Source organism: Liolophura sinensis, chromosome 6, assembly GCF_032854445.1.
Source record: "Liolophura sinensis isolate JHLJ2023 chromosome 6, CUHK_Ljap_v2, whole genome shotgun sequence".
Classification (NCBI taxonomy): Eukaryota; Metazoa; Mollusca; class Polyplacophora; order Chitonida; family Chitonidae; genus Liolophura; species Liolophura sinensis.
Window position 1 is genome coordinate 46,334,162 of NC_088300.1, and position 102,575 is coordinate 46,436,736.

At 39.4% G+C, this 102,575-nt stretch overlaps 6 protein-coding genes across 10 annotated transcripts; 3 read left to right on the forward strand and 3 right to left on the reverse strand.

The window, feature by feature from the left end:
- The first annotated feature begins 36,726 nt into the window (after nucleotides 1-36,726).
- On the forward strand, nucleotides 36,727-39,741 carry LOC135467265 (carbohydrate sulfotransferase 12-like). Its single transcript, XM_064745031.1, has 3 exons — nucleotides 36,727-36,784; nucleotides 37,253-37,311; nucleotides 38,578-39,741. The coding sequence occupies exons 1-3, from the start codon at nucleotides 36,727-36,729 to the stop codon at nucleotides 39,739-39,741; spliced, it is 1,281 nt and encodes a 426-aa protein (XP_064601101.1).
- A 3,618-nt stretch (nucleotides 39,742-43,359) lies between these two features.
- Nucleotides 43,360-47,219, reverse strand: LOC135468552 (bifunctional peptidase and (3S)-lysyl hydroxylase Jmjd7-like). The gene is made up of 4 exons (XM_064746870.1): nucleotides 46,110-47,219; nucleotides 45,677-45,859; nucleotides 44,547-44,689; nucleotides 43,360-43,973 (listed from the first exon to the last, which is right to left on the reverse strand). Exons 1-4 carry the CDS (start codon nucleotides 47,082-47,084, stop codon nucleotides 43,892-43,894), a joined length of 1,383 nt encoding a protein of 460 aa, XP_064602940.1. The 5' UTR covers nucleotides 47,085-47,219; the 3' UTR covers nucleotides 43,360-43,891.
- Nucleotides 47,220-51,450: 4,231 nt separating this feature from the next.
- Nucleotides 51,451-63,769, forward strand: LOC135466550 (ATP-dependent DNA helicase Q1-like). 3 transcript variants are annotated; one of them, XM_064744097.1, is made up of 13 exons: nucleotides 51,451-51,498; nucleotides 53,447-53,526; nucleotides 54,080-54,256; nucleotides 54,744-54,923; nucleotides 55,697-56,002; nucleotides 56,862-57,034; nucleotides 57,701-57,782; nucleotides 58,199-58,347; nucleotides 58,919-59,036; nucleotides 60,436-60,574; nucleotides 60,894-60,988; nucleotides 61,997-62,269; nucleotides 62,965-63,769. In XM_064744097.1, the coding sequence occupies exons 2-13, from the start codon at nucleotides 53,520-53,522 to the stop codon at nucleotides 63,417-63,419; spliced, it is 2,154 nt and encodes a 717-aa protein (XP_064600167.1). In that variant the 5' UTR covers nucleotides 51,451-51,498; nucleotides 53,447-53,519; the 3' UTR covers nucleotides 63,420-63,769. The 3 variants fall into 3 exon arrangements, with proteins under 3 accessions (XP_064600167.1, XP_064600166.1, XP_064600168.1); XM_064744096.1 differs by lacking the exon at nucleotides 51,451-51,498 and having other exon boundaries at nucleotides 51,661-53,526; XM_064744098.1 differs by lacking the exons at nucleotides 51,451-51,498; nucleotides 53,447-53,526; nucleotides 54,080-54,256; nucleotides 54,744-54,923 and adding an exon at nucleotides 55,003-55,081.
- A 3,378-nt stretch (nucleotides 63,770-67,147) lies between these two features.
- LOC135467859 (uncharacterized) lies at nucleotides 67,148-75,446 on the reverse strand. Of its 3 annotated transcripts, none has more exons than XM_064745757.1 (2): nucleotides 75,331-75,446; nucleotides 67,148-71,760 (listed from the first exon to the last, which is right to left on the reverse strand). In XM_064745757.1, exon 2 carries the CDS (start codon nucleotides 71,725-71,727, stop codon nucleotides 68,239-68,241), a length of 3,489 nt encoding a protein of 1,162 aa, XP_064601827.1. In that variant the 5' UTR covers nucleotides 71,728-71,760; nucleotides 75,331-75,446; the 3' UTR covers nucleotides 67,148-68,238. The 3 variants fall into 3 exon arrangements, 2 of the variants coding, with proteins under 2 accessions (XP_064601827.1, XP_064601826.1); XM_064745756.1 differs by lacking the exon at nucleotides 75,331-75,446 and adding an exon at nucleotides 75,272-75,303; XR_010444195.1 differs by lacking the exon at nucleotides 67,148-71,760 and adding an exon at nucleotides 71,787-72,142 and having other exon boundaries at nucleotides 75,331-75,387.
- A 115-nt stretch (nucleotides 75,447-75,561) lies between these two features.
- On the forward strand, nucleotides 75,562-81,588 carry LOC135466549 (protein toll-like). Its single transcript, XM_064744095.1, has 2 exons — nucleotides 75,562-75,940; nucleotides 77,489-81,588. The coding sequence occupies exon 2, from the start codon at nucleotides 77,948-77,950 to the stop codon at nucleotides 81,338-81,340; it is 3,393 nt and encodes a 1,130-aa protein (XP_064600165.1). The 5' UTR covers nucleotides 75,562-75,940; nucleotides 77,489-77,947; the 3' UTR covers nucleotides 81,341-81,588.
- A 2,551-nt stretch (nucleotides 81,589-84,139) lies between these two features.
- On the reverse strand, nucleotides 84,140-96,410 carry LOC135466546 (protein SPT2 homolog). The gene is made up of 6 exons (XM_064744094.1): nucleotides 96,215-96,410; nucleotides 95,107-95,233; nucleotides 92,394-93,827; nucleotides 90,722-90,878; nucleotides 89,007-89,081; nucleotides 84,140-88,219 (listed from the first exon to the last, which is right to left on the reverse strand). The coding sequence occupies exons 1-6, from the start codon at nucleotides 96,272-96,274 to the stop codon at nucleotides 88,120-88,122; spliced, it is 1,953 nt and encodes a 650-aa protein (XP_064600164.1). The 5' UTR covers nucleotides 96,275-96,410; the 3' UTR covers nucleotides 84,140-88,119.
- Between the last annotated feature and the right edge of the window lie 6,165 nt (nucleotides 96,411-102,575).

Here is a 102,575-nt window from a genome sequence, read left to right on the forward strand (position 1 = left end):
CAATGAGTAAACCTGAGATCGTTGATAAACGTCAGCCGAGATGCCAATAACTCGTCCCCGTCCCTCAGTGTGTACCCGTGTCCGCTCGGCTCACAGTCCCAGCAGTATCGATGGTATTTCCAGTTGCCGTCTTCTTGACTGCTTAGCCGTCGCCGGGATATCAAACGTATAAAGCCAACTGTCTGGAATATGACTCTAGCGGGGATTTAGACATTCCCCTATTGAACGGTTCCTCAAGTGACTGCGCTGTGTGTTTGTGTAGGGGAAGTCCCAGCTCCAATCCCCGGCTTCAGCCTCCGAACGTAAGCGTGAATGAAGCGGAATAAACCATCCCGAGTATAGCCGCCAGCAAAGGACAGGTAGCTTATTCAAGTATGCCGGATAGAACATCAGTAAAAATTAGAACACCATCGGATAATGCTAGGTTGTGATGATTCAGCCCATAGATAAAGCGGGATAGGCTTGACGGCTTGTCCTCACTACAGCCTGAAACGAGAGACCTTCTTCACACAAGGTAACAAACAGTACCTTCTCCCAGGAGACCTCGAATCAGTGCTGACCAGTTCATCTGATAACGAAAAGCTCCAACACTATAAAACCTTTAAATGATACTCTAGAACTTAAGTTAACTGAAGACGGTTGGACTTGCAAATTAGCATGTTGTAGTGCCTCTCTTGCAAAGGTTTTTATTCCAATTGTGCCTCCATCCGGTTCGATTTTTAAATGTACTTGGCGGAGATCCGATTATAGATTGGCATTGCAAACAGTGTTTTCCCATCCCGAATATTTGCAAATCAGACGGACAGAAATGTTTCTCAAGACTAAGAATTAGCTTCCAAGTAGCATTAGCGGACAGACTTCTCCCAGCGAACAAACGGTCGTCAATCAATAGGCAACCAAACTGTAGGATCACAGAAAACTTTTTGTGGTCACTGTAACTTACGAAAGAAAAAAAGTGACATAGGGGAAACCGATAATCTACATCCCTTTGAGAAACCCGATATCGGCATACTATGTAGTGAACTTTAGCCGTCTTACAGTGTTCACAGTTGGAAGAGAATGTATCATATGTTTTGAAGAACTCCATCAAAGTTGACTCATATAGATCTGTTCAATATGTTCCTATATATTTCCCCCACCCCGATTCCGCCGAGTGGTTGACTGGAAACGTTGTAATTGTTTTACAAGGCATTGAACAATTGTTTAATTGAGGGAAACAACGAACCTTTGTTAGTTGGCGCTGTTGATATTCCATACAATTTTCTTTGGCATAAAACTGTATCCAGTTTTCATTGGGTCGATCACATAACAGCGGTATTGGTCCATGACGTCCAGAGTCCGGCTATGGAGAGCTAGGGTTATGTCCATGCCGGGGAATTACTATGGAGATTGACCTACCTGAGGGTTTGATGAATTGATTACCTTGTACGGTTAGTGACACAGATTTTATTGTCAGGGAAACAGATCTCGGTGTGACAGCCGAGCCGTTGGTCGGAGATATTGTGGTTTGTTTGATGACTATTTATGTACTTTGCTATAGGATGACACAGGAAGTGTGTATGATGGTACCAGTGGCAAAAACGGTAATGACTAGTACATGGTGCTATATCAATATAGCATATGTTGACTTCAGTCGTTCTCTCACTGGCGTGTACATTTACTGTATGAGCGAACAGATATCGGATAAAAAGGCCACTGAGTTTTAAAGAGTAATGCCTCAGAAAGTGATGTGAAGTTTATAATGTGGATAGGATTTGCGCACATATATTTTACGATGCATATATATAGACGGAATGCTCTCTGACCATCTAAATGTGCTAAATTCTACAGTGCGCACTGTACATTTTTCGAAATAATGTAAGGTATACTTAGTTTGTTTATGATGACCAGAAGGAAATGTGATTTAATGTATGCAGCCAAGAGGAAACACATTCAAGGAAAGCATTAGTATCCCTATGAAAGCGACGATTTACATAGGAAATAAAATCCTCTGTAACAGCAAAATAGTGACAAGAGTCAATTTCCGTTGTTTACATCGTTCCATCCTAATTTTGTACTTAGCGTACTTCTCTGGTGGTTTGTGTTAATCATCGTTTTGGGAATTGACCTTACGATTATTGACCTGTAACGTCCATTTTGGTTGACGAATTTTAGTTACCACAATGCTGGCTGGCCAGTGTGACCGTAGTGATCCACATCGGTCTAACTGACAACCTTCCGTTCATACAATCCAGCTAATTATCTCACAGTCATTATCAAATCAAACCAGGGCTTAATTAATTTGTAGTTTTAGCAATTACAACTGACAACCAGGCGCAGTCAGTTTTCACTTGTAGTGCTTTGTATACGTGGTCAGTTGATTTGCATAATTGTTATAATTGCAAGTCGTGATAAGTCTCAATCAGCTTTAACTTTTGAGACTTTTATCACGATTAATAAATTTCCACAATTTACCAATTGCAAGTCATATTCTGTCACGATCAGTTTTCACTTTTTAGCCTTTGGATTATCAGTGGCTGATAATTACCCTCTCAGCAAAGAGACGCTAACAAATCACATGAATCCGGACAGCGAACCAGAGAGAATCAACCAACGTTTCATCTCTCCTCCAGCATGCCCACTTATATCGTCGTCCGCAACGTCTGTTATATCTTTGGATAAGGCGGTTGATTGTTTGCCTGGCACTGACATCAGTCCTGGCACCCAAAGTAGTTTTATGTGTGTTTTCTACATTCCATGCTTAGGTTTTATCGCTGAGAGAGCGTTATGTTAGAGCGAAGTATAGCTGCAGATCGTTGGCAATCAAAGACTTAGCACCGGTATCCTGACCAGATGCAGATCTCTGGACATAGGCTGTGTACCAAGTCCCAGAGAGATACAATAGTCTATATCTGTTTACTACAAAGCCCGTTGGCCCAGGGCTAGAACAATACCCGTCATCGTGACGTCATGTGTGATAGACATCAGGTAAATGTTTATCTATTACGGGTAGCACCTGTCAGATATATCCATATAAATTCTACCTAGACCATAGCGTTATGTACAGGACCGAGAACCCAGTATCGCCATTAACTTGGTTAGATTATAGATTCCAGTCGCATGCAACAAAATGAATTCCTCAAACAAAACGCGTACTTCAAATAATGCAATCGAATGGGTTGATAATCGATTCAAGCCAGAGGCTATGCGTGTTCTAAATATAACCTGTATCCTTGGATTTTTAAATGGATTCTGTGTCCGTTAGAAAAATGCATAGGTTAATCAATGACGTTTCTAATCATGGGCCTCATTAAAATTAAGATTGTCGTCAACAGCATGTACTGCAAACACTGCGAGCTCGTATGCAATTCATTGTTGTCCCAAGAACATGATTCTCTTCCACTGTTTACTACTAGTAACATTTTTAGTAAAGAGGGCTTCTAACCTTTTATAAAACAGGTTAAAAATGTACAAGAGAGGCTGGACATTTGGATTGAAGATTTGGTTGCGTATTTGAAACATTTCAAACATTTAATCCCTTCTAGAAGCTCTGATTATCAAAGAGAATAAAGGTCTATAGTGGCAACACATATAATGTTTCTTTGTCGACAATTTATTGACTCATGTTTGAAATTTTAATACACTGACTTACCTCTCATAGAGAATTTAAATCTGCTTTATAGAAAGAAATGTTAAGAAATTCAAAATTAGACTTACAGTTATATGTAAATCTGCCAAAGAACGGGGTAAAGGTGGTTTCACCTCGCGGTACGCATGTTTCTGCGCAGACGCAAATATTGTGCAGTCTTACCGGAATATCGCGACAAGAACGTACGATTTCTCAACTCTACGCTCTTCAGAAAGGCCTACGTTTTTTAAATTCCCTTGGTGCCCAGCACCAAACAAAGCATTAACAAGACTGCACGTTGTTTTTCAGACAAAGGAATTAAACTGGATGACTAGCGCGTAAATCTCTCAATCGCAGTTATGTGATAATCAGTTTCATTTGTAGGAACAGGGTTATATTGAGCGTTTAATCACACATTCCATGTAAACCTCCATTAAGTTCTATGGTCTGTAGTTGAGTGTAATGTTGTGTCCCTGTAAGGAATAATTAATATCAATTTGCTGCACTCTGTTTAACGGAATCGCCGTTCAGACCATTCCATTCAAGTCACCCTGTGCACTCTTTAGTGAAGCCACAGGGAAGTTGTTGTGTACCGGTGGGTATCCTCAATGTGTGGATCGTAATGGGAGACGCTACAGTAACACACTGGAGTTCAGAAATAAATGTTCCTAGAAAGACTCTTGAGCTGAGGTAGAGTTTGTATCAATAAAGGTAGTGTGTAACTAGACAAATGTCTAGATAGGTGCGCGTCGATCTGTAAGAGTGTTTACCTTAGTCAGATATTACTCGCCTTAAGGAAGGAAAGTCAAGGGTGGTAGAGTGGGCACGGATCGGGTGGATAACATTTATGTACTTACTCGTTAAGATTCCATTTGTATTATTAGTTTTTATTAGTTTATTTGATTGGTGTTTTACGCCGTACTCGACGGTGGTCAGCAGTATTGTGGGAGGTCACCGGGCACACCCCACGGCCATCCGAATGTTGCTGACAGACCTTCCCACATACAAATGGAGAGGAAGGTAGCATGAGCTGGACTTGAACTCACAGCGATCCAGGATTTTTAGATTTGTGAGGTAAACACAAAAGATATAGGGCGTGGAAGCTCCTGAAGTAGGAATTGGCGTACACGTACTAGTCCGCTTGATATGTATAATTCATATTCTCGTTAACGAAATATTCGGAAGTATTTCAGTGATTACTCAACTTATTTATTTGATTGGTGTTTTACGCCGTACTCAAGGATATTTCACTTATACGAGGACGTGCGGAATTATGGTTGGAGGAAATCATGCATGGCGCGGTATGATTACTCAACTAAATTACACCGGATAAGTCTTGGGTTTTCCATGCTCGTATGTGTTTAGTAACAGACATTGGCAGTGGAATGTGCGGGAGTTTGTAAGTTTACGCAGTGTGAATGATTTCATGTCCTGGAATCGAATGTCAGGCAAGGTATATTGGTTCCATTCCATCTGTGGGTAGGACATTTTCGAGATGCCCTTAACACAATTTTACACACGGCCTTGTATGAAATTTGTTGGTGATCACATGTCTTATATCTATATGGCATGGGCATTTTGAAGTTACTTTCAAATTGTTTTTTGTTATTTTGAAGTTCGTTGATTATATGCCAAAGATCGGTCAATTACTCCAGGCAACACGTCATCCTTCCGCCTATGGCCGCGACAGGCCGTTATCGCGTTAATTAACTTAATCATTTAATTAAATAGCCTATCGAAACAGAACGATCTAGTTGTTTTAACCTCATAGCTTTAACAGAAGGGAGTTATTGAACTTAGTTCGAGAATATGTGAGATTCATTTGACTGGACATTAAACTGAGGGTGAAAAGAGGCTGATATTTATCACATTACCTGGCCAAAGATGTCACGTGTCCCGTAAACAGAAAACCCGACTAGCGCCAAAATCAAAGCTGGTTTCGGGTGCATCAAACACAGTATTCTGAGAACAGTAAAACTGTGCCACGCTGTTTTTTATAGGAAAAACTTAATTTATTTATACTAGCCGTGAATGGTTTTCGAATGTTCTCCGTCAAATTATGCCACACCCTTTGATGTTTTAGAGTATGCTTGCTGGTACAGTCTAAAATCTATACGTGACAACTTCCAGATATATAATTGCAATCCTAACGCACATTGCACCATTGGCTCCAATATACGCGAAGGCACAAGACCACGGCCAAATTACCGTAACAAAATGATAACATTCCCTGTCATGTACATTCACGTGTCGCTGTATACACATTGCATATATAAATGTCATCGGAAGAACTGTGTAATGTTTATTTACTTTGACATTTTGTTACACTTAAGCTGTTTTGAACAAGTTCATCATAAGTGAGTTCAACACTTGTTGGCGATTGTCCCACGATCACTAGGTCACCTTAGACAACAGATAAGCCAGGCATGTTCAGTGGAAGATATTTAGTTAGAGACAGAAGCCTGTACAAGTTATGTTCATCCAAGTCCACAGTCTAGGCAGTCTAGGCAAGACGAGAACTAGTCGTGCATAAATGTTTGATATTGTGGACTTCCCTGTCATCATATCGTATCTCCGAGGTCGATATACTGAAAGTCCGTATGGTTATTTGGAGACATGTCTCTGAGTTTGAACAAAACTCCGATAGATAACTAATTCGACTGACGGTCGATTCCACACAATTCTGTCCTGATTTGCTCAGATCTGACCTGTGTGTGTTCTGAGTGCCGACTATTATATGTCAATTCATCAATCCCGTCAGGCAGAGGAACTAAGCCCGGGGCCACTGGGACACCGATTATTGGCAGATTGGCAATCACCCTATTATACCTAGGTGGAATTCTCTGGGAATAGCTTTTCCCTTAATTAAGCTCAGGGAAACCACGTCCTTTCGAGTTTCCGGATTTATGTACAATGCGCTGGATGAAAAGATGAAATGTGATCTCTGGAAAAATCGAGTTACAGTTTCGGACATTTACCGACAGAAAATAATAATTTCGTGATACTATGAATGAATAACGAACAAGGTGGAGAAATCGGTAACAAAGTTAATATTCAGCGGAAATGCCGACGATTCAAGCGATTAAATTCAAAACTTCCATGGTATAATTTGTGCATATCCCGATGAAAGCAATTGTGGCGTCATTGCGTCACAGAAAGATTGAACACTGGAAACCAATGTGTAGGATATCGGGTTGATCCATTTGCAACAATACTGCTTATAATTGTTCAATGGCGTGTTCTTGCTTGACAGTTCAGAAAGGTCTGTTGGGCATGCATTATCACAAGGAACACTTGACAAAGAACGGACTTAACATGGGTTGAAAGGTAAGGTAGTTCGAGAAAATTCATACTTGAAGTTAGAGGCAAAGTAAGTGGACAGAGGGCAACAGGAGAGGGTCGTTGGCTTACTCCGGGCACTTAGTTTTCCTCCCCACGGAAACCTGAAAAATACGGCGCTAAAAACCAATCAAATAAATAAAATAAATAAATAAAAACAATTTAATTGTCACCCAAAGTAGAGAAGATGCTCTCCCTGTTCCGAGTTTGTTCCCAAAGCCACGAATAATGACTTCTCACTTGCGACTCTGGCATCGTCTGGCACAGTTATGAACTCCATTAGGTGTGGTTTTTGTCTATTTAATTACACGCAGAGACGCCTGTTGTCTGTGAGGAACGCCGCCGTGTGAGGTTTGGCCGCGAAATCCGCCCGCTAGCACCAATACATCAGCGTTCTAACCTGCCAGGTTGGGGCGAGGGCCGGTGTGGGGAGCATACTGATACAAGCGCCCGTGATTAATATGTGTTTAGTCCAATACTAACCCAACAAAGTACAACCCCGACTTCTACAAGGAAATCACGGTACCTGATGACTCAGCGAGAAGGCCTCTTGGTATAAACACTTATGATAAATGTTGTGCCTTCATAAATGTATACTGCCTGCATCACATATCTAGAACGCAAACAACACATTAATAAGAACAGCAAATAGTTTTGTTTCTATCTAAGTGAACTATAAAAGCAAGAAAATGAACTAGCCAGTAGCGTGTGGAAGAGAAGCCTTGAGCGGCTTTCACTTATGTTGGCGGGACATAGGTGTGTTCTCGACAATAAATCTATTTCCAGTTTCAAACTCTTGGGCAATGATTGATTTGCTTGCCTAAGGCAAACATATGGAGATGCACCTAGACTGTGCGCGAACAGTAATACTTTTTGAAAGAGACAAACTCCACCCTCTGTCTGAAAAATGCAGTCTGTATGATCAAAATGTATTGTTTACTAGTATACTATTGTTTGGTTCAAAGATATGGAAGAAAATAGTCTGATTAAAGAAATGCCAAAATAAAAAAAAAACACAAGAAAGACACAAACAAAATGAATCTAAATAATGGCAACATAGTATTTACTTATGGTACAACATTTACTTTGAAGTATACTCATTGTAAGATCCAGAAACTTGGAGTGAATACATGTATCATTAAACTATCCGTGTCATGAAACCTGTGTCATCTTTATACAGATACAAGTGGAAGTTCGATGAGTCATGTGGATATTCCATGGTTTTATTTAATCATTCACTGAAAGTAGATATATTTCCATCATAGCCTTTGTCATATACGGGTTATTTAAAGCTAGCAAATCATCAAAATAGTGCCCGGGAGAATTATCGGGCCGGCTAAAGGTTACACGTTAATAACATTTCCATACGTATTCATGTCACAATTTGCCACAAATGTATCACAGTATACCTATCGGAAAATGTGTATGTATACACTCTTGATACATAGTTTTCCCGAATTTCACATGACATATGAACCCTCATAAGCCAACCGATTTTATCGGATACATGCTAACCAATCAGTGGGCTAGTAAGCAAACTATAGATGGCCTCGATAAAGATGTTTGACTGTGGAAGGCTTGTATTGTACACGTACACAGTCTGGTACTGCAAATGCTGCGTGGATCACAAGGGTTCGATGGCCTCAAAGGAAAACGTATGGAAATTATGGTGCTTGAAACAAACTGACTAATAAACGAACCAGCTGACTGCAAATCAAATAATGCCGTGCTCCAATCAGCTGTGATTCTTAACCTGAGTGAGGCCTTCAGGAGGTGGATCTTTACAGGAATCAGCAATTCAAATTGGTATTTTCCACTGTCCATACTCACCTGCACCAATTCGTTAAATTTGCATATAATGGTACAAACAATCATAGCAGAAATATAACATTTGCTGAACAGTGCTTGCCAAAAGCCATACTGAACCAGAAGGCATCAAATAAATCTGAGTAACTAAAGCAACCACTCGGATGCACTGTTCTGAATGTGTCTCTCTCATGCAGGCGTCATTTCATCCATCACTCAACTCATATTTCTGTTTATTACTTTTAATTAACCTTATCGCGTTGATGATTTATGCCAGTTCCTGTTCAGGGTGAAATGATTGCTGGTGTCCAGATATTACACTGCCTATGGGCCATGGGAAGGCAGAATGGTAATAGGAGCGGTTTTTCGACCTCTCTAACCTTATCACTCAATTACAAGTATTTCAAGAGCATTCAGTTCGTGGGGATAAAAACAAGAAGATCAAACAAGGATAAAGAAAGTGGACTAAAAAAGTCCAGTCATGTTTTAAATCCACGTAAATGTGATGGAAATAAAATGTGATTTTTACACTGAATGACGACGTGATATCCTTCGAAAAATGGCTAATTGCTTTTCATTTATTCACGCTCAATCCTTCTGAAGACACAGTGCACCCATGTCTCCTGAAAGAGGCCTTGGGTATAGACACGCATAAAAGTCTCAGTCTAACGCTAATACACATACAGTACTGTGATAGGGGAATGGGATTAAATATTCCTAAAATGCATAGAGAGGTGAACTAGCGGACGGTACTTCTGAATGGATAGTTGGGATTCTAATGATTAATAAGCCATACATTGAGGTCGACATTGATTTTAGCCCATTCTTGGGAGTGCCATGGTTATGGGTCAAGTTTGGTTACTGCCATAGGTTAAATTCATTTACGACATTCTACACTGATTTGCTTCTCTAACGGTGGTTACTATCTCTTTACGATTAGTCTCTGACACTGATTACTGACTGTTTTAGAACAGAATCTCTAACACAAGTCTACAGCGAAATATATCATTGTAATATCATCAGATTAAAACGTTTTAATGGGGATGGGATAGTTGTAAATAGAAGAGCTCAACCCTTTTGTCATTAACGGTAAAAACACTCCTGCTGCTTCATGTGAAAACTGTTAGACAACCTTTGTTGACATTTATTCACCAATTCCCAGTTTCGAGGTGTCCAAGACGTAAAAATGACACCGCTTTCCTTCAGTAACCTCTCAAGGTCCCAAACGTTCAGTTTCTCAGCTTTCTCCATTATTCGTCTACTCTAGATTATTTTTTGTGAGGCTTTTCCCAGACGCTCATTTTTGTTAAATGTTATCAAAAATACAGTAGAACATTTACGTGTGATATAAGAGTTCGAGTATTGGCTGAGGGTGGAGAGAGCCATGGCTCTGGGTGGACGATGCTTGTCGCTATGACATATGAGACTCCATCCCAGGCAGAAAATCCTTGAGATTTGATCGCTACTGTTGTAATCGTTGACCTTTCTTGAAGGTCGTCGGAAAGCACCTGCTTTCTAGTCTCCTACAGATTCCTGTCTGCTTCGTGTTATCTGACTTCCAGCTAACAGTGTTGTAGTGGAACTGTTGAAAAAAGTTTCCGAAATAGCAACAGAATTCGCCAGGTACCTGATACATCGTGACGAGAGCTGCATTCGAACCTCAGATTTCTCTGGTCAGTTGCCGATCAGCTAATACGAGAACAACGTTACCCATCGGAGCCATTTAGCGGCCTTCAGAACAAGTACGACAAGTACTGGGAAAAATGAGCGTTTCAAATCTGTGTAATTGTCAACTTATACTGAATTTAACTGTAACCAAAGTTTCCCCTATCATAATAATCCCATTCCCCTATACCCAGGTGTTTCTCTCTCTCCGTCTCTGGGTTTTACTTGATCACGGCATCCCTCAAGAATTGACATTGGCCGTCACCTGAAAACTCACCAAGGTAACGATCAATACACAGAATAGCGTCAAATGTTTGCGCTGCGAATTGTTAGACACCAGTGCTTCTGAAGTGTTGACTTTCCCTTAGCACGGAACTGCACTGGTATAAAACGGCAAATGTCTTCTACAAGAGATTAGGTGTCCGCAGGTCTGATTCAACTCTCCCCACCCCAGCGCAATCCACCCTTCTCTTTGCCTTCTCTCTACTCATACCCATCACCTCCCACGCTCTCCAAACCGGGTCAGGGGAAAGGCACAGGATACATATGGTAAACAGTCCGGAGCACCTTGCTATAATCGGAGTTTTAAGCTGAAGGCCTTATGTTTGTACGATTGTCAAATTAGTAATCTGGTTGATCTGATGGCCAGACAATGGTGACCTCAACTCGCTGAGTTCATCCTGGATACGCGATAACGAGACTGCGCGAGGAGCGCTGAGCCCCATGACAGGCATTGTCTCAGATTCACCCTCACAAGACTAGCGCCTTTATCATGGAAATTGTGTGAGATGGGCTGTGAAAAAACCTGCAGGATGAGCATTTAGGTGAATCGAGTCAACGAAAAACCGTCAGAAATCATTCTTATATACTGGCACAGAAAACCGTTAGAAGAGAACACGTTATTACTTACAATGATAGGTGCCGGTTTACTTCACTTTGTCGTTGACTTATCTGAAACAGTGCTTTAATAAAATTTTGTTTCAGTTTTATTAGTGTTTTACGACATTGTCAGAGTATTTCGTTATTATATATATATCTATATTTTTATATATTTCATTATTTACCAGCATCGTGCGTGACTTAGATACTGATTGCATTTTATACGCTTGTAGAACTTTCATTGCGCATTTACGGTTCGATTGAAGACTGTCGATTGCTCCAGCTTCGATGAATCCGTCCTAGTTTCTTACGTTATGTACCTTCTTAGTTAACTGATGGTTTGTGTTGATCGTTGTTTTACCAGTTGGCTTTGTCATTGTTGACCCGGGAGGTCGTTTATGGTTGACAGTTAATGTACAAATGTCTGTTTCGACGTCCTGAGTTAACATGTACGATTTGAGGAAGTAACCAGATATTACCAGAACAAAACCATTGACCTCGCCAGCTGTATGTACCTCATCCTATACAAGAGCTATAATAGCCTCAACTTACATCACTTTACGCTTTACCCCACTCCTTAATCAACCGAAAACCATAACGAAATCTTGAAGAGGCTACTTAACATGGAAAATAACGGTATCAAGGCGACTGAATCTAATGTTATATTACTGGCTGGGTTTACTCAATTCTGCTCCAAATTCTCAAAGGTTCCATACAATTGTAGAGTTATTCAGATCGGTATTAACGTATTTCGTCCGATATCCCAAAGGCGGCTGGCATTTCCACGCTCGTGAATGTTGGAGAGCATTTGTGTGAGTGGAGAGGTATCTTTATTTTCAAGGAAAGACTTTGTGACAGGTCATTCGTGTCAGAAGTTTGGTTCCCCTAGTGACACGTCAGACCTCCCTTCATACCCCCAAGATGACTGTTCGCTATTCTGCCGGATGACCGCTCGGCTTTAAGAGAGGCTAGTGCTACATACACCCAGTGGCAGGGCACTCATTCTCAGGAATTGATTTTCAAGTCCATAACGGATCTGATCCTCCTTCCACCCCCACCCCCATCCTCCCTAACACACAAACACACAGCCACATGTCAAGGGGTGTGGGAGATGAATAGCGATAAGACTTTTCACACTGGAAACAGATTCGGGATGTTGGTGAGTAATGAAAAATGTTTATCACTGATCAGTTTGACAGACCGTCAGAATCTCACAGACACTTTCGTAACTTTAATTATAAAAGCAATACCCATAACACGGCTGATAAACGTGGCGGAATTCAACAGTTTAATAACCTTTGAAAATCTGATATGCAGGAACATTCTTCACTCAGTCCTTCTTGTGGAAAGAAATATAAGGTTATAGAAAATGAGCAGAGAGAAAAAAGAATAAAAGACAAGAACAAGTCCGAACTGGCAGTGTATATCCGAACTGGTAGCAAGCCGCCCACGGTCTGTCTTAAGTGGCCCATTGACCGGTCCTGTACGTTACTGACACTCTCATGGGGACACAAATAGCATCGCTCCTTGTGATGTGAAAAGCACATTAACTTAATTAAACGTATTCTGCTTGGCCTTAACTCTTCTGTGGATAAGGTTAAGTAATAGTGTAGGTAAATTAGGCCTGGAATGAGGTTAAGCCGGTAACGTGGGTCGAAGTGACCCGAGGAACTAATCTGTGACGCCATCGGCCCTGATTCGGTCATCGATACCGGGCTGATCGGTCAAATAGCTGAACGGAGTGACGTAAGACAAGTAAAACATTGCTTACAGATAAACAGGTAAAGAACGAAAAAACATTAAATGTAGCCAAAAAAAAGAAAAGAAAAGAAAACACCACTGATAACTGCACAGGTAAATAATGGTACCATAAAAATTAATACAGCATTGACCACAGACATAAGCGCTACAGACAAATATGTAAAGGAATGTCGTTGAGAATAAGAAAAGCACTGATTGTAGTCAAACAGAGTGACATAAACAGAAGGAAAAACATCGCAGATAACCGTATAGGTAAACAGAGCTGTGTATTAAGAGATCAGTAAACCATTGGTTACAGAGAAATCGGTGAACGAAGAAACGTTAAGAAAAACAGAAAAAGAACATAAAAATGGAACGTGTCAAAACAGGTGAAGAAAATAAAGAATAAGTAAAACATCCTTGATGGATAAATATTTTGCTTATACTTAACATTGCTAAATAGGTAAGCGGAATGACGTAAAAAATAAGAAAACATTGATTCTAGCCAAGTAGGTAAATAAAATAAACCGTATATGTGAAACATTGGTTATAGCCAGATTGACGTAAGGATAAGTAAAACATCTTTTGACAAAGAATATATCCTAATCAGAATCATAATTTACATATTGTCTTTATCAGAATACCTAATGGGTCGTCTACTTTTGTTATTTTCACATGAGCTATATGTTGATGGCTACTGAAGTAATCGAGCATGTTTACAAGCTTTTTGCTGTATTCATCGGTTGTCGATTGTTACACTTCAAAACTTATTTTTCACACTGTACACTAATTTGGTTCTGGGATTTTGCTTGTCAGTGACAATGCAAAGGCGTCTCAAAAAGATACTTTGTTTCTCAACGTAATCCGAAAATATCACGTAATGTTGTACTAATGCACAGATCACAGCCATGAGAGAACGGGTCGCTTACGAAACATTATAGTGGCGTCATCGCCATATCCCACCAGGTTCACCGGCCCTGGGATCAGGAAGGATTCTTAGATTTCAGTCAGACCTATAGTTTGAAGTTGTGGTATCATTCCTGTACTTAAATTTGAACGTCAATGCTAATTGTTTTTATTTTGTCACGCAGTTTAAGACAACTGATATTATTAAAATACAAGACCTAAGGAAAGTCACAGTTTTAATGCAATAAAACCAAGTCTAATTTAAGTCTAAGAAAACTTCATCATTCTGTGTGCTTGTGCGTCATCAGCTTGTTATACGTCCTATAAAGATTTCTATGTATACCACATCCGATTTACTGCGCTCCGCAAAGGTATGCCCTTAACGTCGTTAGATTTATAATGCGTCAAAAGCCTCTTCCATTTAACCTGTAGCCTTTATCACGGAATTTTCGACGGCCACACGGTTAAAGGCTGGTTTTTTCCGGGGAATCTCATGAAATGTATGGTAAGACTTGTCTTTACCCAATAGACTGCAGTCATGCCTGTACATGCTTGTCTATGCCCAACAGAAAACAGATATGTCTGTAAGTAATTGTCTATCATAACAGAAAGCAGACATGTTTGTAATATTTGTGTATGTCCCACAGAAAACAAATATGTCTGTACATACTTGTTTACGTCCCACAGAAAACAGACATGCCTGTACACACTTGTCTCCATCCCAGAGAAAGCAGACATGTCTGTACATGCTTGTGTATGCCGCACAGAAAACAGATATTTCTGTGCATATTTCTACATGTCCCATAGAAGACAGACATGTATATACATCCTTGTCTATGTCCCACAGAAAAAAAATATGTCTGTACACGCTGAATACTGTGAGTGTTTAGCTGACAGACACACGGCTAATCAAGCTGGTCTGAGAACAGATCCAGTTTGCTCAGCTCCTCTGGGAGATTTCTAAACCTTGATCTTGCATCTGACCTTGAGCCCGATGCCGGATTGAGTAGTATCAGAGGCATTCCCCCCTCCACCATCCCCGTCATCCACACCCAAGCAGTGTTGTCGGATGTTCCGGCTCCTGCCAGACATGTCTTATACACACTTGAAATTGGGTTTCCCGGATTGATTAATTCACCATTCCACTTTATTCCCGTGTGATTAACTTTTGGCTGTAGTAAACAGTTTGGGTAAGGTTTCCAATTACCTGTGACCTTCAGTGGTATCTTTAGCCTTATATAACACACAACATACACAATGCATGCTCACTTTCCACTCAAACGAAGGAGTAGTGAGGACGGTTGTTTTAAATCGGTAATACCCTCTATTTGCGGGTTCAATCGCCGTCTAGGACAAGTAATTTGTGGATTCCTTCTCTCTCACTGTTTGTGGCATCATGGTGATCAAAAGCTGTCGACAATGCTTATGTAATCGTTTGTACTGTCTGACGTTCGTTGAAGGCCACGTCCACCCAGAGTTAACCACCACCTTGCTAAGACCATTGGCTTACCCGGAGCAAGCCCATTTCCTTCAGCCACAGATTGGCCACCTTCATATAAAGGGGAAAAATCTTTCAGTGCCGGTATGAAAGAACAAATAAATGAATAAATAACGTTACTCTTTTACTTGCTGTTAAAGTTCTGCTAACTCTATCCTTCCATATATACACTTTCATCACATCCTTCGCATTCGTCTCATGTATTGCAACAAAATGCACATATTTCATACAGGTACTCTATATTTTATAAACTTTACTTTTGTTTCATTGCCATGGCATTGCGTTCGTAATAGCTACGCCTATAATATGCACCAAATCTAAACTTTATGAATTGTTGCTGAGTTGAACAATAAAGAATCGGTACCTGAATATGTGCCCAATAATCTGGGCTTCAATGCATACAGCAGGCAATACCCCTGTTACAGGTTTGTAGCTTCTCATTGTTGTCTTGGGGGATAACATCTTGCGGATAATTTCCCGGGGGAACTCACTGGTTTTCGTGTCAGGATTCGTAATGAGAGGCGAGGAAATCGATGTACATCTTTATTGTCATAGAAAAGATTGGAAGAATCCCGAAAAACTTAAACCTATGCAGGACTATTTCCTAATAGACGGAAACGCATGTATGTACTCAAACTTGGCCATACATTTCTCTACTGAGGCCTCTACGCCGACACCCTAGTCTTGTAAATCAAGATCTATGGAACTTGCTCGCAATTTCTGTGTTCTTTTTTTCAGACGAACACCTGCAATACATCGTTGCAGCAGGGTTTGTAAACGTTTTTTTTTTCTTTGTACACTATTGTTTAATCTGAAATAAGCTCCTAATGGATTATTCAATAAGATATAAATGTACATCAATGACAGAAAAAAATGAAACGGTTTAGGTCAACACAACATCTCATGCGATGCGACACTTATGGCCCCGTGATTGATACAATAAATCCCCAGATCGCTTCAAGGTAATATTATTTAAACTATTTAAATCCCACTGAGGTTCGTTTTAAGTTTATGTTATGCTCATAGGTACAAACTGCCAATGGACTTATGTTCAAACTTTGCTGACCATCTCCCAAGGAGGTAAAAAAAACATACGACACAATGAATAGACCATTTCCACGGTCTGAAAATTTCTAATCTTATTAAGACGATCTCCGTTTATATTGAATAATTTTATTTGAAAAGATTTTGCATTTTGTTGCAATCATGATTAGGTCGGGTATGTATGCATGAGGACAGCCGATTTTATTAGAATAAGAAACCTGACAAAGTCCTGGTAAAACAGCATCACCTCGGGCTGTATTTTTGACAGACTTCTGACCTGAAGTCGCCGCATCAGCGACACGTGGATTTGAACACGTGAACATCAATCCTGTTTCTCACAATCTTTCTGTTTTATTAGAGTACACAGTAGAAAGTGACCATTAATAGACAGGCGGAAAGTAATGAAGAATGGCATTTGAGGATTCACCGATTTAAAAAAAAGTCGTAGACATGATATATTAAAACTTAAGATGATGTCTCAGATTTTGTTTTCAACCTTGAATACTTCACAGGAGCGCCTTTAGAAGATTATTACCCCCGGACCTGTCAGGTTGAGGACAAAAATCGTATCCACAATGTCATTCACACCATCGCGTCCATCACGGTGACTTAACTCATCTCAGACGGCAGAATTCATGGTTGCTGAGTGCGGCCTATCTCAAACTGTGCCAATAATTTTGTTTAAGGCTTCCTTTACCAAGGTCAAGGTTGAGCACCGTTTCGATCGTGTCACGTGAACTCAGTAACCAGAAAGTGCTTTGAAGGTAGGGATAATACAACTGACCAATCCAATTCGCTTAAAGCCTGACTTTATCACAGTCGTTCGGATTTCCTGGTACTCAACGTAAGGGGTTCTCAGTGGGAGAGAGGTACCTAAATATCGACAATGTTGGGTTTCAGCGGAGCGTTTCGAAACTTTACAGGAGTTTTCATCAGTAAATTCTGCATTCCCCCCTTCCCCATTATTCATGGGGCCTTGGTTGAAAACATAGAGCTGTAAAGAGATTTATAGCTCCATAGTCACAAACAGCGATCGAAAGTACCGGCGGGAAAGCTTGCGCTGTCTTGCATTTGTTGAAAGCCTCCTGCCCTCCGCCAGTAATTGACACAAGTATGTAGTTTCGTAACTGAGAAAGATCGTCAGTAACTTACAAAAGGTTTGTGGTTTACCCCGGGCACAGTAGTTTCCGGCATCTGTAGAACTGCCATCGTACATAAATGGCACATTCTTTAATATAGCGTTAAACAGACAAATAAATATAATCAAATAAACATAAATAAATAAGTTATAATGGTCATCTCGGAATATAACATTACGTTCTCTGACAGTGTCTTCTTTTCGTTTCTTGTCACAGAACATGCAACTGCATCGGAAAGTTCAGAATTAGCTTTTCCAAAGATTTCTGTATTGGTTCATTCATTCCTTAAAGGAGGTGTCCAGATTCATTATTTATTCATAATTAGTTACCCCTATATATATTGTGAAATTGAGAATGTTGAAAAGGGGGGTACATTAATCTTAGTAAAATGGCACTTAAAATCACTAGATATTGACGCTGGTTATACGCATATTTTTCGCCAACACTGGGTAGTCTACGTGAAATCACAAGTCCAATCGACATTTACGAGCTGTCAAAGCTTCGCCATTTAGTTCAGTGTTAACCATTTCTACACGAAATGGTTTGCAGTCCTGCATACGTTTATAAAAACAGATCGTGGAAGAACCCTGGGGTTAGTGTTTTCAAGATTCCAGATTATTTGGCCTTCAAGAAGGCGTCGATTTACAGAACAAGGAGGAAGGATTTTATAACTACCGAAAACAGCAGTATCTGCTCTCGCCATTTTACAACTGAAAGCTGCGACAGGAATTCAGCTGAATTTCTACAACGCTACCTGCACACATTACTTATAAAATACTATTAACTGAACTGGAAACTGATAGACAGTAAGTCTCTGTACACTCTAACAACGACGTCCGCATTATAGAGGTATTTATATTGTACTATGTACACGACTCTGTGGCGAATTCTGACAATAACATGTACTGGTAGTTGTCATCGCATACAGGTATGAATATAGAATCACTCAGGCAATATAATATTTATTGTGAATCGGACAGAGAGTAAGAATAGTAAATAAATATTAAATCTTAAAATACACCCACAAAACGTACAGTGTAACCCGAGGTAAAGCTATAGCTTACAAGCCTGTGTTTCCAGTGGATTGGAAATACCTGGGTAAAGATCAAATTCAGCGTCTGAAACTCGGAATCTGAAGTCTGCGGCAGAGATGTCAGTGTCATAAATCGGAACTTCAACGTCGTTCATTATGGGTTCAAAATGATACTGCAGTATATTTGCTTCTGTGTAGTCAGTAACAAAAACAGGGTTATCCTCTATCAGACGGTTTTACGTCGTATTAAACAATTTTTCAGTCATATCACGACGAGGAGTTATTAGTCATGTGTACATATACTGTCTTTTTGTGGCAGACCAGAGTTATGCTGCCACAGAAGTGTCATCCCGAAGACACCAGACACCACACCCTACCCAGTCACGTTTTACTGACACAGGGCCAATCCACTTTCAGCAGGTTTGATTCCAGGTGTGTCGAATTGAAAGTAAGATATGTATGTACTCTCTCGAAGCAATACTTTCGCCGGCCTCAATGTAGGAAAATATATTATATCTAAAAATTTTTTTTTCATTTTACCTATTTAGATTAATTCATGATAGTGGTCTGCGGTTTATGCATGCCCATTGTGTGTGTTCAGCTCTCTGGTATACTCAGATAAAGAAAACCCCGAGGTGAAGTATTAAGGTTAAGTAGCATATATGTATGCAAAACCCAAGGTGAAGTGTTAACGTTAAGGAGCATATATGTATGGAAAACCCCATGGTGAAGTATTAACGTCAAGGAACATATATGTATGCAAAATCCCAAGGTGAAGTATTAATGTCAAGGAGCAGTATATGTATGCAAAACCTCAAGATGAAGTATTAACGTCAAGGAACATATATGTATGCAAAATCCCAAGGTGAAGTATTCACGGCAAGGAACATATATGTATGCAAAACCCCATGGTGAAGTGTTAACGTCAAGGAGAATATATGTATGCAAAACTCCAAAATGAAGTATTAACGTCAAGGAACATATATGTATGCAAAACCCCAAGGTGAAGTATTCATGGCAAGGAACATATATGTATGCAAAACCCCATGATGAAGTGTTAACGTCAAGGAGAATATATGTATGCAAATCCTCACAGTGAAGTATTAACGTCAGGGAGCATATATGTATGCAAAACCCAAGGTGAAGTGTTAACGTTAAGGAGCATATATGTATGCAGAACCCCATGGTGAAGTATTAACGTCAAAGAACATATATGTATGCCAAATCCCAAGGTGAAGTATTAACGTCAAGGAGTGTATATGTATGCAAAACTCCAAACTGAAGTATTAATGTCAAGGAACATATATGTATGCAAAATCCCAAGGTGAAGTATTAACGTCAAGAAACATATATGTATGCAAAACCCCAAGGTGAAGTATTCACGGCAAGGAACATATATGTATGCAAAACCCCATGGTGAAATATTAACGTCAAGGAGAATATATGTATGGAAAACCCCAAGGTGAAGTATTCACGGCAAGGAACATATATGTATGCAAAACCCCATGGTGAAATATTAACGTCAAGGAGAATATATGTATGCAAAACCCCAAGAGGAAGTATTAACGTCAAGGAGAATATATGCATGCAAAGCCCCACAGTGAAGTGTTAACGTCAAGGAGCATAAATATATGAAAACCTCAGGATGAAGTATCATGGCAAGGAACATGTATATATGAAAACACCAAGGTGAAGTATTCGCGTTAAGGAGCATATAAGTATGAAAACCCCAAGGTGAAGCATTCGCCGCAAGGAACATAAATATATGCAAAACTCCACAGTGAAATATCAATGTCAAGGAGAATATATGTATAAAAAAACCCGCAGAGAAGTTTATGTTTGCAAAACCCCAAGGTTAAGTATTAACGTCAAAGCAGGTCATGAAGCCATAATGCATGAAATACATAAACTTGGGCCAGATTCTTGATAAGGATAAGGATGTGGCGTCAATCGCAAACAACACATATGAATGTCCCCATCGATTATGATAGTTCTTACTGTCTCTTTTAATGTTTTTCACCACCTTTTCCCTCATGTCAGTGTTAAAGGTACTCTCATAATTAAATCTGACATCTGTTTCATTCTTCCCAGCTTAGCTTTCAGAAATACAGATCTGTACTCTTCCATTCATTAACCTGGAACTCGGTTTTTTCGAGTATGCTGTCCTCAACATGTTAAAGCTGTACGCTAAAACAACATGTTTCCTGCAATCCCTCTGTAATCTTTACTTCATATCACCAATTAATTCGTGAGTGATAAAGATCATAAAGTCACAATAAACACAAATGTATCTGTTTCATCGGAAACAAGCCATACTTAGCTAATCTCCATTTTCGAGTCGGTCGCACTCGGCATCGTCCGGAAAAAGATAAACTCGTGGAATGATTTGATTGAAACCAATGAGATGTACATCCAAAGGGTGATTGGCAAACTGCTTGGGAGGTTTAACTTTAATTTGTGTGTTAGTAATGAATAGAAATGAACCATAATCAGTTATATTGTGAAAAAGATGATCTTAATTTTGGGAAGAGTCCACTCTAGCAACCGAGTCACGTGGTTTGGAAACTGTGGCTTGGGAAGTTACATTTGCGTTATTTGCGATGTTATGGTCTTTATTATTCCGTCATAATGAGGTCATATGAATTTAACATTACTCTGAAATCACGGGACACCTCTTTTTGTCGCGTACAGTGTTGGCACTTTGGAGGCAGCACAGGTGACAGGACCGAGTTCCTGGTTAGTGAATGTAAAGGTTCAGAGCGGTTAATGTGGAAGCTAATATGTGAACATGGCCAGCCGATCTCAGGGCTACCTCATAATAAACACTTCAGTGCTTCAGTGACAGTGCTTCCGAAGTAACGGTTCATCAACCCATCGCTGATTCCGTTTATATGCTCGTCTATTGGAAATCTCTTGACCCCAGGGGCTTTACCCTAGAGGGTAAATACTTTAACTTAATGAAAGGAGGCCATTTATCTGTTCATTTTGACATTTTGTTTCAGGACCGTGTAAAACGTGACTATTTAAAACGTGACCCCGACGTCACGAACATGTAACATGAGTGTCAGAAACACTCCTCAGCAAGATGCTCACTGAACCTTATCTCAAGAACTATAGATTCATCAAATGAAATAATCGACAGTAAATGGGATGGTCAAGTTCTTCTCCACTAAAGTTATACCCGAAATCTTTAAAAATGCTAAATGTGACACCCTTCCTGTTTAAACTGAAACAACACGTGATCAGAATTTCCCAAGTTCATCATCGTCGTCACATTAAATGTTACGATTCTAACTATAAAATGTGAGCAACAAAGTCTGACCACCCAAGTCTGACCACCCAGTTCTGACCACCAAATTTGATAACTCAAGCCTTACCACCCAGTGATGACCATCCAATAATGACCGCAAAGTCTAATCACCCAAATATGACCATCAAGTGGTGTTATGACCTATGCTAGGGTATAAGGCCTCGCTGTGCTCATTAAATACTACAGATGTTTAATTTCCCACGCCTGGATCTTTGTTTTGTATAGCTTCACTGTGGTAAGTAGCTTCACTGACATTGTATAGCACGGTTCCATGGGCTTCATTTCTTTTCGCCAACACACGGCGGTAATAATCAAATGATCAGCCATAATCATTTATTTATTCTTCTATGAAACGCATTTGCATTGAAAGTCGAGATTTGCGAAAATCAGAAGAAATATAGATCAAATTTTTACTAGTATTTCGAATAAATTCCCGATTTTTTCAAATAATAGTATAAGCATGTGATTGGTTAACACTGAAAGATAGGGGTGCTCCGTGGTTTACTTCGAGAACTCTGGTATCCCCAATTCACACAGAAACTCATCATCATCGTGTAAGTTGAAACAAAATATAAATCCAGTCGTCTAGTCGCAGAATTCTCTATATGTCTGTATATGATGTGTATAGACCAGCTGCATATACACGTCATGTTAAACCGTTCTGAAAAAACAGTCGAAATGTTACGGATATGGGGTTAAGGCTTGGTCAGTCTGGCAAGTTTCTTTGTCCTAAGGAAGTGTTATAAATTCTTGCTGTGTGGTACAAAACCTGTGATACCAGGTCGGGTGGTATGGTGGATCAATACCAATCTAGTGTTCCAGGGCAGGGCTGCAGGATGTGACCAGAGGAGCTACAACCTCACGTCCTCTCTGTTATTATTGCCACTTGGGCCACGGAAGGTCTTCTCAAATATTTACTATTGGTTATCGGAATTATCATTTAGCCCACCCAGCCCCGGGAAATGACAGTTATTTGAAGGTGGGTGCAAGATTAGACGGTTGTATTATTGTCTGCACACTTTCTTCGGGGCTGACGGACCAGCTGATTTTTCTTGGGCTGGGTTTCCCTGGAATGAACTTAAAGTCTGATTTCCGGTAAGAGAAGTTCAGATCGCCAACTGTAGGTGGCTCGAACACCAACCATCTGTACAGAGGATCGATACCTGACCGGGTACTGACCACTTCTCACGGCTTCGCCACACCGTTCACCCACAAATTGCCCCTAAACACACACACTAGTACAAATTCTAGAATTTGCCACGGGAAACATATTTACACGGGAAATTTTTTTAGTTTAAAGGCATTATTTTTGTGTGGTCGTGTTGATACTCACGGAAAAGCTCATTCTTTGATTGCCTAGTTTTACCATCAAGAGAGTCTTATCCTTTCATAAGATTACATAAATCTTCCTGCTGTTGACATCAAAGTTGGCGTAACAAGGGGTTCACATAGCTTCTCATATATTCATCAAAAGCTTGCCACTGACATTTAGTCAACTGTATAGAAGAACACCGATACAATAACTGACACACAACGCATCCAAATAATGTTTCTTTGGGACGCAGATTGTACATTTCCCATTTTGTCCGATACATCGCCTTTGTAATGCAATTTAATTGTATATAGATTGTTCATTCGCTTTTTGTTCAAGTAAAGTGTTTTTTTTTTAACAATGGAATGGCGCATTTTGTATTAAAGAAAAGAACAACACTGTATGTGTATTCATCGATAAAGTATCCCACTGAAATTTATTTATGAGATGCAGTTCAAAATCTGTAAATGCGCCAAAGTACACTACATAGTGGCGGAACTACACTGTTTTCTAGAATGCCATATAACTTGTCATGTGTTCATTAAATGAACAGACCCCGTAAAACTGATGTGAGCATCAGGAGAAAGGTCATTGAAAACAGTATTTCAAAACATATGAATTACGTTTAAATAGTAACTTGACCTTTAAATACTACATGCCAGTCTCAAGACCCCCCTACGTCATATATTCTTTAATATTATCTATATATTCACCCAAAAGGCGAATTTTTGAGAGCGTTATTTAGGTAATCTGTTAGTAGTGGGTTACAAGAGTTATTCCTATGTTTGTGAGATGGTCATTACTCCCTTACGTTTTCGGGGTTTTTTTTTCCGCTTTAACAAGTCATACAATGTACAGCGTTTGACGCATCGGACAATCTTATATTAATACCATGTTTTGGTGTCCAAACGCCAAATCCTTCCTCAAACTTGGATTTCAGGAAGAGTATCTGACGTAACATGAAAATGGTCATATGCGCAACAATGCAGATACTCACATGAGAGTATGGAAGGGTAGTTGAGTTACAGTACACAAAGTCATCACATGTTACATGGGCCTTCATTTTTGTGAAAGTTACTCCTGTTAATCACGTGATGACTCCACGTGCAAACTTATAACGCAGGGGCCGGTTTACTACTAGGCACATGTAGCTTTTATTTTTCGTTCAAAGGATTTTATAACCTCTGTAACACTCTTATCGGTTGATACGACACATTCAGGCTCTTTTCCTTTCAATACTGTGCTGGTGTTTGCCTATTCCTCTTAAATTTTGTCATCACCGGTTTAGAGTAAACATAGCGGTGTATATGAGCCATAACAGAGTGACTGAAATACATCTATTCTGTACTTGACTTTGATGGTAATTCTGGACTTCATCTTTGGAATTCGATCTTCCTTTTTATCGTTCCCACAGCCATACGCATGCTGGAACCAACGAATGGATTTCTAAATATTAATAAAATCCCTATACTCTGGTTTCTTCCTCCAAGGGAATAAAAGGAGAAAGTCTTAGATTTATGGATGTTGTAGATTAGTGGATATAGCTGTTTCCATTATGTAAGCGCATTTACATAATCAAATTATTTCGGAAAAGTTTCATATTCCCCCACAATGGTTCCTGACAAAAGTTCTCGGAGTTCTCCAAAAAATCTGTGTAATTTCCCCACTCAGCACAGAACATGTTTACTCTACTGTTAAAAAAGTCCCTGATCGATACTGTCTATCAGGTCACGGATTTTCTTTAACTCTGAAATCAATAGTTATAACCAGAACATAAAATCGCGCTGAGTTGACGAATTCATAGGCAGGGCTACTCCGAACCAATTTAATTTAATGCCTCAAGATAACTTATTAAACTCTGATAGTGTTGATTTTCTGTTAGCTTTGCTTTCGACATAAAGCTCAAGGGCTTCTTCCAACACACCGATGATTTTTTCTTTTCAGGAATAAACAGTTCGATATTTTCGAAATTTGGCACTGCATTAATGTGCATGAAATGACAGTGGCAAAGTTCGATATGCTTGCATCAGCAAGCGAGGCAGACATTCCAGTCGTTGGCTCTCATTTCGTGTACTATCTACTTCCAACCAGGCAGGTAACCAAAGGTAATAAAACCATACTTAAATAACCATGTGGCCTTAAACCATAGTCGTTCAACCCTGTTACATTGGCTTGCATTACTCTCTGGGTAGAGGGGTGCATGCGCTATTTAACTGCTATTTCCTTCCTATCACGTTTTTACAGTCTGGATCTGTAAAATCCGTGCAGTACAGATTTACTGGCGCTCTGTCCATTAGAATTGTCCGCGGCACACACAGAACAGTGAACAGATGGTCCGTGATGACACAGACAGTCATGAGCACCAATACAGTTAACTGTACTAGGATGTTAGTGAACTTAAACTAACTCGATGGTTTGGGGATCCATCGCCACTATATGATTGGGTGTTGTGTGGGTGGTGACATTCCTAAATTCCCCACGCGACTGACGAATTTATGACGTGATTAACTCGGAAACTGTCAGGTTCTATGAGAAAAAAATCGTTTCCGTATTGCGTATAAACAATGTATTACCGGTAGTGTAAGAAATTCTTAAAAAGGCCAGATATATAAAAACGCAGTGCCCTTGATGCAGGGCAGTTTATCGACTCACACAGTATTACTCAGAGCTAGGTTCTGCAAAACAACAGCCCGTAAGTGGGTTTTGGCGTCTATTCAGACCACTTTGCTCCTAGCATAAAAAAGGTTCGAATGCGATCCGGTACGTTTTCTCACAGCTACATCTATACATTGAGGCGTGTGGGAAGGAACTGTGATTACCATAAGTGATCGGAATTTGAATAATGTTAACGTGCTTGAATAAAACAAGCTGGAGGGGGAAATGGATTATGTATGTATGAAAAGATGCCTGTTTTCTTGCGTGAATGATGGAAGGATGATGTAATTTGTTTTATTAAAACGCAAACAACAAGAATTCAGACGTTGATAGGTTTGGAGCAAAAAGTCCGCAAATGTGATAATTTATTAGCTTCTAATTTGGGTTATTAGCACTCTTTATCAATTCTCTAGCTTTTTTTCTTTTGACTGAAACCATTCTTTCTATTTATTTTCAGATAATAATTCGTTTCAAAATTAAAGTGACTAAAGTCTTACTTGGCTTTTGTAATCTTTGTTGCCCGGTTAATGCCGACCCCAATAATGAATATTGATGGATACCTTTTTGAAGTATTCTTTCCCGGATGCAGCCTTTTTCAGTTTTGGTTCCACATGCATGTAGGTTTGAAATCCGCAATGCGATGGCCTAGTGGTTAACGTGTCCAAAGATTCCATGCAGTTCAAATGCAAAGCGAAAGAAATAAATGAGTCACTCTTCGTATTAGCAACTTTATGTTCAGTATAAGCTGAACATAGCTATACCTCGATATTCTGTCGTGAAAATCAGAAACCCTGCAGCTTTATATAGCAAAGACAAAAACGGGTGACGATTGTCACAACGGTTTTATCTCAGGGCAATGGAATTTTGATACCATTATATTAAAGGCTATACAATCCAATACAATCCGAAAATTTGGATTTTGTTCAAAACATTAAATAAGGCAAAAACATCTCCACTGATTTGCAAGATATTCGCCAACTCGTGTTGAAATTGTCTGTTATCATCGATAGGCAGTCAGCTGTAGTATATAAGAGATGAAAATAAACGTTACAATAATCTGATTCAGGGATTGTGCAACACATACCTACATTGGACTTTGATGCTGGTTTATTCAGTTACGTTAAATTTTCGGACTTATACCTGCATGCATTTTTCCATCGTTTTTAATCAAATATAGAAAGCTTTACCATGTTCACTTGATAAAACAGACATAAATCTTAAATCAGGTTATCATACGGCATTTGCAACTTCTATATATTAGAATAAATGTAACGGCAATCAATTATATGTCAATTGTTTGCGAAACGAATGTCCGATACTTATTTTGTACTGATCTCAAATGAAGACATCATTCAATTTAACGAATTTATTTTTCATTTTTCTACCCATATTGCTAAACTACTGCATATGAAATTTAGACAAATTTAACATGGCTAACCACTGAAATTCCTAAAAGGAAATGTTTAAACCCTGCACACCAAAAATTAAAACTATACAGCAATAATTAACAAGATGTAACTGTACACCAAGAAGTTGTATATCCAATTTGTTAGGGGATTTCCTCGGCCCCTACATTTTGCAGGGGCGGCTTTCACATGATTTGTTCTTAGCGTTAATTTTGGGGCGGTAGTAAATATTTGATCCTGGTGATTTACAATCGACTTTGGCGTACCATCTCTATCATGTGTTGTACACATGTAAATTATCGAAGAACACCGGTCTGTAACTGCAAACAACTTTTACTAGTCACTCATAACTATACAGTCTATATCATGCATCACTATAGTCCGTTTCACATATAGATGTAACCACATTATATGACATCTCCCCTCTTAAGTCCATCAAACGTTTGTCAACTACTAAAATCTATCAACTGAAGTTAACTAAAGTCTTTAAGTATATAATTTCAAACTTAAACTAGCAAACTGCATGGAAGAAATCTAAATTCAATGTTGCCTATTAACTTTTAAATGTATTGTCCTTTGACTACACTACAGCAACATTGCTAACTACTGCTAAACTTATTCAGAACTTCTAGAAACGAATGTCAATCAAATCCGTAACGTTTTGGAGGTCGGACCACTCGTCCAGAGCGCGTGACTTTACGTCCACTATGCTGATTTGCTTGAGGCTGATTTCCTACAATAGGGGTTTCCTGCATGTAGTCATCAAGTGGGTCAACTTCCGGTGGGGTCATCTCGTAAGTAATACCTGCAGCTGGCTTTAAATGCTTACGGTTACGACGGTATTTGCCTCTGCTCGTTTCGATATTATAAGATCGCGGTGTTGGGAGCTTATCTGTGACAATTCCCGTTGTCACCCAACCCTTCTCATTGTCTAGTTTTACACGAACCGTGTCGCCTGGTTTCAGTTCAGGAAGTTCTCGTACACCATGACGATCGTTGAAGTAGCGTTCATTCAACGATTTGGCTCTATCATCATTCTCTCTCACCCTCTCAAAGTTTGGCCACCTTGGAGTTAAGTTTTCGGTGAGAATGGGGAGGGTTGTTTTTAATGGTCTTCCCATTAAAAGTTCCGCCGGACTACATCCTGTCGGCTGCGTCGGCGTAGAACGGTAAGTCATTAGGCCAAGAAAGTGATCTTTCTGTCCTAATATTTTCTTCGCGGTCGCGACGGCTCTCTCAACTTCACCATTTGCCTGATGATGATGAGGGCTCACTGTCGTATGCTGAAAGCAATACGCGGTTTGGAATTCTCTAAATTCTCGCGAGACAAAGTTGGTACCATTGTCAGTAATAAGTTGTTCGGGCGTTCCGAATCGCGCGAAAATCTCTTTCATCTTGAGAATAGTAACATTACTGGTTAATCGCGGGACGTGTTTTAACTCAAAGTATCGCGAAAAGTAGTCGATTACAAGTAAGTAATGTTTACTTTTGAATTCCAGTATATCTGCCGGCTAACTGTTGCCAAGGACGCGAAGGTAACGGCGTTGATTTTAGCGGTTCCTTGCGTAAACTAGGTCTGTTTATCTGGCAGTAGGAACATTGGGCAACTTTAGTCTGGATCTGCTTTGTTAATCCTGGCCACCATACTGATTGGTTGGCCCGTTGTATGCACTTAGTCATGCCTAAATGTCCGTCATGTATTCGGTCCAAGATCTCGTCTCGAGAACTCGCTGAACCACAATACGTATACCACAAGTCAAAAGTCCATTGACTGTGCTCAGTCTCTCACGTACAGAAAAGTAATCTCGGATACTTTCAGGTACATCTCTCGCGTGTTCAGGCCATCCATTTTGAACAAAGCGAATAACTGTCAAAAGTTGTTCATCTGCGTTGGTTGCTTGTCGCAAACTGTCTAATTTCGCGTCTGATGCTGGCCAATGCGCACGTACCGCGTTTACATGCGCGATGACGTCTTCTTCTAGCGATGTGTCTTCTGTCGTTAACAATGGGCTTCGCGAAAGCGTATCGGCTAACACCATTGTTTTATCTGGTGCATGTTCCGCAATAGGATTGAATCTCATTAGTCGCATTAACAGTCTCTGACATCGAATCGGCACTTGATCTACGTCTTTACTGTTCATGAGAGGAACAAGCGGCTTATGATCCGTCACGAGTCGAAATGATTCTAATCCAACTAAATATCGCGAAAATTTCTCGCAGCACCAAACTGAAGCTAGGCACTCTTTTTCAATTTGTCCGTAGCGCTTTTCAGTTTCGGTAAGAGTTCTAGATGCGTAAGCTACCGGTTTCCACAGCTGACCATGTTGCTGCAGAATAACACCACCAAGTCCGTATCGCGACGCGTCTGCGCTTACCATCGTTGGCAAGGTAACGTCGTAGATTGCTAATACAGGTGACAATGACAGAGCATGCTTAACAGCACGAAAAGCTTTGTCCTGTGGTTGTCCCCATATCCAAACCTTATCTGATTTGAGCAATTCATTCAGTGGTTGTAGCATGTCCGATAAGTTTGGTACATATTGTCCAAGGTAATTTACCATACCGAGAAAGCGTCTTAATTCTACAATGTCATTAGGCGGCGATCGCCTTGACCTTGTCGGGATGAGGACTGATTCCTTCAGCACCCAGTCTATGGCCTAATATGTCCATTTCTGTCTGACAGTGCACAAATTTCTCCTTATTTAACGTCATCTGTGCTTCGCGCACTCCATCGAAAACACGATTTAAATTTCTGTCATGGGATACGCGATACGCGAGTATCTCCGCCCACGAATATGTCGTCCATGAAGACTGCGGTACCCTCGAGGTCACCTAATAATTCTGTAACGATGCGCGTGAAAATTTCTGGCGCACTCGAAATTCCAAACGGGAGTCTACGGAAAGCATATCGTCCGAGATGCGTCATGAAGCATGTTAGTTTTGAGCTTCAATCGTCAAGAGGAATTTGATAGAAACCGGAACTCGCGTCAAGTCGCGAAAAGTACTTCGCGTTTGCCATCTTGTGTAGAACGTCGTCAATTGTCGGTAACGTATATCGCTCGCGTTTAATCGCTTTATTGAGCTGTCGCAGATCGACACAAATGTGAACTTTGCCATTCGGCTTTACCACTGGAACCATAGGCGCACACCAGTCTGTAGGTTCGGCAACCTTTGTGATGACACCTGACTGTTCCATACGTTTCAACTCCGCTTCGACTTTTGGTAGTAACGGAATCGGTATTCGTCGCGCAGTATGAATTGCGTACGGTGTGACGTTTTCTTTCAGCTTTATTTTCACCGGATCGCACCTCATAAGTCCAATATCACCGAATACACTGTCGTTGATCTCATCCAATCGTTGGATTAATCCCATGGCAACTGCTACTCCACGGCTCAACAAGTTATGTGTAGGTCCAGAAACAACAAAAATGTTCACTGTAAATTTCTCGTCGTTCAGCCTAATGTCGGTTTCGAACTCTCCCCGAACTGTCAGATTTCCGCCGGGACTGCGTAACATAGCACTGGCTGGTTTGAGAGCTGGTCTAGGCTGCAGTGAATTGTATGTGGTTTCACACATAATTGTCACATCTGCTCCAGAATCAATCTTGAATTTAATCGATTTATTGAGAATTCTAAGATTGACAGTCCATGCTGGTTCCTGTGAGTCGACACAATTAACAGCTCCAAGGAAATTATAACCATTGTCAAGATGTAGCTGGCTTGTCTGATGAGTAACGATGTCAACGTTTTTAGTTAGACAGCATCGTTCATAATGTCCAATATGGTGGCATCTGTTACACTCCGCATTCTTAGCAGGACATTTATTACGTGCATGTAATAAATTACAACAGGTACAACGATTACCGACTGGATTTTTCTGCTGCGATTGTCTCTGTCTAGGCCTGGCACCGCCACGCGTATTTTGTCTGTTTGACTGGCTACCTCTACCTCTGGCATTGACTATAGGCGTTGCCCGGGACTGCGTGACCCGTATAGCATCGGCTGATGCTGATTTCATTTCGCTGACTTTTAACCAGTTCTGAGTGCCGAGTTGTTTCAATTGCACCATCTAATGTTAAGTCAGTTTTCATTTGTAATCGTTCCGATACTTGCCCGTCTAATAATCCTATAACAAGTCGGTCTCGTATGTGTTGATTTCTGGCATCACCAAAGTCGCAGTGTTCGCTTAGCGTGTACAAATTCCGCACAAAAGTTTCAACACTTTCACCGTCTTGCTGCACACATTTGTTGAACCTGCAGCGCTCGAAAATCACATTTCGCTTGGGAACAAAGTGTTCATCAAATTTCTGCAGAACTTTGTTATAGTCTGTCTTGTCACTGTCATTGAGAGCAAACGATTTGAAGATTGCCTCGGACTGTGATCCCATTGCATAGATCAGCGAACTAACTTGAACGTCGCCATCTTCCTTGTGGAGTTTTGTCGCGTGTCTGAAGCGACTGAACCTTTCTCGCCACTCTATCCATTCCGTTGGTCTGTCGAACGAAAATGGTTCTGGAGGTTCGAACTTGGCCATTCGTCTATCTAGTCTGACCACTCTGACACCATATCATGTGTTGTACACATGTAAATTATCGAAGAACACCGGTCTGTAACTGCAAACAACTTTTACTAGTCACTCATAACTATACAGTCTATATCATGCATCACTATATTCCGTTTCACATATAGATGTAACCACATTATATGACAATCTCTTTGAGCGAGCGTCCCCTGGCCCTTAAGTTTTCCTCAAAATTTTTCTCAGAACTTTCGCTCTGTACGGCGCGACCTTAACCAGACAGACGATTCCACTGAAAGTCTGGAAATATGACAACCGATTAATAAACTCATATCATTGAGAGCAGCCAGCTGTGATGTTGTGGCAACCGAATGCACTGTATACCAGAAATTAAGAAAAAGAAATGTCGAATAAAATGAAATGTGTCGACTCAGCGATAAAGCTGAACAGTTTGCTTCGCGCGCTGCCTATAGTGCGAACCAAAAATACCACGGTGTTTTGATGTAACTCTCCTACGACACGAAGCGGTTGCTGTCAAAACGATTCATTTCCTGTCCGCTTAACCATGTGCGGTGTTCAAAGTGACGGATATCAATGCTGGCTTAAACTTCTCAATATTGGCTCCACCATGCCGCTTTGTTCGCAGATGCTGTTTAGTGGACAGGTTTGGCCCTGATCCTATAAGAGCTTTAAAATTTCTGATCTTTCTGATGTAACAAGCAAACAGGCATTCTGCTCAAGCTGCATAGCGCAGGGGTTTTCTAGTTGTCGTTCCATGGATTATACACGTCATTGTAACTGCTTCGTGCGTTTTTTCCTCCTGGTTTTCAGGTAATACGCAAGGACTCAACAAGTCGAGATCTATCAGCCTTTTGGCGCCCGTTACATTATTCTTCTCTGAGGCAATAGGGGGCGATAGCGTACAAGGGATCAAAGAAAGAACAAACTCACAGCCTGCATTGCAGTGATTTCCTAAAACGCCAGTTTATTTGGTGAATTTTATCAGAAAAAATTTTTTTATTTTTTTATTTTTTGTGGCAGTTTCTGTTGGTTTTTCTGGAGGAATTTATCTCTCACAAATGATGAAGTTCGGTCAGCCGTGTGTGACCTGACCACCCAAACTCAATCATCTGATCTGTCAGCTGAAGGCAACTTCATGCCACAGACACTGATTAATTGTGCATAGGTTTGCCACTGTATGCGGAAAAGCGTGTAGCGGGGGTCGGGGAAATGTTTACTTCGGGAGGACGCTGAGTATGAAAACATTAAGAAAAAAAGCGACAGTGCTACATATACACAGACAAAGTTCAAATCTCACGCAAGAAATGTCTGTTTTAGTCGTTTTTTTAACATGACATCAACTAAACATAGATTAATCAAAACAATAAATTAGTGAGTTGAAAAACTGAGAAGAACTTGGCATATGCTCTTATGTTAAGTGTCATTTGCGGAAGTATTTGAACGTTTAAGCGTAAGACTTGATGGAAATGAGAGTGGTCGAAGACCTCCTACTTACAAGGCGAACATTCTATCCACTTGTCCACTTCAGTGTGTGCGTGTAACGTTTTATTGATACAGGTTCCTTGCTCGTTCAGGCGGTTAGAGAAGAGGTTTTGGTTGGCACAAAGCAGACCAGTGCAAGGTCAGAGCAGAAACTGCTTTCATTGCTGCACATGAATGCTATGGTGACTTCAGGTTTATCAAACCAACGAACAGTGAAGTGCTATCTCACCTAAGCTTTCACAGTGTACTTCATTCCCTTCATCGGTCCAGAAAGCACAGTTGGTGGAGTATCCGTTTCGGGGGTTGACCCGTATCAGTGTAATGGCTATGGCGGGGCGGCTTACTTGCCTTCGGTAAGTCGTCTAGGTGAAGCAGCACTTGATAAAAGAGCGGTGGGAATCCGTCCTGCAACAAGGAGGCACATTACACACACTCTGAGGATTCCTTCGTCGTCATATGAGTGAAAAATTGTTAAGTACGACGTTAAACCTCAAGCACTCACTCACTCAACTCTTTCAAGCTACAGTGCAAAGGAATGGTTCAGTGCTCAGTATGTCAAGTTAATGCAGAACATTGACGGGAAGAGGAGCTGCGTTTTCACCGGTAATTGTGTGTGACCAATACAATAAATGTCCACGTTATGCATTTAATACTATACTCAGTACATTAACACTCTGATATTATCATTTTTTTTAAAAATTTCGACAAAGGGAATCAATATTTACACAAAAAGCAATGTTTTACATGCAAGTTATGCTAGACGGTAAAGTTAATTGTTTTGTAAGCTTGAGAGCTAAAGCAATTAATTATATTATAAAATGTATGATTCATTATCACAACTAATTGCAACCAACCTGCGAATCCAGTATAATTTGTTTATATATAAACATAGAATTATCTACTCAACTAGCTATTTATCAAAGGAGGTTTGACACGAGATTCCAGATACTGCTTTTGTCCACATGTGTGAGACACGAAGGCTTTATGTAAGATTCACGCCCTTAGGGCACATGCCTATATCCAAAGTATAAACTAACGGTAAACAAATTTTGCGCCTAGTTTCACTCGGGTTTTGAGTTCAAAAAAACAAGTGGTACGTATGTACACCTGTACGCCTGTCAGCATCTTCATCAATAAATCAAACTCTGCCATGCACGGAATCCGGAAAAGGAGCGGTTTTCATGGTTAGGTTAGAGATGTGTGTGATGAATGGGTTACTTTGGTAACTTCGAAATGACACTCACAGAGTTTATATCGGCAGTAGCAATTAACTTACCACACCTTTACAGAACATGATGTAGCAGCAGTGTTATACCTTCATCAGGTTACTTGGCCTTGGAACTGGTCCTCTGAATAAAAGAATGTCAGACAGGACATAGGCAAGCTGACTGGCGTCACACACAGAAGCTCCTTTTATTGCGTCATACTGATTTACTTAACAAGAATTTTTTATTAGTTCGAAGGTGGTCAGTTTATAGCGTGGGTTCGGAAGTTTAGTTGTGGTGGGTGGTTGGGCCAGGGTTTATGACATATACCGACGAACCTTCCCTCGTGATACGTACACCCCATATTCATGGGGTGTACGTATTCATGGCGTTTGTTATCAGCGAAGTCCAAGTCCGGATTGAACCCGCATTTCATGCGCCTTGTGGTTAAGAATAGGGCACTTTACTCACTGACATATACATCCCGTACTATCTGACAAAAACAGATTAATAACATATCGGTACAACTTATTTACAACCTTTGATTTATTACAATAACAAAGCATTCTTAAAGGAGTTAATAATTACATTCCGTTGTAAAGCAAAATCATGCATATAAATTAAAAAATCAAAAATTAATCCATTCTATGAGATCTCAATATTTTGGCGTATTTTATGCTACCTTCTGACAAAAGGCATCAAATATTAAAGTATGCAGATAGGCAAACTATGTCGACATTTTAAATGTTTAGGCTGACTATATATTGGGGGGCGGGGTCAAAAAGTCGATTTTCCTTTCTCTTTGATATAGAAATTGGGTATTGATCCTCTATATACATGAACGTGTCAAATACTTGGACGGAACAGCAAGCTTGTCTCTGAAGTCTACATACTACATTTTCCTGGGTCCACGTGGTTGGCAACACTTAGTCAGTTATTCTAAACACGCTGGCATGGATGAATGGTTTTGAACGATAGATTCGCTATATGTATTTCAAATCTATTAATGAATAATGCAATCCAGCACTTAGTTTTATGACAGATCAAACCAAATATGTGAATGTGAACGTGAATAAACGGATTGTATATTTAAAAAGACAATGTAAATGGTTTTAAAGCAGAGTGACGTTAAACGATACAACACACCAAGGGAAGACGTTTAGAGCAATACATTGATTAAAATGTGTATGGGTATTGCTGAGGTCACGCTAATAGGATGAACGAATGCCTCAGTAAACTATACTTTTAGGAGATTTGTGAACACCCCATTTCCTTGTAAGGACAATTTCACCAATAATCGTTCGGGCAAGTAAATCTTTCACCTCATGTGGTCATGTGATGGAAGAAGATGTGTATATGATTCGCTGCATGATAAAAATATTCGTCGGATTCAAGTAAAATTCACTTCTCCAAACATCTATTAAATTAAGTAAATGTTTTTTTTTTAACCTATCAGTTCATATAACGAAATGAAAAGCAATGAAGGTCGGTAGTTTACAATTGTTGGCTTATCCAGGTTACACAGAGACATGTATCGAATTGTAAAGTTTTCGTTTGGCCGAAAAGAGCAAAACAACACCGAAAAGGTAACGCTAAAATCTTGCAAATATTGCTAGAATATGGTGTGATTCCCACTGATCCTGAATAGTTTAACACATCACCCTGAAGTCACTACTTCGAGAAACGACAAGCAAATTAGCCCTATGTACATATAGGCAAATATGCTTTGATTGTCATTTCTCGCTGCTATGGCTTCTTTGATCGACTTTTCCAGGATATACATGTTTTATCTTGTTGTGTATTATCTTTGTTCGGATAGAAGACACTCGTAGGTCGTGAGAACAAGACAGCCAGTCATCGTCCACGGCCACTACTCTCCATTGTACCACGTTGTCATTTATATGTTAATCTGTTAATATACGACAGCGTGTTAACTAGTGCCACGCCAGCATTCTCTTCACGATGAAAATTCACGAAATGAAGAAGAGGGACAGCATAGCGTGAACTCTGGACGATGTCTAGGATGTCTCCACACATTAGCCTAAGTTCGAGCGCCAAACATGGGACGGCGCGGGTTGCAGTATAGTGTATATGGTCACGTGATGGGCGCACCGAGAGGTAGGCGCTTCCAGCCCCGATGGTTTATACCTGGACTTACCATGCTAGCCCTGTCCACCTTCTTCAGCGTAAGGATGGGCATCAGGCAGTTCTATTCAGGTAAAACACCTCGACCGTCGTGTATGTTAGACATGCCACATTATTACACTTATCTGAGGAATAGTGTATTTCATTTATTTGGTTAGTGTATAACATTGTACGCAAGAATTTATCACTTACATGACGTCGGTCAGCTTTGTGGATGGATGAAACCTGATTGCCCGGAGAAAACCACCGGCCTTTCCTAGGTACACAGCAAACCTCCTGACATCAAAGCCCCAGCGTAGTGAGCTGGACTAGATTCAGTCGTAATTAGCCAACCCCTTAACCATCACCGAAATAATAGCCATACTACGTTTCACTGACAGTAATATAAATACTGTCGTGCAGTTCACCGCCCTAATAACATTCCGTTCCATATTTCTTACATATGCATGGCATGTATATTGTGTATCTTACCGTGTTACCTACTGTATCCACATTGAGCTTTCATTACTTTTAGAATGTTTTTAGTTTTTAAATTTGCAGACTCCTCAAAAGTGGACCTATCCCGAGTTCAGAAACACGTTCAGCCCAAAATTAATCAGGTGGGTTGTTAGAGGTTGTTTTGGAAATGGGTCTCGCGAATACTTACTTGGTCTACGAGTAGAATGCGAATTTCCGACTTCTCGCTTAGATTCACTGAATTTTTTAACATTTTTTACAGATATATGTTCAAAAGAAGCTTCAGTGACGTAAGTTACATTTTTCGGTTCATGGTTAGGCCCATTGTTTGATATAAGTAACTCGAAATCTTTGGTACAGTGATAAATTTATTTATTTATAAATCATACGAGTATTTCTCTTATACCACGGGGACCGAGTTTATGAGTGGAAAAGAGAAAAGAAGATTTTATTCTTCGAACTCAAACTCTCCAAGGTCTTAATGGTTTAATCCAACTTTCAGCATAACTCAGCTATTTTGTGGTGTGTGCAGGAGTATTCGTCTACATTATTACGTGCACATAGAACGCCGGCTGATAACTCATGATAAGTTTTTATGTAGGCTTATATACTCACGTATCCAGTAAGCTTTGTCAGCCCTGCACAGGCTACCACTCTGTCCAAATAACTTTGTCTTCCCATTTGTAAATCATTTGATTTCATCAACTTTATAAGTTATTGACTTAAAAAACCCCCACTGAATCAAGGATAATCCATCAATCCCATTCATTTTAAGTTTCATAAATTCTACAGTGAGTATAACACGATCGCTCGCAAATATAGACGTCTTGCTCGCATCACTCAAAAATATGACTGCCTCTATCTCACATGCTACCTCTTCTATATGATATTTATATATCCTTTCTTACATATCGCTAGCCGCCAATGTATAAGTAAAATAATCATGAGTGTGGCGTAAAACACCAAACAAATAAATAATTTACATATTCCTTGACAAACTGGTGTTTTGCTTGAGTCTTTGCGATTATCAACGTGGAACGCTCCTTCGGGGTCTACAAGTGGAGTACGGATGTTGGACTTGACGGTTAGATTTCTAAGAAACGAAAAATATAAAGTGAATTTAACATTCTATTGGCTTGTAAAAAAAGTGAACAAGATTTTATGTCGGATTATTAGTGAACAAAAGTTTCAAAGCCTTTTAAGCATGACGTATATTTTTTAGAATCACATTTGTATCGACCTATAATATTTATGACCACCAGATTATGGAAGTGTAGTTGCTTTTGTCACAAAAACTTTGAGTTATCAGAAACACTGTCCCTGGCGCAGCTACAATATCAACAAAAAACATAATAACTTTTGTTCACACACTTGACAACAGTTTATGTTTTCTTTTTTATTTTTTTCAGCTATCACTATCGCACAGTTTTCCAAAGAAACCAACTTCGCAAAGGCGAATTCTTCGACGGAGGGATCGAAAGCTGTCTAGCTCTGGCGAGGTTCTGAACGTGGGTGACGGGATGCAAGACAGACGGTTCCTGACCTTACGAATGGCCTGTTCTCGATTACACAGGGACCATCCCCAACAGTTTGACGAAGCAGAGATGCTGGGTAACCTGGTGTACAACGACAGTCAAAATGCTACCTTGGTCTTCTGTGACTATATGCCGGGGATCACCGGAATGAGCCAGCAGCTGTACGGCTTAGTGAACTCGGTTATACAAAGTCAAGAAACCCTGAAAACCTTGGATGTCAATTCCGACCAGATTCATTTCAGTAACCTCAGAAACGTCTCATTTCTTCGTGGACACAAACTTTTACGCGACTCTCTAAAGGTTGTGTTTGTAAGGGAGCCTTACTCTAGACTTCTGCAGGTCTACCTACAGATGTTCTTCATCACTTACCGCGGCCGGACAAATGCTTACGAAAATGCGTCGTGGGCCAATAAAACTGCATCAGTCACAACTTGCCCTCAAAGTCTTTCCTTTGCTCACTTCCTGAAAATGTTTCTAGAAATGTATAAAAAGTCACCTGGTCGCATTTTGATAAAGAACGGTGCGCTCGACCAAAGATGGAACTCTGTGCACGAAAGCTGTGGACCTTGTCAAGTAAGTTATGACTACATCGGCAAACTCGACAATCTGGGCCTCGAGCTGAAGTCCATGTTTTCTGCATCACATTTTGAAAAGTTTTACAATGTGAAACAAATAGTAAGTAACTGGAAAAGGAAGCTGGTTGAGCAGATGGTGTCGTCGGCAATGGACCAGTCTATGAGGAGTTGCGTCCCCTTACAGTTGGCTTTAGGCAGGATTTGGACAGGTTTGCAGCTCTTAGGAATTGTGCCCTTGAAAGAGTCTCTGGTTACGAAAAACACCAACTCTGTGGTGGATACAAAAAAGGATTTCATGGTCCAAATAGACGAAATATTAAAACAGAAAGTGAGCTTTAGAGCAAAGAATGAAATGGTAAAATATGCTTACCAGCGGGTACCGCAGCAAACGTTACAAGAGCTGAGGAAAGTTTTATTGCCAGAATGTCTATTATTCGGTTACAACCCCGATTTGGTGATGTAACAGGATGTCGATGTAGTAAGATGTCAGTGGCACCCGATCTCAGACAGAAAATGGTTACCACATAAATGTACTGTAAAGTCACCAGGATTCGTATTCATACTCATGTCATTTACATGTCTCCCTTATTTCCCGTTGTTTCGTATATCAGGTGTTCACTGCAAAATATAGACCGAATTTCAGCATAAGGGATACAGAACTTATCACAACAACGTTAACAGTGGATCCTGCATGTTAAGTTAAAAAAAAAGAACAATGAAAACAATCACAATCTGTCTAAACACTTGAGATTATAAATGTGACATTGCATGACATTTTGTGGATCTCAATCCATCCACGTCATCCTATAAAACAATGTCACCAGGATAAATCGTTTGGATTTGAATCACTTTAACTTGAACCCATAGTAATACAAGGTAAATATGTTCTTGGCATATGTTCTGAATCGGTATGACTTTACCATGAGTGACGTCCATGACTGATGGAAGACAAATGGTGGTCAACAAAGTTAAGAGTGAGCAGGTGTCGACCGTTTATTACCATTAATTACCCACAAACAATGAAAATGGAGAAATCTACAAATTCCGTATTCAAGGCCTTTCGCAACATTTACAAACAAAACTAATTTTATATAACTGTGTCTGTATTTCCAGTTCATGTTTCATTGCGTCGGTACCAAGGAATAAAACAACTGTTCAGTTCGGATTACTGGGGTGCAGTAATTGTGTATAAGCAGAACCCGAACTACTGCACATTTCACCTTAAATTCAGCTTTCTCTATTTGCTTGATTTTGGTTAATTGATCCACCTTACAGGGCCACCTAAAGGAATTTTTGTGAAGGCCAAGATTCAGGCGAAACACAGGTAGCAAAGGTAAGGACAACCCAATTGCTGACATACATGTGGTTAATAAGCATACCTCCTTTATGCTATGATCAATGGCAGGGGTCAGTTTCATGAAGCATACTTAATATCTGTACAGCATACGTAGTCATGATAATTAAGTGATAATTAGCTAATTACTTAGCTAAGTCAGCTTTATACAACAGTCATCTGGGTCCGATTCACAAAGTCATTTCTGTTTTAAATCAAAATTTGAAATACTCATACATGTAATCGGAAGACAAATGTGTCAAAATATCATTTTCCAGTACCAAACACTAAGCGTCGTGTGGAGGTTTTAAATTTTGACTTAAGTCAGAAAGGGCTTAGTCAGAAATCGGTCCCTGGGATGTAGCAAGATAGCCGATTTCACGTCTTAGGCATGAACGGACCCGATACTCACATGGCAAAAGATGGCAAAAAAAAAATACTCATACGTGATACGTGTCTGTTTATTTTGTTTCATGCCCATAATCATAATCAACATAACATAATAGGAAAATCATAAATCGTAGCGAAAAACTCATGGAATGTAAAAATATATATATGTATATTTGCGACCGTCATATAGCTCTTATTGTTCTCTTGAAAACAATATATATTAAAAAAAAAAAACAAAAGCAATTGAACTCTTAACCAGGGAATGTGAAACGTTTACATTTGTGTAGTATGTCATGAGCAGAGGAAAATAGAAAAACTTGGAGAGAACCCCTGCAATATGCCATGTGTGTGCCTGACTAAAGGCTACTACCAGTCAGCAGTAGGCCTCCAGACGGATCACCATCGGCCGTCTCCTCGCTAATTTTAACTATGACTCGGCAACTCGGTTGTAAACTTAAGTAACGAATATTAACAATGTCGTAAGGCATGATAGCAGTGAAAAGCACCAGTGAATCAGTGAAAGCTAAATTTTGAATAAAATGTCAAAACGATAGGAGTAACACATTTGCTCAACCTGGACGTTCGTCTCAAGGATAAAAGTAGGTATAGCTGTACCTTCCGTGGTTTCAAAAAGTACCACAGACTGAATGAGACCCATACAGAAAAAGTGTCAAGCCAGCCTTACCAGCAGCATATTATAAAACAAATGCACTTAAGGTTGTGAAACACATTTCAGTGTGAATACGAAGCTCATTCGTTTGTGAGCACGTTAGTCACACATTGATGAGGATGAGCAGTTTATTTCTATGAAGTAAATGTTAAACGGGATTGGAAGTAAATATCCAAGAGAGTGTGAGCCAAATGTCCATGGGAGTGTAGAATGCCTCAATGAGAAAATGAAGCAAATCACAATGTGGTAGCACAGCGTGTCAGTGAGAGTGTAATCTATTTGCCACTCACAGTGCAATGTGTATTTTCATGAGAATCCATGCCATATTTTCATGACAATCTGGAGCATGTTTCCATGACAGCCAGGGTTTTATTTCAGTGGGGATGTGAGGCATGCAGTGATACACAATGGACTATGAAAAAGTGATACACAATAGACTGACACAGTGATACACACTGGACTATGACACAATGGTACACAAGGGACTATGACACAGTGATAAACAACGGACTATGACACAGTGATACACAATGAACTATGACACCGATACACAATGAACTATGACACAGTGATACACAATGAACTATGACACAGTGATACACAATGGACTATGACACTGATACACAATGGAGTGTGACGCAGTGAAAACACAATGGACAGTGAAACACAGTGATACACAATGGACTATGACACTATGACACTGACATGCAGTGACAATCAGCACACTGTGACATGCAGTGACACTTAACAGATTCTGACATGCAGTGACGCTTAAGACTCTGACATGCAGTGACACTTGACACACTCTGACATGCAGTGACACTTAACACACTCTGACATGCAGTGACAATCAACACACTCTGACATGCAGTGTCACTTAACACACTCTGACATGCAGTGTCACTTAACACACTCTGACACACAGTGACACTTAACACACTCTGGCATGCAGTGACACTTAACAGACTCTAACATGCAGTGTCACTTAACACACTCTGACACACAGTGACACTTAACACACTCTGGCATGCAGTGACACTTAACGGACTCTAACATGCAGTGACAGTTAACATACTCTGACATGCAGTGACACTTAACGGACTCTGACATGCAGTAACAATCAACAGACTCTGACATGCAGTGACACTTAACAGACTCTGACATGCAGTGACACTTAACAGACTCTGACAGGCAGTGACACTTAATGGAACAGACTATGAGGCAAAGCACAAAATATTGGGAACTTTTCAGACATACATGTAGGAACCCTGTCTGAGCAAAATATATCCTATGAACTTGTGCATCAAAATAAAAAGTCTGTACATTTACATTAATATTGCATCTTCAATCAAACATACATGATATTGACTGACGTCACTCTAATTTATGTCAAATGAATTTTATTTATTTATTTAATTGGTGCTTTATGCTTTTCTTTAATAATATTGTTGTCAAATGAACAAAATATGGTGTGATAACAGGATGAGGTGTATTGCATAAAACACTAAATACTCACACATATGAAGAGGAATTGATTTTAAAATCTGCTCAGCATACAAAAAAGTAAAGAACAAAATATGTAAATTTAAAATAGGATATACATGTCCAGGACATTTTGCCAAGTTACCTATACAATCTTATCATAAACTAATCTTGACAAAGTATTTAATATATTTTTATTTGTGATTTAAAGGTGATTTAAAAACTGTATATTTCTGAGCAGGCAACATTACATTTTCTATGCCCTCACAGGTCAGTTCTATACCGCAGGAAATGTTGTAAAATCAAACTGTATGATATAATACAGCCAATCTGTATATCCATAAATACAGTCAATCTGTACAATCTTATACAACCAAATTCAGAATCTAATACATGCAGTCAATCTGTATAATTGTGTACAACCAAGCTGTATGATACAATACCAAGCTGTAGAGCAGTCAGGCTATCTATGTTAATACAGGCAGGCTGTATAATCTAACACTTCAATTATGCTTTATAATTCAGTATAATTAAGCTGTACAGTTGGCAGATAGATGTTATCATGTTATACTGCTCTCCAAAGATTTATTTTTTACTTTGCCAAATAAAAAGATAAATTTTTCAACAATATTAATTAACATTGTGAGATAAACAAAATATCCCAAGAAAAACTTTAGGGTAGGGCACTTTTTATGGTTGGTCAGGTCACACCCAATAAACAGATTGTTACTGATGGCCTCACAGGAGATGCCTGTACACTGGGTTGACATCCAACTTACACACTGCACATGGGAACTCCTTGGTTAGGAAAGGCTCATACCTGGACATAAAAAAAAAATAATGTAGTCAGTATAATGTGTTATGTACATGTGCTTCACCACTCCTGAAAAGTCAGAAAAAAAGTCAGCAATTTATCTTATTTTGTAACATTGTATTTCGTTTGATATGAACAAAATATTTTACCTAAAATGTCATACATTACCAAAAATGTCATACATCACCAAACTCTTCATTTTAGAGGTTTCTGAGAGTTCTATTGATCTTAAAAAGGCATTTTGAGGTTGGTTTGGAAGTTAAGATGATAGCCTAATGCAAAAAGTTCTACCACCAAAAGTAAATAACTATCAGATATTTGATGACCTTTTTTGTGAAAAATTTTAAATCAAATATAGTAATTTTTGATGAAACTAATTGTTTTAATGGTATACGAAATGCTCTTTCAAACTTGTGATATAGAATTCAGCTAGGTGATATATAACCTATCACTCCATCATAATGAATTCCTCGTCATATGACTGAAAAATTGTTGAGTATGACATTAAACCCCCAGCACTCATCATCATAAAATCTTGTAAATAACTTAAAAGAACAGACATTTAAGGTATGATCTGACCAGAAGTTAAGAGCCAGGTTCCTCCTCTCCGTAGGACTGGGTCTGGACTGGACCTCATGCCACCAGAAGGCAGGTAGATACAGCACATCCCCCTCCCCCAGGGTACAGTTCATGGGGAACACATAAGCAAACTCAGGAAACCTCTGAAAAATCCACCACACACACTGAATCATCCAGCATTTATGTATGGTGACATATATGTAGTATGATAGATGTCCTTCACCAATAAAACTACCCGTAAAAAAACTAAATAAATTCTTACATAAAAATTAATAATAAAAAAGCAAATAAATATTCATGAAGTGAAGGTAGAGTGGGTTTTGCTGAGATTGTGACCAGAGCAATGGAGTAGACTAATTATCTAAGTGATCATGATAGGTGGGATGATGGCATGCCGGGGGGGTCTTGATGTATGGAAGTCAATGTAAGGGGGTGAGTGGGGGTGGTTTGGTGAGTGTGTGTGTGTGTGTGTGTGTGGTTGGGGGGGAAGGTGGGCAGTCTTGGCTTGTGGGATGTGTATCACCTGGGTGAGGTTGGGTGGGATCATTTTTTTATCTTTTAGACACTCACGACATCAGCGTCATAGTAGGTGGGGCCTCCGTGGCTTAGTTGGTTAGCGCGCTAGCGCAGCGTAATGACCCAGGAGTCTCTCACCAATGTGGTCACTGTGAGTTCAAGTCCAGCTCATGCTGCCTTCCTCCTCGGCCGTATGTGGGAAGGTCTGTCAGCAACCTGCGGATGGTCGTGGGTTTCCCCCGGGCTCTGCCCGGTTTCCGCCCACCATAATGCTGGCCGCCATCGTATAAGTGAAATATTCTTGAGTACGGCGTAAAACACCAATCAAAAAAAAAAAAGAAGAAAATCATAGTAGGTAATTGTTGAGAAACAATGCCTACATGTATATCACCCTCTGATGAAATCTGGAAATGGTTTACACATATTTCACATATTGTACCTGTGGATGACTTCACACATGTGGTTACAGGTACATGTAGTGATTACCTTGTTTCTTGTATCAATATGCAATGTTAACACTTCCACACTCATGTCACTCATTTATCACAATAAAGTATCCAGGCCATAAGAAAATAAAGTGTCTACTAAAGTGTCAATAGAAAACTATTGTCTACCTCAAAGTCAGGGTTCAATATGTCTACAGGGGACATAACCATGGATGTACTGTCCAGCAATGACTTTCTACGGAATGTTGATGTGTTTCGGTTAAATCCTAGCAAAGCTTCCGGAATATGAGCTTCATAGAGTTTTGTGTTTTCATGAGGAGAAAACAAAATAACCTCTTTCTGTCCACTTATCTGAAAATTAAAGACGAAGAATAACAGATTAAAACTAAGCTGCAATTCAGCAAGTGTTTACCGAGGCCACAGGCACCCGGACAATTTATCAAAGTCAAATAAAACATACCATTATGTAGAACAAAAGTGATATAATTCCATTTGAGTACAATGTAAATGTACCTCACATCACTTAAAGGGTAAGCTCTATTGTGTATCGCACCATATACATCTTTGCATCAATAAAAGTCATACTCTGAACCCCACACACCTGACATAGAAAATTATCAAAGGGATCAAAATGTAATTTTCCCAAGGTATTTCCATCACTGAGCCAAATGTTTTTATGTTTTAAGTTCAACATGCCAGAAATAAAAGGCATTTCTTGCACATCTTCCACAAGTTCTTCAAAATATTCAGACAGTGATGTGTACTCCAAATAGGCAGATATATTCCTTATGGTTCCACTGGACACATTTTCCACTAAATCCAAAAATTCAGAAAATCTGATATCCAGCGTGGCTGGTCTGACTACAACTAGGTCAGGATATGGGAGCTGCGATCGGACAATGTCAGGAATGTGAAATGTTTCAAAGTCCTCCCAGATCTCAGCTGACTCCACCCCTTCATAATCCCCTGATGGGCTCAGTTTTATGTGAACTCTGCTCTCTCCATACAAATCCCTCAGTAGTTTATTGCTCCATTTCGTGAAGGCTGGCCAACTTCTTATAGCATTTTTAATAATTACTGGTTTTGACTTCTGCAGATGGTTCTGAAAGAAATCACTAAAAGATGGTAACTCTATTTTCGTGCATTCTGCTATGTCTGCTTCATGCATTACATTAGATGAATATGATTTGCTCAGTTCTTCGCTTTTGTCACACTGCTTGGACTTATCCACTGTGTGGTCCTTTGAGTGGTAGAAACCAGCTGCTCTCAGTTTACAGGTAGAGTTGTCGTTCTTGGTTACCGGTACGTTTCGTCTACACTCGCCGTGTTTTCCATGCCTGTATATACACCCCATATTAACTTGGGTGACATTTTCAACGAAGAACAGATTTTGCAGGATATAATGGCGGTGAATTCCCGCCGGGGATAAGTCACCATCCGCGGTCCGATACACATGACAAGCTTCGTTGATGAAATCCACCCAGGCCTCTGTGCGCTTACCGTGGGAGCGGACCTTCTGCGCTGTTGGGTGGGACCAAATGGTTGGTGGGGTCAACAGACAAGTTCTGTCCACCATCCGACGGGGAAAATATAACACATCCGCTTTTGCGGAATCATTCTCATCTTTCCAGGATAAGACAGAGCCGTCTTTCCATCGAAAATGATCGAGGTCAACATAGCCGATAACAACAGCATCTTCCTGGTCAAATGACACGTCAGCCAAATACTGAACTACATTGTAAACTTCTGCTGTAGCATGCTCCGTGACAGCAATAACACATGACGTCTGAAGGGCATTGAAAACATCAGAACCTATCAACACGTGTAATATACCAACACATATATGAGCACAAAATGAAAGTAAAACAGACAAAAACAATGCGCTCCCGATTAGGGAAGCCATATTCACGGGCACATAAGTCTTGATCGGATCAAGGGGAGATAATTACCAATACTGTCGTAACTCAAATATTTGCTCCACTGTACATGTCAGATAAGTATCACGGTTATATTGCATTAAGTATGACTGATTAAACCCTGATCATAAGTTTATTCTGTATATGAGTGTACATTCTGATCGTGGGATTATAACATACTGTAGAACTGCAATAAGGTGACTTTTGCTAATATATATTTATAAAGGGCCTATTTCCCCCTCAAGTTCTAGATCTGCGTTAATCATGACGGAGGATAGGCCTAAATCATGCAGTATCCAACCCCCCATATTCCATGAACTTCCCAATTTTACAAAACTTGGGTGAAAGGGTGGGAGATAGGCCTACATTCTAACCTTACCTGTTATTAAAAGATGTGTGTACATATATCCTGTCTTCTCGTCGCCGGGCGAATCCACGCCGCCAATGTGCTGGCATCACTGGCGTTAGGCCTAATATGCCGAAGACACCAGACTTGACACCGCCTCACAACACCCCTCCACCCCCACCCCACCCCTTCACAACGGTATACTGACACCGGGCCAACCAGTCCTGTTTCCTTGCTCTAATCTCCCAGTGCTGGGCGCTAAACGAGGTAACAACAAGTACCATTTTTAAAGCCTTTAGTATGACCTGGGAAACATTTCATCCCAGCTATTCTCCCGACTTCGAGGTTTACATTCATATATCTATAAATACGACACATACTCAGCTAGGTTTGTAAACATGATCCACGGTGTTAGTAACGAGGTATCGACTACAACAAGCATGCGCAGCCAACATGTATTTATTAGAAGGACGTACCCTAATTCTTCGACCTTTTCGACCACCTCTGCAACCAATATCTGGAAACATTCTGAGAGAACAATCGGATGTAGATAGCTAACATGCACAGTTTTATGATTTTTTTTCTTTAGTGGCACAAACAAAGCATTTTAGCGTCATTTTTATAATAAATGTATGCATAAATTCCAATGAAAAAAGTGCTGTAGAGGTTGAAAACCATGAAGATTTACAGTATGTTTGTTGTCTAGAAACATACCCACACGGGGTTGACGCCGTGAACATCATGCACATTCGAGTGGACGTAACGCTCTCGTAGCGGCAGACCTTTCCGAACTATCAATCAAGAACACACATTTAACCAATCATTGCAAAGAGGTCGACCGGATGTCCCACATATTGGTTACAAATGATCAATCTTTCTGTGACGTCATGACGTTGCAATTGCTTTCACCGAAAATGGAATGAAAATGTTGAATTCGTACTTTGTCATCATAGTCAGCGCTAATTTTCTTCACCATCAACCCGTTCATTTTCCGCTTTTCCACTTTTTTTCCGCCTTCACATTAACGAAGGCCTTTCACGTCCACAAAGAAACATTGTGCCATTGAAGATTTGCCGACATTGCCATCATTTCGCGACAAGGGATGGTGTGATAATGAGCGTATGGGGTCCATACTCAACGCCACAACAGAGCAGCAATATTGGACGTCACAGTATCACTGGCATCTGCAGTGTTCCAAAGCCGTTATTTTGATTGTTACCGGTAGTTTATAAATAAGTCAAATGACCTTGGTGCACGTTTGCCCTGTTTTATGGACTTTGTTGTTTCTCCCTTGCGCCTGCAGGTGCACGGTGGATCTCAACATCCACGAGATACAGTACATAGCGGATCACTTGCAGGAGGGTAAATGTCGACAGCTGGCCGAAATTCTCCACTCGGAATCGTACATGTTGGCTAAGCTGGGGGACGGGGTTGACGAACCAAAACTGACCTGCATAGAACTTCTAGTACTGTGGGACCAGACTGAGGGGAAAAACAAAACCTTCCACCATCTCACCCACAGATTAAGGCAAATAGGCGAGGCTGGATTGGCCAACAAAATATCCAAGACGGTATACCACGAGGAGTCAGCAGCCATCAAACGGGCATACCTGGATGATCCTTTTAAGAAAATCATTCACAAGAATTCGCCGCTGTTGGATAACCGTGTGAAGCAGCGCAAACACGTGGTATCCAGTGTCGAGGACGAAGACGATCCCTGGAACTCTTTTAAGTTAGCGTCTATCACATCGGGGGGGATTTGTGCTGGAGTTATTCTGTTACTTGTGCTCAGGACGGTCTGTACCGGAGTTATCACCCTTGTTGCACCTATTTTTTGTCCACCCTCTGTTATTAAGGCGTGTGTTTCACGCTGGGAGAGAATGAAAGACTGCTGCAAACGCTGTAAATACAACACCAACAAGCATCTTCTCGGTGCTGGCCGGGGGAAAGGGAAATCCTCTACCCTCCCTGTGTGACCGTTAATCAAATAACCACAATAAAACTGAAAACATTTCTGTACGACATGTATAAAATGTCTTGTAGTCATTTTCTTGTGTAGTTATTTTGTTTTTGCAGTCATAGATGTGAGAATATTGACAATGTTATAATGAGAAGGTGTAATACACAATGCATATAAAGACTGATACTGTAAACAGGCGGATTGCAGATATAAAGACTTGATAGGCCCGTACTATAGGCAATCGTTAACGGCATTCCCCAGCCATTTCTTAATTGTTAATTCATAATTAATAATAACATTAAGTAAATTCTAACTAATACGAAACTTATTAATAATAAAGAATAAATTAAAGAGTAAAAAAATAAAGAACATGCACTTTTCAATGTGCAATAACATGAAATAACATAAGGTAAATTAAAAGCAAGCATTGCCTTGCATTTTACACATCCACTCATGAAACGGGCTGTATTACATATATATGAACACGACCGTCTGTCCATCTGTCCATATAACCACGCGTCCGCAGAATCCCTTCTTTGTTTAAATCACAATACCTAAGATCTGAAGTTTTAAAATACGTTTTTTTTTCCTGGGTATATAGATACATATTGATAAGGAGATACGTTTGATCCATAGTTGTCGAATTCGAAATTTGTCATAGTAATCAACCGGTTATATGCCTTTCAGTAACTTTCAATGGGCCTACAGACGTCTTCTTGTTAAATACATATCCCTTCAAATCCCATAGTTTTGAACTTTTTTTTAATTTTAATTTTTGATGGATATATTCATATCCTATAGTGTGAATGTTAAAGTCAGAATTTGTCTTTGTAATCTGCATATAGCCGTTTACATGTCAGTAAATCTGTACGAAGGTGCATGAATGTTATGAAGGTGCATGGTTGACTGATTTCCAGTCAGACGCGGTCACTTGGCCTTTAGCTTGTGTGTAAACTCGTGTGCCTCTATGGGTTTCTACAGTGTTAAGTGGACAGACGCTTTGTACGGATTATGACCCATGGCGGGACTTTTATGCACATACAGGTTCTGTAATGAAGACCACTTTTATAACTGCAGCCAAATAGTCTTTTTTATTTTGATAGTTTTCATATAATTATTGAATGGTTTTTCCGCTTTTACGTTTTTCTTTGAGTCCTGTCAGTTTTTTGTCCAGATAACGTTTTTACTATGGGTTCCAGTCATGCCTCCACTTAAAGTTCGAATGTATACCGTACGTATATGTACGTTTATCGGGCAAGTCTTCCAGAACATTTTTTTTTTTAATATCTCAGGGAATATAGCTGCATTGTCACAATAAACCGGTGAAGCCAATCTGAGGAATTATAGATGTTCTCTATAGATGTAAATGGTCACAAATACCCTTAGTTGTCTAGGGTGAATTAGTTTAAGGCCTTCGGCCTTTTGCACAGTTAACCCTATGGGGTGAGTCATTTAATCTGAACATATAACAGCATAGTGATAAGCATGAAAGCATGACGGTATGCTGTAGTTAGTTACACTAACAGCTTCATTATGGCTTTTTTTTTTTTTTTTTTGTTTTAACTTTTATCTCATGGTAGTTTAATTCGTGCGTATGATATTCTTCTAAGAACTTGCTGCAATCGTGGTTGACGCCAAAGAGGAGGAAGGGAGATAATTCTTCAAGGTAATATTTGTCGCTCTTCAGCGCAGAGGAAGAAAACGAAAGTCTCCAAAACAGGCGGCAACAACAAAAGCCGGGAAACAGACGTGGTAAATTGAAGCAGGTATTCGATTAATGTATCATGGGTGATGATGTAAATACTAATGTATGTCGCTAGGTTCATGGACTTGTAGAAAATATTTCTTGTCTGTATAGTAAGCTGGATTGAACTGGGAATCTCTAAACAAATAGGCACACCCATCAGCTTGTGCTCTGGATTACTTTTTTTTTTTTTTTTTTGTATTTCTTCCAAGAATCGCTGTAGTAGCGCACGAGTGACGTGTCAGGATTACATACATGTAGTACGTCATCCGGTGGCTGTCAAAAGGTATCATACTTACTGAGACCTAAGATTGAGGGCAAGGATCAGTTTTCCTGGATAGGCCTTGGGATGTGATGTGATTTCAAGATCTGTAGGGCTGTTATCAGAGTATTTTTACATATTTCAGATATTTGCTAGGCCTTTACATTGTTATAAAAATTATAGGGCTGTTGTAAAAACTAAGGTTATATTTACGTGTAACTGTCTACGTCACTATTTACTTCAATTCATTTATGCTTCGGTGAATGAGGCTGGCCAGATATGGAGGAGACCCTTTTCAGATGTAGTTCACGTGACAAAGGCATGTCACACACGCACATACATATTCAACCCTTACCATGTTCATCTGTCTTAAAAGCGTCTAAAACCCATGGTCTGTCACATCAATTCGAGTGGTGTAGTGGTGTAAGGAACCAGCTGAAGACCCTACATGCTGTCTGATGGAAGTTCGAATCCAGGGCATCCCACAACAAGTTAGGTAAATCCTTTCCAAAAAGTATAAATTGCGAATTTTGTCAATGACATTGACACTTGACAGAATCTAGAATGACAAATGTCGTATCTACGCTGTTTTTCTTTGTATGCAAATTAAACATCTTCCCATTCAATTTTAACCAATGAAAAATCAGTAAAAGCATGTGACTGTGGGGGAAAAAATGATTTCAGAATGCAAGTGGAGATCAACACGTAAATATAACCATAGTCCTTACAACTCCCAACTGTAGCCTGGAAAACTAATATGTTAATATTTGCAGTGCAATTAGTTGAGTGTGGCTAATATCTTTATTACAGATTTAAAAAATACCCCAAAAAGAAGAAAAACAACCCCCCAAAACTCAGAAGGCAATGTCTTAGCTAATTTATATAGGTATTATGCATTAAAAATGTTCAATAATTATAGAAAATTTCTTCATGCAGTCATCTTGACAGTTTCATTTTTTATAATTTGATATTAATGTGAACCTAAATTTTATGACTGGGATGATGCTGTGATTTAGATGCACGACTTTCAGTATCTATCAGGCGCATAAAGCACTAGTGCAATCCTACAGTTGATAATGAATCTCTGAGGTTCTACACTTGATCACTTCCTTTGGCTTAGGGGTCGTAGTGGCAATAAATAGTTGACAGTGCCCTTAGGCCCATTTTGGTTGCCTTACATGGAGTTTACAAGAAATCAAACCCTTCCACCAATATGACACAAGTCTGTATGTACAATTATGGCAAAGTGCAATAACTTGCCCAGCATGTAGATCAGGAGCTGCGGAACCATTACCAAAATGGGTTCTGAGCTGAGTCTCAAATTAGGAATCTGATGGGCTGAGTAACAAAAATGACTTCTGTAAAAAGATAGTGCGGGGACTGAAGCATGCCCACCAGTCTCCCAGCCCCCACCCAGAAAACTCCCCAGTCTTAATATACCCTAAAAGACCATAAATTTCATCCATGACTAACTTAAGCATTTTTCCCGATTTTTTCTGTTGATTTTATAAAGGTATGTTGAGGTTTGCTTGGAACATGGAATGATATTCTGCTGGGAAATTGTAAGTTTCAATGCCAGAAATAATATTTTATGATATTTATTTGCCTCAAAAAATGCACTTTTGTGGACAAAATTTTAGGTCAGTTAGTGTAAGAGAAAACTTCTTGAGTATAGTCTCATGCTTTTGTCCTCTTGACTTTGTTGACAGGTTGTTATACACATTAATTTAATAACACAGGAATAAGGACAAGAATCACGACACGAATCACATAAAAGTTCACAATGGAAGGTATGTAAATTCCTTTACTATCATCAAAAAAAACCCAAACTAGTCTCCGCTACTTCTTTTTCTTGGTAAAGTATACGGCCAGCAAAGGTGTTCACTTCAGTATTACCATGACTGTCCTTTAACTGTGTCAGATTGATGGTGGTTTAAATCTTATTCTTAAATTTCAATAAAGGGAGAAAGTTTAAACAACAAAAAGTAATGAAAAAAAATTATTGTCCCCAATATTTGTTTGTTAACTTAAATGACAAAGAACCAAGATGTAATAATTTAACCCATGGTTTTCATTAAGAATTAGAGAAGAAGGTCAGAGTTCAAAAGTAGGTGGCTGAATTCAAAGTAAATATGTCACAATTACTATTGATTTCAATAGTAAGTATGTTAAAAGTATACGGCTACAGGGACGGCAGTAGATATCTTTCTGCAACCTGCTACTTGCCCTTTTTGAAAACCCAGCTAACCTATATATAACCCACTGTTGAGTGCATTTCTTCTCTGCCACACCCCTGAATTCAGTTCTAAAGCTCTAGAGCAAGCACATGTTTTGTTTTGACAGTGTACCGAGATGAGTTGAAGCTAGTGAATGAGGAACTTGTGTATGTGCGGTCCCAGATAAGTGATCTACTGGACAGACAGGCCACCCTACAAGGCAAGAAGGCGGAGTTGGAAGAGATCTTAAAACGGAAGTCTTCTAAAGATCAACATGAGGATGAGAAAAACTGGGAAAAGACAGGTGAAGTTTACAACTTATTCTAATTCACTGAACAATGGGATGGAGAACAAGTTGTGTCAAATGACTAGCTTCTCTGAAATTAAGTGAAACACTAAAAATCTTTTAAAAGTTTGTTAATTGATGGCATTCATCGTTAGAAGAAGTAATATCAAATAGAACAAGAGGCTCACTGAAATGTCTACATGTTTTGTTTCCAATGAGTATTTAAATTCCTTCACATAGGCAGAATTTGTCCATCCCCTCCCATTCTATAAACACCTGTCCCGTGATGATCTAAAGGTCATGGGTTTTCCGTGGGGTCTGCCCGGTTTCCTCACACGGTAATGCTATCTGTTGTTGAACATAAGGTGAAATATTGTTAAACACTGTGTAAACCTCCATTGAATCAAATAAAAAAAATAAATACTGCACTCATTAGTTCATAGAAAATCATGTACGGAGTCTTGAGTCTGGAGTGTTAATTTAAATCATATGTGTCTTGTTCTAGATTTTGCCTGGTCTAAGGACCTAACAGAAAAAATGAAATCAGTGTTTAAAATGAGCAAACTACGCCCACTTCAGCTGAAAACGATGAATGTGACTTTAGCAGGCAAAGACTGTATGTTGATCATGCCAACAGGGGGAGGTAAATCTCTCTGCTTCCAGTTACCTGCCCTTCTCTCCAAAGGTAAGAAAGTCATCATGAGGACTGTCAAGGATATTTGCTTGAGGATATTATGTGCGATGGTGTATATACATGTAGCTGTAAGAAATATAGCTGGGTTGGACTCCTGGAATGATATACTGTGGATAAAAACCATTACTGCTGTACTTCTGGGGGAAATGGTAAAAATGGTAAGAACTGTTATAATACATTTTGTCCTAAATATTGTTTTTAATAAAAGATAACATGACTCAAAACTGGTATTATATTCCTGACCCGTGTAATTGCTAGCTGGAAACTAATACACCTTTCCCACATGACATTGCTGTTGATGAGGGACAAATCTGGTTTCCGTGTTGTAAGTGAAGCACATTGTATGGAGTTTGTTAGCTACTGATACATTGTGACATATTTAATATAGGAACAGACATACATGTAGTTTTAGGCTGGATTTTAATGCAAACCAAGTCAGCTTTTCATCTAGTAGTTGCACGATCATCGACCTACTGAGTGAAAAGAATTTACGTGATCTGTGCACATAATAGTGTGCAACAACACCGAGTGAAAAATTCCGAGGACACAATTTGACCATGCCATACTGAATCTCGTGTTGTAATATAACATGTTATAACGAGTAAGAGCCAGAAGTGTATTATGGTTTATGTAAATGTCCGTGTTCAGAGGTTATTTGAATAACCACTGGACATTTGTTTTGCATTGTCCACATGGCTGGGTAAGCTTTCATAGCGAAATGTAATGAGAAGTAAACTCTCTTTTTTTTTTTTCTATTTTACAAGGAATTACTTTAGTTGTCTCCCCTTTGGTATCCCTGATGGAGGACCAATTAATGGCTCTGAAAAAGCTTGGGGTGAACGCAACTATGTTGTCAGCCTCTGCTACTCCAGCGGAGTTGAAGCAGACACAGGAGGCCATGCTCGACAAAAACTCTCCGCTCAAGATCTTATATGTCACCCCAGAGAAGCTGGCCAAGAGTAAACGTTTCATGGCCAAACTGGAGAAGATGTACGAACTTGGAAGGTTTGCCAGACTTGTTATAGATGAGGTGCACTGCTGCTCTCAGTGGGGTCATGACTTCCGGCCAGGTGAGCTCAGGTGGAGTGTGTCAGTGTCATTGCTTGTAGTTGTCCCCACGTATGTCGAGCTTCATCATTCAGCTGTAAGTTCAGGTTCTGTCACAATATATTATAAATACTGCAAATCCGCAGAATTTTGAGAAGTCTCTTTCAGAGAAGAATTTTCAGAGAAGCACAATTTATTTGGCTGTCAGTGAATATCAGGGCAAGAAATCTGTTGAAGCAAACATTTTATTATACATTTCTTTTCTTCTATTGTTTTAAACAAAGTCACACAAGATTACAAGTCTGATGCTGTTCAAATAAGACGTAGAGGTTAAACTACAAAAGTATTTTTGTCTTGTGGAAAAAAATGAAAAAAAATATTGAAAAGAAAAAGCATAGAAATTAAAGAAAAAAGAAAACACAAAATAAAATTTTGTCCTTTTTAAAAGGAGTTGTTATCAAGTGAAAGTGTCTTTATAAAATTTATTTTGCCTTTGGGCCCTCCATGGCTGCATTGTTCACGTGTCTCTCACCAATGCTGTCGCAGATGCTGTGAGTTCAAGTCCAGTCTGCGAGCAACCTTCAGATGGGCGTGGGATTTCCTCAGGGCTTGTCCCACTTTCTCTCACTATGCTGCTGGCTGCTGTCATATAAGTGAAATATACAGCGTAATACACGATTCAAATAAAAAAATGAATACTGCAGTACTTCAAATACTTTTTAATACTTCAAAACTACAAATTTTAAAACTGTACTGATGCAAAAGCATAACATGTAATGTCACTGTCTTATCATCTTCTTTTAATGGTCTCTATCTTGCAATGCTCATGAATGTGTGTAGTGTGTATTATTGTCTAATCAAGCGTTTTCTGTACATAAACAGATTACAAGTTTCTGGGCATCATGAAGCGACAGTTCCCAGAGGTTCCCATACTGGGCCTGACAGCCACTGCTACCCTCAGTGTCCTGAAGGATGTACAGACCATCCTGAACATTTCCCTGGACAGCTGCTACCTGTTCAGAGCCTCATTTAACAGACCTAACCTGTACTACCAGGTGAGAATTCTAGAGGTTCATTATATATGTATATAGCCAGGTGGAAGACCCAAACAGCCATATATCTATATATATATATATATATACCCATCAGTACAGTACACTGATTTTTGGGAGTTACCTGAAAAATGACCAGCAAAATCTAAACAGATATTTTAATGGTGAATACTACAACTCAGATACTCTAAATCCTCAACAGATTTTACCAGTAAAGTGTAAATTATTTGCAATATGAAAGCATAATTCATAAGATAAGAAGACTGACATGTATTTTTCAGTTGTTATGAATTATTGAGGCTATATGGAGATTTTTGGCAAAATATTTTTATCAGGGCAAATCCAATAGAATTTTTGCAATTATCTTAGAGTACCCCAAATGATCGACGAAATATCACCTCATCTGTGCAAAATAAATTACGAGTATGATATCTACTGAAAGGCAAACAGTTTGAGGAAATGCTGAAAATTTGATTTGATGTCAAAAATTTGTGCCATATGTTCCAAATGCGTATGCACCGAAAATGTTGTTAAGGTTTTCTGAGAAGAAATTAATAAAACCTATCAGGTGCATGAATCTGTCAGAATCATGCAGAAGGTGCAAAATGTATCTGTTGCTAAAATCTGAACTTTATACGATAATGTCTGTGTGCAATCTTTTGATAACAGGTGCGACACAAACCTGCTGCTCCAGAGAAAGTCATAGATGATATGGAATCTTTGATTAAGAAGAAATTCAAAGGAAAATCTGGTATGGCTGTAATTTATTACAAATTACATCTTAAATTTCTTCAAATAGCATGATTGTTATTTGTATTCTCCAACTTTTTCAGCAAACACTGCAACCAGTATTTTAAAACACTCTGAGAGAAGTATGAGGCATAGAAAAATAATTTGCACAGTTTTATGAAGCTTGAATCTATAATGACACAAACAATTCAGTTTTAGCATCATTTTCATAATAATTGTATGCATAAATTCCAGATGGAAAATGCTTTAGTGGTTGCAAAGCTTGAAGATTTTCGATAACAAGAGAAATAATCGTTTCAAATTTTTCATTAGTTTTATTCAAGAAGGTTAAGATAATGGACATTAAGTTTTACAAGGTATTAAAAATGTTGATGATTATTTGCTTAACTAACTGATGAGCTGTGCTGATTTTATCAGGAATCGTGTACTGCTTCAGTAAGAAGGAGTCCGAGGAGATCACAGCAGATCTGAACAAGCGAGGGATCAAGTCGGGAGTTTACCACGCTGATTGTTCAGCTGCTGATAGGAGTCAAGTCCACCAGGCCTGGTCCAGTAACAAGATACAGGTGGGAGACTTAAGGCTTTGTCAGAAATTGTTAACACCTACGATTGCTCAAAGGAGGGTGGCTGGATTTTCACTAAAACAGGGTTTTGTAGCTTTACTGACTTGTCATATTGGTCAGAAATAACCGTTTATTTTTAAACTTTTTAAGTATTCAGATCTCAGGAATTTGTTTCCTCTATGCTACTAGGTCATTGATCGTGGAATATTGATAGGTTCATTGTTGTACATGCTCTTAGATAGTACAAAGGTGAAACATGCTGTGTTGACTAACACTAGGAATGTAAGATGGAACTGCATGTATCAACATTGATACAAACAGAACTTGTTATAGTTGATTTTGATGCGTTAAAAATAATTACAATTTTATAGGAAGAAAACAAAAATTGAAGATAAATATCTAATAAAAACTAAAAAAAAATATAAAATCATACATGTACATTGTATGATGTACAGGGCAACAACAGGAAACGTGTATGTATTATATTGTATTTAACATTTGTTAAGTGTGAGAAAAATTTTGACAAAACTTCAGCCAAAGATAGAAAGATATTGCTGAACTGTTGTTTTCACAGGTTGTGGTAGCCACTGTGGCCTTTGGTATGGGAATTGATAAGCCAGATGTCCGCTTTGTCATTCATCATTCTATCAGCAAGTCGATGGAAAACTTGTACCAGGAGAGTGGCAGGGCAGGTCAGTATTGTCTTGCAGGCTAAGTTGATTGTAGCTACCATTGGAGGCCAGTAGTCTGGCAGGCTAAGTTGATTGTAACTGCCATGGCAGGGCAGGTCAATATTGTTTTGCAGGCTAAGTTGATTGTAACTACCACTGGAGGTCAGTATTGTCTGGCGGGCTAAGTGATTGTAATTACCATGGTAGGGCAGGTCAGCATTGTTTTGCAGGCTAAGTTGATTGTAACTACCATTGGAGGTCAGTATTTTCTGGCAAGCTAAGTTGATTGTAACTACCATGGCAGGCAGATCAGTATTGTTTTGCAGGCTAAGTTGATGGTAGCTACCATGGCAGGGCAGGTCAGTATTGTCTTGTAGGCTAAGTTGGTCGTAACTACCAGTTATGGCAGATCAGTATTGTCCTGTGGGCTAAGTTGGTTGTAACTACCATAGCAGGTCAGTATTGGATTGTAGCTGCCAATGCAGGGCAGGCCAGTATTGCCTTGCAGGCTAAGTTGATTGTAACTACCATGGCAACATGTTTGACTGTGGTAAAGATGTTATAACCATGGTGGTTACAGTTGACTGTAGCCTATGGTCTCTTTGTGAAACAGAGCCCGGGTAGAGGATATCATGCCTAACTGACAACTGCCTGTACATTAACATCAAAATGAAACAGCGGTCAGTGTGAAGAGTGTCATATGCAGAAATTTAGAAGATACTGTAAGACATTATTTCAAAATTGTTCATGTGGTTTCAATGAACTAACATTACTAAACATGGAGCATTTATTGTAAAACATTGCTTCCTGCAAATGGCAAGCAAGTTATTAGTTTAAGTGTACATGCATGTCAGTTTTATGATTTGGTCAGTTGTTATGGTGTACACGACTGACCAGCAAAATATTTATGCCACAAATTAGTTAACAAGATGCCTAGAATTGATTTAAGTAGTGAAAGTGGTTTGAAGCTACATTTTAGGCAAAACATGGTAATTAGTAATTGCCTGGTGAGCATGTGTTGTGTTTTCTTACAACCTGGTAATGAGTAATTGAATGCTGAGCATATGTTGACCCTTTCTTTCTAATAATGAGTAATTGACTGCTGCACAAGTGTTGACCCTTTCTTTCTAATAATGAGTAATTGACTGCTGCACAAGTGTTGATCCTTTCTTTCTAATATTGAGTAATTGACTGCTGAGCATGTGTTGATCCTTTCTTCCTAGTAATGAGTAATTGCCTGGTGAGCATGTGTTGTGTTTTCTTATGCTCTAGTAATGAGTAATTGACTGCTGGGCAGGTGTTGATCCTTTCTCCATGGTAATGAGTAATTGACTGCTGAGCATGTGTTGATCCTCTCTCCCTAGAAATGACCTTTCTCCCTGGTAAGTGAACATATTCTGTTGCATCTTGTGTTTTACAGGCCGTGATGACCAGCAGGCCCACTGTATAGTGTATTATCGTCTGGCGGATGTGTTCAGACAGAGTAGTATGGTGTTCACAGAACAGACCGGCCTGGACAACCTGATGGGTGTGGTGGATTACTGTACAAATACTGATAGGTAGTAAAATCACCCTTCCATACATGTTGTGAAAACTAAGTATAAAATGTGGTTTTCTTGAAAGTTGATTAGGGATTCTTTATTAAGGACAGGTGTTTACATGCACAGTATTAATAATAACTTTTGTTTTTGACATCTCTGAGCTTAGAAGTTAATCTTTTACCAAAGGCAGTATTGTGTAACAAAAGGCAGTATTGTATAACAAAATTCAGGATGATTCCTGTGTCTGTGTTGTGCTTTGCCACAATTCCTAGTCCTTACCTTTGCTCAGCGCGTGTATGCTGTGTACTATATATACCTATATACCTGCCTGTTACAGGTGTAGGCGTTCCATGATTGCTCGTCACTTTGGGGAGGTGTGGGACAAGAGTCACTGTAATCAGATGTGTGACCATTGTGATCCACAAAACAGAGGTCAGTCTTCTCGTATTTCTGCTGTCGTGTGTATTCATGTATTTATTTATTTGGTGGTTGTTGTATGCCATGCCGGGGAAATTCTTATTTACGTAATGGCAAACAGTTTTATGGCTGGAGAAAGACAGAGAAGTTCATTAAATCACTGACTTTTGGTAAGTTATTTGTGAATTTTCTCATGTGGTCTGCATCAAGAGTGCCTTCTGTACATGGAAAGGTCTGTCAGCAACATATGGTCATGGTTTTACCTCCGGGCTTTGCCCAATTTCCGCTACCACCATAATGCTAACCGCGGTTGTATAAATGAAATATTCTTGAGTATGGCGTAAAACAGCATTCAAATAAATAATAAATTAGTTAAGAGTGCCTTTGATCATTCATTGTCACCAAAGCCCCAAAGACAATCCAAGGAGGTTTTTCTGCATATAATATTGCAAGTTAGAAGTGGGAAGATCTGTCAACAGGGATTGGAAGTTAAGTGACCATGTTGTCAGCACTGGTAAATTCCACTGCCACTCAGACAAAGTTAATTTTATATCGCCATGCTAAAAGCATAATGTTTAATGGCTGTTCTTGTCATGATATAGCTGAAATATTGGCAATATGGTATTAGAAACCTCAGTCATTCATTCATTTCGTGGCACTTGAGCAAATTAGTATGCGTTATCATATGTGGAAGATGTATAGATGTTTGCCACCAACAAGTGACTCCATTGGGTCATAGAAAAGACTTTAATAATGGTGCTCATGGCTGCCTTACTGCATGCTGAGCACAGAGGTTAGAGCAAGGAAACAGGACTGGTTGGCCCGGTGTGAGCATAATGTAACTGGGTTGGGTGTCATATGTGGTGTCTTTGGTATGAAACTTCAATGGCGTCAGCATTTTGGCAGCATGGTCTGTGTGTACGTATAAAACACATTGTCGTATGACTGAAAAATTCTTAAGAACGATGTGAAATCCCAAGCATACATACATACAAGTATCTCCAGTGACTGATTCCACCACAGTGAACTCCCAGACTGTGGACATATCAGGCATGTGTGCTGATGTCATCACCATCCTGGACCACGCAGCTGCTCAACAACAGCGTCTGACAGCCATCAAACTGATAGACACCTGGCAAGGGAAGGGGACAAAACCCATGAAGGGCTCGGGGGCATCAGTGACCACAGCGTCAAGGGAGGAGTGCGAGCTTATTCTGGCCATCATGTTATTACGAGACTACATAAAGGAAGACTTTCACTTCACACCTTATGCCACCATCAGCTACCTTGTGCCAGGTATTGTCCAAAGTTTCTCACTGGTCCTGTCATAGATATATATCAGCTCTTTATGGTATGTTTTATTTTGTATGGCATGTTCTCCTCTGTCAGCCTTGTTCTTTGTTGTTTTTTCATGTTCTTGTTTCATCTGTTTTCTTGCCTTCCATGTTCTCATTGATTTCTCATATCATTGCTTTCTCATATCATTGTCATTTGTGTCTCAATCTCTTTTCATCCATTATCATTTTGGCCTGTTTGTTTTAGCTTATTGAGCTGTTATGTTCTTATTTGTCATCAACCTTCTCATTTGTCATCGACCTTTTTATTTATCTGGGATGTTCCAGTCTGTGTGTGGTAATCTCACTTGTCTCTTCTGTACTTACATATCTGTTCAACGGGGGACAAAAATCAGTTACGGCCCATGACCAAGACTTCTGGACCTGGTCTAAGAAAAGATAAATCGGTAATGGCGTCTACTACTGAGGGAAATAGCCCATGGAATTGTACCTCCCTCCCTTAGACAACATCCAGGTGGCGCTGGGCCGATCTTGGTCATGGGCCATGCCTGAGTAATGTTTCCCATTGTCGTTAATGTTCCCAAAAGCATGTCATAATTTAAATTGTCTTTTTGTCTGACATGTTTTCATTTGTCCCCGACTTTGTCAGCTGCTGGTAATAGTCTTGAGTGTAAATAATTTGGTTGTAATATTCAGGAACGAAGGCAGTGACAATGAGGCATGGATCTGAGGCAGTAACTGTCACAGTGGAACCTGGAATGTTTGAAGCCTTGCCGAAGGTCCAAAAGCCGAAAGACAAGCTCTCCAGTGCCGCAAATAAAGACATGCCCTCCAGCACGGCAATCAAAGACAAACCTACTACTAGCACAGCACAAAAAGACAAAACGTCGTTAAAAAAAGACAAGCCTGATCTGGTAATAATTAACCCTGAGAAGTCACATTTCAAGTCTCAGCCGGTAGTAAGTAATGCCAAGAAGCGGTCCCCGAGACCGGATACGAAAAGGAAGGCCCCAATTGTGATCAGCGACAATGATGAACCAAGCACCATGGACTTCTGCGACTACCTGGCTGGTAGTCCACCAGAGACGCCTAAATTTCTGGCAGACTCGCCAGTAGATGTGTCGCCAAAGAAACAGAAACGTAAATCTTGATCAGATCTGTCATAAACCCGTATTCAGTTGAACGCTTTCAGATGGTACTCTAGCTAGTGCATGTAGATTATTGAAGGGCACAAAAAAGAATCTTATGGACAAATTTGTAGCTTACCAGCCGCATTTGCATTTTCATTACCCACCACATACCCTGCTGTGTGCCGCGATCTTGTCAAAGTCTGCTGTTGCAATGTATTAAGAGTATTGGGTCGCTTATAGAGGTAAGTAGACAAGTTTTGTTGAGATTTACTATGAAGTCTTTATATACGCTATTCGCCAGGAACAATTATTTACCTTAAGACTGGCTTGTAAATGTATGTGCTATAGTAGAATGTGCAATAAAAGATTTAAAGGCATACAACATCATTTTTGTCCTCTTTGTTGTATTTTAGTTAGTTCTGTCCAGCCTCTGGAATAACCTTGTCATACCTTATATTTCAAGAAGTATCGGCCTGAAATTTTATTGAATCTTACAATGACTTCAGTATTTAGAGCTGATTAACTTTGGGACTAGAAATCGTTTGTTCTGTTGGTCAATATTATGACTTTAATACAGACGATATCCTTGGCCATGTGATGTCTCCAGAACTAATGGACCGATTTTATCCAAATTTTTATTAAATTTTAAAATTACATGTATCTAAGCTCTCGAGCTGATCAACTTTGCAGTGCATGTATGTTTTATTTGTCTGTCTGTCAATATTATGACGTTATTGCAGACCATATTCTTGTCCGTCTGATATCTCCAGATCTATCGGGCCGATTCTGCCCAAATTTTAATCAAATCTTAATTAAGAATATGCATTTAGCCAGTCATAATCAATATTGTTACAAGTAGGTCAAACGGATGTTCCACGCATTGGTTACAAATGTTCAGTTGTTTTTGTGACGTCATGTCATTGGCTCTCATCGGGATTGGAATGAAAATGGTGGGACATTGGATTTGGTGCATCCATCCCTAAGATAAATCAAACGCCGCACGTGGGAAGATCTGTCAGCAACCTGTAGATGGTCGTGGGTTTCCCCGGTCCTCTGCCCGGTTTCCTCTCACCATGATGCTGGCTGCCGTTGTATAAGTCAAACACTCTTGAGTACAGCGTAAAACACTAATCAAGTAAGTTAAGAAATAAATAAATAAATCAAACCCGAAGAAGGGGAGATAAAGGTGTGTTTGGTTCAAACAGTATTTTTCTGATTTCTCCTGGTTTTCATATACCTGGTTACCAGATAGTTTAGTTGGACTTTCGCCTGCTCAGAGACATGTCTGGAGTCCACCAAAAAGTTTAGAAATTGAGAAAAAAGGTCCTTGTGTCCATATGAATCTTAAAGCAAACATTTGTCCAGTGTGATAACGTTTGACATTGCTATGGCAGTGAATCATACGAGAATGTATTGTGTAAATCGATTAACACAAAAAGATATTATTTATATGACTCACTGGTGTTTGACAGTGATACACCAAAATTTTTATAGGCCCGCCATTAGGTGGGGCGTATTATTTTATTTATTTATTTGATTGGTGTTTTATGCCGTGCTCTGGAATATTTCACCTATACGACGGCGGCCAGCATAATGGTAGGTGGAAACCGGGCACAGCCCGGAGTAAACCCACGACCATCCGCAGGATGTTGACAGACCTTCCCACGTACGGCCGGAGAGGAAGCCAGCATGTGCTGAACTTGAACTCACAGCCACCGCATTGGTGGTGGGGCGTATTATGGTAAGATGCTTTGTCGTCTGTCCGTCCGTATCAGTGTTCTCGCTACATCTCCAGTTCTTTTTGCATGTACAGTTTTATATTTGAGTAGATATAGAAATGACGGTACCTCTCCTCGCTTGGCATTGAACCAATATTGCCAGCATATATACCCTATAAATCAAAGGATACATGGAAAGGTACTAGAAAATGAAGATTATGGTTTTAAGGAGAATGAAGAAAGGTATGCCAAAAATAAAATAAAAAATAGATAAATGAGAACAATTTCATTTTGGGAGTATTTTATACTTCTTAATAAGAAGCTTTTATGTACCTTATATGTTTCTCAGTGTTAAGAAGAAAACAACCGTTTCATGTATCCTTTAATACATGAATATATTTGTTCTGGCGTATATGTATTTGTACATGTATATATATTTACCTGGAATCTTGATCAGATTTATATGCAAGTGTTTAGTTTTGTGGGAGGAGGAAACCGAAATAAATTACCACTGCTTGATAGGTACTTGACAAACCCCCTGACTTAAAGCAGCAGCCGAACCAGCGATATGCCTGGAATCGCGCTGGTCAACCTGTGACCCCATTGCCATATGGGCCTCGGCGGGATCGACGCTTTAGAATGAATGGATGCTTCGGGTTTAACGTCGTAGTTAACGATTTTTCAGTCATATGACGAGGAGGAGTCTTTAGGTGTGTGTACATATCCGAGTCCATGCGAGTCCATGCCGCCAAAGTGCTGCCGCCATTGAAGTTTCATGCCGAAGACACCAGATATGACACCTCAGCAAGTTACATTATAGTGACACGGGGCCCTAACCTCTCAGTGATGAGCGCGCAGCGAGGCAGCAGAAAGTAGTTTTTGGTGTGACCTGACCCGGTGACCTTTCCCCGACTGCGAAGCGGACGCTTTAACGATTAGGTCAACGTCTACGACACTTTAGTCAAGGGCCCTTTAACTCCCCATGAGAAGTATATTTTGTTTATTTATTTGATTGGTATTTTACGCCGTACTCAAGAATATTTCACTTATACGACGGCGGTCAGCGTTATGGTGAGATCAAACTTAACAGAGCCGGGAGGCAGGTTGCTGGCAGACCTTCCTAATAAGACTAATAAACTAAGACTAATATTGAAGTTTTTACTCCCTGGGAAAATTTTACCTTGCCAAAGTTTCGTCCAAATGTATGTACATAATTCAGCATGGTTCTTTCCTTCCATATAAAATCTGGAGCTAATAACTTTTTTAGAATGACTGAGATCAAATAATCTAAAATTATAATTTGTTGAATTATAAAATATGTTGTCTGGGTGATTCTAGAATGAATTGTTATTTCAGCAGGTTATTTTGGCACAGAAGGCGCTCATATTCTATTAATACAACATAAAGACTGTCTCGAACTAACAAGATCAGCAACATTCTAGCATCATTCATGTAAGTTTCTGTTAAAATTAAGAGATTGCCATTAGTGTAAATAAATCGAATCAATAAATATGGGGATACTAGTCTACTGTATTTCCCGTCTGGAACGTATTAGGGTATATGACAGCAGCATCTCAATTCGGGTGCCTCATGTGACCGTCATTAGAAGGTGTAGCTTATGTGACGTGTCCTGGTCACGCGGGAACTAAATGAGCTCTCTTGCAAACTTGATCGGGTAAGTTTTGTGATATAAGGTCAAGAGTTACATTCTGCAGTCCTCACGCCGATAACAAACATTTCTGAGTGGGCTAAGTATACTCACTGTTCAGGGCACAATAACCCAGGTTATGTATGTCTGCCTATGTGAGGTTCAGGTTTAACCTCGTACTTGACAAATTTTAAGTATGACGAGGAATCATGTATGTGTGTGTACATAAACTGTTTCTCCTTGTGGGTCAACCAGTCCTTGCTCAAACCTCTCAGAGCTGAGTGGCAAGGGAGTACCATTTTTAAAGTCTGGTATGACCCGATTCGGGTTTGAGGCGGACTCAAACATTTGTAACATTTGGCCACCGAAAGCTATGCCCCTGGAATAAAAACGCCTGTCAGTTGAAGGCCTTATGGTAATTTTACGACTGCAATATGCTTGCGAAGGAATATCCAAGCAGATGTCCTCAAGGTGAAAAATGCGCATTGTGGGTTGGGGAAATTGGTTTTTGTAGAAAACAGTACACTGTGTGGTGTCTCTGGAACTGTCGTCAGTTCACACAGCATTTTTTGTTCTTTTTTTTGGTTTTTTGTTACCGTTATTCATAACAGTTGTACGCACATTTTCTCACTGCAAATATATACATTTTTGAGCACATTTATATATTTAGCACAAGTCGCTTTTTATATCAAATATGACTAATACAATCAGCGTAACAAAACAGGCATGTAGAAGTCTTATTATATGAATCATAGAAATTATACAAAAATATAACAATTGAGAAAAGCATATTTCAGCAGCACACATCATGCCGCGGAGAAGCCTGATCGAATAAGCGCAGTCAGTTGCAATTCTCACTATAGGAGTTAAATGAAGAATAAAACATACAGGACAACAATCATGAGAAAGATTTTTGAAGTCTTTTTCTACCGAGAAAATTACAGTTAGATTGTATATAAAGGTGCATAAAGGCCATATTTTGGTGTTATGATTTACCATCATATCATTATTTTTTCACTTTTAGCGTAATCTGTGTATAATATCAGATAGTGTGATTCATAGGTTTAGTTACATGTAGTATTGCATAAATAGATTTCAGAAAAATGCAGTTTGGGTTAGAAAAAATGCCTTTGCATCACCATACCAAAATATGGCCGATAACACCAACCTCACTATTCCAAAGTATTAGTACTTTTCTCGGTCAACACAATATCTGAAATAAATAGTACACATATATTTAATACAGTTTTTCATCATTTTTGTGATGATCCTTACATCCTTTTTCTTTTATCCTCCATTCAACGAGCAGGTCGTAAGTGGGCAGGTCTGGCAGCAACCTCGGATGGTCGTGGGTTTCCCCGGTATCCGCTCGGGTTCCTCCCAGCATAACGCTGGCCACCGTCGTATAACTGAAATATTCTTGAGTACGGCGTAAGACACCAATCAAATAAAAAAATAAATTTAAATCAACAGATCACGGCTCCGTAGGGTTCAACCCAGAAGGTTGGTTAAGACATTTCAGCAAAGTTGTTCCAATATGTTGGTCTTTTGTTAAACACACGTGATTCTCAGTGTAAACGAGAATGTCTCCATCAAGAGTGTCTTTTTGCACATCGTCACCAAGAACAACAAACAGATAGTTCGATCCATGGGAACTCTTAAGGTCCGTGGCAAGCTTAAACGCGAACGAGGACCATTCGTCACGTACCAGCGACTCGGACAGAAAGAAGACGACCTTCCGGCTGTTAGTGAGAAGTGACTCGATGTTTTCAGCATGGTCAGATCCCGGTAGGAACTCTCTGTCAGGGATCCCCACTCGGTACCCATGACCCGTGAGCTGAGGTAGGAGCTGACCCAGAACTAGCCCCGTGTCACTATCCCCATACATCATAGACACGTCATACAAAAACGGCCCCACGACTAAGTCGTCCAGACGCACGCTGTCGGTCGATACAACAACTGGGGGCTCGTCGTAAGTTCTGTTCATGGTGGCCACTTTCTTGACGTGCCGTGGTGCTGACAAGTTGGATGACAACACGGCATGGATGACAAGTTCTCTGAATGCACAAGTATCTGCGTTTATCACTAAACTCTGTGTGCAGACATCATCCAAGGCAGTGCGATAATCTATGTCTTCCATGACAGGAGAGTCTTTAATGACCACGACTATCCTACCGTCCACTGGTTTGCCAGCATGTTCGGATAAGATCTTTAATATTTCAATACAAATATCGTTAGAAAAAAACGCCTGTGACAATATCAAAACTGTGACGGAATTGTTTTGGAGGAACATTAAAATGTTGTCCTTAGTCGGGAAACCTGGCATGAAGTCTCGGATAGAAACAACTTTCTCACAGTTCGGGTATTTCCGCACAACCGATGTCAGCCTCGTTTCTACCCAGGTTTCGTCCTCGCGTGAGTTCACCAGGAAGAGACTGAGCGGCGCCATCTGCTTTCCGCAAGTCGATAGCTTTACGTGCACGAAAACACAAGCTCGCAGCTGTTTGTGGAAGTAACAGAAAAGCACCAGAAGAAGAACGGTGCCACCAAGAACAACAGAAAGGGTCACGATCTGAGAGGTGTCATCAACGGGTTGAGGAGGACAACCAAACGCACTGTCGTCCGTAGACACCATCGGCTGGAACGTGTTGTTCAGTGTCTTACATTCCACAGAGTCCCAGTCCTGAACAACTGCCTTATTGTGCAAAAGCCACTGTTTCATCCATTTATTATCACAGTCACAAGGGAAAGAGTTTCCCGATAACTTAAGATCTTTTATGTTTATGTGCGTTTTGTTGAGAACCTTTGGGAGTCTACTGAGATTGTTGCCGTCCAGATAGAGCGATGTAAGCTCTGGTAGACTGGTAAACATATTGTGCGTAAGTTCCTGTATTGAATTGTTTGAGAGAACCAAAGTTTTGACCTTATCAAGACCTGGCATCAAAGAAGATGGTATCTTCTTTATGTTATTGCCTTGAAGGTGAATTTTTGTTGCTCCTTTGGGCAACGTTTCGACAAAACTATCCAGATTCTTTCCTGAGCAATCGACGGTAACATTGGAACTGAAATCAATGTTACAGTCACAATGTTTTGGGCAAGCAGACGTGTTCAGTGGACAGTAGAGTAGAAGAGGGTTTACACTGGGCACGGGCACACCACGAAGAAGTCCGGGGCCCCCGCAACTCCATCCGCGATAACACGTATTCCAGTCTAAGGGCACGGGGCCTCCTTTTTGGGCATCGTAGCTTTGCACTTGGTGCAGTCCCAGAATCCCCACTGCTAAACCCAAGTCACAGTTACACTGAAGTTCATTTCCAGTCAAATCTACACAAAAATGGTTCATAATGCTGATGAGTTTTAAATTTCTGTCCATTTCTACAGGGGTAGGTTTCTCAAGTTTTACAACAGTTGGGAAACTTCGAATATTGTTCCAACCGAGATTTAGAATGGGCTTTTCATTGGAGTACGGGTCATTCCCAGGTGAAAATATGAGCTTGTCATGCGTTATGTTGTCTAAGTCATCCAAAATTTGGTCAAAAGAGATCCCAGTATAGCTAAGGTCAATGCGTTTTAAGGAGTTCGTGAAGAAAAGTTCCGAGCTTACATGCTCAAGAGGATTTTTGCCAAGGTCGATTGAAACAAAATAAGGAGAGTTAACCGGAAGGGTTCCAGGAACCAGCCATTTTAACTTGTTCCATCCAATGTTGATAAACGCGATGTTTGGTAAATGAGAAAACGTATCGACGTGAATGGAAGTCAGTGCATTCGCCTCAAGATTAATTATTCTCAGATTTTTTAATCCTTTAAACTGATTTTGGTGCAGCACACTGAGTCCATTTTGACTCAAGTCTACAAGTATTAGATCATCCAAACCAAAGAACACTTTTTCGGGTAATGAACGAAGGATGTTACCAGAAAGGTGAATGCTTTGTAGACCTTTTACACTAGAAAATGCGTCTTCCCCAAGCACACGTATTCGGTTATTATTGAGAACTAGTGAATGTAGAATGCCACGGAATGTGTATGAGGAGAGATCGCGGAAGTTGTTGTACACAAGTTTCAGGACTCGGGGAACGATGGTCGGACTTTGGTATATTCCGTTCTGGAATTTTCTGTACACTTCCTTCTTAGTCAGGGATAGACCCAGAGGTAAAATCTCCGGAGAGGCATTGTCCAGGGAAATGTCTGGGGGATGTTCCAAAGAGCATGATATTAATGTCAGGCTCAACAAATTAGGGTAGTTTTGTGGTATATAATCAGGGAACCCCTTCATGTTCACACCCTGTAACGTTAACTTGCTTATGTTAAAGAAGTAGCTGGAATTCAGGGGCAAGGCTTCGATTGGAGCCGGCCACAGAGAATAGACGAAGACCAGAGTACGAAGCTGAGAGAAACCCTCAGCATGGTACATGTCCCTAGGAGTGTCTTCAGTCATGGTTGTGTCTTTCAGGAGAATGGCGTGCAGTCTGCAAATCTGACCGATAAGCCCCACGTCCGCCACGTCTAGCACACAGCGCCGGATGTGCAACGTCATCAACGTTCGCTCTTGCCTGTCCAATTCTGACTGGTTTGCGGCTTGAATTCGGAGAGGGATATTAGCGGAACATTCCAGAATCAAGTAGAGGTGGACAACGCCGTGAATGAAGCTTAGTTCCTCAACAATGGTATCGGTAGAGATGTAGCAAGGACTGGATGGGGAATCCGGATTCGGTGACACGGAGAAGGTTACAAAGGTCGAGCCAATGTCGGTGCCATTCAGCTGATATAGTGGTGATGTGAATATATCAGGATTACTTAATATTGAAATGGAACAGGTGGAATTTCTATTCTCCGCGGGGTCCTCCATATCGTGGGTCTGTTCTGTTGGGCTGGAAGTTTCTCCCATGGTGGTGCAATGTACATGTAGGTTGGACCAGACACAACTGAACAAAAGAATCCATCCTGATAGGCTAAGGGGGGTCATCGTGATATCTAATTTGTTGTGCAGGTAGCGTCTCTGAAACAGAGGAAACACTATTTAAATAAGGACAATATACAAGCAATCGGCAGGCTTATTCCATTTCATCACATGGAAGACAGAAAATCGCACCAAAATGCCTTTGAATGTTCATGTAGTGATGTATGTAACCAAACCAAGGCTCGGATTTATGAAAATTTGTACAATAATGTTCACACTGGTATATGCATTTGTTCCATTTGCAGCAAGATTTACGTGTACATTTCACGCCTGTTGGCTTATATGATGAGAGTAAAATGATAATAATAATAAAAAAAGTCAAGCACAGTACTCTATGAAATCTTGCTCAGTGCGATTCATGGTTCACCTTTCTCCAAGAACATCTGGGAATAGTCGACGTCATCTATACTCTTTATGGATTCTACACAAAGAAGAGTGCCGGAATGTTAACATATTTACTATGTGGTCTTTGGATGTCATTTATAAGTAGAGTCATCCTAACAATGAGCCATTGGTTTTATGATACATGTAATTTGTTGCATTTCAGTGATTAACGTTTCGATGCTAATGTTAACAGTGAGCAACGTTTCCATGCTAATGCTAACAGTGAGTAACGCTTCGATGCTAATGCTAACAGTGAGTAACATTTCGATGTTAATGCTAACAGTAAGCAACGTTTCGATGCCAATACTAACAGTGAGCAACGTTTCGATGCCAATATACTAACACCACACTCTCGAGCTATAGTGGTGACCAAGCATTTAGTTTATTTACTTATTTTATTTGCCAATTTACTATAGAAGAAGCATGACAAACTCAACTTGTTGATTTAGCTTACTAGTTTCACCGTATCATGACGGTTCTTCAGAGGTTTTTTTAATTTCAACATATCTTGCGACAGCTATATATACATGTACATGCAGGTACATTAAGCCATGCTGATGGTTACAATCCTAGTTACAAATTACATAAAGTTCGAACTTGCACAAGGGATTATCCATTCGGAGAGACAACCGATTATAGAATACCTCCAAAATTTAACATTGAAAGAAATTGTGAGTGAAGTGTTCTCAAACTGATAATCAATACATAGTTGCCCTGCGCTAAAAAAATGAGCAGGGGAGGCAGGGGGTTAGGTTGTGATATTAGAACATCTGCTTTCTTCAAAATCGACAGCTCACAATGACCGAGGGCAAAGGCACAATGAATTTACAAATTGGTCAGGATGTTAAGCTTAAAGGTCAAATATTTACCTTCTGCCACTCGTTCTCAATCAGTGGAAATTGTGCATGTGCATTATCTAGCTGATTTGAACATGGAAAACTACGTTTTATATCATCACATATCCTTTGCGCTACCCCACTTAACAGTTTCAAACAGGATTTTATTCTGTCTGACAATGAAATCTATGTCACATCAATAAAAACCTCTCTTGACGTCCTGGATTCAACCTAATTAAGGCATTCTTATTTGCTGCTGTTTCATTTTCCTTTTCGCAGTATTTATAAATACATTTTTTGAGAAGGAAGAGAGTTTTGGGGTTTTTATGTCTCTTTCATAATTTGATGTATTGTATTTCACCCTTTGGTCGTTTTGTCAGTCACGACAATGTATTGGGCTGTAACACCGAATTATTCAAGAGCAGTGATGTGAATCTTGTACAAAACAAGCACGCCTGTATCTTCCGGTATCGCACAGCACGGTGGGAGCTGTGGAGTTTTGGTGCCGTCTGAAATTTTTCTACCTTGAGTGGGAAGGGGAAAGACGACTCTATTACCAGGATGTGACTCAACACTAATGTGTATGGATGACTGAATATCGAACACAAAAAGAACTTCAGGTTGTGATTGCTATAGTATGTCGTACACTTTATGCCACATTACAAATGTGGGTATTATCGATTTAAAATAGTCTACAGTGGTAAAATCTGGTCATATATTAGGTTTCTGTTAGGTTTAAAAGCCTTTCCTCATGGTCCAATTTATTTCCGTAATTTCAAGTTTATATTTTATTTAATAAAATTATTTGGTTATCTACCTAGGGCTATGTTAAAGAGGCTATATTGGACATTTTGGCAAATAATCTATCAGCGCAAATTCGATCGAAGTTTTAGTATTATTCTAGAACAACTAAAATGTTTGTCTTTCTTAAAATATCAGCGGTCGGTGGACGTGTTAGCGTTCAAAATCGTCAAAAAAGTTTCGAAAATTTATAAACTGGTCGCATGTTAACTTTCGCAAACTGCAGAATCATTTTAACGCAATAAATAGTACGTGAACGTGTCTGATATTTACGGAGAGGAAATACTTGGTAAATACAGAAAATTTGAATTGATTAGCGAATATGGATTTTTGCCAAAAATATTCGGAATATCCTCTATAGCAAGTGACTCATTGATATATGTGAACCATTAACATCAAGTTAGAGTGATAACATGTATTTTAGCTGCATATAAACCACAATAAAATCCAATCATGATATGCTAGGACATGTTCTTTCTTATAATCTCGTATAAGGCAGTACCCAGTACAATCTGGGCATTAGAAACTTTTCATAGAAAATACTTATTCTCTTAACTATAAAAGGATTTTGACATTCTGAACCTCCAGTCAATTAATAGCTCCGCCATAGGCTACCGTGAAAGTATCCGTTCAGTTTCAAGATATTTAGAAATACTGATAACTTATTACAAAAACAGCTGTCACGCCATCACAAAATTGTCACGACATTACATAATTGTCCCGATATCATTAAAGTGTTACTGTACTCTTGGTATAGACCTCTGTCATATAATTAAAGACGTACAACTGAATCTCGAAAAACTAGTAGGTTTTGAGGAATCTTACAAAAAAATTACTTTTACCTGAGTCATTCCAATTTTGAAGTATAAATTAAAAAGTTAATATCTCAGACATTTTACGCATATTTACACTAAATTCCAATACTCAAACATAATGTAAGTAGTTCTCAACGGCCAAGCGCTTTAAAGGGCTCACCCAAGAGACCTTATAGTCGCTCACCGAAGAGACCACGTGTTCGAATGCAGTTAACGGGTCTATATATGCCAATACCCTGACGACCGCCTTAAAAGTTAAATATTCCCCTAGCTAAAAAACCTAAAAAAACTAAAGGTTGCAATTATTGTGAAAATATCCAAAACTTCCAAGAGTGCCATAAATGAGGACATATACGCCTAAGGTATATATGCACACATAAGGCTGTAAATGTCATTCCACAAACCTACACGCATTGCTAATAGTCCACCAACACTAGGATACAAAAGGCTAAAGGCTACTGGAAACTTTTTTAAAAAAGAAATCGATCAGCACAAAACCTGTCGAACGTTTATTATTATATTGGAATAGCCCAAATAATTAGCATTAATGGAGGTGTTACCATTCAAAATCGGTAATAAACTTTCCAAAATTAATAGAATCTTGAAGATTTAACACAAACCTCTTCTCAAAGAACCAAGCATTCAATAAATAACAATTTGACGCCAGGAATGGGTCAGTGATATACTCAGATCAGTAAACAATACGTATTTTACCTTAATCATTCAGTGACATCAAAAGATCGGTCTATATGCATTGGGAAAATTATACGCACCTATTACGTATGACAATATACATTCACGCGTATAATGGCCACATCTTCACCCCTGAGCGTTCCTGTGTGAATGTCCGACGTATAAGGACAAAGTCTATAGCCTAGGATGTCAAACAGGATGCTCCTATCCGATTCCCTACCCGCTGACCCAAAAAACAGTGAATAGGCCTACACGTGATACTATACTCTCTCCTCCGAGGTTTTGGGTCACGTTATTGAATGCTATGTCGTTACATGGTGGAGTCTATTTGTAGCTTTAGTAGTCACCTAGTTTCACATTCAGACAGCCGCAAACCTCTAATTTGTATTGTGGAACAGACACAGTACAACGGTTCGCCGATCAAACGTGTTGGCGGAAAGTGTGGTCTTCCGTTACCAATCGGCCAACATCCGGCTAAGCGGCGTTGTAGTACCGCGCGCTGAACGTACATATCCGCGAGACTGCGTGTGATACCTCATAATGCAGTGTACAGTGTAACATATTAGAGGGAAGGACAGGTATATATCTGATGTCGACAGCATGGCCAAACCTCTCGGAACATGACAGGCAAGGACGGTAATAAACTTCCGAAACTTCCTGTTTACCAACTCGTTTAGCTCCAACGACGAGGTATGTTTACTGCTGTACATGTCAATGAAAGAAATACGTAGTTACTGGGACTCAAATAACTGTTATATATTAGCCCCAGATAGTCATAAGTTTAAGTGAAGTTATTCTCCCAAGTAGACCGTATACTCAAGATACTCAAGATACATCGGGTTTAAGTCATGTAAGTAAATTACCAGAGTGTCCTAGTATGATACATATGTAGCATCTTTTGTTATCGCTATGTTCTCCTGGTATATTAACCGGCCCCGATGGCTCAGTTGTTAGAGCGTCCGCTTCGGCGGGTGGTAAATCGAGGGTCAAACTTGGGTCTGGTCACACCAAAGACCTTAAAAGAAGAAGTTGTAGCTTCCTCGCTTGACGTTCAGCATTGAGGGAATAGTGCAACGACTGGTTGACCCGTATGAGTATAATGGCTCGGGTATGGCGGCCTTCAGTAAGTCGACTCAGTGAAGCAGCACTAGATGAAAAAAGCGGTGTAAATCCGTCCTGCATCAAGGAGGCACATTACATGTACTCTTAAGGATTCCTTCGTCGTCATATGACTGAAAAGTTGTTAAGTACGACGTTAAACCCGAAGCACTCACTCTAATGGGTATGCGTAATATAATAAAAACGTAAAATAAAAGGTAAGTAAAATTACCACTGTGCCAAGTGGTATGATACTCATGTAACTTTCTTGTAATCGGTATGTTCTACTAGGTATAAATGCAAAAGTAAGGTAAAATGTAAGTACAATTACCAAGCAAACAGTACTGTCAGGTATATGATTGAGTCATATACAACTTGTTATATAGGATTTAATTAGGTATGATGAAAATGCAACTTTTCTATCATATACAGGTATATTCAAATGAGATAAGCACGGTATATGCATGACGATAGGACAGGGAGCCTGTTCTACGGTTTCACCACGCACTGTATTAGATGCTATCAAAAAATGATCATCATTATCATTTGTTAATCATACATCGGCTGTAATACAGATGAAATATGAATATTAAAGGATTTACAATATTATACTTATGAACTACAAAACCGATTATTATTTATTTTATTTCTTAACTAGAAATAATACTTTTGAAGCGGAATATGGATGTTTTCCACACGCAAATCGTTGTTTCCAAAACTTGCCAGTATATATTATAACTTTGTCAGCAGTTGACGAAGCGTTAGGAAGAATGATTTATTTATTTCATTGGTGTTTAACGCCGTACTCAAGAATATTTCACTAGTACGACAGGATTATGGTGGGAGGAAACCGGGCAGAGACCGGATGAAACCCATGACCATCTCAGATTTCTGACAGTTCAAGTTTCTGCATGGTTCTTTCCTTTAATTTTGTCGAAATATTTTCTTAGCATATGAAGGCGTAGTGGTTTTCCCTCAGCTTTGAAAGCCGGTTTTATTCATGTATTCATTAAAGCAGAGCCATCCGCACAATACTAGAAACCTGAGTAGCTTATAAACAGTCTGAAAAAATCAACCAAATGTATAAATTTTAGGATCTCAAAGCGGCATTTCTTTAAGGTATACCTTGTTTCGTTACAGATTATTGCCGACAAAGATGAATGAAACATGGCGTAAACCTGGCAGTCGGGATAGATGATGTATACTTACATGGCTTCAGCATCTAGTGACGCCACGAGCAACGTGCAAGACTGAACACCAAGTATGGTGGAATTCGTTTCTGCGCATGCGTTGAACTTTTGAGATGCCCGTCAGCAGTAATAATTCTACGTCTAGCATGTTGACATTTGTTGACAGTCCCTAAGGGTGGACTTCTGTGACTCCTGTCAACAGTGAGAATTCTATATCTAACATGTTGACATTCGTTGACAGTCGCTAAGTGTGGACTGCTTTGACTCCTGCAGCAGTGAGAATTCTATATGTAGCATGTTGACAATCCCTAAGTGTGAGTGTTGCAATGCCATGTTTTTTTCATGTGGTAAGTGAACATTCCGTTTACATATCATTGAAATAGTGTCATTATATTACATCCGGAGTAGAATGTTGCGTTGTGTAATACGATTATACGTGACATGTGGACTTTTGTGGACACAGTCTATGTACTCAGCATATGCAAAAGGGTGCAGCGTGAAAACACACACAATCATTGGCCCATCAAGCATAGACAACTACGAGATACACGGCTTGGCTATAGACACTATGTTTGTGAGGTATGTTGTGACGGGTCAGGGTGAGATCACAGGTAATAAGGCCTGTCTTCTGGACACCTCCGAATTTTACCGTGACGAGTTAACAGCACGCTTACGACAGAAGACCTACGTGATAGTGTTCTTAGAATGTTCCACACGTTTAACACTTGATTTAAGCAGTCCAAAAACGGCGTCACCCAGCCTAATTATCTTTGGCCGCTTAAGCGTAGGCAATTGTATTATCGGGTCCCACCTAGCTGAATCGCTCATGTCTATGTTTTCACTATACGGACTCTTCCTGCTGGATTCCAGTCTGTACATCAGCCATTACCCATCAGACAGCAGCGAGGTGAGCCTACTAGGCACGATAGGGGAGCTCACACTGAGGCAAGAAAACAGCAGTTTGACGTTGAACGATTTGCCGATGGCGGCGGTAAGATACGACTCGGTCGTGAAGCTCGGTCTCGTTGGTTTGAACTCTTTGGTCACCCTCCCTGACGGAATCGAAAAGAAGTTCCCAAGGCTGCAGGTTTTGTCCTTGTTCAATAACAGCCTTGTTCGCCTGCCACATATTGGATGGTCAAACGTTACAGTTGACCTACCACATAATATACACCGAACCGACAATATGAAAGCAAGTGAGGAATATATCTGGCAACTTGATACACCTTTAAACGGTATTCCCAGGGTACTTGATTTAACCAGTAACAAGTTAGAGACTCTGGAAACAGATTGGTTTTCACACGAACTTGATATGTTAAATCTTGGGGAAAATCGCATTAGTCAAATACCTGTTGGAATCTTCGGAAGTCTTCACAACCTGCAGTCGTTGGATTTGCATGGAAATCATATTGAAGGACTAAATTCTTCCACATTTGCCGGCTTATCCTCCCTAAAGTACCTGTATCTGTATGATAATTCCATAGCTTTCATAGAGGAAGAGGCTTTTCAGGGGTTGGTCTCTCTCCGTATACTTGACGTCAGCAGGAATAAGCTAAGCGCAAAACAATCTTCTTATCTGACAGGTCTGATAAACCTTCGGATGCTGATTTTAAGCGAAAACAGCATCACCACTTTCGTCGAAGATTTTTTCTTGAGCGTTCCTTTACTGAGTATTGTAAACTTAAGCAGTAATCCTTTGATGGAATTCCCCCCTAGTTCCCTGGCATTAACTCATTTGCGAGAAATAGACCTGGGTTACACTGGACTTGGATTCGACGCATTTATCAATGCGTTAGGAAGTGTCTCTGCATCTGGTCTTACCAACCGCGTGGTGAACGGCATTATCATATCAATTGTTCTTCGAGGGAATACCATAATGTCAGCTTACAACCTCACCCTGGAAAACATATGGCAGTTACCCAAATCACTCGGCATGAAGTTTCTACTGGGCTTAAATTCATCTTGTATTGATGTTGAGGAGAACCCTCTTATCTGTGATTGTCGCGTGGCAAGCCTCGTCTCCTTCTTGAAGCTGACAGAGAACACATTGGCCAGTCCAGACTCTGGTGTGTATACATACAGCTGGAATGTCTGCTGGAAAGGTTGGATTTGCGCGACTCCGGCGGAATTTTCTGGAAGAGATATGTTTGATTTAGACCCCTCTCGTCTCTACTGTCCCTCCGAGGAAGGTGGATGTCCAGGGACCTGTGACTGTTACGATCGCTATGACAATGCCGGTAAGGTGGTCATTTGCGAGAACAAGGACCTTACACAGCTTCCCAAGAAACAACCTCGTGGGCTGCTGGACCTGAGATTGGCGGGAAACAAACTAAGTACAATTGAGAATAGAGAATACCTGGGCAGAGTAGAGAGACTTGATTTGTCGAACAATTCTTTGGCGGTTCTTCCAAGAGATGCCCTGGCACGACTGACCAATCTGACACATCTTCACATCACCTCCAACCGCCTCATCGAGTTTCCAGAGCCACTGACAACTCTAAAACTGAATGAAATCACAATGGGCAATAACCCGTTCCGTTGCACTTGTGAAAATATCTGGTTCAAAAGGTGGCTGATTGAAAATAAGAATAAGGTTCTGGATTGGGACACAATTTCCTGTAGCGTGGGTAACAAAGTCGTACGTGTTTTGGATGTGACAGAAGATCTTCTTAGGTGTTCATTTGTGACTAACATCGCTATAGCAGTCAGCCTCGGTCTGGTTCTCCTCTGCCTTGTTCTGGCGGTGGTTGCTATGGTGCATTTCCGCCATGAAATAAAGGTACTGTGGTTTATTTACCAGGCAAACAATAACAATGACGCGGAAATGGTTGACAAAGATTACAATACTTTCATTGTTTTCGCCCGAAATGACCGCGAATGGACAGAAGAAAACGTTATCAGCACATTGTACGTTTATTTTCCAAATTGTTCCTTGTGTACACGATTTGATGACTTCATTCCCGGGCAGAGCATGAAGGAGAATTTATATCGTACGCTACGGTCTTCAGCAAGCGTAACCATTGTTTTGTCCAATGCCTTCCTGAACGATGAATGGTGTCGATTTACTTTAAGAGAGGCACTCGCTATGGTCGTGGACAAGAAACTCAACTTCGTGAACATTATCAATCTTGACGGATTCAAAGCGGACGTATACGAAGAGGTCTTGTTAAATAAATACATTCGGCTGAAACGATATCTCAATCCCAAGTCTAGACTGTTTCCTCAGAGGCTAGTGTACGCAGTGTTTGGCAAAAAACAAGTTTACCCAGAGCGTTTCGATCTGATGGAATTCGATCCTAATTCAACAAACCCTGATTTACCGCCGGACGACCACATGTTCGAGACTAGGGATTTGAACATCCGGGACAACTCAGTGGTCACGCGGCGGTTTCAGTACGACGTTGGACTGCTGTACGGGGATGCCGAGAGGCAGTGGGTCGTTCAGGTGTTGCTGCATACCTTAGAAAGGGAGGGGATTACAGTGTGTCTCCCGGACAGAGACCCTCTGTATGCTCCCGGGGCTGCTGATTCTGACAACGTCATCGCTCTTATCAGTAACTGTCGCTCTGTCATTCTAGTGGTGTCCACAGAGTTCCTCAGAACACAACGCTGTAGATTTTGTTTTCGAGCAGCCACAGGGAAACTGACAGGCAGAAAGGGTGAACAGCGTTTTTTGCTGTTACTAACAGATGACATGGACATTTGTGAGGTGAAGGAAGTGAACAGTTATATGCGAACACATGTGTGCCTTGGGAAAAATGAAGCTAATTTTACACAAAGACTAATGAGAGCATTGTATTAGCCGGTTTAAACAGTTCGTGGTTAGAAAAAGTGACGCACATCGCGCACAATGAATTTACCAATAAATGAAAACAAAAACGCCTGCAAACGCATAAATGAATATAATATAATGTTTTGAGCTATGATGCCCGACTTCCTCAATTCATTGGGAATAAAAATATAATGTATAGAAAAGAGGATAGTAAGCCTGAATAAAACTACCCTAAAAAATATCTAAATATGACTAAAAAATTTTGAAGATTTTGGTACAGAGAGAAATGTTACAGATAAATATTCAGATTGTAAGGTAGACTCTGAGGGCCATACAGTACAACACATAAGGATATTTCGCAAAAAAGACGTTCGAGGTGAAAACTTTCATTTACATCATTATACCCTTATATGGCCCATAAAGCCCACCTTACAGCCTGAAAGTGACATTTCCTGGGAAATCTTGGACAAGCGCAAAATGACAAGAAGTCAATGAATACGATCATGAAACTGTCATGGTTTTAACTTTAAAGTTGTTCACCTGGCTAAAATTGTGATCAATTTTAAGAATTCCTATTTTAGTACTAACATTGGTCTAATACCTTCATGACAAGAATGAATTTTAGCATTTAAGCCCAAATCTAAGTTCAGAAATATTATCACATTTTCAGGCTGAGTCTAACGAAAGTCTTGGATTGCTTCGGGATCCGGGGGCCATACTTTTTGTGTTCAAAAGAAAGCATTTCAAAAATTTGACCGATCAAACAACAGACAAAACGACCGACTTACAGTATGACAGCTGCCTAAATCGCTTCCAGAATTAGTAGTCATATTTTAGACACATATCCGTAGACATCCTGATGACCTTAACTTCCTTTTTCTCCGTCAAAAAGATAGTATGAATTGTTGTTTGGCTTCTAAAAGCTTTAGTGTCGTAGGTTTCTTGGCTGATGTCACCTTCAGTCATATGATGCGTTCGTATCTCGTGGGAGCAGCCTCGTTGAAGGACCATGCATCGTTTGTCATGGTACAAACAAAATATGAAATGCATGAGTTTCCACTACGTTTCAGGTTCTGTTCGCTGTATTTTTATTGAAATGGAAAAATCAATAGCCACGAGATCGGCTACTATACTGTATATGTACTCATTAATAAAGGAGGGCCGGGATGCACACCTGTGTGTTGGTTTCCAGGAGTATTGGTTTCCAGGAAACCGAAGTGCCCGAAATACCCAAACTTTTGCTAGCCACCCTTCGTTCAGACAAGTAAACAACTTAATTAAATTATAAATGGAACAAATTGAAATGGCGTAAATGGGCTAAATTTGGCACTTTAGTGTGAAACCGTGTGCTTTTTACTCTGTTCACGTCGTGGAAATTGACTTTTTTCAGTGCGTTGTCATGGGAATAAAACCAAATTCACCCCTATCCCATGTTAAACGGAATTGCTACTGTTGTATTAAATTTCATTCAAACTTTCCATTTCTGACCACTTACCATGGAAACCAAAAAACGAGAACAAAACAAAATGAAACATTTAATCATCCGAAGGATGCGACCACGTCGTTGAAACTTGGTATTTTCAGTAGGTTGCCACTGAAACCAGAAGTATGATCGAAACAGCAATAGCTTAAATAGTGACCTCTTTGATCTCAACAGGAACCTACAAGTATACACATGCCAAATATGAAACTCATCGTAAAGCGGATTGACATTTTATTGCGATCACGTCGTTGAAACTTGCCATATACTTCCAGTTGGTTGCTGTGGATACGGAACAGCCACAATTTAAATAGGAACCTAGTTCACCTCGTCACAATATGAACAGAAAAATTTCAGTTTTTATCCCATTGGCAAAATATACTAATAAACGCTAAAATTTTGCTATTCATTACAAAAAATATTGCGCACTTAATTCCAGCGACAATGCACCTTATATTCTTGCCCAATACAAATATCCATGTGAAGCAACCATGATGATAGCACTTGATAAATCAGGAAAGCATTGGTTTTATCTACCCATTTAAAAATGACCTCACAGCATTGGGTATGGTTTCACATCTAATGATTTCGTAGCGGAGAGAAGTCCAGCGTAACTTTATATGCACGACGACAATAGTTTGACCACAGAGCAAATTCGACATCGAAGTAATATAAATAATTTTATTAGTTTAAACATTCGTAAGGTGAATCATGAACATACAAATATGGCTTATTGACGGTTAGTAGAAAAAGAGAAGACATTATAGAAGATACCCATATTCCACCATATTAAACTATCATATGGTAAACTGTGACATGATTTATACGCTCGCATCCCTGTTCTCTCACCACTGTCATTCATGTTTTTTAGTAAAACGAACATAGGACCCCTTTATTAAAACAAAATCATCCGTTCAAAAAGAAATGTCGCTGGTCAATTTTACGTGTTGGCCCTGTGGTATCTGTGCTGGACAATTCATACTCCACTGACGCGGAATTAACACAAACCGTTTCACAAGCACACTCCGAAGTAAACTTTTCACAACCGTTATGTTGTTCCATGGTTTTCAACAATAATGTATAATCATATTTGTGACAATCGAGAGGAATAACCATTCTCTAAGAATGATTTTATAATGGAATCAACGCATTGAATGGAACATAACCAACATACTGGATTTTACTTACTTTCCAGTCTTGGGTTAACGAACGATTCAACAGTTAATTCTCAAATATAATCCAGGTGTCCATAATTAGCCCCAAACAACGTATATATATATATATATATATATATATATATATATATATATATATATATATATATATAAGGAGACTTTCAGTTCGGTAATGCTAAGATAGATCGAACCTTCTTCCACTTTAATTATTTGGAGGACATATATCTCAACCCAAAGCCTTTCTTCCAATTCAGCCTTTTTTCCGGTCAGTAACAAACACCTTCATACCGTCAAACATTGGATGGACATTTACATGTTCTAAAATCGCATACTATCGTATTACGATGAGTCTTTCAATATTTAAAACCAACATCACTCATCGTTAGCCAAAAGATAAATTCCCTATTTCAGTGGAAAAAGCCATTTCTTTTTCAACCGGACGTGCTTAGCTGACTCGCATTCACACCCCCTGTCTACACCCACGTACACAATTACCTTTACAAATTAGAGATAAATGATAAATTTGCATGTGTACATAAAACAATTCTTTAAAGTCTTAAACAAGAGATCATTCACTTCAATGTTTCATTTAAATATTTCATCAATCCTTCTTCACAAAACACACAATTAAACAAATAAAAGATTGTGAACTACATGTATGTGTGTTTTGGCCATGTTTTGGTACAGAAGTATTTCCTTGAATGTACATCTACATCTATGTCCAGAGAAAAGCACAACAACTGTTGAACACTGTAATTAGGCTGAGAGACACTTGCTTGAGCTTACCAGACACCCTCAAAATAAAACCCTTTTAAGCCTGGAAATAAACTGCAGGACATCAACAATTTTCTGCACCCATTAGTATTTTGACACGGTTGAACTGAGGACAAAACTTGCATGTAATGAAATAACTTTTTAACTTTGTTACTAATGTGGGCAGCTGGAAAGTTTTATTAGCACGCACGACTGGCCAAGTTAGGATTATTTCCAGGTTAATCATGGTATGTATATTTCACTTTCATTCCACGCAGTATGACTATATTACAGTTAATCATGAGATTAAGGTGTATGGCATTATGTTATTTTAACTATCTTCTAGCACATGTTGACCTGCAATACCATCCAAAACAAGAATGTGGACAACATAGCCAACTTTTCAACAGCTGGCTACCTGTTACATTACCTTACCTGCAGATCAATATTAAATTAACTTGGACCATCACGTTTCAGTGTCATTTTCAAAATAATTGTATGCATAAAATCCACTGAAGAGAGTGCTTTAGTGGTCAAAAAAAGTTGAAGATTTACAGTAACTATGTTGTTAAATGCAATACTCAGTAATTTTGGCACTTATACCCTGGCAGTTAGTGTTACAGGAAACAGAAGCGTGTCATAGGTAAGCCACGAACCTTGGCCACCTATGACGTGCAGACTGCGTGAACAACCACATACATGTCATCAGCTGGTTATTGTGAGTAAGATAAACAGTGAGAGTTGGGGAATTGAAAATTTCCCCGTCCTTAGCCAGGATTGAACCTGCATCTCCTGTGTCCTGGTTACTGAAAGACGACCAGCTCCCATCATATAACTGTAAGTTGTCAATATATGTACAAAGAAATAAATACATGTACAGAAAATTCATCAGATAACTACAGCACTGGTTGCACTCCACACCATGCATCAAAACAGAGAGAAAAATAATTTGAGTGAGGAAACTAGTCCACGAGATCATTTTAAGCTGGCTACTTGTACTTAGCTTTCCCCTACCACTTTTCTAACACATAGGCCTAATAATTGGCATAACTTAAAATTGGCATAAAAAATAAATTGCCTTGTACAGGTATCAAACATAGGTTCATGCCTTAAAGTACATTTACCAGTACATTGGTAACTCTACTTTATCATCTTTCATTATATACAGTATTTCACCTGAATATTGGAGTGTAAAAATGCACTTTGGGAAGCACATAAAGGCCTTAAAATGATAACTTCGAACTTTACACAAAACTCTTAAGGGGCCCTAAAACATAGATGAATCAATCAGAATCAAGCAAAATGTGTCACTTGAAAATGGTAATACAATAATTCAACATGCACTGTACCTATTTACAACAAATAACCACTAGCGAAATTTAGACCTGATTTTCTTCTCTTGTCATTATGCACAGAACTGACAAATTAAAGTACCAGTATACAGGTACACAAAGATTTGCATACACGTTTACTTTTTTAACACAGGAGCTTTTGATCAATGGTTGAATAAAACACCATTCTCTTTCATGAAATATGATACTTCAACTTCCCTTAGAAATATAACCCCATTTATGTCTAAATGATTTAAAATGCATGAATATCTAATTTTACATGTCTGCACCCAAGAACATACGTTTAAGATGTGCATTTCAGGTAAACTGACAAATAGTATTAATACTGCTTGGAACTTCTTTATCCTTTAAGCACAAATTACAACTGTACATATATGTATAAAATAAATGTAGTTTTGATCATTTTTTGAAGAGTGTGAACTTCAAAATTTTAGTTCACTTGGATATAAGGCTTATTTTACCATGAAAGGTTCAATACCTTCTGATTGGTCCCATTTGCCAAATTATGGCCCAACTGAAAAATATTGCAACTCAACACAGATCATCTTCCAGAATGGATTATAGCAGAATTCCAGTAAAATGCTAATCCACTCATGACCACAAAGGCAAATAACTTAAAGTGAAAGACAGCACCTGACTAATGTTTATGTCCACTGAAAGACTACCACTCAAAGTATTTTAAACAGGCATTAAATATTAGATTTTATTCAACCCAGTAAAAGTTTAGTGAAACTTCGTCTTGACACAGCTTCAGCGCATCACCATTATCGACATCAAGGTGATGTCACGTTTACTCTAGCTCTCTGATGTCGAAGCGTATTTTCTGTATTATAGTCAAAGCAGTAGCCTATGGTAGGTAAAGTTGTGGACTTGGGCAATGAAGGTCCAAGTGATAAATAGCTTTCTCGGAAATTGGACATACTGGGAGAATATTTCTTCCACTACTTGAACTGTTGATACAGTAAGCCTGATAAATCATTTACAGTATAAGTAGCTGGTAGATAAATGGCCAGGGTATTCCTGGTTCAAGCCTTAGCCTCTGGAGGGGCTGTGCTAGTGATTTTGACCCCTGTTAAATATTTACAAAAGTACAACAGGATTGTTTTACAACTAGATTCATGCTCAATTCTGAAGCAAATGGAAATAAATCTAAGCACCATGGAGGCTGATCTAGGCATTCGACCGTCACTGCTATGTATGCTTCAGTTTCGTGGTGTTCGCTTCTAAGATGAGAGCAGTACTGACCTAGTTATTGCCAACGTCAGAGAAAGCAACTCTGCTTGAACACTGCATTTCAATAATTTTACTGTGTTTTATGAAAGAAAACAGGAAAAAAATCATCCCTTGTATGAAATAATGACAAAGGAGCACAATTTAAATTCTTCAATTGTAATAAATTTAGAGAAAAAAAATTATATCATGAGAATTAATTAATTTTAAGCATTGTTCAGTGAGATGCAATCTTATTCTCATAAACCTTTCGGCATCCCTAAGAAATTTTTCACTGCCTCTGATATCTGATATTTAGAAACTGCTGACTAAACACTAAAATGAACGACAAATAATGTACTTGTATAATTTAAACAGCATGTCTAAGTAGCATTTCTCTGTTATGATATGCCACTTCATGGAGTGAATGGGTAAAGGTCATGGGCAACGTCACAGCTTTTGACATTTGACGAATCTGATTGGATAAAATTCTGAAGATGTCTGCCTCAATTCACACCAGCCATTTGTGTAGTATTGTCAGTTTTTTCTACATGTTATTCAGTGAAATCTCATTAAAATAATAAAGTATGATACTTTTTAGAAAGCTTGAGAACCCTGCTTTCGACTGAAATATGTTTTAGCCAGGTGCTGACTTGTCCTTTAATGGAAAATACAATGCCATCTCCATGTTAACAAAAAAGGTGTGAACAAAAGCTCTTTCTAGTTAACCAATTCAAACAAGATTGTCTCTCTTCTGACCGCCACACAAAACACACTGAACACTGGGCTCCAAATGCCATAAAAGCAGATCACAGGATAAATAAGAACTACATTAAATTGTTATCTCCTTTTCAACTTCTTCTTTGCCAGCTTCTTTCTTCGCAGTTCCTCTTCCTCTCTGCGTATATCCTCCAAATCCTCAAGTTTACCAAGACGTGTACTGCAAACACACAAGACATGCTGATGTAGTAATACATGTACATACCGTGTAATAACACTGAACATATTGATATGACAACAACCCAGTACTATACAGACACACTGCAAACACACAAGACATGCTGATGTAGTAATACATGTACATACCATGTAATAACACCGAACATATTGATATGACAACAACCCAGTACCATACAGACACACTGCAAACACACAAGACATGCTGATGTAGTAATACATGTACATACCGTGTAATAACACCGCACATATTGATATGACAACAACCCAGTACCGTACAGCCACAAGACATTAATGTACAAATTCAGCAAAGAGCCTATAAATGTACTTTACTATTCAACCCAAGCCTGTGGATAAAATTAGAGAAAACATGTACGATATCAAAACACCAGGCTAGAGTGCCTGTACGTATATATTTACTTATTTGGTGTCTCACACTCTGTTCAAGAATATTTGACTTTAATACGCACCAGTGGCCAGCCTATGGCGACTGCAATCCAGGCAGAGCCCAGAGGAAACCCATAACTATCCACAGGTTCCTGGGAGACCTTCCCATGTACAACAGGAGACTTAAACCTTCTTCTCTGCAGTCATTGTTAGGTTTCTGAGTCAATGCGCTGCGATAGCAGACAATCACTTGTGTACCTAGTGTACGCTTCAATATCAAGCAACAACAGTGTCCCTAGCCTGCACATGACTGTATGAATACAGTGTCTCGAGTATACTGATTACTTATGGTCTAATAGCCAACTTTTCATGAGATCACTCACCTTCTAGCCTCCTCTTTCATCTGCTGAGCAAAACTCGCCTCCATGCCATCATCACGGTCATCAAAGTTACGGAACCTAAAAGTAAGAAAACATCAGTGTGAGTGAGTGAGTGAGTGCTTGGGGCTTAGTGTCGTGCTCAACATTTTTTCAGTCATATGACAACGAAGGAATCCTTGTGTATGTGATGTACCTCCTTGTTGCCAGACAGATTTCCATTGCTTTTTTATTTAGTGCTGCTTCACTGAGACGACTTACCGAAGGCAAGTAAGCCGCCTCGCCTGAGCCATTATACTGATACGGGTCAACCAGTCGTTGCACTATCCCCTTCATGCTGAATGCCAAGCGAGTTACAAATTCTTCTTTTAAAGTCTTAGGTGTGACTCTGCCCAGGATTGATCCTGGATCTACCGTTCCTGAAGCGGATGCTCTACCAAATGTGCTATCCGGGCCGGTAACATCAGTGTGTATATGGCAACTTTCTAATATCACGTTTGTAGGACATACTATAGCTGACGCAAACCCTTGTACAGTTCCTCTGTGTAGCTGTAAGACTAGTGATATATATCTGTTTATCTGTAACACTAGACACATAATCTTGATATAAATAGAGCTAACTCTGTAGATGTTACATTTATTTATTTGATTGGTGTTTTACGCCATACTGAAGAGTATTTCACTTATACGACGGCGGCCAGCATTATGGTAGGTGGAAACCGGGAACAGCCTGCGGGAAACCCACGACCATCTGCAGGTTGCTGCAAGACCTTCCCACGTACGGCCGGAGAGGAAGCGAGCATGAGCTGGACTTGAACTCACAGCGACCGCATAGGTGAGAGACTCCTGGGTCATTATGCTGCGCTAGCGGGCTAACCAACTGAGCCACGGAGGCCCCCTGTAGATATACCCATCAATGTATATCTGTAACACTAGACATCCCTATCTGTGTAAACTTTAACACTAGAGATAAGACCGTACATGTACAGTATCTGTATAAACCTTAACATTGGATATATATTGTAAATATCTATGTAGCTGTAGCACCAGACATGCCTATCTGTGTAGCTGTAACACTAGGTATACATATCAGTGTAGCTGTAACACTAGACATACCCATCAGTGTAGCTGTAACACTAGTCATATCTATGTAGCTGTAACACTAGACATTATACCTATATCTTTGTAGCTGTAACACTAGACATACATATCTGTATAGCTGTAATAGCAGGCATACCTATCTGTGTAGCTGTAACCTTAGACATACCTATGCATGTAGCTGTTGCACTAGACATTCCTATCTGTGTAGCTTTAACACTAAACACACTTATCTGTGTAGGTGTAACACTAGGCATACCTATCCGTGTAGCAGTACCACTAGATATACATGTACTTCTCTGTGTAGGTGTAACACTAGGCATACCTATCCGTGTAGCAGTACCACTAGATATACATGTACTTATCTGTGTAGCTGTACCACTAGACATACATGTACCTATGTGAGTAGCTGTAACACTAGACATACCTACTGTATCTGTGTAGCTGTACCACTAGACATATCTATCTGTGTAGCTGTACCACTAGACATACCTACTGTATCTGTGTAGCTGTACCACTAGACATATCTATCTGTTTAGCAGTACCATTAGATATACATGTACCTATCTGTGTAGCTGTACCACTAGATATACATGTACCTATCTGTATAGCACCAGACATACCTATCTGTGTAGCTGTAACCAAACAGGTCTCTCAAGTGTTTGCGATAGTCATCCTCATCTTCTTTGCCATCATCAATAAAATCATCATCAATAAAATCATCTTCCTCATCAGAGTAATCCTCATCCTCTTCCTCTTCCTCTGTAATCCTACGCTTAACTGTAACACAATAAATATTAATAGTCAGACCTGGTACATTTCTAGAAAGTAATTAGTAACTGGTTTTCTTAAGGATATGGACACAAAGTTAACTGGTAAACTGACCAAAGATAAAATTAAAAATTATACTGCTTCATACAAATTTCACATCAGAAACACTAAACTGAACAAGTTTTTGAAAAAGCCTTCAAAAAGTCACCCATTGCTGTCCATGTTACCACCTACTTTTTGATATATTTATGTAAAGCCATAGTCATTTTTTCTGATGGGACTAGAATATTCACCTGTCTGCTTATTGCTGTTTTTCTTGAGTATAATTTTCAACTGTATACCTCTATTGCTAATTAGTTACATTGTGGAAAATGCAGCCTCAGTTCATTTGCAACATGGTGTATTACATGCTGTTAATTTCCTACACTAGATGGAAAACACACACATATTCAGCATTTACAGTATTATAACAAAAAGTCACTAATGTTTTGTACTCTGACTTGCCTCACAAGTCGAGACAGCAAGCATAATTCACTGTGAACCTTTGAATAACGCAGCTTAAGATTACAGTATTACCCTAATTCCTCAACCTTTTGGCATATAACAGAGCAGCTATCACTGCCATTTATGCACATTTATAATCAGGTGTTGAAGACAACACTACACTGGTTGGATTGGCCAATTTCAGGGCTTCATAAAGTATAAATTTATCAGTCTAAGCAAAATAATACCTTCAGAATATGCTTAAATAAACACCTTACAAACATGCAAAATGCTGAAGAATTACAGTCAAAGAAGAAAAATGTACAGGTCATCCATTTCAAATCCATTACAGGTTTCTGCATGAGGACAACTCACTTCATGTATCTTGTGCCCAGATTCTGACAACAATATCACAGATATCTTCTGTTCCATTGATTAGGTTAATGTAAAACAATATTCATGTAACTCCGAAAAAAAAGAAAGACTCATTCTGAATCAATATTTTGGCACTTTATTTGCCTATCAACAGGAGAAAATCATTGTGTGGCTTTGTCTCCATACCTGTACAAATATCTGTAACGTTCACCACGAAATTTAGTTTTCCTGATGAAAGCAAATAAAGTGTCGAAATATTGGGTCAAAATGAGCCTTTCATTCTTCAGAGTTACACTGCAAGTGTATAATGTTACAGATGCTGTCTTTATTAATACCATGCACATAGCAATCACTTCAAATATCTGGTTTATATTACATCATCAAAGTATCAGTATACTGACCTGGTGTATGACATCAACACAGTAAAGTGTGGAGACAAGAAATGGGAAGTGTGTACACAAGGGAGGTAAGCAATGATGGACAAATATACAAGGGAGATAAGCAACATCAAGAGACTGGACAGTCTTGGTTCAACTGCCAGCCTAGTGATAATGCCTGTGGATGTCATGTGTTTATGTAATGATTATAAATTGAATGAAAAGTACATAAAAAAACCCAAACTTGTTCATTGTTGTTAATAAGCCATTCAAAAATTCAAATCATTACCTGGTCTCCTTTCCTGAATTTGGCTATAAATTCTGTCAAATGGGTTCTGTGGTTGTTCTTTCTTTGCTGGCCCACACACCAAAACGTTCTCATGAGTACTAGAGTACCGTGACGCTGTTGATGGTTCCTTCCTTCCTCCAGATGATATAGCTTTAGGGCGAGCTCTGTCAGGCAGAGAAGGCACTTTAGGTCGCTGCAAAGTAGAGTCAGATTTAGTCCTTGGCAATGCAGACTTTTCCTTTCCAGACTTTGGTTGATCTTTTCCTGGTGGCTTAACAGCAGGTAAAGGTGGGCCCAATCCACTGCCTGCACTTTTAGTCCGGTTGTGAAACTTTTCTTTGAGATTAATTTTCGATTTTATGCTAGATGAGTTTTCAAGCCCTTTACTGTGAACATCATTTAATCGTGACACTTTTGAATTCGAATCCACTTGACTGTTGTTCATGTTCAACTTGCGTTTTATGCCTTCAGTTTTCAACTTTGCCTTATCCATCTCAGACTTGTTTTTCATAGCTGTGCTTATACTTAGTCCCGCTTTCCCCAATTTGTTGTTGTCAATGGCTGGTTTTCCATGTTTATGCACAAGCTTGGCCAGTTCCTCAGGGGAAGTATTAGACTTTCCATATTTTAACCAGTCTTTATAGGACTTACTATTTATTCTCGACAACCTATCTTTCTCCTCTTGCGTCATCATATTTTCTTCCTCCTTTTTGACCGGTTTTACCAGTACTTCTACTTTCACCGGCTCTTTGCGCTTTTGTTCAGCCAGCTTAAGCAGGTCTTCAAACCCCATGGGTGGAGGCATGGGCCGTGGTTTAGGTTTTGGTTTCCCCTCAGAATTAGACTTACCTACCTGGTGTTGATTGGCGGCCTTAGCCAGGGCTTTCCCTGTGAGAGAGGATGTATTCTGACCATTGTTTATCTGAGCACCTGATTTAGAGGAGATCTTCGATGATGATGATGTCTGTGACCCTGATTTGGAAGAATGTGATGATTTAGACGATGAATTTGATGATCTTGATGATGAGGTCGATGACCTGGAGGAATGCCTGTCATCAGATTTCCCAGAAGATGATTTGAGTGTAATATCCGTGGTAGACTTGCAACGTTTTGATGAAGGCACATCTTGCTGTTTGTGGTGTTTGTCTGATGAATCTGTTGATAGACGTCGACTGTCCTCTTCTCTCTTCACTGGAGTCACAGGCGGTCGATTGAATGCTGGGTTGTGGGCCACTCTTTTCTTGCTACTTGATTTTACAAAATCCTCCTTATGAATCACTACTTCTTCCTCACAAACATTCTCCAAGGGAGCACTACTAGAGCTACGGGAGGTGTCCTTATGGATGCCATTGGAATCTCCCTTGGACGAGGCCTTAGGGATCCGGAATCTCTTTGCTTTCTCTTCCTCTTTCTGTCTCTGTATCTCTGCTTGTGCTAAAGAGAAAACAATAAAACAATTTTATTCAAACCTTAGGTGAATAATGTTAGCAAACACAACATCAGCCACAAGACCATCAAAGGTAATGCTTTACAAACATAAAAAAATGTGTGTGTAAAGGATACATGAAAAGGAGTTCTAAAACAAAGATTATGATTCAAATGAAGCCAAATGAAGAAAATTACACCCAAGAAATTTTTTTTTCAAATTTTGATCTTTGGCTTTTTTATACCTGTTCATTACTCCTCTGTATTATGCATATTTTCCATCAATGGTCAGTTTTTTTTGGACATTACATCCTCGTCAATCTTTCTTAGAGCACGATGAACACCCTGGAAGTGCCCTAAGCTTATTTAACTGATCAGTCGCTGCCATTTTGTTTCTCGGTGAGATTTTCTTCAAGGACACAACACAATCATTCATGGATATTTCCCCTTCTTCAGAGGTGGTATGTTATGTCGTTCTTAGCTGTTCCAAAAAGAGTGGGATAGTTTCAGGCGACAGATCCTTCAGATTTCCATGTGATGTGTCATTTCGAGAGGAATGGTCAAGGAAAGCAAAGCGATTCAACATTTCCCCCAAATGATTGGATCAGAATGCTCTTAGCTGTCACTGTCAAACTCTTAGTTCAAACTGATACCATTGTACACTGAATGACGTCTTCCATGTTGAATAAATTTACATTGGTCTCCGTTCACTTAGATAGACTGTACCTGATTTGTTTGTCGGTTGGCTGCTAGTCATATATATACGCACATTTGTTTATTTATGTGATTGGTGTTTTACACTTACATGTATATACACTATAGACAAGCTGACATACACTGCATGGGTTCACCTCTAGTGCACTCTCCTTTATTCAGTCTGTTCCACACCCCCATTCGGTCTGTGCAATCACAGAGTGCTTTTTAACAGGGATCATCACTGACGTCACCACTACAAGCTACTTAATTTCCGGACTGGCCACTGCGGTCTTAGGAAAATTATACTCTGAAGCCATTTTTACCCCTCAAAACAGAGGTTGAAAGATTTTTGTGTACAGCACTGTTGTATGTTATTACACGTTCTAAACTGCATGCTTAGAAATCAAAATGTTTTATGTATCCTTTAACCAAAAGTTTTTTCTTCAACAACCAGTTTATAGTACAACAAGGTGAAACATTAGGCTAGCAAATATTTCACACAATCTGTGCATGTTGGTACCCACAGGAATGGGTTAAATATGGAAAGTAAAGTTGGCAAAATCTTTCATTATTTTTTTTTTACACTTCTCACCTTTCTTCCATTTTTCAAGTTCTTTCTCTTTAATTAATTTCTTAACAGTTTCTGATTTCCTCTCTTTTGGCTTCTGCTCCTTTTTAGGAGCAGAAAACTTTGTGTTAAGGCCACGCAAGTCCTGTTTCTGAAAAACACAAAAAATCATTTCAGAAAACTGCATGTACATGCAGCATACAGACAAGGAGAAAAATGAAAATCATTCTTTGCATTTTACTGTATTGACTGTTTTGTGTTTTCTTTGGTATTCACACATCTCTCTCAACGTTATTAAGTTATTTCATAATAGTGTCTCGGTGGTTGTTGGTCTGTCTAAATATGGACTTATTTTCAATCCAGTGCTGTATTACTGGAATGCCCGTACTGGTACCTCAAAACACCACATAGAAAGCTTTACTCTGTCACAGTGTACTGACAAATACTTGGCCTAAGTAAATACTTGCCCTAAATAAGTTATGCTTTATTTTAAGTTCAGTGCAGTTCGGGTGAGGCTACGCCGTATGGTGTTTCCAACCTTTCCTTTTCATAAGGTCTAGGGTATAGTTTATAGAGGAGATCTTAGATGATGATGATGACTGTGACCCTGATTTGGAAGAATGTGGTATAAGCACATACAGGTGATATGCTGATTTGAAACGAGAGTCTGTGGTAGTCGAAATTCAGCCAAAACTGAAACATATGTCAGCACTTATAATCCACTCCCTGTAATATGTAAACAGCTAAAGGAGTATTGTTTAACACAGAATAGCTGAACGCAGTGTAACAGTAACAATACATTATCAACAAGTAAACATACACAGTTTTGCCATCGTTGGTACAGACATTATTTTGTATTTAGATTTACTGTGTAACTATTTAACAAATGTTAATATAATGGCTCGGCCACTATGTTTCCCTTCGAGTCATTCGAACATCTCGTCGTCCCACAATGTGATTTTAGTACTACAATGAGGTTATCCACATGCAATTTATTAGGATTTTCCCAGGTCTAAGTAAATATAAACAAAAAAAATCCCAAACAACAGGGCCAGTCGGAAAAACTTTGTGATTGACGTGGATGTGGAGGGTCGACATGACAAATGAAAACAAGTCTCACACGGAAGGATACCTTATTTTCTGCGACCTTCTGCTTCTGTTGTGCGATAGACAATAATGAATGGAAATCCATTTTATCCACAGGGGGACTGCTAACCACTTCCCGGGTAGTCAAAGCTACGGTGTGTGAAATAACACACTACAGCATTTTCTTTTTCACAACAGAGTCAGCAGCCATCCTCTCTATTTGACGTGTTGTCGTTCCTCGCAAAAATCGCCCTCTGGTGGATTTGCTAATCTCCTGACAGTGTTAATATTTTTCTGAGACAGCTCGAAATTATCAACCCAGATATTTACACGGACAATCTGTTCCTGGAATCACATTTGAAGACAAATTACAACTAGAAATCTCAAACAAACATATTTTTAAATTCTATTTAATTTACGAGATTATGAAAAATCACACTACTTTGTCATTGCGCAACAACAACATGAATCCACTTTTCGTTTCAGTGCCATATTTTAATGTTTTACGAAGTCAACATTTTTTCACCTGTAAGCAGTGCGCACTAGTAGACACAGGGGAGGTAACAACGGTCCACGCACTTGGCTAAAAGCAGAAGATCACTGTCACAGTTCATAACAGGAATGGGGAAACCATCACGTCTATACCTGTGTGTATTTGTGACAAACAAAAAAAAAAAAAATCCTAAAACCCCTGCATTACTGCTTTAGCTAGAATATCTAATTTACTTTAAAGATGTATATCACTTCGGTTTTAAGCTTTAGCGACTTAAATTATATTTGCCTGGCTTCCACAGGGCATATACTGGCTTTTGCAGCACACTAGTGCTTGGGAAAATGAGTAATCGGAGAGAACATGTGTGATTATAAACAGAAGTTTGGGTAATGGGTTTTTCTACTATAGGCCTACCCGGTATTGATCGAGTAGGCTTATAACCTGGCTGACACTGACAGTAGTATAAGTTTTTCCACTCCAAAATAATTCAAGAAAACCGATCAACACCTGTAGGTAAATGTGTTTTGTTTCACTGAAAGCTGTTTATTCATACACAGAAATAAAACGGTGGTTTTCTGGCAGATGTGGTCATACGGAGAACAGGTATTTATTAGTATTCTTTATGGACCTGTGAGTTCCATTAACAGGTTTAGGCCTACATCCACCAGGTAAACAGGATTTTTGTTACATAAATCTTTTCGTAGTGATTATAATATTGTTAAATGAAAAAATTGACTAGGGAGTTAACATCCAATGCATCCATCTGTTTGTTAAATGCAAGTTACAGGTCTGTAGGCCTACACAATTAAGTAATAAACTGTTTTCTTCAGTTATATAGGCCCATATATCAGAAGACCAGCAAGCATTTATGAACTTGTTCGATTTTGTCACTGTAACGGATCTTATAGCTATGTCAAATTCAACTCCCTTTAGTTTAACATCAGCTGAATTTGATGTAGGATTTATGCTCAGAAAATAAAGATGCACATTTACTGGGTTTTTTTTTTCTTCTCTAAGACGTGGAGAAACCACTGGGTATTTAATATACCATATTCAATCTTTTTACTCATCCATGCCGGGTATAAAGGTATACACTGAGGACATGTTGCACTTCGTAGTACTTGTTACGGTACTTCACACAATTGATCAAGTTGATACAGCGATCGTCATTTCGGACGGTGATAAGTGGCTGTTATCTCCCCTTCATTATGACAATAACGATCGTATACAAGACACATTTCCTCCCATTGTATCCACTAGAAAACAAGCCACCCTTGTTTGTCGCTGCTCTATGCATTTTGGGTTTATGCATGATTTTATTAAATGAATAAGCGCTTAAATGCTTAAGCGCTTAATTCGTTTTACAAGATTCGCCGTCATCGCTGTGTTGAATAATTAAAGAAAACACAGCAACACTGGGGTTATGTAAAGCGCTTTGTTTGTGACATACATGTATATAGTCAAAATATAGTTGATATGTCCATATTACACGTCAAGGGGTCCGTGCATGGTTTACGAATATAAATATCATTTAATAATTAATAAACTTGGTGATATGATGGAATTATAGTGTACTGGCCTTATTCATGGTAAAGTGTATTGTTATTAACATTTTCAGCTTAACCATGAGTATCGACCGATTTAGATTGTATTGACTTGTACTAACATTTGCTTTCTGTTGAATATTCGCATCGCAACACTTTAATAGTAACCATCAAGGACCCATTTTATAATGCTGTCAGTCTATTCAGTCTTTTAAAGATAGAATTTGCTTCTGGAATGACATGACATTACATGTATAGATGTATTGACAGTGCTCTCGTTGGATCTGTAATTTAAGGTGTTGTCCAAATGATGCGGATCACAAGCTCTTTACCTTTTAGGTCTCATGCTCGTGTCCGTACAACTTCAGCCGCAACTTCACATTCTTTTGGCCTTGTACCTGACGAAGGGCTGTAGTTTATCCGGGCTCTGCGCTGTTTCCCACTACCATATAGTTTTACAACGGAAAACAGAATTGAAGATTCATGTGTCTTACTATAGGTAGGCCTATGCGGGAGCCTATCCCTGATTTTGTTAATATACACATAGGCCTACGTAAGGTCTCGAAATTGAAAATTGTCCAGACTTAAAAGGGTATATTCCAGACTGGTTCATTTTGTTAAACTTTTCAGTTTTGCAAACTGAAAAATTGTATTTACATCATGACGTCTTGGTAACGAGAATAATGCTTTATGAAAAAAAGAAAAGAAACATACTATCGGGGAAAGAAAAGACGGCTTAGAGGGTTTTATTTTGCAATAAATGGTGAATTAGCCGCTGGCCAAATATATTGGAAGTTTAACGTTACATAGTATTACAGAGTTAAGCAACAATCAAATACATGGAGGTGTCACCTGTGGGTTTAAACATAGTTTGATTGAGCTTTCTTCCATCCATGTTACATATTAATTGTCTTTAAAAGTGTTTTATTTTCCTTTTCGGGTCTGCAGATGTTCACTAATAAGATAGTGAAGATAGAAAGAACCAAATAAACATATACCATCTAATGAAGGAAGCTGTTCCATCTGAATTCCTAGTGCTTCTCACGTCATCCTTTGACGTCGTGCTGGAATATGAGATTGGATGGGCGAAACAAAGAATTTCAAGCCACTGAACTTGTGTACTGTCTAAATGTTTTCTGAGCACATGTACACCGGAAAGTTTGATATTATGTGGAAAGATGTAAAAATTAAATATGTTCACACTAAGCTTTGGGTCGCTGTGTTGTAAAGGCGGGAATGAGTTTTAAAAGTTTCTTACTGACTTTGTATTGCATGATTTAAGTAATGAAACGTTTATATGTATAAAAGTTTGATGGAGCACATCATCACCATTCCCTTTATAATCGCTACTGATATTTGGCAGCGTTTGATAGCATATTCCACAGGGTCCACTTCCTGAAGGCTTCGTAAAGAAATGTAGTTAGTAACGTTTCTCGCAAATCATGTATCCATATGGCATTCTAAACTACACACCATTTAAGGAGAAAGCTGTGAAAAGGTTTGTGAAAATTACCTTAGGACAATTAAGGAAACATTTGGAAATAGTTTAACATAGCTTCGCCTTCGACCTAAAATATAAACGATTCCACATCGATTTGATGTAAAACTACCGTTAGACTACCCTGACATGAACATTAGTTCTTAAATAGTGGATCTCTAACAAAAACAATTCCATGGTCTCTCCTGGAATGTGCTTTTCGTTGTGTCAATGTGTAATGGACCGTGAAGCCTGTCCAGCGCTTACTTTCAAATGTTCAGTATGCTACAGAGGCTTTTGGGCGTCGTATCAAAACCACTCCAATCAGAGTTCCATAAAGCAAAAACTTGTTAAAAATGGCCAGCCATTGGATATGTCCCTTGTGCTGTATGAAACTATTTCTTTATTTCCTGAAGCTGTTATGTTCATGACAACAAGGAATTGCCTTATGCTCTGCGTGGACGATGATGGCATGCACGCTATTGCCCTCTGAACACTTTTTCTTGTGTCTCGAGGCGTTCGGTGGCCTCGAAATTCTTCTCTGTATAGTTATTATTCCTTGAAAACTTTCATTGGCCTGCAGGGAATGGCTTGTGTTGCTGCTATTAGCCACACTGCCTGTCTTTTGTGGCTGACTGTGTTTTCAGGTTGTTGTGAGCGGAAATGTAATTCTGACGTCAGACACGTCAGTTAAAGGTTGAGGAAATCCAGGTAACGAAGTCTCAGAAACCCCCATAGGAAAAATAACTCGGATTTTTCTGTCCGTGGCGCCGTTGAAAACAGGATGGTCTTCTGATGAAAAGTAATCTGTTTCGATTTTCTCCTATTCTCTCGAAGTGGAGCTCTTGCATCTTACTGGAAGTCAATTTTCATTAGACTACGTCTGGTTTGTCGCTTGGGGCTGCCTGTACATAATAGAAGGAGAGGGGGAATAAGCTGCACAGTGTAGTCCTGGAGAATACAACGAATCTCACATCCGAGTTCATCAACAAACAGATTTAATTCTTATATTTGTACTTAATCCAAATACCATGTTGACATCGGAGGAAGAATGGGACACACCAACAGTCGCTGTTTGAATGCAATGAACGAATGAAATATCAAATTTCCTAGGTAGATTTTATTGCAAATCAAGTTGATGCTGTTGGTGCTTGATTTGATTTCTTATACTGTCTTCAGTTCCACTCCCAGGGTCACAGGCTTTTTGTTTTTTTTAGCTAAATGTACAAATTCCTCCATTAAAGCTTAGCCACAATCCAGTCCCTGTACTGAAAGGGACATTACTTTGCTAGCCAATGTCACAACGTAAAAGAAAAATATTTGTATCCTAAGTGACAATAGTGGAGAATCGTTTGAAAAATTCTTGAATACGGATCAGGACGAAAATGTAATCGATTGGTGCTTGGCCAAGATCAAACCCTGCCTAAACTTGCATCCCAATCTTTCAAAAACATTTTCGGTAAAGTTGCTGACAGGCAACTGTTTCCATGGCGGAGGTAAGGATATCTTTTGGGGGGCATTGTTCTCTTGTCTGTATTAGCAGGTAACACAATGAGCCGCAATCAACAATGGGATCGAATCATGATATAAATTCTATTTCCCGGGACTCAATCGGAGAGCAACCAATAAATGCCAATGATTTCCACATTTGTATATAGGTGGTGATTTCCAAGACATAAATTAACACTTTCATTTTTTCCTCCAAAAGTACCTCGCAATGACTAATGGTTAACATATGTCAACTTCGTCAGTAATTAACCGTGATATTGTGAAACAAGTAGGGGCCGGATTCATGAAGATCACTTAGCTACGTAAGCCCTTAACTACCATGACAACGTATGCTGTGGAGATACAAAGTGCACTTAACTAAGGGCAACTTAACGCTAAGTAAGCTTCATGAAACCGACCTAAGGGTACTTTGTATGGTCTGAGTGTTGGTAAGGCCGTATGAGTGACTTGCAAACGAGGGCATGCTGGATGCCCAACAAAAAGAATTCCATGGTCTGCCCTGAAGTGTTCTTTTCGGTAAGTACACTGAACCATGAAGTTGTTTGTTGGAGGTCCAACAAGGTTTCAAGTGGAAGTCTTGTAGAGGTAGATTTATCTCCTAGTTCACAATGGTATATACCTCAGTAAGAAATGGGCCTATGAGAGTTTCCTTAAGATCACCAGTTGAAATTCAGGTCCATTTGTATGCTCTAAATGGTTCCATACAGATTTTGAATTTTCTTATAGTATGCTACATACCATACACGCAAAACGTTGCGAATACACTGGCTTCATCAATGTGTTATATTGTTCCAGTAAACAAAAAGGCTCGATATTTAAGCATAACGTGAAAAAAAAAACATGTAGGTTATTTGAGTTTGTAGATATTTGAGCTTTTTCCTTGACCCTTTCATGTGAAGAATTCAAGACAAAGAAAAATTGCTTTTAGTGTCTTAAGCCTAAATTACTCTCATAAGAGTTGCTTTTCGTGCGGGTCATACTCAGTATAGTTACAGTACAGTTTTAATATGTTTGAATAGCTTTGCTAAGTGTTCCGTGCATCTTAATACATGCACAGATACGGTGATCACATTGTATTAAAGGTTTTAACAGCATTCAGAACAAATCGAAGATAGTGTGATAGTTGCCAAATAGTCACACGTAACCATTCAGACTCGATAGCCTCTTGTTAACTTGCCTCAGTTAAGGTTTTACTGTAAAAATTCATGTAAATGCTTATAGAAAATAGCAGCTGATACCACCCCGCCTGCCTTAAGCGAAATTAGATTTAAAAAAGCAGAGATGTTAACAGCAATTTATATTGATATAACTAAGGTAACAAGATCACCTATGATGATAAGCCATCCCAACACTAAAAAAATATTCTATTAATTTTAATAGAAAG

What these genes read in the sequence shown, in the direction of transcription:
- LOC135468552 (XM_064746870.1), bottom strand. Translation starts at nt 47,084, where the DNA reads ATGGTGGACAGAACTTGTCTGTTGACCCCACCAACCATTTGGTCCCAC. An exon ending in TTGATAATTTTCTATGTCAG is followed by an intron (nt 45,860 to 46,109) that starts GTGTGTGGGGTT and finishes TTTAATTTTCAG; the next exon opens with ATAAGTGGACAGAAAGAGGT. An exon ending in TATTGAACCCTGACTTTGAG is followed by an intron (nt 44,690 to 45,676) that starts GTAGACAATAGT and finishes TGGATTTTTCAG; the next exon opens with AGGTTTCCTGAGTTTGCTTA.
- LOC135466549 (XM_064744095.1), top strand. Translation starts at nt 77,948, where the DNA reads ATGTTGCGTTGTGTAATACGATTATACGTGACATGTGGACTTTTGTGG.
- LOC135466550 (XM_064744097.1), top strand. An exon ending in GGGTCATGACTTCCGGCCAG is followed by an intron (nt 56,003 to 56,861) that starts GTGAGCTCAGGT and finishes GTACATAAACAG; the next exon opens with ATTACAAGTTTCTGGGCATC. An exon ending in CCAGGAGAGTGGCAGGGCAG is followed by an intron (nt 59,037 to 60,435) that starts GTCAGTATTGTC and finishes TGTGTTTTACAG; the next exon opens with GCCGTGATGACCAGCAGGCC.
- LOC135466546 (XM_064744094.1), bottom strand. Translation starts at nt 96,274, where the DNA reads ATGGATTTCCATTCATTATTGTCTATCGCACAACAGAAGCAGAAGGTC. An exon ending in AATTCAGGAAAGGAGACCAG is followed by an intron (nt 90,879 to 92,393) that starts GTAATGATTTGA and finishes ATTGTGTTACAG; the next exon opens with TTAAGCGTAGGATTACAGAG. An exon ending in ATGAAAGAGGAGGCTAGAAG is followed by an intron (nt 88,220 to 89,006) that starts GTGAGTGATCTC and finishes GTGTGTTTGCAG; the next exon opens with TACACGTCTTGGTAAACTTG.
- LOC135467265 (XM_064745031.1), top strand. Translation starts at nt 36,727, where the DNA reads ATGCTAGCCCTGTCCACCTTCTTCAGCGTAAGGATGGGCATCAGGCAG. An exon ending in CATCAGGCAGTTCTATTCAG is followed by an intron (nt 36,785 to 37,252) that starts GTAAAACACCTC and finishes TTAAATTTGCAG; the next exon opens with ACTCCTCAAAAGTGGACCTA. An exon ending in TTCAGCCCAAAATTAATCAG is followed by an intron (nt 37,312 to 38,577) that starts GTGGGTTGTTAG and finishes TATTTTTTTCAG; the next exon opens with CTATCACTATCGCACAGTTT.